We start from the raw sequence: 126,174 nt of genomic DNA, 5'->3' as shown, positions 1-126,174 counted from the left end.
AGTAGAGTTGAAAAAAAAGAATTTTTTTAGGAAAATAGGAAGATTTGAGAGAAGAGGGAAACAAGGATGGAGAAGGAAAAGAGTAGCTCTCAAGGGCATAGTCCTCTATCACAGAGTCCCAGCACTGCAAGGAGCTCAGAGTTCATGGTAGGCTTAATCCAGAGAGAAGCAGAGATAAGGTGCTGAGTGGTCTAAATCCTAGATTGGAAGGAAGAGGCTAAAAGGTCCCTCTTTGGGGGACCAGGTAAATGGGTTGGAAATAATGGGGGGAATATTTGACTTTTATACAAAAGTCTGAAGAACAACAGATCTATTCAAGGTTAGGAAGGACCATTTTTAGCAAGAAATCTATAGCAGGACTTAAGCTTCAGTGTGCAGGTGAATACTGGGGGATCTTGTTAAAATGCAGATTAGAATTCAGCAGGGCTGGGGTGGAGCCCAAGAGTCTACATTTCTAATGAGTTCCCAAGTGGATCTATGCTGCTTTGAGTGGCAAGGATTTATCTGGTATTAAATAAGGGCATTTAAAACATTTTTATAAAAGAAACAAATCAATGAATTAGTGCTTCCCAATATAGAGAGCTTCAGTGGGTTTATCAAAGACTTTAATTATGAATTATCTTCCCTTTAACCCTTAGTTGAGGGCAATGAAAACATATTTAAGATCAAAAGAGGGAATACAGTGCCCCAGTTCAAACCAAAGATAACATTTGAGAACATAATTATTGTTAAATGTCTACCTTATTAAGAAGGTAACTATGTTGTTTACAGATGCACATCTTCCTGTTCAAGTGCCCCCAAAGAACTTCCTGTGATGAAAGAAATGTTCTATATCTGGACTGTCCAATATGGTAGCCACTAACCATCTGTGGCTACTGAGCACTTGAAATAAAGCTAGTATAACTGAGAAGTAAATTTTTAATCTTACTGAATTTCATTAATTTAAACTGAAACAGCCACAGGTGGCTAGATGCTGTTGTTCACTCAGTCATATCTGATTCTTTGCGATTCCACGGACTGCAGCATGCCATGCTTCCCTGTCTTTCACTATATCCCAGAGTTTGCCCAAAGCTGTGTCCATTGAGTGAGAAGGGGATGACAGGGGATGAGATGGTTGGATGGCATCACTGACTCAAAGTAGCTAGTAGCTTCCATAATCATTAAAGCTGCTGGCATCACCAAAAGACAATCAGATGGTTTTGCCTTCCGATGGAAGTAGTTTTCCTATCAAGGCTCTAGAATTAGCTCCCAGTCTGCAAAAGAGACCCCAGAAGTGTTTAGATCACATTCAGAGCACTGATAGTATAAGGGAATACATGTGCCTGACACCCACAGAACACAGCTGAGAACAGCTACGGAATTCAATCCTCCTTTTATCAAAAGCAGAGTTCTCCTACCAAGTCATCATCTATAGTAACACTAACTTGAAATAGAAAGAATATTCCACGAAGGACCCTGTCTTTGATAATAATATAATATAACATTGATCTAATATATTATGTTTTATAATAACATAATACACAGACACAGACACACAGACACACAGACACAGACACACACACACACACACACACACACACAGAGGCTTTCAAAGGAGAAAATTTGAGTTTCACCTCTAGCTACATCCTCACCAGTGTATGGCCTTTGGCAAGCCACCTAACCTTGCTAATCTTCAGTTCTAATTCTCTCTGTAAATTGGAGTTGGTAAAATGCCTAGTGGATAAGAGTGTTAGGAAAGTAACTTCCTGAAGGGCCTTGTAAGTTTTAAAATTCTATGCAATGGCTAATTATTTATTACTCACTAAAAGGGAAGTGATATGCCATATTTAAAACAGAATTCAAGGAACTGCCCAGATTTCTTTTGTTGTATTGAACTTGTGTAGCATGCACATGGCCTTGGAAATGTTATGTAACGGGATATTTCAATCTTTCATTTTTGTTGAAATGGGATATAACCTTCAAGGGATGAGCATTCCAAAGCCATTTGGGAGAATGATGGTTTAAGGGAGGAGTGCTTTATTTAGTAGCATGGGGCCTGGTAAGCATCCTCCCTGCTAAGATTATACTGAAAAGAAAGGAAATCACAGACTGCTCATTTCCCTTGTACTGCTTGTAATCTCATGGAAACTTCCTGTAAAAGGCAGTTATAGCATTACATGTAAACTGATTTCACACTTACCGGATACTACCAGACCAACAATTGCAGTCCTTTGGGAGAAAAATAAAATAGCATACTTATTCTTTATACTTTGTATTAGTTTGGAAGAACATGGAAACTCTAGTGATGGAGAAACAGACTCGTGCCAGAGGCAAGGAAACTATTTAGAAACATGGTTACCATTTAGTAATTCCACTGAGAGGCCAAGCTCATTAGCCAAGAGACTGGTTACACTTAAAGAAAAAATTATTCATTAAACAAAGTACAGCATGAAGAAAGAGTTCCCTTTGATCTAGGTACATATTAACTACAGTTTTAAAATACAAAAGTTTAATAACATCTGCTAAGAAGTAATGTTAAGAGTAATCTTAGAAATGGAAATGTGTACATATATTTTATGTACTGTTAGAACTTCAAATGTTGGCATGGCTGTCTCCTTTTGGCTTTCCAAGAACACAAGTACCAGCTAAGAGCTTATTAGTACAAGGGACAGTGTGTGTGAAATGCTGAAGTGCAGAAGTGTTGAAGTCACAATAGGAAGCCAGAAGGGACTCCTGATTTCCATTGCAGTGTCAGTCAATACAGCTTCATTTTTATACATGCATAAGGCCCTTGCATGATATCTGAAAAGCCTCCATTACTGAAAGTCAGTGCTAAAGAGAATGCCAAAAAAACATGAAATACAGCCTCTGCCTTCAAGCCTTTAAAATAAACATTAAGTCAAAAAGGTTGATTAGGAAAGGGGAGGTGGTTATCAATACAAGTACAAAACAGTGAAGAAAAAAAAAAAGAATTTGTGAAAACAAAATCTGAGTACATGAGAAAGATAATCACTATGGAAGAAGTGGTCTAGAAAGATGGAGAAAGCATTGGAGTGCTACCTGCCATCTATCAGTGCCTCCATGCCTCCACAGACCCTTCTCCTGTGCTTGTGAACCCTGGTCTGACACTGGCATGGGACCCAGAACCCACTTGTACTTTGATGATGCTTTATACTGGCAATTAGGTGGCAGCTGTGCTGTTGGTTCATGGATGCTCTCAATAATTAATCATCTCCGGTCACAAAGAGTCGGACACAACTGAGGGCCTTAGCACACATACACACAACAGGGGGTGGCTGTGGCTAATTCCTCAACCTGAGGACAATAGTCCTGAGAGCCACCTGTGAGCACCAGCAATTGTGACTGGCCTCTTTCCAAAGATCCACCGGAGGAAACACAGCAAACATGTGTCCCCTGCCCTGCTGACCCCTGACTTGGCCACAGAATCCTTCTTGACTAGTGTTCTCTGGAAGCTATACCATCTGAATGGAGTTGGGACTCAGGTGAAATTGTGGTCTATATCTATCTTCTCATGTGGCTTGTCAAGTCTTATTGGATCCACCTTCCCTGCTGCACCAGCCCTCCAGCCTTGATCAATATATGCTTCAGCCTGTGATATACCCTGGACTACCCTTTTTTGTGTTCTGCTGGAATGAACTCTCAGCAAGCGATGTGTTCAGAGATGGGGTGACACAAGTAGTTGCAAGGAAAGCGGGAGAAGACAGTGAAGAGCAAAGAAGGACCAGGCACCTGGCATGCTTCTGAAAAAGCAGATTTCTCTGTCCCACTGCTAATCACAATCGCTGAAGTGGGGCCTAGGAATCTGCATTAAAGCAGTGCTTGCAGTGTACTTAAAAAACGTTTTATTATGGAAACTTTCAAATATATAAAATAATACAGAGTATCCAATCTTGTTTCATTTAAACACCTGAATACGGCTCTCCACTCCTGACCCCACTGGCTTTTCCTGAAGCCAATCTCAGATATCACGTCATTTCATCTGTACATATTTCTGAAAGATAAGGATGTAAAAGGCACAACCACAACACCAATTCTTTATAATCATCAGTCTCCACTGAAGTGTCCTGAGAAAGACCTGGGAAACTCTAAAAGCAGTGACCAGATTGGTGACTGTGTCTTGGTTACGCGATTGAGAACAATTTGGAAAGCATTAATTCAAGCTGTTGATCATATCGTGCCCCTTAGGTAAGGAACATGTGTATAAGTGGCCAGCACAGTGCCTTGCACATGACAGCCAACATGGTTTACATATCTTTTCTCAAAACCTGTAATTGATACATTGCCTGATGCACCTGAACCTCAAACAGATACAAATCTTCTTCAAAAGAAAAGGGGGCCTTTGCAAGTGATCCAACTTTTCTTGTACTCACCCATAATAACCCCAAGAGCTATGATTTATTGATGGCTTATTAGGGACCAGGTCATGTGTCTAGCAAGCGTGGTACATGGAAGAAAACCTATGGTTTTCTGTTAAAGGAATCAACTGGCTACTGAACACTTTACATTGAACTTTCAGAGGAACTGCTACCACCTTGTCATGGAGTTTATTATTATCTTTGTTTTACAAGATCATGGTAAGAGTGAAACTTACTGAGTTCCTGGTCTGTTCTAAGTGCTTTCTGTGTATTATCACCTCATTAATCGGTACAGCTACTCTAAGAGTTAGGTACTATTAGCCGGATTGACACAGGCACAAAGTTTAAGGAACTTGCCTGGAACACAAACTGTCTAGAACACAAATTAAAACTGATGGGACTTGATTCAAATCGGAGCTGCCAAAGTGGTGAGCAGTAGCGCTGGAAGGAGAGCGAGGTAGTACCAATACCCACAGTTACAAGTTCCTTGCAGAAACAAGACCAAAAATGCAGGTTCAGAGGTAAGGGAGGTAACCTCTGACTCTGCAGGATCTCCTTATTTCCCCCTGTAATCAACACAGCCCCTTCCTCGCTCTGAGAAAGGACAATTCTGCTTTGAGGCTGGAAGCAAGAGTTACATAAAGAAACCTTAGAAATCAATAGGGTAGTTTTCTGGGCAGACTGACTAAACTCCTTTATTCCCCAAACGTTTATTAAACACCTACTATGTCCAAACAGGCTTCCCTGGTGGTGCAGCAGTAAAGCGCCCGCCTGCCACGACAGGAGATTGGGATTCCATCCCTGAGTCACGAAGTTCCTCTGGAGAAGGAAATGGCAACCCACTCCAGTATTCTTGCCTGGGAAATCCCATGGCCAGAGGAGTCTGGTGGATTACAGCCCATGGGGGCGCAAAGAGTTGGACACGACTTTGTCACTAAAATGACAACCTCCAAAACACTGTTAGTAGGCTAGTGTGGGGCTCCTGAGAACAGCGACCGTGACACTTTCTGGAGACAGCACGAGCAGTGCTGGTTTGTTGAGGAGTTCTCCCACTTTCTTCTTCCTCAGGAACTGTCCTACCCTTCAAGGTGGCAGGAGCAACGACCTTCGTTCTCAGGTTGCACAAACCTAAGAATGACAGACAAGCACTGCATTCAGAGCTGAGCTAATACCTAGGGAGATGCGTCAGAAACTTGGGACTCAGTCCCCCAGGCCAGATCATGTATAGGCTGGCTTTCTAGGTAGAGAAGGGATAATAGAATTTGCAGAGACAGGAACTCGGAGTCCTCCGGTCCCGCAGACCTCGACTCCAGCCCGCAACCCCAGCAGGTTTCTGTGCAAAAACCTTTTGAACTGAATGCACACACTGTCCTCTAACAATGCAAACGTGACAGCTGCCTATTGAATAATCGTTCCGCCTCCGTTTCGAGCAGTTCGTGCGTGCCACAGAGGCATCTTCTGCGCTATAGTTATGCAACCTCACTCGCAGCGGGAGTTATTTCCTGTGCTTCTGGCTGCGCCAGATTCTTGTAACACGCCTACCCAGGGCTTCAATGGGAGTCGTTCTCCATTAACAACCAGTCTAGCTTTCAGAGATGAATGCCCCGCGCAGCATACCCCTTGCGCAGTAAGAATCCAAGATATTAAAACTCTTTCTCTTCTCGCTGTCTCTCTCTCATGCACACACACTCCGGGCATGCAGCTCGGAGACTGCAGCAGTGCAACCAGAGGGACAGCAGGCGGAGCTCTCTTTGTACAGTCCCTCTCTCCAACCCCCACCAACTAAAGATGAACTCCTGCCAGTTCCATTCTTTGCAAGGAAAACACACACACACACACAAACGCATAGCAGAAGAGAGCGGCCTCCAGTTTCCTCCTGGAGCACACTGTCACTCTAGCTTTTCTGTTCAAACCACCAGGATATTTGAAAGCAAGTGACGGGGAGCAGCGCGCCGCAACAATGCAACCTCCGGAGCGGCTCCCCGTGCAGCTCCCACCCCCGCCCCCTTTCGCGGCGTGCCAAGAGTTTGGAGCGCGCGCACGCACACGAGCACGGTGCCTGCGTATCCCTCCGCCTCCCTCCTCCTCTCCCCGCTCGGAGGCTCGACAACGATTTGGGAAATGAAGGGAGGAGGGAACTACTTTCCTGAAACTTGCTATGCTGCACACGACTTCGAGTTGCAGTGATTCGCCCGGAGGTCGCAGCTTTTCGTCCTCCTACCTACACACCCTCTCAGGCCGGGCACTCCGCGCGGCAACCCCGCCCCGTACCCGCTCTGGCCCTCCGGGAAGCCGGCGGCCTGCAGAAATCGCCAGGGACTACTTCGCCTCCTTCTCCCGCGGGCGCCCCCGGTTCGGGCAGCGGCGGCGGCGGAAGGAGCGGGCGGCGTGAGCGCTTCCGCCGCCCCCCTCGCGGCTCCCCTCTGGCGAGCGTGAGGAGCTGGCCCGCGGAGCTGCTGGTGGGCACCGTCTGGTGGGGGACCCGCGGCCGGTCTCCTCGCTCTCCCGCCTCTTCTCGGGACCCTGCCCCTCGAGCGTGCTGCTCTTCTCCGACCCGGGTGAAGACGATACGTTCGCCCGCCCCTGCCTCACACGCGCCCCGCCGCCCCCTCCTCCCCCTTCTGGAGTCGTCCTGGCCGGAGCGTGTCTGGAGGAATCCGCCGCCGTGAGGCCCCTCGCCCGCTTCTGCTCGTCCGGAAGGACCGGCCCGGTCGCCGCCCGGGGCTGAGCGGGCAGCCGGCGGCGAGGCGGGAGATGGTGGGGTGGGCTCCGGCAGGACCGCGTCGCCGCCGCCCGGAGCCTGGGCTCGGCACCCCCCCGCCGGCCCCCACCAAGCGGATCCTTGCTTCCTCCTCGCCGCATCCCTGAGGGAAGCGCCGCCTCTGCTCCTGGGTTCTCAGCCCGCCTGCCTGCTCCTTGCTGGCCGGACCCCGCCGCGCTCCACCAGTGGCCGGAGGAGCCGGTCTCCAGTCAACCTTCGCAGCCCCCCCTTCCTTTTTTGCTTGGCTCCCACCCTCCCCGGCCTCCTCGGATCCTTTGGCTGGACGCTGAGGCGGGGGAAGAGGCTGGGGTCGCCACGGTGGAGGTTGTCGCCGCCACCCCCCTGCGGGGGTGGCCGGGGTTCCCGGCTGGGGGGGCACCGTTCCGGGTGAGGCATCCACCATGGTGAGGCCCCTGAGCCGCTGCCCCCGCGCCCCCCCGGCCGCCGCTGCCTCCTGCCCCTCAGTGCTGCTGCTGCTCCTCTGCCTGCTGTTGCTCCTCCATCTCCAGATCGGATCGCGGTGAGGGAAAGATGAGCGAGGAGACGGCGACTTCTGACAACGAGTAAGCACCTCACTGATCTTGATTACTAACCACCCCCCCCCCCCCCCATTTTTCCTCGACACCTCTCCAGACCTCCTCGGGGAGTTGGGTGCTTGCAACCGTGGAGAGTTTGCGTGCATCTTGTTCTGGAGAAAACATTTGATTTCTTTAGCCATTTTATTTAATGGCAGGACCCCCGGACCCCCACCCCCAGCATTTAGTTGGCTTTCTTGTGGGAGAAGGTATTGAATTTGGGCTGGGATGGCAATTGTTTGTCCATGAGAAGGAATAATATGGATGGATGGAGGAGGGGTAGCAATTATCCCACCCAGTGCCTGGAAGACCTCTGGCCTGTCCTTTTTCACTTTAGCACACCAATCAATACACCTTAAATATCCATTTTGCCTCCTTTATAGCTGTTTTACTTGGAAACTAATGTGTGGGAGCACCTCCTGCATCAAACTGCACTTGAATCTTAATTCGATGAGTCAGTGTTTCTTAAATACCGATTAAGCCTCCCCCCGCCCCTCACCCTTTTTAAACTTGTGACCTGTAAAATTTTTGTAAAAAATGGAGCTAGGGAAGCATTTTTATAATTTCTGTAGCGTTGGGGACACCTGGAGTGTGGGCGATGTTGAACTATTCTATTTTGCTTTGCGAACGCTGGACTTATCTTTATGAGGAGCATAGGAAAATTTTGAAAGCTAAATTTTATCTTTCAGCTACATTGAAACACACCGTTCACGTCGATTTAACAGTGTTTACATTGCTGAACATGTTGATGACTTCATTCATTAACTTGTAGAGCATCTCGGCTTAAGTTTTTGTTTATTTGGGCTGTCCTTATGTTTTCCAAGCAAAATACTTTGCCTATTAAATATTTTGCTGTAACATAACGGCTGCCTGGAGGAATAATGAGGCTGCAACAGTTTTCTGTTGAGACGGAACTTAATTCCATGCGAATATTAGTGTCCGTTTTCTTGTTATTAAATTCCAAGTTTTGTTTATCTTCGGAGGGTTGGAAAGAGTTAAGTGAGTTAGGACTAGTCCTAGGACGCATTCCTTTAAGTAAAGAGCATTCCTCGAGTCACACCTTTCTGAGAGCTTTAAAGTCCAAAGCCTAGGCTTGTTTAACATAAAATAGCTTGAGAAATGCCGGGCAGCGTCCACCCTCCACCCCCACCCCCCGCCCCACGACACGCTCCTCTGACGAGCGGGGTGTGGGAGAAGGTGGATTGCTGCAGTGTCAGTGCAGTCTAGAAGCAGAAGTGGCCGCCATGTTCTCTCTCTTTTTGTGAATCGCCCTCATTTGCATAGCACACTTTTCATTCATAAAAAAATAATTAAACATCCATCACCTTGGACATCTTGAAAGGATTTCCCAGGAAGAAATTCGAAGCTCAACTGCCAGTCTTCATGTAAAGTTTTGAGGTCAGAAAGTAAGGAGCAATCGAAGTTATAGGTTAAATTCAAAAATATACGCCCACACAAACAACTACCCCTGTTCTCAGAATGTTGACACAGTTATGTGGGAAATATCAGTTCGGGGAGGTTCTGGGATCACGTGATCGCCTCCATTCATAAAATACCTGGCTGGCCATTCACAGTGCTGTACACTGTCTCACAGCCTTCCGCAGATTAGACCTAGTTTGAGAGAGATCAAGACGTATCTCAGATAACGCTTAGTTAGGAGAAAAACTGCTAAAACCCGTGAACAGAATGACGGTACTTTTTGCTGATAACCTTCTTTTAAGAAAGTAGCCTGGATCAAAATGTCAGGTTCTATTTTGGGGATGGGAGAGGACTAATTACCATATTTAAAGTAAAATATTGAATACCTCCTTTTATGGATGCAGCTAATAGAAACGCTAATATGGAAATGTGAATTGACACACGTGTAAAATACAGTTTTTAAGTGGACTCTTGTAATACTTACCATGGACAAATTGAGAGTACAAGTTTTTTGTTGTGATTATTCAGTGAATGATAATTTTTTACACTAAAAATGAATAAATATTCCCGGTGGTTTAATCTCAAACATTTTGATATTTGAAGCACCTAATGACAATATTTATTAATGATAAAATTGCCTTTAAAATAATTAATGTACTTAGTATGGGACAATTTGGAAATTATCTCACTCAGACTTCAGAATTCTGTTTTCACTAATTTATCCTGGTTTGTTGTTAAATTTTTTCCTGATAGGGGCTTTGTTATGTTAATTTTGATAGGTCGAGAATAATATGTTTTAACATACAATTTTTGCCATGAGATGTTAACTCTTCGTGGGGACAAACTCTTGTGGGTTTTACTTTTATTTTTTTGTTTAGAAAGTGATGTGTTCATCTGATAATCAGTTTTATTAGAGCCTGCATTGTTTGTGCAATAGGTAAACCAGAAAGAGTGAACTTTTTTGGAATGTAGACATTATCCTGATAATTTAGGTATCTGCTCTTTAATATATAATGTTTTCAAATGGAAATTCCTTAATTATAATTACATGTATTAGGAAGAAACAAATGTTATGGTAGATGTCCTTAAAGCCTTAGCATAGTTTAAAACTGCCCTAATATATGGCTTTTATTGGAGCCTTATGTGTATTTTTTCCTTTTTCTTTTCTCTCTTTTTTTAAAATCCATAATCAATAGGTAATTAGAGACTGTTCTTAACACTTGTATGTTTTTCACGTGATTTTGACTTTTAAAAAGAGTGCAAATTACCAGTCTTAGAAAACCATTAACCTTTTCTAGATAGCCATTGTGGTAAAATCAAGTAAGGCTTTTAGAGGCCTCATTTTGAAACCCTCTAGTACATGCTTATTTGAAATTAGAGTTATGTGTAGAGAGAGAAATAGTTCTCAGAGGTTGATTGTGGGTATATATTTAATTAAGTAATATATTTAAACTAAGTAAGTAATTCTGTAAGTCTGTAACACTTCGTCTTATACAATGCCAGACTTGGGGAGGGTTGGTGAAAGTCTGCTTTTCTTCCCCAGCCTTCAGTAGGAACTGTAAGTGCGTTAAAAGTGTTATTAAAAACAACAAAAAAACAAAACCCTCCATGCAAGAGTGATAGTTTATTTCAAATGATGCACAAACTGGTCTTTAAAGTGAATAAGTAATGTATTTGCATTTCTACCATTCACATAACAGTATTTAAACATTTGATATGTAGTCAAACTCTCCCTTCTCTGTGATGTTGATAATGAATCATGTTCATTTATCTGATTTTTACTATGTGCCAAGAGTAAAAATCTGTGATAAATGCTTTACACATGTATTATGTAATTTATATATACACATGAAGTTTTAGCAGAGTTGCATAGTAGGGTACTGTCATACCTTAATATATGTGAATATTTTCTGGTATCATTAAATATTTCCTAAAACATAATTCTTAACACCTGCATTGTGTTCAGTGTATAACATATTTTAATTGATCTACTATTTTTCTGTTATTTCTGAACAGTGATGCGTTTGATCCTAAGTTGTGTCTTCATCCAAATCTTTTTCTCCTTGAAATAGTCTAGAGATTGAATAAAATACACAAATTTTAAGTTGTCTTACTCTTTCTGCTAAATTGCTCTCTAGAAAAGAAGACTCAGGTGTGAGAGTGCTTATGCCTTTTTCTCTTTGAAAAAAAATTTTTGCCCACTTTGAAGGTGGAAATGAGATTGTATTCCTATTTTTTAAATGTCTGGATAATAAAATAAAATTGATTTTTTAGAAAACAGAAAACTTGTTAGTTGGTTGTGGGGCAACTGCACTGTTTTTAAACATAAGGAGAATTAAGATGATCATATAAAAGGCATTTACTAATAATTTATGTAACTCTCACCAACTTTTATGCGGGGCTTCCCTAGTGGCTCAGATGGTAAAGAATCTGCCTGCAATGTGGGAGACCCAGGTTCCATCCCTGGGTTGGAAAGATCCTCTGGAGAAAGGCATGGCAACCCACTTCAGTATTCTTGCCTGGAGAATTCCATGAATGGAGGAGCCTGGTGGGCTGCTCTCTTTGGGGTCACAAAGAGTCAGACGCGACTATAATGTAAAGAATGTTGGACTTGGATTTGGGAGTTGAGTTTCTGTCCTAACTGTACCTAATTTATTCTCTGATTCTGGGCAAGTGACAGCCTTTGGGGTACTCAGTTTGCTAACTTGTAAATCAAGGAATTTGAACTAATCATCATTATGAGCTCTTCTTGTTCTAAATTATCCTAAAGTAATACAGTGATAGACACACTGTAAGTCTTAGACTTAATACATAGTAATATATGTATTTTTTAATTGGTCAGTTTGATTAGATTGTTGATTTTGATATGTTTAAGCAAATGAAAAACTTCAGTAGATCTCATAGGATGATGAAGTAGAAGCATGAATTTTGAAGAACCAAGATACATTTGGAAACCATTGGTGCATTCCTAATCTCTAAAGGCTTCCTCATTTTGAGCTTAAATTAATAGCCGTGTGTCTTTGATAATTATAATATTCATTACAGATAGAAAACTTTTTTTTCCCCCCCAATAAATATGGTCTTTAGATGAATAAGTGAATAAAAGGCTTTTGGGGTAGGTCTTAAGAGGAATATATTAAGATACCAGCTCTCATGCTTTACTTCCTGGCCTAGACGTGTCAAAAGTCAGTCTTTTCATTTGGTTATTCACACAAATGTTAATCTAACACTAGAGGATAATTTCACATTTATTCAGTGTAAGAAATTAACTCAGATAATGAATTGTTTTGTTCTTTTAAGTTTAATTTGCTGTTTATTTCAAGTTTTGTGTGATAGCGTTATCTCATTTTCGAGTCTAGAACCAAAGTCTTAACAGACCCATAAGGTGTTGTTTTTGTGGCACGCAGAATGGTTTGTAATGGGAAGGAAAGAAAATTGTTGGTATATTTTTGTTTAAACATAGTTCATTATTTTTGCTAAAACATAGTTAATGAGTACTGGATCTCAGACTGAGGTGGTAATTGATTTAGACATAAGGGCTTAGAACTCAGAGTGCTTTTACGAATCTGTAGCTGAAATGTGTCTGCATTCATAATTGAAAATACCAGCAACCATAGCAGGGTTAGAGGTACTTGTGACAGCAACTATGTTAGCTTCACAAGGCTGGTCTAACAAAGTACTGCATGTGTCTTATGGCCATCTTCTCATAAGGACACTAGTCATAATGGATTAGGAGCCCACTCAACTCCACTATGACTGTCTCTTAATTAATTACATCTGTGGTGACCTTCTTTCCAAATAAGGTCACTTTCTGTGGTACTGCTGTTAGGAGCTAACATCTTTTTGGAGAGATTCAGTTCAATGCATAACACCAATAGACTCATATTTTTTCCCCATACAGTACATTTCCTGTTTAGTTGTTTCAGATATCTTGAAATAGCACTTACTACCATCACTAGTTTGAAATTATTACAGTTATTAAGCCATTGGTAGAGCTTGTATTTTAATATGTTAATACAGGAACATTACTACTCTACCAAAATTAAAAATATTTTAGTATATGTGCTGCCGAAGCAAGCACCAAAATTTAAAATAGTTTGATAATTATTTCAATATAATTGATTTATTTTGTAATCTTACATATTTTGTTTAAAGTCTTTAATATTCTGAGAAAGGGGGCCATTGACTTCGCTAGAACTGCCAAAGAGGTCCATGGCGCAAAAGGTTAAATCTTCCTGCTATGACTGAGGTCCTAAAGACTGAACCCAAAGATAGAGATACAAAATAGGAAGGTTAAGAAATGTGAATGATAAGATGAACCAGTCCAAGATGCAGCTAACAGTTCTAAAAGAAGAAATAATGGGGGAAATACTGAGAGATACTGGCAGAGAATTTTCAAAAAGTAGCAAATTAAACACAATTCAGTGAACTAAAAACAACAAAGCCTCACAGTCAAACTGGATTTATTGTGAGATTGCAAGAATGTCAACATGAGAAAATCAATATAGTTTGTCACATTTGAAGAATAAGGAAAAGAAATGATACAATCTTAAATGCCGGATTGTCATTTGGTCTCTGCTTATAGTATGGAAGTGAATGTCCATACTTCATAGATTTATGATATAAATGTTCATAAATATGGATTTATATTATTTTTCTGCTCTAGAATTTTACTTTTTCTGATTAAAATGAGTATTGTATTTGATCAACTTTTTAGGATTGCTTTTAGTTCAAGAATCCTGAGTGACTTTCTTTGTACTTTGGAAATCCACATTTAATAGATCATCCATGTTGCTTGTAAATGTAGGATTGGACAGTAGAAATTACCTAGCATATGAAATTTTAAAATTACTTTGGAAGGCATTTTCTTTCTATATTTAGAGTGTGAAGAATAAGCATTTCTAAATTTAAGAGTAATTGGAAATTATATTTTAATATCAGTTTTATCGTTTTATTTCTAAATGTTATCTGTGAAACAGGTATTATAGTTTCGATAAAGGCCATTATGACTTGGAATGCAGAATTTAATCGTCTGTTGGTAGTATATAATGATACTATACTTATGATTAGACACATTTTGTTTGTCTCTTCACTTGGTTAGAGATTACTTTCACAAATAAGCAGTATTTGTTAATGTTTTAGTATCCAGTAGTTGGATTACCAAACTTTAGATGGAATTTGGTGAACTTTGACTTTTTTGATGCTACTTTTTCAAAGTTATAACTTTTACCACGTCAGAATGTTAATGATTAACTTTGGCATAAAATCACCAAACTACTTTCACTGTTCTGTTGTGAATTACACTGATATTTTGAGATTGGAATTCGGGGTCAGTTCTGGGTTTGTCCCTTTAATAATATGTAAAAGCATTTCAGAATTTTAGTTGCTGAGTTATATATATGGATACAAAGATAAGTAAAACCTGATAACTGCTTTCACTATCCAGCAAGGAAACTAGATCCCTCTGAAATGTGCTGAGTGTTCTGGTTATGAAGTCTTCAAGGCTTAAGAAGAAAGCAATTTTACCTTTGGTGAACTGCAGAGTGGAAGTTGTGTGTGAAGGAGGCCTTCAGAAAAGAGATGGTATTTAGGAGTCAGCCAGAGATGAGGGCAATGGGAAGAGGAGGGGCGTTCCAAGAAGAGAGGCTTGGTGGGGGGTGGGGGGTGACTGAAAAACAAGCATAGAAGATATTTCAGTAATCTGAAACTGAACTACAATATCTGCAAAGTATACCTGTAGTTGAAGCCAGTGAAAAATTGCCCAAGGATAATGTTAAATAGTAATAGAAAATGAATAGTGAGAATCAGGAGTGTTTTTAAGGGAGAGGGAGAAGGGACAATAAAAGACAGAGAAGTCTTGAGAGGTAGGAGAGAAATTAGACAAAATGGGAAGTGATGAATGGAGACAGCAAAAAGTAAGAATACATAAATTTAGGGGGAAGTTTGGAGTTGAGATTATTTATTGAATGAGGTGATGTTGATAATGGAGAGGAGGAAAACAAAAAATAAGGAAAGGTGGTTAATTGGGAGAGCCCGGCCCAGGAAAGAGGAGTCTTGCAAACTGTTTTATTGCTTGGGTCAGATACTGTGCTAGATTTAATCCTTCTAATGACCATGTGAACTAAGTATTATCCATAGTTTACAATTGAGATAACCAAGACTTAAAAGAGGTTTAGTAACTTACTTGTAGCCACGCAAGGGAGTGAGTGGTAGAACTGAAATTCAAATTGCACTATATTTATACCACACTGTACCTCATATCGGAGAAGGCAGTGGCACCCCACTCCAGTACTCTTGCCTGGAAAATCCCATGGATGGAAAAGCCTGGTGGGCCAAAGTCCATGGGGTCGCTATGAGTTGGACACAGCTGAGCGACTTCACTTTCACGCATTGGAGAAGGAAATGGCAACCCACTTCAGTGTTCTTGCCTGGAGAATCCCAGGGACAGGGGAGCCTGGTGGGCTGCCGTCTATGGGGTCACACAGAGTCGGACACGACTGAAGCGACTTAGCAGCAGCAGTACCTCATATATTTCATGGCCAGACTAGATTTTGAAGAAAAAAAAATAAGCTCGAAGTGATAGGTAGACAAGTAGAAGTGATAAATGTCTTGAGAGACTGTAAGTTTTGATAAAGTTAAAGAACCGGTAGAGCGCAAGTAGGGAAATCAAAAGATAGATTTTGATCAAAGAACACAGACTCCAGAGTGGTAACATGATGGAAGATTAAAGTAGAAACAGGTTGTTGGAGTAGAGGAACCAGGATTTGTTGGGATATTTTAAAAGTTCACCAGTATGGCTGTTCAGTTTCCTGGGTTGGTATCAGAAGTTGAGGTGGAGAGGAATCCTGAGCCAGGGCCATTGTATTTAATTAGTGTGTGGGATGAGCTGCTTAAAATGGGAGTATGAATATTGACATCTGCCACTGCAATTTTAAGAAACAGGAGTAAGGGTTTTGGAATTGGAAATTGAAAAGGAGGGTGTCATAGAGGATAAGAAAAGGGAAGGGCTCATCCTAGAGGAGTTGGGAGTATTAGAAATGATAGGATCTCATGTAATAATGGTGTTGGGAATTAGGAAATAGAAAAGAAGCTTAGACATGTGAGTGAATTACCCAGAGTTGGAACTTACCATGAAGTTAAAGATTTTTCTGAGACTGACCAAAATGTTGACTGATACTGTAGGGCTTTATCCAAATAAATTATATTGTCTTTGACAGAACATTTTGTATTTTGGGGATACTTTAATCCTAATGTGGTTAGAAAGATTTTTTTGAAACAAAATTCACTAAATTTCTATAATTGACTTGGTATTCATAATTAACACAATCCTGTGGTTACTCCTGACTGTCCCATTAAGACTTTGGCAAATCATGTAACCTGCCTTTGTGCTTGATTTTCCATCTGTAAAACCAGGATAACATGTCCCTACTTCAGAGGGATGTTAAAAGATAAAACATAACCTTCCCTCCTCCCTCCATAACATTTTTTGATTAGAGATAAGAGAATATTAAAAAGAACTTTCAGTTCTTGAGAAGAAAGGTACTATGTTCATGAAATCAGTACACATTTTCATTTAGCCTGAAGGTAGGGTTACTTTTTGAAAAGGATTATGGACCTGATGGAAAAATTGTATTTGAGTTTAAATGTTAAAAAGCTGCTTTTCAGAAAAACTTAAAATTTAAACATTCCAACATGCAAAAAATAATATAAATCTCTATTGTGTATATTTTTTAAAACAATTTTAGTATCTGAGCACATTTTGGAAATACATATAAGTAGGTTTGATATCTCTCCATCACAATTGGCTTCCTTGATAGCTTAGTTGGTAAAGAATCTGCCTGCAGTGTAGGAGACCTGGGTTTGATTCCTGGGTCGGGAAGATCCACTGGAGAAGGGATAGGCTACCCACTCCAGTATCCTTCGGCCCTTGTGGCTCAGCTGGTAAAGAACATGGCCTGAAATGTGGGAGACCTGGGTTCGATCCCTGGGTTGGGAAGATCCCCTGGAGAAGAGAAAGACTACCCTCTCCAGTACTCTGAACTGGAGAATTCCATGGACTATAGTCCCGTGTGGTCATGAAGAGTTGGATATGACTGAAAAGCTTTCACTTTCATCAAAATTAGCTAATTTCAGTGGGAAAAAGCCATCATTTGCAGAGTTGAATGAAGGAACTTTCAAATTATATGGAGGGGGAAAGAAACTACTTTCATGGGAGATGGGAGGAGGAGTATTTTTTTCAGGTTATTAAAGATTTAGATTTTTAATTTTTTGCCTGTGTAATCAACTAGGAACTCATAATAGGTGACATGAGCTAGATCTAGGTAGAAGTTTATTGCTGTGGTTTACTGCTGACTTTGATTTGGACAGCTAAAGGTCTGTAAGCTTAGGTTTAGTTCATTTTATAATCATCAACAACTAAAGCAAAAATTTGTTTATATTTTGATTTAACCTGATGTTTAACATTATTATTCTGATACTGTGTCATTTGTTATTTAAAAAATAATAGCCTTAGGTATGTAATTACTAAAACTTGGTTTAGGAATGAGTTTGAAGTTATCTGTGAATCAAAGTCCTAAATGAACATAAATTAGGAGCTTAAAAATATGATGAAAAATGTGTATGCTTTTTCTCTTGAGAGTTATTTTATTTGATCCAAAAAACTTAATCAACTCAGTAAGAGTTAAAAAAATACAACAAGTAACTTTAGTAAGTAGTCTATCAAATTAAGATATTTTTTCAACTCTGTATTATAATTTTTTCAAAAAAGAAGGGGAGAGAAGTAGATGAATGAGTGGACAGGCTGGCCTCTCTTTAATCATATGAGTTTTCCTTTGCAGTTTTTCCTCATCTTGATACTTCTGGAGAGAGCAAACTTAGCTTCTAAGTTTTATCAGTTCAGCTCAGTCATGTCCAACTCTTCGTGACCTCATGGACTGTAGCACACCAGGCTTCCCTGCCCATCACCAGCTCCTGGAGCTTGCTCAAATTCTTGTCTGTCGAGTCGATGATGCCATCCAACCATCTCATCCTCTGTCATCCCCTTCTCCTCCTGCCTTCAGTCTTTCCCAATATCAGGGTCTTTTCTAATGAGTCAGTTCTTTGCATCAGGTGGCCAAAGTATCGGAGTTTCAGCTTCAGCATCAGTCCTTCCAAAGAATATTCAGGACTGATTTCCTTCAGGATTGACTGGTTTGATCTCCTTGCAGTCCAAAGGATTCTGAAGAGTTTTCTCCAACACCACAGTTCAAAAGCATCAATTCTTCAGCGCTCAGCTTTCTTTATGGTCCAATCATATCCATACATGACCTCTGGAAAAACCATAGCTTTGACTCGATGGACCTTTGTTGGCAAAGTATGTCTCTGCTTTTTAATATGCTGCCTAGGTTGGTCATAGCTTTTATTTCAAGGAGCAGTTGTCTTTTAATTTCATGATTGTAGTCACCATCTGCAATGATTTTGGAGCCCAAGAAAATAAAGCCTGTCCCTGTTTTTTGATTCCCGCCCCCCCCATCTCTTCGCCATGATCTTAGTGTTTTGAATGTTGAGTTTTAAGTTATATAGGTCCTGTTGAGTCTGAATCTATACTGTGTACTCGGTCCCAGCATACATCATACAAAAATAGTTTGACTTAAATAATTACTGGCTAATGTCTAGTCATTTTTGCATTTTACACTATTTCAACTAGGTCTTTAGTAGGAAGAAAACTGAGTTGAATCCTTTTAACTGACTTCTGACGTCTGAATGTCCCCACCAAACTTGTATGTTGAATTCCTAACCCCCAGAGACAATGGTATAATGGTGTGGGGCCTTTAGAGGGTGCCTAAATCATGAGGATGGAGGTTCCACAGAGTCCCTTGCACCATGTGAAAAGTCCCTAGCTGTGAACCAGGAAGAAGGCCTTTATCCAACCATGCTGGCATCTCGATCTTGAACTTCTCAGCCTCCCGAGTTGTGAAAAATAAATTTCTGTTAGCTACCTGCCTCCATTCTGTTGTATTTTGTTATTGCAAGCTGATGGACTAAGACACTGACTTTGTTTTGGGGAGGACAAGGAAAAAAACAAAATCAAAAGTCAGCATAGTTTTCAGTTGCTTCTAGTCCCATACAAATATGTTTTTATTTGTTTTAATAGTGTATATATGAATATTATTTATTTTCATCAAATATACTTAATTTCTATACTTATACATGGCTTTTTTAGTAATCATTATTTTAGCATTTATAATAGTTCATCAAGTTGTACCATAAGTTTACATAGGTATTTTCTTGTTAGTGAATATTTTGGTACCCAGCTCTTGGCTTATCAATAAAATTGTAATGAGCATCTTTTTTGCATACATTTGTTTTTTTTCTGTTCAATTAATTTCTTAGGATGCATTTACGGGAGTGAAATACTTAATGTCCAAGAACATAAGTGGCCTTTAAAAAAATTCTAATTATGAAGTGTTGCTTCCAAACAATTGTATTTTTTGCCTGTCGTGGATTATTTATAAATGCATTCTCATATTTCTTAGATTTCATTTTTATTCTTTAGTACCTTGTGGGTTTTTTACATAGCTCCCAATATGTAATTAAGTGACAGCTAATGTTTGAATGACTACCAGTATTGTCTTAAAATCATTTGATAGATTTAGTCTTGATAACAGCTACTTGAAATGTTATTGCTATTATTACCTGCAGTTACAAAGGTGAGAAAACTGGGACTTAGGAAAGTTGAATAGCTGGTGAAGACTCCAAGGCCCATGCCCTAAAACAATAGCTTTTAAACTCTTGACTGTAACAGTAACAAATACTTTATACTTTTTAACAAAGTGTGCATACATACATACATGCATTCATACACACACATACAAAACCTTCTATAAAACAACTTGGACTTACTTATGACACAAGCTGATTTCTGTATTCTATAGATTAGAATTATAGAATATTTTATCTATTCTGTGTAAAAATAATGCTGCTTAAGACACTTGTAGTTAAAAGTTCCAGGTTCTGAACTACAGTGCAATTTATGGAATATTGTCCTTTAAGGATGTGTTCTCTTATTGGTACTAAAGATTTACATTTGTGTTCAGCTTATTATTTCATGAAAATAGATAATATGAAAAGGTATAGGATTCTCAGGGCAGTACATTTCAGGGTTGAGTTGTGAGGCATTGTAGGGGAATTGAGGTTTGAATCACTAAAGCTAGGTTATAGATAATAAGTGTTACATCATTGCATCTCAGATTTCTTTAACTGAAGTGCCCCGAATTTATCATTCCTGAATTTAGGAATGTATCCCAAAGCAGCTTGTAAAAAGTATATAATTATTTTGAAATCTGATAAACAATTTCAAAGATATTAAGAATATTGCATTTTAGTCAATAATTGAGTTGTGTTTTCAATATGAAATGAAATGTTTTTAATCATTTATATTAGGAAAAAAGGAAAACTTTTAACTGTGAAGTCTTTGTGTATTTATATCCTATGGCATTATATGCCTCTAACTTGTGTGGCACATTTCTGGGAGGAAGTGTACTATGGTTAGAGGCAGTATTTAGGGTACATTAGGGTGTTCCTCAAGGGCAAGTCATGATTGTGCACTGTAATTACAGCAGCTGCCATTTTCAAACAAAAAGTAAGAACGTAAAAATACAGCAAAGATTAATAGAAACTTTTTGAAGTACAAAGAGAATGCAATCACATTGTAGGAAACTTGGAACGTAGCAGGAAATTACCCATAGAAGAAGTTTTCTTCTTTGCACTCATGTTAAATGGCTCAGAGGTTAAAGCGTCCGCCTCCAATGCGGGAGATCCGGATTTGATCCCTGGGTTGGGAAGATCCCCTGGAGAAGGAAATGGTAACCCACTCCAGTACTCTTGCCTGGAGAATCCCGTGGACGGAGGAGCCTGGTAGGCTACAGTCCACCGGGTCGCAAAGAGTCAGACACGACTGAGCGACTTCACTTTCACTTTCTTTCACTTTAAAAAGTTTTATAAAGGCAAAAAATATATAGAAAGGATTTTAAGTTTAAGATTTGTTTCTCTAAAAATGTCACATAGATCATATGATTTATATAGATAGTTACCTGTATCAGAAAGAACAGAATTATGCCGATTGGCACATTATGAAATCTGGAAATCTATATAGAAAAGAAAAGAAACTCAGATTCTAGTCTCAGTTTTGCCATTTAGAGCAAGTCTTTTAGTGTCTGAGCATCTGTGCTTATGAAGTCAGTACTCTTTTCTTACCCACAAATTACTTTTTGCATGAAAATTATATAAAAGTGGATTTATGTATGTATGAGTTTTGATTTACCAATGAGGGAAAGAAGTGTTTTTTAGATGATCGAGAAAAAAAAATAGAGGTAAGCAGAGAAGGCAGAAAAAGGGAAGGTTTTAGAAGACTTTAGGAAGAAGAGGAAAGCCTAAGAATTAGAATTGAAGTGTCTGGGCCTGTTTGGGGAACTAAATGGTATCGGTACATATAAAGAGTATAGTAAGTTAAAGATTATTTGTTGTTGTTCAGCTGCTAAGTTGTGTCCAACTCTTTGTGACCCCTGTGGACTGTAGCATGCCTGCTTCTGTCTTTTTTAGATTTGGTTTCCACTTTAGGAAACGGGAAAGAGGTTAGTTTAATGTGAGAAGAGATTTTAAATCTTGAAATGTGTTTTATTCTATAAATCATAGGATTTTATTCTAAGATTTATTCTATGCATCATATGAATTTTATCCTGATACATTGTTCCATTTTGGATAATATTAATAGCTGAAGTGTATTAAGTATTTTGCTGTATGTCAAACATGAATTATCTCATTTGACCTTTCATTCCAAAGCAGATTATGATTAACTCTCAATTCTTTTTTTAAAAACCTTTGGTGCACAGAATTAGACTAATGATTATCTTAATTCATACTGTCATCATTGGTCTATGTATGGACCTCTGTAGTCTATTATTTTTACTTTTTTATTTACTTGACAAGTATTCACTCAGTATAATCCAAGAATCGGGACATTGATGATAACTAAAATCTACCTAACATACTGCTGTTATGTTCCTTTGACCTCTTCCTAGAGGTTACTTTATCCCCTGTTGTGTATTTATCATTTGGTTGCTGTTGTTCAGTCACTAAGTTGTCCATGGGGTCGACTTTGCCATCCCACAGACTGTAGCATGCCAGGCTTCTCTGTATTCACTATATCCAGGAGTTTGCCCACATTCATGTCCATTGAGTCGGCAATGCTATCTATCTCATCTTCTGCCACCTGCTTCTCCTTTTGCCTTTAATCCTTCCCAGAATCAGGGTCTTTTCCAGTGAGTCAGCTCTTCACATCAAGTATTGGCCAAAGTATTGGAGTTTGAGCTTTAGCAACAGTCCTTCCAATGAACATTCAGGGTTGATTTCCTTTACCTCCTGTTAAAAAAAACCTTTATCATATATATGTACACCTAACAGTGTCTCGTTATTTTTGAAATCTATAAAGGGAATATGGGCTTCCCTGGTGGCTCAGTGGTAAAGAATCTGCCTGCCAATGCAGGAGACAGGTTCGGTCCCTGGATTGAGAAGATCTGGAAGGAAATGGCAATGCACTCCAGTTTTCTTGCCTGGAAAATCCCATGGACAGAGGAGCCTGACAGCTACAATCCATACGACTGAACAACAACAACAGAAATATACTTATGTATATATCAACTCCTGAACTGATTTTTTTATGCTCAGTAATGTATTAAGATGTCTCCATTCTTTTTGTTATAGTTTTTAATTCATTTGCCCTGCCATATAATACTCCATTGTGTTACATTACCACAATATAGACAGTCTGTTGTCTAAGAATATTTGAGTTATTTTTAGGTATTTGCTATCACAAGTGTTACCACTGTGAACATTTTTGCAATATTCTAATGCATATATGCTAAAGGTTCTCTTTAATGTATTTAGGGTTAAAATAGTTGGATTTAAGTTATGTTGTAAATTTTCAAGTTTACAAGGTAATACAAAACTGTCCCCATGTAGTTCCAGTTTGTACTCCTACTGGCAGTGTGAGAGAATGGGTATAAAAACTGAATTTTTGTAACAGATGATATTTGCTAACATGTTTTTTGCTTACTGTGTGGCAGACAGTGTTCTAAATGCTTAAATGATTAATAAATTTTTAAATTCCCACATCCATCCTATTGGGTACTGTTACATCTGTTTTATAGATGAGGAAACTGAGGCATGAGAGGACTAACCTATTAGTAAATGATAGGATTCAAACTTCGTTAGGTCAGGCTTCAGCGGCCAGCCTCCGAACTGTTGTGATATCTTAGCTTTCCAAATGGCTGTTTATGGGTTCACCTTCTCTTTTCCTTTTCCTCTGTCCCCGTTGGTTTCTTGACCTTTATTTGCTTTTGATAGTGAGTTTTGGTTATTGTTTCCTTATATTATTTTGTGTTAGCATTGTCCATTGTGTAGTCTTCCTTTAAAAAGCAATTTCTTAAAAAACCGAAGTTTTCTTATTTATAGAATGAGTAAGATAGTTCAGATGATACCTAGCATTTTTGGCTCTAGGATTTTGTAATTTGACATAATCTCCTATATAGTTCATAATTAATTTCAGAATAGTTACTCACATTTTCTTTTTCTTAAATATTAAGATGTGAAACAGCTTAGTATGCTTTATTTCATTGTAAAATTTGATTTAAAGTTTATTTTTAATAGAATATTGTCAGCTTCCCTGGTGGCTCAGACAATAAAGAATCTGCATGCAGTGTAGGAGACCTGGGTTGGGAAGATCTTTTGGAGAAGGGAATGGCTATCTACTCCCGTATTCTTGCCTGGAGAATTCCATGGACAGAGTAGCCTGGGGGGCTATAGTCCATGAGTTGCAGAGTCACACACAACTGAACGACTATCTGTACATCAGTAAGCTATTAAGTAGCTAATGAAATTCTGGCATGGATGTGAATGTATACTGATTTCAACGTAGGTTTTGTGTATACATCTGTTGAGTTGAATGAAATTTTTTCCTTTGGCGTTTGTAGGTATTGTTCTTGAGGTTTTTTTTGTTTTGTTTTGTTTTTTTAAGCCAGTCATCTTTGTAATCTGCTGCCAGTTGCTCGGTAAATGTTTTGTTTTTTGTTTTACCCTTTAGGTACTTAGTTAAGATAAAATATTATTTTAAAATTCTGGTTCTAGTGATAGAAGACAGTTTATTTGGTTAATATTGAATGACAAAGTTCTAGACCCAGTTATATATACTTAATTATCTGTGTATCTTGCCAAAGTAGGATATTATCTCAACCTCAGATCTTGAAATGTTTAGGTACTGTAAAAATAGTACTTAGAGCTGTTTCAATAAAGAAAAGTCTGTTAATTCAAATTCATTATGTGTGTGCTGCACATTTAGTAGTAGTTAATGTTTCAGTGCAGTGAGCCCTATAAGGATCAGTCATACATGTGTGTTGAAGTGGTAGGCTGATAGAAACAGCCAAACAGATGGAGGTCAGGATGTTGCAGCATTTCTTACTAGTCAAATTTAGTCCTTCTTCTGGTTTTTACATTGCTCTTAGCTTTGGCACAATCATTAATATTGATTCTGAGTGAAATAGATTAAAACAAATATTAATTGAGCATTTATTATATGCTGGAGAAAGGAACTAAAAGTTTTTGTTTTCTGGTGTTAAGCCAATAAGCTTTGGCGAGACAGATGAGTAAAATCTAAGTCTTTGCCTTCACAGAGTTCTCAGTCTGATACTGGAAATAGATGATTGGTTCTTTGGTAATGAAGGACTTGATTCCCTGCTATTGGAAAAGATAAGTCCCAGGAGAGTGAGGAAAAACACTGAAAGTAAAAATTACTTCATTTTGGAAAGACATGTTTACATGTTATATATAGTGTAGTTCAGTAATCTGGTGATTAAAGTAGCTACAGTCTTGTCTTTCAGTTCACTTTGAAGTTTTTACAGTAGGATAGATTGTGTGTAAATGTGGCACTGTTAGTCGCTTAGTCGTGTCTGACTCTTTGCGACCCAGTGGACTGTAGCCTGCCAGGCTCCTCTGTCCATGGGATTCTCCAAGCAAGAACACTGGAGTGGGTTGCCAGCCCCTTCTCCAGGAGATGTTCCCCACCCAGGGACTGAACTGAGATCTCCTGTATTGCAGGCAAATGCTTTACCATCTGAGCCTGCAGGGAAGCTGTGAATTTCTCCAGGCAAGAATACTGGAGTGGGTAGCCATACCCTTTTCCAGGGGATCTTCTCAACCCAGGGATCGAACTCAGGTCTCTGGCATTGCAGGCAGATTCTTCACTGTGTAAGAAAGGTAAAAGATTTAAGGACTTCCCTGGTGGTCCAGTGGCTAAGACTCTAAGCTCCCAACACAAGAGCCCTGAGTTCGATTCCTGGTGAGAGAACCAGATCCCAGATGATGCAACTAAGTTCATGTGCTGGAACTAAAGATATAGCATGCTGCAATTTAAAAAGATCCCGCATGCCACGGTGAAGGTAGAAATCCTACATGCTGCAACTAAGACCTGGAGTAGCCAAATAAATAAAAATAAATTTTTATAACGAAGGTAAAAGATTTAGTGTCTTATCAACTTAGAGCTGAGAGTAGATGATTGTGAACTTAGTCTTTTTATGACTTTAGACTATGTGTTATAAATAGGTATATTTATTGATGTTTACTTAAAAGATGTGAAATCTTTTATATATAAATCTAATATATATATCTGATATATATAAATCTAGTATATATAAATAAAATTATATAAATGTTTACTTAAAAAGACTTTTTTCTTTTTAAAAAATCATTTCTTTGATTAGCAAGAGCTTTGAAATGAGTAATTTGTAATATTTTAGTCCACCTGGGTCAAGTTTTAGTGTAGGAACATGAGCTGTGTTATTCAAAGATAGATAAATGGTGCAAACAGCCTAAATTTGATAGGGAGACAAAGGGGGCATTTTACGTGAGGTACGTTGTTGTGGTTCCAGACTCCTCAAGTAACTTGCCATGAGCTTAATGACCTACTGTAATTTTTCTGTTTCTTAATTATTGTATTAAAAACCATAGATTTTATGGGCAGAGAGGTCAAGGTAGAAGCACTGGAGGGTTTACATACACATGCTGTTTTGTCATTGTCTCCCATCAGCCTACATAATCTTGAGAATTTTTCTCTATTGTATACTAAAGAGCTTTCAAAAGTTTGTGGCAGATACTGGTAAAGCAAGCATAAGGTAGTTCTCATATTGCTGTGTTTCCTCAGAAATTTCATGTGTGTATACAGTCTTACTTGGAAATAATTTTAGACCTACGAAAAGATAAGAAAAAAATGTACCAAGAATATTCATATATTCTTCGACTGGCTTTCTAAAATGTTGGTATCTTAAATAGCCAAACAGGAAATTAACATTGATAATAATATTATCTACAGACCTTATTTCAAGTTTCATAAGTTGCTCTACTAATGTCCTTTTTTCTAGTTCAGGATCCAATCCAGCTTGCGTGTTGTATCAGGTATTCACGTTTCTTTGTTTCCTGTAATCTGAAATAGTTCTTCAGTCTTTCCTTCATAATTTTGAAACTATTTTGAAGAATATTGATCAAGTATTTTGTAGAATGTTCTTCAGTTTGCATTTATCTGACGCCCAGTCTTGATTATTGAAGTTGAACACTTTGGGCGACGACACTGTAGAGCGAAGGTGTGTTCTTGCTTCAGGAGGTCGATGATGGTGACACCTCCCGCACTAATGGTGTGAGCTTTGATCATTTGGTTCACGTGATGGCTGCCAGGTTCTCAGTCAGGGCGTCAGTCGGTTGCTTTTTGTTCTGTAGCTTGGCACACATGGACATCTTGACTTAACCAGTGTGGATCCTTGCCGGTGTGCCCTTAGGCTTTCCAAAGGCATTGTCATACCTGTCTGGGGCCTGGACTGGGGACACTGTGCCAGTCCTGAGTGTCCACTGGAAGGGGCTGTCTCCAGGGTCCCTTAGAGCAGCCCAGCCAGGCAGCATGCTTCATGCATGCCAGGAGGCTGCTGTCTGCAGCCGTGGTACCCCAGACCCCTCAGGGAAACGAGCACAGTCAGCTTAGCTGACTGCAAATGGGCACTTCCACTTTGTCTTCACAATATGTTCTGTGTTCATTTGGTATTTTCCCTGCCACAGCTTTAGAGTCATTGTATTTTTATTGGAGAATTATATTGAGAAACTGTTACCTGAGTCGTAAGTGTGCTTATGGGCTTGCCACATGGTACAGTGGTAAAGAATCCACCTACCAGTGCAGCAGATGCAAGAGACGCAGGTTTGATCCCTGGGCCAGGAAAGATCCCCTGGAGTAGGAAATAGCAACCCACTCCAGTATTCTTACTTGGAAAATTCCATGGAATGAGGAGCCTGGTGGGCTACAGTCCATGGAGTTGCAAAGAGTTGGACACGACTGAACACATTCGTACACACAGATGTGCTTATTAGCATTGGTGTGAAGCTGGTGGTACAGACCCCATTTTACAGATGAGGAAAGCTAAGCTGAAGGTTAAAAGTCTTGTTCATAATGGTCAGATAAAAGTGATGTGTTGGGACATAAACTCAGGCATTTTCAGTCCAGAGTCTAGATTCTTTCCACTTGCTCTCCTGTATCACTGTAGTTCCTTCCTTAAACACTTGTCATTTCCATTATTTCTACTATTTGCCTTTTCTGGCACAAATAGGTACACTCTAGTTCTTAATATTCCAGAAAATTATTAAATAGTATAATATTTCAAAACAGAAAATAGTCTTTACAGTTTGAAAAATATTTTATTATATGCTTACTGTGGTTAAGGCAGTATGGTGGACGTTGGTAGTATTTGTGTATGTGCTTATGTTTTGAGAGGACATCATGCTGAGAATTTTTTGTTTGTTTGTTTACAATGGTATTTTTTTCCCCTCAATAGATAGCTGAGGGGTTGAGGTAGCTGAGGGGTTGGGGCTGTTGTGAACTGATTCATTGTCCAAGAATCTAAATGGCTTAGAGATTTATATATTATATATAAATCATGCTAAATAAATATATAGTATTTAGGTTAATATATATTTATATGTGCCTCTTTTTAATATACTGCCACTTAATACTTTTAGTAATATTATGCAACCATTAAACAATATCTGTTGGCTGAGCACACTTAAATAAACACTTTGTTGTTGCTTCTAATTCTTGCATTAATTTTTTGAGTTGATACTGTTTTTCCCATATTCTATGTGAGCAAAGAGAAGTGACTTGCCTAAGATCATAAAATTTAATAAATATCATAAAGTGGTTTTAAATCCAAGTTTTATGCTGCCGACTGTGTAAAGCACTGTTTATGTTATATATGTATTTGCACTTTCAGCGTGTCCCTTGGTTCTCATGTTGAGGGTGTGATGAAAAAGTTTATTCTGTATACCTACATATGGGATTTTGAGTTCATTCTGCCAAGGTTGGAAGCCCAGTTCTGTCACTTATCAGTTTTGTGATCTTGGAGTTTTTTTAAATCATGTCTGTAAGATGAGGGTAATAATTATATCTGCTTTGGAGGGTTATCTTGAGGATTAAATACAACACATGGAAAGCATTGAACCGTGCAAATAGCAAGTACTGAAGTGTTAGCTGCCTGTTAATAATAGTAGGGGTAATAGAAGAAGTAACTAATACATTGTAAAGAAACATCAGAAGTTCCACAGTAGAATAAACACTGGTAATTGACAGATATTATGATGGACTACTTGGGATAATTTTGTGACTATTGGATAATTCATAGAATCAAAGAAATTGGGAATGAGAAAGGGATTTGATTAAATAGCATCTTTATCTCTGATTTTTTTGAAAGAGGGTACTAAGGCCATAATGATAAAGTAACTTGCCCAAACTGTTGAAGTTGCATTGTATCACTCTCAGTGGAAATTTTGACTTTATGGCTGTTAATTCAATGTTCTTTCCACTACAGATTTTTTCCCCTAATCTCTGTTAAGGGAAATAATTTATGTGGGATATCATTCTCTTCTTTATTTTTAGGAGTCCTTGATACCGACTGGTATCAAACAGTAATTCCTAAAAGATAGCCAATTAAGTTGGAAGATAATATATGATTTGCCTCTTTAGAGGGGTTTGATAGCATAGTAATACTTTAACTCAGAATCCCTTCATTAATAGGAACAACGGATAAGTAAAAAAGCATCTCTGAAAGCATGGTTTAGTTTCTCTTGCTGGGCAGCGGAATGTTGGCATGAAATAGTTTATTTTTAGCTTTAGGGTGAGTTCTTTATTAATTTTTAGAAAAGTAAAAAGCAGATGCAAAGAAGATAATGATCATCTATATTCTTATCCAAAATTAATTGCTAACTTGGTGTATTAAAACGCAGAGACATCATTTGCCAACAAAGGTCCATACAGTCAAGGCTATGGTTTTTCTAGTAGTCATGTTCTATTGGATGTGAGAGTTGAGTGATAAAGAAGGCCAAGCACCTAAGAATTGATGCTTTCAAACTGTAGTCCTGAAGAAGACTCTTGAGAGTCCCTTGGACTGCAAGGAGATCCAGCCAGTCCATCCTAAAGGAGATCAGTCCTGGGTGTTCATTGGCAGGACTGATGCTGAAGCTGAAACTCCAATACTTTGGCCACCTCATGCGAAGAGTTGACTCATTGGAAAAGACCCTGATGCTGGGAAAGATTGAAGGCAGGAGGAGAAGGGGACAACAGAGGATGAGATGGTTGGATGGCATCACCAACTCAATGGACGTGAGATTGGGTAAACTCTAGGAGTTTGTGATGGACAGGGAGGCCTGGCGTGCTGCGATTCATGGGGTCGCAAAGAGTCGGACACGACCGAGCGACTGAACTGAACTGAACCTCTTGAAACTTTAGTTTCCATATCTGTTATATAGGATTAACACCATTTTGCAGGGTTATTGTTGGAATTAAAAATAATAACTTTACTCCAAATAGATTGGGTATATAGTAAAATCTACATAAATTTTGCTGTTAATGTTGTTAGACCTTGGATTGCTTTGTTTCATTTTGGTACTTTGGTTGTTTTTATGATTATAAAAGAAGAGAATAAAGGTAACCTCTAACTCTGCTACTAAAGAATAGCCATGATGACATCCAGCATGTTGTGAATTTTTCTAGAATTTTTTTAAGGTATATTATGCACATTTTATCTGACTATTTCTCTAAAACTGAGTCTTCAGGATTTGGCCTCTTACCATGAGTGAAATATATAGCTCTTGCAGAGTTTTCAGCAAGAGTCATATGACCTGACTTATGTTTTTGTTTTTATTTTTTTGACCACACCGCACATCATGTATGAGATCTTAGTTCTCCAACCAGGGATCAAACCTGCACCCCTTGCCTTAGAAGTGTGGAGTCTTAACCACTGGACTGCTAGGGAAGTCCCTTAAGATTTTTAAAGATCACTTAAATGTTATTGGCTTCTAAATACACTAAAGACACTTTTTTTTTAAGTTACCTTCTTCCTCAAAAAAGTCCATTGATACTTTAAACTGAATTTCCAGTAGATAAACAGAATTTAGACAGCATTGTCATCTTTGTAATATTGAGTTTTGCTTTTAGAAAACATAAAATGTGCTTTTATCTGTTCAGGTCATTTATGCTCTTCCATGAACATGAATTTTAAAGATTTCTTTATATTGATCCTGCACATTTCATTTTAGTACATTTATGTCTTATTGTTGTGGATTAGCTTTTTTTGTAATCTTAACTCACTGGTAAAGAAGAAAGCCAGTTAATTTTGATGTATTTTTTATATCCAACTGCTACACTATGCTTTCTGTTTTTTTTTTAATAGACCTTATTTTTTAGAGAAGTTTGAGGTTCACAGCAAAACTGAGGGGGAGGCACAGATTTGCCACACACTCCCTGCCCAAACAGGTACCTAACTGCTGAGTTGTCAACATCCCCCACTAGAATGGAACATTTGTTACAATTTATGAACCTACGCATCAATCATCATTATCACCCAGAGTCCATAGTTAACATTTAGGGTTTATCCTTGGTGTTGTAGCATAGTAATCACAGTTGTTTTAAATTCTTGGTTTGGTAATTCCAACATCTCTACCATGTCTGAGTCTGGTTCTGATCTTTTGTTTCTTTAGATTGTGTTTGTTACCTTTTATTATGATATGCCTTATAATTTTTTCTTGATAGCCAGACATGATGTATTGGCTGAAAAGAACTGCTATAAATAGGCCTTTAGTAATGTAGTAAAGTGTGTGTGTATGTGTGTGTGTAGGGGATGGGTAGGAAAGTGTTTTATAGCTCTGTTACTGTGTGTGTGTGTGTGTGAGCGCATGTGCACCCGTGCACTCAGTTGTGTCTGACTCTTTGTGACCACATGGACTGTAGCCTGCCAGGCTCCTCTGTCCATAGGATTTTCCAGGCAAGAGCACTGGAGCAGGTTGCCATTTCCTTCTCCAGGGGACCTTCCCCACCCAGGGATCGAACCCGCTTCTTCTGCGTCTCCTGCATTGTCAGGCAGGTTCTTTGCCAGTTGAGCCACAGGGGAAGCCCCCCAGTTCTATTATTAAGTTTCAGTCTTTTTTTGCTCCAGCTTTACTGAATTATAACTGTGACAAAAATTCTTTATACTTAAGATGTACATCTTAGTGTTTTGACATCTGTATACATTATAAAATAATCACAGCAGTCAGTGTAATTAACATATCTATCACAGCATATAGGTACCTTTTTTCTTTTTTCTGTTAAGAACATTTAAGATGTACAGTTAGCAAACTTCAAGTGTATAATTAAGTATTGTTAATTATAATCACATTGCTGAACATTTGGTCTCCAGAACTTAGCTTTTTGTGATCCTATGTCTCTGGATTGTGAACTTCTTAAATGCTGTTTGTCCCTCACCCCTCTTAAGGAGGACAAGATGGCTGAATTGGGCTGAGGTTGGATATTTATTTACCTTCCCTTAGGTCATTTAGGTTCTGATACAACTTTAGGTGGTTATTGTTGTTTCAGTCAACAAGTTGTGTCTGACTCTTGTGACCCGATGGACTGTCACCCACCAGGCTCCTCTGTCCATGGGATTTCCCAGGCAAGAATACTGGAGTGGGTTGCCATTTCCTTCTCCAGGAGATTCTCCTGACCCAGGGATTGAACCTATGTCTCCTGCATTGGCAGGTGGATTCTTTACTTCTGAGCCACCAGGAAAACCCATTTAGGAGGTTAAACTCTGGTTAAATAATTTCTCCTGAAGTCAAGCTTTGTTAAGAAGAACAGTGTGCTCCAGTATGTTTCAAAATGCTTTCTTTCCCTCTTCTGGAAATATGAGGGAATTTTCCCTGATATTCACTGTGAGGACTTGTTAGAGTGCCAAGAGGGAAAATAACAAAAGTGGGTGGAGGGGCATTTTGATGACTGAATTTTTAATCTCAGAATTGTTCACTCAGTCTCCAGCAGCTCATCAGTACCCCAGGTTCCCTACCCCAGCACTGTTTCCCAAAGAGCTCTCTGCTCTCAGGTTTCTGATCTGATAAACTGTCCTTCTCCATAATCTCTGCCTCTTCAAGTTTGGGGGCAGTAGTTTGCCCTGTGACCTCACTATTATTACTGATCCCAAGAAGTGTTGATTTTTCAGTTTGTTAAGCTTTTTACTTGTTAGCGTAGATTGGTGGCTTCCAAGCTTATTATGGGCTGGATTGGAAACAGATTGTCCTTATTTTTCTAATAAAAATTTTGTTTTAAAAGCGATCATATAATTTTAAATAAGGATAATTTTAAAATCTGTACTTCATTTCTCTTTTCTTCCCTCACTCCTCTTTAATCATATTACTGTAATGTTAATTTTTTAACTTCCTCAGAAATGTTGTCCTATAGCTGGCTGTAATAGAAGTGCCTCAGATATTTTCACTTATAGGTGTGTAGTAATTATGGAGCTTTTAATAGCCTTTACATGTTAGGTAAGGATTTTTCTGTATTACTTTGTCGACAAAGGTCCATCTAGTCAAAGCTTTGGTTTTTCTAGTAGTCGTGTATGGACGTGAGAGTTGAACTATAAAGAAAGCTGAGTGCCGAAGAATTGATGCTTTTAAACTGTGGTGTTGGAGAAGACTCTTGAGAGTCCCTTGGACTACAAAGGGATCCAACCAGTCCATCCTAAAGGAGATCAGTCCTGGGTGTTCATTGGAAGGACTGATGCTGAGGCTGAAACTCCCAATACTTTGGCCACCTGATGCGAAGAACTGACTCACTGGATGCTGGGAAAGACCCTGATGCTGGGAAAGATTGAGGGCAGGAGGAGAAGAGGACAACAGAGGATGAGATGGATGGATGGCATCACTGACTCAATGGAAATGAGTTTGGGCAAGCTCCAGGAGTTGGCGATGAACAGGGAGGCCTGGAGTGCTGCAGTCCATGGGGTCGCAAAGAGTCAGACAAGACTGAGTAACTGAACTGAACTGATTTCTGTATTTCTTTAGCAATATATATTCTTTCAAGAATATTTTCAAGAGTTAATGTTGAATTTTTTTTAGCATCATTTAAGGTAGTAAAGTCTTTCTGAAACAGTGTGTCTTCATTCCCAGGTTAGTTCCTTTTTCAGCGTTTGAATCTGGGGCTACAAGCTATGTAAAATAGTGTTTCCCTACTTTATTGCATTTATATTTAAAACTCTGCTCACGTTTCTATGTGTTTTTATTTATAGTACACATTATTATGTTGCTGTCTGTATTGTCTATTGTGCTCTTTAATAATGCATTTTAGGTGGTGAACTCCTTGAAGAAAGTGGTGTCTTTTACAGAAAGTAGTCTTCAATAAGAAAAAGCACTATCCCTTCCTTCATATTTCCTCTTCTTTCTAATTTACCTCCATTCATCCTTAAGCTCTTAGATCCAGACTGCACTTATTTCCTGGGAAGACAAATCACTCTAAGATCCTCGGTAGTCTTCCCTGAATGACACGTAGTTGAAACAAGTTTTAATTTATATCTTTTGGGTTTTGCTTGGATTGTAAGAATGTACTTGCTTGCAACTCTCAATGTTGTTAGAGTTGGTTTTGGAGGCTCTTAGGCTTACCTGTCCCAAGTTAAAATTACTTGACCACAAGGGTGCAGGGGAATGACTGCTTCTGGAGGAAGGGGCTCAGAGGAGAAAGGTAGAGGAAGCTAGAGAACGAAATTTTCCCATTTTAATCTTGCTTAGTACTAAAAGTTGTATAAAACAAATATTGTCTTCACAGAGGCTTATCAGCGTGGCAGATTTAAAAATAAGATGGGATTGTATGTTTTTCTGTTCCTTGACTCAACAATTACATACGTACTGATCACTAATTGTATCTCTAATTACATTCTACTCAGTACAGTAGTAAATGAGGAAAACAACATCCCTGCTCACATGGAACGTAAGTTCTATTAATAGGAGACAGACAATAAATACCTAAAGAAATAAGTAAATAAGATAATTTCAGATAGTCATAAGCGTTATGAGGAAAATAATACCAAGAAAAGAAATAGAGTGGAGGGAAGCTGGATGTTGGAACTAGTTTAGATTGGGTGAGTCTAATTTGAGGAGGATTCATGTTATCTAACACTTAAGGAGGAAACCAATAGAATATCTCAGGGGAGTCTCCAAGTAAGTGCAGGGGATCTGGGGTAGAGGGAAACCATTTAAAGAGTGGAAAGAATGCTGTTGTGGTTGGAGATAGTAAGTGAGCTAGGAGAGGTAGTCAGAGAAGTGCTGTTTTGTGTCTTTTATAAGTCATTGTAATGAGCTGTTAAAAGATTTTAGATTGCCAAGCTATTTTAAATCAGTTGTTTAGTTACGTATATTGAATTCTTGAGTTAGTGCTTTCTTTTGGAACTTAATTTTTAAGATTATCTAAAGCCAAATACAAGAGTAACCTGGCTATATTGCCTGAAATGATAGGCAATAAAGTATTCGGAATAGAATTTATGTGACAGATTTTAGTCAATGTATTCAAATTGAAGATTAGTTTTATAGTTTATTAATATTCTGAGTAAGTAATTATTCCCCAATACAGCTACAAATCAGAACTCCTTCAGAAAAGTTTAAAATACAGCATTCCTAAGCCTCATCATTTCGGAATCAAGGCAGTAGACCAGTAGACTTTGGGAGTCTGTTTTTTTTAAAAGTTCTCCATATAATACTTAGAGAATGAACATGAGTTTTGGAACCTCTGAACCAGTGGATTTTTTTTTAATAGCAACTTTATGGATATATCATCCATATAGCATACAATTCACTGATTTAAAGTGTAAAATTTAGTGGGTTTTGGTATATTTGCAGAGCTGTACAGTCATCATGGCAATTAATTGTAGAACATTCCCAGCACACCAAAGGAAATCCCGTCCCTATCTGCCATCTCACCCTTTCCCCTCAACCCTCTCCCCAGCTCTAGACAACCACCATTCATACTTTGTGGATTTGCCTGTTTGGATATTTCATATAAATGGAATCATATAATACATACATAATACTTCTATGACTAGCTTCTTCATTAGCATAATGGATTTTTTGTTTGATTCTTTTTAGATGAAAATTTTTATTATACAATGTTTTTTTTCAAAAGAGATAAAGTACGATTATCAGAAAAAAGCAACTGAAAAAACTGCTAAAATTGGTATTTAATATCTCAAGATTTCTAAAATTAGTTAAGTAAATTATAGCAAAATACCATGTAACAACAGTTGCTAAGTCCTGTCCGACCTCTTCAACCTCGTGGACTGAATGAAGCATGCCAGGCTTCCCTGTCCTTCACTGTCTTCCAGAGTTTGCTCAGACTCATATCCATTGACTCGGTGATGTTATCCAACCATCTCATCCTCTGTCGCCCCCTTTTCCTCCTGCCCTCAGTCTTTCCTAGCATCAGGATCCTTTCCAGTGAGTCGGCTCTTTGCATCAGGTGGCCAAAGTATTGGAGCTTCGTTTTAGCATCAGTCCTTACAGTATATATTCGGTATTGATTGCCTTTAGGATTGACTGGTTTGATTTTCTTGCTGTCCAAGGGATGCTCAAGAGTTTTCTCCAGCACCGAACCAGTGAAATTTTTGTCTGGAGCAGGTTTGGCTCATGGTCACTCATGTGGTCATTATTAAAGAATTTGTTGGATTTTGCACTTCTTGTGTTTCATGTTTAAGACCAAAGTGTATTCAGCACTTTGAAATGAAAATATATTAAAGTGACATTTAGTTTAGGGAATTAAAGATAAAGTACTAATTGGTTACTTGATGTTTCTTATTTCTTGCAGTGTGTTGGAGATCCCAAATGCTGTGTTTATTTGCCTAGTTTTTCGGTTAAAAAGAAGTACAGTCATTAAAGTGTATAAAAACTTTTCATTTCAGTTCAACTAAAGATTCACTATTTAAGACAGAAGATGAAAACTGCAGGTGAAACCAGTCCACATAGAAATGAACCATTATTTAAGAAATCAAGGGACTTGATATAGGCAGGATTTCCAGCTTCTCTGAAAAGATCAAAACATTCTCATAATACTGAATTGCATTCCTGCAAGGCAGCTGCTAGAATGGAGTGTTGTATATTCCCTTTAGATGGCCATAGTTCCCACCACTACAAGTATTATAAGCACTTAAAGTAGTAATCTTCATTTGTTTGTTTTTGACCTTTACCTTAAGACCTAAGATACTATTAGAGGTGTCTTTATAGGCTGAATCTTGGGTCTTAAGTGAAATGAGAAGAGAGAAAATTCAAACATTTATAGTTAGTAATTCCTTTCTAACAGTCTTAAAATGATTTAACAAAAAGGTATTAACAGAATCTGAATCATTGCTTTAATTCTCTATTCCTAGAGAAATGAGTGTGTCAGTCCATTAGTACTTTTGCATTCAAATCATGTTTCCAGTAAACTAGGCTTCTCTTTGGCATTTTAAGACAAAACCATTGTCTTGGTTTTCATTACATTGTATTCCTCAAATTTTCCTACCTATCTTGGTACTCTGACCCATATCACTGACTCCTTTCTTCTTCCTTAAAAGGAGTATTTCTCCCAGAGTTTAGTCTCAGTATAGTCTGCTTTTCTTTTTTACAGGCTTTTAATTCATTTTTGAAGCTTCCATTACCAGAATTAGTGGTAATTAAAAACTTATTGCTCTCATTACTTATTCAAGTTAGTTGTATTGTGATTTCTTTGAGAACAGGGACTGTGTCTTACTCATTTTTTGGATACTTTTTGTTTAATGTATTTGCTTGTAAAAGACATCCAGTCATTCTTCCTTATTTCTGATTTTTAATCAGCCATCTATTATATGCTTGGAACTGTTGAATTACCTATGTTCTCCATGGCTTTTTAGTTATTTCCTTTGAGTGTTCTCACTACAGTTGATGACAACTCTTATTCTAGATTGATGGCAGATTCTTTTCTGCATCCTTTACACTCTGCCACCACTGGACTGAATCTTTACAAGCTTACAATCTTGGAGGTTATTTTTTTTTTTTTAACTTTTTTTTTTTTCCTTTCTTTCTTTATTTATTTTTTCAGTGGGTTTTGTCATACATTGATATGAATCAGCCATAGATTTACACGTATTCCCCATCCCGATCCCCCCTCCCACCTCCCTCTCCACCCGATTCCTCTGGGTCTTCCCAGTGCACCAGGCCCGAGCACTTGTCTCATGCATCCCACCTGGGCTGGTGATCTGTTTCACCATAGATAATATACATGCTGTTCTTTCGAAACATCCCACCCTCACCTTCTCCCACAGAGTTCAAAAGTCTGTTCTGTACTTCTGTGTCTCTTTTTCTGTTTTGCATATAGGGTTGTCGTTACCATCTTTCTAAATTCCATATATATGTGTTAGTATGCTGTAATGTTCTTTATCTTTCTGGTTGGAGGTTATTTTTGACTCTATCTTTTGTATCCTTTCCTTATTTTCATGAAATTTGTTCTGTTTAAAAGAATAAATTGAGGATTCTACCTTGAACTTCTATCTGTAAAGAAACTGTTGTGTTCCCAGGTTTCATTATTGAAATAGCATTTGGATTCAAATAACATCGTCCTAGCTGCCTTTCTCTCTCTGCTTTCTGAATCTTCCAAAGTTCCCTGGTCTATTTTTCCATATAATTACTCTTAGATATCAATTTAATTGGCTTCTCAGGTGATGCTAGTGGTAAAGAATCTGCCTGCAATGCAGGAGAGGCAAAAATCACAGGTTTGATCCCTGGGTTGGGCAGATCCCCTGGAGGAGGAAATGGCAACCCACTCCAGTATTCTTGTCTGGAAAATTCCATGGAGCCAGGAGCCTGTTGGGCTATACAGCCCGTGAGGTCCCAAAGTGTTGTACATCTGAACATATACATACACACACCAATTTAATTATATCCTCCCTGCACAGAAGCCTAGAATAGCTCCCTTTTGAATATGCAAGACCTTCACCAGTAGGATTCCTGTTTAGTCTAATTCATTTTTGTTGTCTTCAATAATCTTCCAACTCAAGCAAGAAGAAGTTATATTGCATACTCTTATGGCCTGTTTTATGACATGCAACCCATTTTGAATAATTTTTTATCTTATCTTGAGTCCAAGACCATATTACCTTCTTCAATATTGTAGTGGTCATCAGTTGTTTTATTATGTCAAGTATACCTCAGTTCCTCTTCTGTTAAGAGCTCTCTATTTTTGGCGGGCGGAAATCATCCCTTCACGTTTATTTTAGGCCTTTAGGTTTGAGTGGGCTCGTGGATGTGATTGGTTTAGGGCAGACAAATGAGTGACAGTGAGACTCCATTCTAGGACTTTTGGACACTGAGAAGAGGCATTCTCTGCTGCAACTATAAAAATTTTGCATTTCTAGAACTAATTGGGTTGGTGGAGATACATAAGGAAGCTTAACCAGAGCCAGCTTTACAATGAAGTCAGTTTTATTTAAAATTAAAACCCTTCTGGTTTGAAGCATTATCAGCATACTTCAGACAGCTCAATAGCAGAGATCCTGTTAAATTCCCATATTAGCATTTGCATATTATGTCCACATGCAGCTAGTTGTGTGTGTGTGTGCACATGTGTGCATATGTACACATGCAAGAGAAATTACTTAATCTACAGAAATCCAACAGCTTTTTGGAACTGAAAAATGAGATTAAAAAATTTATTTTTGAGTAAATGAATAGATATAAATGTGAATATCATTTTTTATCAGTGAGCTATATCAACTGTGCATTTACTTGGTTGTAACAGTGATAAAAAGCATAGGATTTCTATTCAGACCTTCAAATCCTTGCTCTATCACTATCTATGTAATTGGATATGGAAAAATTGAGGAGCTAAAAAACTTCACTACAAGGTAAGAAAAAGTAGTTTGGAAATTGAATCTTAGTTATTTTAGTCTAACCAGAGAAATATTGAGAATGTCTTTGTTTTCATCCCCAAGGGGATCCCTGTTTCTTTCGCCAATTGGCAGGTGCCAGACTTTCTCCTCAGAAGGCTTGATTCGGAGGAGCGTATGTCCTGTCTTCCCACTTTTAAATTCTACTCTGTGAACACAAGTTATCTGGCACTTATAAACTTTCTCACCTGTTCTCTGTCCCCACAACTCCAGATACATATCAGATGGTTATTTCTAAATGTTTGGTCACAGTCCACTTTCTGAATAAGGTTTTGCTAGAGTTTTTTTTGCCCCATCAGAGACATTTCAGTTCAGATGTTGTTGGAAGATAGTTTGCTTGTTGAAAACGGCAGTGTTCTCACATTCAGAACTTATACTGTTAAAAATACATGTGTAAGAAACTTTAGTCTTAAACAGTTAGACTCTTATTATAATTTAAGTTACATATAATTAGGTAATACCCATTTTCTAATCAGTGATACCAGTAAAGTGAATTACATTGAGCAAGCACTCCTTCTGTAAGTGTGTCCCCATCTGCTTAGCAATTTCTCTTGTTTTGCATAATAAAGACCTAACCAAATCTTTTCTCCTTTATGAAAAATGACTTTGGGGTAGGCTCTGGTCCTCAGGAATTCTGGTGAAGCGAGAACGTCCGTGTGTTAGTGGGTGACATTGCATGTTGTATGTGCATGTGTGCTCAGTTGTATCCTGCTCTTCTCTGTCCGTGGAATTCACCAGGCAAGAACAGTGGAGTAGGTTGCCATTGCTTCCTCCAGGGGATCTTCCCTACGCAGGGACTGAACCCATGTCCCTGTGTCTGCTCCATTGGCAAGTGGATTCTTTACCACTGGTGCCAGCTGGGAAGCTCACAAGGCAACATTGCTGATTGGTAAATGGCATTTGCCTTGGGAGGATTGTGAATGAACTAAATGTATATACCTGGTGGGAAGCCAGAACTTTGATTTGTCTTGAGTGTGGCATATTTGTTTACCTTGCCAGGACTTCAGGAAGCTATGGCCATGGAGTGTAATGACATATTTTGGTTCTTGTTTGGAATGTGGGGCTTATAAGCTAAGAGTGTTTCCATACATTCATGATTGTATACCCATGGGATTTCATTCCGTTGTAACTGAACTGAGGACATTGCAGTTGTCCTTTTGGTATCATCATTACCTGCATGTGAAATACTGTTTATTAGTCGTAGTAGGGGAGAGAATAATGATGAAACAGGAAAATGTTGACTGTTAAGTGCTTGCTGTATACAAGGCCTGTTGGTGGTACAGGGAAGTTTAAGATGTGATAAATGGGAGGAATAGAAGATAATCTTAGAGGAGTCATAAAATTAATAAGTGCCTGGGGAAAGACATGGAAAGAATACATTGAGTTCATCAGAAGGAGCTTTTATAGTCTCTAAAAGACAATAGGAGAGCTAAGTGATGATCTTTTACCAAGCTATAAAGACAGTTTCAGGGAGATAACCCTATATGCAAAACAGAAAAAGAGACATAGATGTACAGAACAGACTTTTGGACTCTGTGGGAGAAGGTGAGGGTGGAATGTTCTGAGAGAATAGCATTGAAACAAGTATACTATCAAGGATGAAACAGATCACCAGCCCAGGTTGGATGCATGAGACAAGTGCTCAGGGCTGGTGCACTGGGAAGACCCAGAGGGATGGGATGGGGAGTGAGGCAGGAGGGGGGATCGGGATGGGGAACACATGTAAATCCATGGCTGATTCATGTCAATGTATGGCAAAAACCACTACAATATTGTAAAGTAATTAGTCTCCAACTAATAAAAATAAATGAAAAAAAAAAGAAAATATGATTGAAGGTAGGATTATACATAAATTTATTTGTTTCATGGCTACTTATATTTGTAAAAAAGAAAGTACTAGAGATTTCCCACAAGTGTTGTAAGATAAGAAGTGAGTATTCCTAATTTTAAGAATGTCTTCTTTCAACAGATGCTCACCTGACAACTTATTTTTGTAATCTTTTTAATAAGATTCTCTGGCCAGTAAGGTAGCTGTTGGCTGCATATGACTATTGAGCACTAGTCAGAATTGACACGTGCTATATGTGTTTGTAAAATGTGCACCAAATTTCAAAGACTTGGTATGAAAAAAAATGTAAAATACCTCATTGATTATTTTGTATTACCTATTTTAATGATATGTTGGGATATAATGGATTAAAGTATACTATTAACATTAAGGAGAAGGAAATGGTTAACATTAAGGAGAAGGAAATGGCAATCCACCCCTGGACAGAGGAGCCTGATGGGATACAGTTCATGGGGTCAGAGAGTCAGACACGACTGAGCGACTGACACATTAACGTTACTTCTACCTGCTTTTACTTTTTTTAAATGGCGCTCAGATTCACATACAACATAAATTTAACCATTTAAAGTGTACAATTTAGTGGCATTTAGTACATTCATGTTGTTTGCCACCACCATCTCTGTGTAGTTCCAACCCTTTCATCACCTTTAAAAAAACACAAATTCGTGGGAATTCCCTGACAGTCCAGGGGTTAAGACTTCACTTTCACTGCTGAGGGCCCAGGTTCAGTCCCTGGTTGGGATGGGAAACTAAGATCTTGCAAGCTGCAAGGCCAGAAACAAAACAAAACAGCTATCAAACCCATATCCATTTAGCAGTTATTCTCCTTTATCCCCCCCTCATAATCCCCTGGCAACCATCGGTCTGTTTTCTGTGTGTAGATTTGCCTCTTCTGGATGTTTCATATAAATGAAATCATACAATGTGTGATCTTTTTTCATTTACAATATTTGTGAGATACCATTTTGCAGCATATCAATACTTTATTCTTTTTTATTAGATGATGTTATGTTCATTATTAAAAGTATGGTAGACATTAAGGTCTCCAACTATTATTGTAGGTCTGTTTCTCCCTTCAATTTTGTCGGTGTTTTCTTCATATAGTTTGGGATGCAGTTGTTTGATGCACATATGTTTATAAGTGTTAGATCTTCTTAATGAATTTACTTTTTTATCACTATATGATGACTTCTTTGTCTCATAATAATGTTAATATAGCCACCTCAGCTCCCTTGGTTACTGTTTCATGTTATATCTGTTTTCATATTTCCATTTTTAACCTATTTGTAGTTTTGGATGTAAATTCAGTGTCTTATAAACAGTATACAGGCAGTATACATGTTAATATAGTTTAAATTGATACTAACTTAGCTTTAATAGCCTGTAACAGCTCTGCTCCTGTTCATCTCCACTACCTTTTATGTTGTTATTGTCACAATTTACATCTTTGTACATTAATGGGCCCCTTATATTATATAGATGAATAATTATTGGAAGCAAAAAGAGAAGTTACAGTCCAAAAAATGATAGTTTTAATGTATACCTATATAATAACCCTTACCAGAGTTCTTTATTTTTTCATATGGCTTTGAGTTACTACCTGGTATCTTTTCTTTTTTTTTTTTTTTTTCTGGTATCTTTTCATTAAGGATAGTTGCAAACTCCCTCAACCCTTTAGTTATCTGAGAATGCCCTAATTTACCCTTCGTTTTTGAAGGATAGTTTTGCTGTATATAGATTGGTTGACATTGTTTTTTCTTTCAGCACTTTAGATATGTCATCCCACTGCCTCTGGCCTCCATTGTTTGCAGTGAGAAGTCAGCTGTTAATCTTATGGAGATTCCCTTATATATGATTAGTAGCTTGTCTGTCACAGCTTTTAAGATTCTTTGACTTTCAGCAACTCCAGTTTCTCTCCTTGTATCCATTTTTGAGTTTAATTTCTTGGATGTGTAGATTTGTGTCCTTAACAAATTTGGAAAGTTTTTTGGAGACTTCAGATATTCTTTTTAAGATTTTTAGTTGGAAGATACTTACTTACCAGTGTTGTGTTGGTTTCTGCTGTTCAGCAGTGCGAGTCAGCCGTAACTTCCCTTCCCTTCTTTTCTCCTGGCCTCCCCATTACATACACATACAGCATCCCATAGACTTCTTAGGCTCCCCATTACATACACATACAGCATCCCATAGACTTCTCACCTCCCCATTACATACACATGTAGCATCCCATAGACTTCTTAGGCTCCCCATTACATACACATACAGCATCCCATAGACTTCTTAGGCTCCCCGTTACATACACATGTAGCATCCCATAGACTTCTTAACCTCCCCATTACATACACATACAGCATCTCATAGACTGCTTAGGCGCCCCGTTATATACACATACAGCATCCCATAGACCTCTTAGGCTCCCCGTTACATACACATACAGCATCCCATAGACTTCTTAGGCTCCCCGTTACATACACATACAGCATCCCATAGACTTCTTAGGCTCCCCGTTACATACACATACAGCATCCCATAGATTTCTTAGGCTCCCCGTTACATACACATACAGCATCCCATAGACTTCTTAGGCTCCCCGTTACATACACATGTAGCATCCCATAGACTTCTTAACCTCCCCGTTACATACACATACAGCATCCCATAGACTTCTTAGGCTCCCCGTTACATACACATGTAGCATCCCATAGACTTCTTAACCTCCCCGTTACATACACATACAGCATCCCATAGACTTCTTAGGCTCCCCGTTACATACACATACAGCATCCCATAGACTTCTTAGGCTCCCCGTTACATACACATACAGCATCCCATAGACTTCTTAGGCTCCCCGTTACATACACATGTAGCATCCCATAGACTTCTTAGGCTCCCCGTTACATACACATGTAGCATCCCATAGACTTCTTAGGCTCCCCGTTACATACACATACAGCATCCCATAGACTTCTTAGGCTCCCCGTTACATACACATGTAGCATCCCATAGACTTCTTAACCTCCCCGTTACATACACATACAGCATCCCATAGACTTCTTAGGCTCCCCGTTACATACACATACAGCATCCCATAGACTTCTTAGGCTCTTTTCATTTTTCTTTCTGCATCTCAGACTGGGTCATTTCAGTTGGCCTGTCTTTAAGCTCACTGATTCTTCAGCTTGCACGGATCTGCTATGAAACTTTCTAATGAAGTTTTCATTTCAGTTACTGTACTTATCAGCTCCCAAATTTCTTTTTGGCTATTTTTCATAATTTCTGTTTCTTTAATAATATTTTCTACTTGCTACTATGTTGTTTTCCCGGTTTCCTTTGCCTCTTTATGAGTATAGTGAAGACAGTTGACTTAAAGTGTTTATGTAGTAAGTCCAGTATCTGTGTTGTTAATTTCATTTTTGAGTGGCCATACTCTCATTATTCCTTTTCATACACTTCATACATTTTTGTTAAAAACTGAACAGTTTGAATATTATAATGTGACAACTCTGGAACTTGTATTCTTCCCATTTCAGTGTATGTTTTATTGTTGGCTATAGGCTGTGGGTATTTTGTTTTGTTGTTTTTCTCAACTGTTTTTAAGTCTTTATTCTTTGCTATATGATTCCTGAAGTCTCTGTTCCTTTTGTGTTTTGATGAAGATTTTCTTAAACACCAGGAGTTTAAAAAGAGAGACAGGGAGTGAAGGAACTCTGCTGTTGTCTGCAGATTATCTCTGTATCTTGGCACTCCTTTAATGCTTAGCCAAGCGATTTACAACTCTGCCTTACCCATTGCTTCCTGCTGTGCTGAGCCTAGATGAAAACTTTGGTTTTTCACACATCTTTTCTGAACATGTGTTCTTCCCTGGGTATGCACATGGTTTTCTTAATTTCCTTAAAAAAAAAAAAAAGACTGTCTCTCCAAGCTTTCTCTCCTAGGCTTTTGGTATATCTATTGTTGGCCTCTTCTGTGATATTGCCCCCAGCAGAGGCTGGTCGTTTGTTGCCTTACCATGTGTTTGAGGAATACAAGTGCCTTATGTCCTTTCTTCACATGTCTCCAGGTAGGATTCTTTCAGACTCAGGTCTGCTGTGCTCTTTGGAACCAGGGAGCAGGATTCCATGCTGAGAATGCAGACTGACATCTTTAAGAGCATTGCTGGGGCAGAGGTAGGAAGTGGGGTTAGGCCACTGGCAAGTAAAAGTGCCACAAAGCCTTCCTACCATTTTAAAGTTGCCTTTTGATTTACCATTTGCTTCATTACTGTTAACCTTTGATTATTTTCTAGAGTTCTGACAAAGTTGCCTGACAATTTTTTTGTTTGCTTTAGTATTTGTGTTGTGGGATATGCTCTTTGAGCTACTTTTTCTGCCATTTCACTGCCATCCTCCTCTTTACTTTTTATTCTCAACTACCATAAAGTTGAAGACTACATATATGGCTTCAGTTGTATTTTGATTGGACAACACTGCTGTAGGATGCCAAATTTTCAGTAAAAATTGAATCTATTCATGTTGAATTTGGAAGGAAGAAAATGTTCAAAGGTCCCACAATTGCACAATTAGGATTAGCTATTCCCAGATTAGTGTGACATTTTCAGAGGAACTCTATATACTCCCCTCTGTAGGATAGTGTTATTAACATTGTGTATCTGTGTACCTCCTTCACTGAAGGCTCCTAGATTTTTACTCCGTTAGCATTTGATTAAGTGTTTAAGCTACCTTGTGCTGTCTGCTTCTCTCCAAATGCACTCTTGATAAGAAGAGCTGAGAATTCTTCATGCTTCTTCATTGGATTTTGTTTTTTTATTTTTGGACTCAATTATACACACATTTGCTAAATGTCTATTTTATACAGGTACTCATTGGACTTACTTTCACGTGTTAGCCATATCCCACACTCTGAGATGTTGGTGATTTTTAATACTGAATGTGGAGATACTTATTTTCTTCAGGAGATTATTCTAGTGGTTAATTTGGGTCCATGCCACTGATTCCATATCTTTGGTGTCCTCAGCTTGTTGCTTGACCCCTGAAGAATTGACATTCTAGATTTACGGGGTTGGCGGCTGACCCTTGTTACTCCTCTATTCCTTGCCGTTAAATGCCAAAGTGCTGTGTGCATTCTTAGTATGTGCAAAGGTGCTACCTAAATACTTGCCTCTAGGTGCATTTGAAAAGTGAGTGCTCTTCCCCGCTAATAAAAGTAAGGTAAGATGAACAGAACCATATCTCTGGCACCATATTCAGAAGTTGTGGATACTAAATGTAAGGGAATCTTGTGGCATCCTTAGGGAAAGCTATCTTTTGTTGACAGTGAAAGAATTCCCTCTTCAGAAGTGTCAGTTGAATTTCCCTGAGCATATTATCTGACTAGAGAGAGCAGTGATCTCTCACTGACTGTTCTTGCTATTGCCCCAATGCAGTCAAAAGATTGTTACTTCATCTCAGGCATAAATAGACAAGGTTTTTGTTAGTATCTTTGGTAGCACAGTTGAGATCAGACAGTAGGAATTTACTGGAAACCCTAAGAAACTACAGTAATAAATTACTTTGCCTGCTTCCTACTTGGTAAAAAGGAACTTCTCATATAACTACATCAGTTAGTAAGTTCAGTTGCTCAGTCGTGTCTGACTCTTTGCGACCCCATGAACTGCAGCACGCCAGGCTCCCCTGTCCATCACCAACTCCCAGAGATTGTTCAAACTCATGTCCATTGAGTCAGTGATGCCATCCAACCATCTCATCCTCTCTCCTCCCCCTTTCCTCTTGCCTCCAATCTTTCCCAGCATCAGGGTCTTTTCCAGTGAGTCAGCTCTTTGCATCAGGTGGCCATACATAGTATTGGAGCTTCAGCTTCAGCATCAGTCCTTCCAATGAATATTCAGGACTGGTTTCCTTTAGGATTAACTGGTTTGGCCTCCTTGCAGTCCAAGGGACTCTCAAGAGTCTTCTCCAACATCACAATTCAAAAGCATCAATTCTTTGGCATTCAGCTTTCTTTATAGTCCAACTCTCACATCCATACATGTCTACTGGAAAAACCATATCTTTGAAAACTAGTCGGACCTCTGTCAGGAAAGTAATGTCTCTGCTTTTTAGTATGCTCTCTAGGGTTGGTCATAACTTTTCTTCCAAGGAACAAGTGTCTTTTAATTTCATGGCTGCAGTCACCATCCAGGGTGATTTTGGAGCCTCCCAAAATGAAGTCTGTCACTGTTTTCATTGTTTCCCCATCTATTTGCCATGAAGTGATGGGACCAGATGCCATGATCTTAGTTTTCTGAATGTTGACCTTTACGCCAACTCTTTCACTTTAATCATGAGGCTCTTTAGTTCTTCGCCTTCTGCTTCTGTGTATCTGAAGTTACTGATACTTCTCCCGGCAGTCTGGATTCCAGCTTGTGCTTCAGCCAGCCAGACATTTCACATGATGTACTCTGCATGTAAGTTAAATAAGCAGGGTGGCAATGTATAGCCTTGACATACTCTTTTCCCAATTTGGAACCAGTCTTTTGTTCCATGTCTGGTTCTAACTGTTCTTGACCTGCTTCTTGACCTGCATACAGATTTCTCAGGATGCAGATAAGGTGGTCTGATGTTCCCATCTCTTTAAGAATTTTTCATTTTGTTGTGATCCACACAGTCAAAGGCTTTGGCGTAGTCAGTGAAGCAGAAGTAGATGTTTTTCTGGAACTCTCTTGCTTTTTCGATGATCCAGTGGATGTTGGCAATTTGATCTTTGGTTCCTCTGTCTTTCCTAAATCCAAATTGAACATCTGTAATCTAACAGTTCACATACTGTTGAAGCCTAGCTTGGAGAATTTTGAGCATTACTTTGCTAGCGTGTGCGATGAGTGCAATTGTGTGGTAGTTTGAACATTCTTTGGCATTCCCTTTCTTTGGGATTGGAATGAAAAGTGACCTTTTCCACTCCTGTGGCCACTGCTGAGTTTTCCAACTTTGCTGGCTTATTGAATGTAGGACTTTCACAGCATCATATTTTAGGTTTTGAAATGGCTCACCTGAAATTCCACCACCTCCACTAGCTTTGTTCGTAGTGATGCTTCCTAAGGCCTACTTGACTTTGCATTCTATGATGTTTGGCTCTAGGTGAGTGATCACACCATCGTGGATATCTGAGCCATGAAGATCTTTTTTGTATAGTTCTTCTGTGTATTCTTGCCTCCTCTTCTTAATATCTTCTGCTTCTGTTAGTTGTCAGTTGAATTTCCTAACTGACCTATATAGACCTAACATACAACTACATAGTATACACATAAGCATATACTGTACCTAATCTAAATCAGAAAAATGGAACAGCATTTCTTTTTTGCTTTAAGTAAGAATTATCAACCACAGCGGACTCTCAAATATCAGTTGAGTCCCTATTCACACATTATCTGGTGGAAACATTTACAAAAGATATTTAGTCCAAATGGTAGACATCAGGAAAGACTTTCTGGAGAGTAATAAATAGAGCTATATAATGTATTATAATTTAGTGATTGTCCATGTTCACCTGGGCATCCGTATTACCATGTTCAGCAGGGCATACTGCTCTGCTAAACCTATGTCTGCTTTCAGAGGGTAGAAATAATTTTTCTCTTACCACCAAGGGACCCCCTCTTAAGCATATCTTTCCTTCACACAACCTTGTTCTAAGGTGTGAGAGTAGTCTGAAGTCTTTTCTCCTGTCTCTTCACCTTCTGAGTTTGTTTCTCCTCTCTTAGGATATGTACAATATGAGAATATCCAGTTTTCTTCAGGCAAGACCTTATTTGCTATCTAACTTTCTGCAGAGCAACTTCTTTAAGTTTAGTAAAATGAGCCCAGCATCTTTAGAAGAAATACATGCATATGAGATGATTTGTGGGATATTCTGCAGAAATATGTGAAGAGCTGGAATTCCAGTCCCTATGTTTGAACAGGTGTCTGTGACTGAAGAGAACTGTAAATTGTAAATAAGTGGGAACAGAACAGAGGCATTTCTTCTGTCACGTGGATGGGAGGAGTATAGTGTACAGCAGGTTTTGACAGGGAGGGGAACAAGGCAATTTAGATTAATCTGTGTTCCGTGAAACAGTTGTCATTTTACTCTTAATGGCAAGTTCTAACTCCTGTTAGAGAGACAAATACTGTTTTGAGATCATAGCCCTTCAAGGTGGGGCGGGGGGAGAATGTGTGTGTGTGTGTGTGTGTGTGTGTGTACGCGTGTACATGTGTAAGAGTTTGGTAAATGTGTTTTTGAATGGGTTATATGTATACATGGTACAAAATTCAAAAAATATAAAAGGCTTTAATGGAAACAAAATTACCCTTGTACTTATCTTATTTCCCCTCACTAGAGAGATAGTTACTAGTTTTATTATGTAAAGTGAAAGTGAAGTCTCTCAGTCGTGTCCGACTCTGTGACCCCATGGACTATAGCCTACCAGGCTCCTCCATCCATGGGATTTTCCAGGCAAGAGATGGAATGGGTTGCCATTTCCTTCTCCAGGTGATCCTCCCAACCCAGGGATCAAACTTGAGTCTCCCACATTGCAGGCAGACACTTGACCGTCTGAGCCACCAAGGAAGATTCTATTCATATACAAGTGTATGTGTGAATTTGTTTTCTCCCACAAATGGTGGTATACTAAATATACATATGTGCCTTTTAAAAATTTAATAGAACTTAGAGAGATGAGCTCACTTTAGTAATATAAAGAGCTTGCTTATTTTTGTCATGGCTACATAATATTGCATTGAATAGGTGTTCCATAATTTAATTTCCTATTGCATCTTATTTAGATTGCTTTCATATTTTTTTCTGCTAAAAACAGTATTTTTTTTAAACTTTGCTTATAAAGGTATAATTTCATGCATATAAAAAAGTGGGTAGAAGTAGTGTTTGCTAAGTCATAAAATAACATACATCTTAAGTTTTGATAGGTATTTCCAAATAATTTTACAAACAGATCATACTTCTGTACTACTCACTAACTTTTGTGTTAACTTATTTCTTGGTATCTGCCAATCTGATAAGTGAAAAATGGCCTTTGATTTGCCCTCTTATTTCGAACAAAGTTAGGGGTTTTTAATATATGTATTTCATGGCACCTGTATTTTTTTTCCATAAATTTTATTCATGAACTTTGTCTATTTTATTCTGGATTGTTGGTTTTTCTCTTACTGATTTTGAAGTTATTTTTAAGGAAATAAATACTGTGCTTTATTGTCTGTTGTTAGTGTTAGACAGAATAATGTGTTGATCCTCCCCTCACACCCCTAGACCCCATACTTCAAAGATATCCTCACCCTAGTCCTTAGAACCTGTAAATGTGTTAGGACTTTGCAGATGTGATTAAGGTTATGAACTTTGATATGGGGTGATTATCCTGGATTATCTGGACGGGTTCAGTCTAATCACACAAATCCTTAAAAGTGGAGAACCTTTCCTGTCTGTGGGACTGCAGTCAGAGAAAGATGTGATTTTAGAAGAAGATTCAAAGAGAAAAATGTTCCTGGCATTAAAGATTGAAGAAGGCCACAAATCAGGCAATGTGGATGACTTGTAGGATTTGGAAATGACGAGGAAACCTGTTCTCTTCCATGGCTTCCTAAAAGGAGTGCAACAGTGCCAGCACCTTGATTTTAGCCTTGTGAAGCTCTTTGGACTTCAGCTCATAGAAGTGCATACATTTGTGTTGTTTTAAGTCACTAAGTTTTCGGTAATTTGTTACAGGAGCTATAGAAGACTTATAACATATTGTACATTTTCCCCCACAATTTGTTACCCTTTTTTCAAAAATAAATTTTATGGTATTTTTACTGTGCAGGAATGTTTGTATAGTTGAATTTATCTTTTTAATGGCCTCTGAATCTTAAGTCTTTTCTACTACAAGATTAGTTTAAAATTTACCATGTTTTATTCTAATGCTTTTATCTCATTATGAACTCTGGTATTAATGTTGTTCCCTGCCTTCTGCATTCTGATTTCTGACAGTGAATACCTTACTTATAGTTCAACTCTTTTGACATAGACAACTTCCAAAGATGAAATTATAGCATCAGTGCTGGTAATCAGGGAGTCAGAGGAATGGATAGTAGTCTTGCCAGAAGGCAGGGACATACTAAGTGTTGGAGTTTTAAACTACTTTGGCAGGTTGATGATAACTGTTTAGCAGAACCTAGAATGGTTGATTTTAAAAGAATATTCTGTGAATACCTCTATGTATATCCTTCAGATTTTAGTTTTATTTTTCATTCTTGTGGAAGGCTTCCCAGATTCCTATGACTTGGTTAGATATAAATGCTTCCATTATGTAAGCAGTATGTGGAAGATTTAGATATCTGATACTTAGGTGTTTTTACTAAAAGAAAAAAGTTCTGATGGGGGCTGTCTCCTGGGTTTGTTATATAACACTACAGAACAAAACAAATTTAGACCATTTCAGAACACAGATATTGGAACATCATAAAGTTAGTTTAATATACCAAGTCATTATAAAAGTAACATTTATTGAGCACCTAACTGTGGACTTCACTAGTGGCTCAAGACAGTAAAGCGTCTGCCTACAATGTGGGAGACCTGGGTTCGATCCCTGGGTTGGGAAGATCCCCTGGAGAAGGAAATGGCAACCTACTCCAGTAATATTGCCTGGAAAATCCCATGGACGGAGGAGCCTGGTAGGCTACAGTCCACGGCGTCGCAAAGAGTCGGACACGACTGAGCGACTTCACTTCACTTTAACTATGAGCCAGGCACAGCGCTAACTAAGCACTTTGCACACATTTCCTCATTTAGTTCTCAAACCCTGCCATAGATGCAGTTTATAGACCAGGAAAATGGAGGTACAGAAAGTTAAGTGATTTGTTCAAGATTATGACTTTCAAATGGCACAACTGTCTTTGGAATTTAGGAAATCTGACTTGCTATTAAAACACAGTGTTATTAACTGCCATGTGGTCACTTTAGATTGATGATTACTATGTGGGAAATTATAACTTAAGAGTTTTTAAAGTTGCCGATACAAAAGGAGTGTTTTAAGACCTTTGTCTTTTTAATGTGATTCCTTAATTTCCATATCTGTAAAATGAAGAAATAACCCATCTCATTAAAGTTGATGCAGTAAAAGTTCTGCTAAAAACACAAATCAGAGTATTCTATTCCATTGCTATTTTCACCCTGTGGTCTCTTCATTGTGTACTAACTTTGTGCATGATGTGCAAGGCTTGATACAGTAAAGTCTGGTAAGTTTTCCAAATTTGCTGGCATACTGAGTGCAGCACTTTCCCAGCATCATCTTTTAGATGATAGGTCCATAGTGGACTGGAATACTTTAGATGGGTCCATTATGGACTGGAATAGTTTACGCTATGTGTACATAGTGGACTGGAATACTTTATTTTTTTTTTTTTAATTGTAATCCCTTACTTTTATTTATTTATTTATTTTTATTATAATCCCTTACTTTTATTTTTTTTGTTTGTTTGTTTTTTTTTTATTAGTTGGAGGCTAATTACTTCACAGCATTTCAGTGGGTTTTGTCATACATTGATATGAATCAGCCATAGAGTTACACGTATTCCCCATCCCGATCCCCCTTCCCACCTCCCTCTCCATCCAATTCCTCTGGGTCTTCCCAGGTACCAGGCCCGAGCACTTGTCTCATGCATCCCACCTGGGCTGGTGATCTGTTTCACCGTAGATAATATACATGCTGTTCTTTCGAAACATCCCACATTATCAGTTTATATCACAGTCACAACGCACACCCACCTGTAAGGGAAGCTAAGAAAGGTAGCATTCCAGTCCACTATGGATCCATAGTTGTGACTGTGATATAAACTGATAATGTCCATATAAATATTTATATTTATTAAGATACTTTATTATATAAAGTTCATTATAATAACTTCCTAGGTATCTTCTCTGCCCATAGTCTCTCTTTGTTGTGTTTTTTTCCTGCATTTTGAAGCTGTGTAAATCTTTATTGAACACCCTCCTTCCTCCTTTGGTAGGAAGCTTCTTAGGTCAGGGTGTAAATGATGTGTATTGGCAACAATGTTGTAATAAGTGGTCATTTTTTTTGGTGAAGGTATAATTGAAAACTGTTTAAAGTAATGTTAAATATATCATGAAGTTTTTAAAAAAATGTGCACTTAGAAGTTTTAAAGCATGAAAAGGTAGGAAGTTGGGTTAAGCTTACGGAAATTTGGGATGGAGAAATTATCTGGAACAAATCCACAGTAAACCAGGATGGCCCCTATATACAAAAAGAAACTAATGAAAATAGATTGCAATTCACCAACCCTGTACAGCAGCTATGAAGACCTGGTAGCTGTTCCTAGTGGAAACAAGGTCATATGTAGCTGAGAAACAAAAACCAATTTGGATTTAACTTCTGGATAGTGGAGAAGAATGTGTGCTCTAATTTAGTAAATAACAGAAATACTTGCTCTGCCAGACATGGGTGATTTTAGGGACTTTCTTACTTTCACAGAAAATAGAATATTCTGTTTGTTAAAATGACTTTAAAAAGAAAATAAAGTTTTATCTCTTAATTGGATGTAAAAAGCTTTAAAATAGGTATGTATGAGATCTTGGAAAAAGTTGACAGCAAAAATCATAAAGGAAAGAAATGTTTGACCATGGTAAGATAAAAGTTTCATTCTTCAAAGGACATTAAAAAATAAAAGAAGCCATAGTTTGGAAGAAGATATATGTAATTCACATAACTGGCAAATGATTAGTATGTATAATATGAAGCATTTATGCAAATCAACAGAAAAGGACAACTGAGTTGACAATTGGGATAATATAGAAGGAGTGAGGAGAGCGAGAGGGGGTAGTTGAGTGAATATATCATATAATCAGCTTGGTAATCAGAAAGCTAGAGGATCTCCGAGGAAGAAAAGAAACTGAAAAGGTCATCTTGTGTATTAGACTGTTGTTGTTTAGTCACCAAGTCGTGTCTGACTCTTTGCCACCCCATGGACAGTTGCCCGCCAGGCTCCTCTGTCCATGGGATTTCCCAGGCAAGAATACTGGAGTGGGTTGCCATTTCCTTCTCCAGGAGAGCTTCCTGAACCATGGATAGAACCTGTGTCTCTTGCATTGGCAGGTGGGTTCTTGGCAGCTGGGTTCCCAGGTGGGAGCCGCAAGGGAAGCTATTTTAGACTTAAAAAATTTTCTATAACTGTACTCTTAATTTTATTTTAAAAATTGCCAATTTGCGTTTGAAAATTCAGTCATAATATGTATTTTTTCACAAAATTTAATAAAGTGTAACTTAAGAATTATTCTGGATCGTATATAATATGGTACTGCTATTTCAAAAGAAACTACATGGATCAATACAACTGAAGCAAAGTTTATCTTTGTGTTTGATCATCTTTTGCTCTATTGAAATAATAAATTCTAGATAATGAAGCTGGTGACTGTTAAGAATTATAGATAATTATCTAATTAGAGATAGTTTAGAATACTTGCTTTGTAGTTATAACCACATCAACAGATCTCCTTGGCTTTTCTTCCAAAATAGACCCCCCCCTCCCCACATCAGTCCATTCCTTTTGTGTCTGTTATCATCTTAGTTCAGTTCAACATTACCTCTCACCTAGACTTCTGCATTAATTGTCCAATTCCCCTCCTGTGAGTGAAGGATATATTTGATGTAGTTATTCAAATAAGATGAGAAATTAATGGTTGAGATACAGTTTAGATTTTGCAGAAAATACGGCAAACCAAGCAATTTATTACAAGAGCATCTTCATTTCACTAGAATGAAAACTTGACTTGAAAAGTGGTTATTATGTAGTCCAGTACCAAAGGGACAAATAGAGCTTTAGTTTTTAGCCATTTTGGAAAATAAGTTGTTGTCATATTTGACTTTTTATTTATTTGGTTTTGAAACAGAAAGCTTTTTTAAAATTGACATTTTGTTTGCTTTGTTTTTGTTTTGGGATTTTTTATTTGTTTATATTTGTATGTTTTGCTAAGCCACGTGGCATGTGGGATCTTAGTTCCCCAACCAGGGATCAAACCGATGCCCCTTTTGGTGCAAGTGTGGCATCTTAATTACTGGACCACTAGGGAAGTTCTAACTGACATGTAGTTGAGTTATAATGCTATGTTAGTTTCAGATATACAGTGTAGTGATTTTTTGTAGATTCTATTTCATATAAATTATTGCATGATAATGTGTATAAGTCCCTGCACTGTTCAGTATATCCTTGTTATCTGTTTTACATATAGTAGTTTGTATCTGTTAATCCTATACCCTAATTTGTCCTTACCTCTCCCCTTTGATAACCACAAGTTTGTTTTCTGTGTCTGTGAGTCTGTTTCTGTTTTGCTGCAGATGGCATTATTTACTATTTTATGACTGAGTTATATTCTTTTTTATTTATAATATGTGTTGTGTGTGTGTGTGTGTGCCTGTGTGCATGAACACTCAGTTGCTCAGTCGTGTCTTATTCCCATGGACCCCATGGACTGCCATCAGGCTTCTCTGTCCATGGAATTTTCTAGGCAAGAATACTGGAGTGAGTTGCATTCCCTACTCCAGGAACTCTTTCTGACCTTGGGATCAAATCCGTCCCTCTTGCGTCTCCTGCATTGGCAGGCTGATTCTTTACCACTGTGCCACCTGGGGAGTGTCTCTATATAATACATTATACATACTGTAAACACACACTGTCTCTTCTTAATCTAGTCATAGTGTTGATGGGCACACTTGGGTTGCTTCTGTGTCCTTGCTATTGTAAATACTGCTGCTGTGATCATTGGGGTACATGTATTTTTTCAAATTAGTGTCTTCATTTTTTCCAGGTAAATATCCAGGAATGGATTATATGGTAGTTCTATTTTTAGTTTTTTTTGAGGAACCTCCATACTAATTTCTATAGTGGCTGCTCCAGTTTACATCCCTACCAGCAGTATACAAGAGTTCCTTTTCTCCACATCCTCTTCAACTTTTTAGATAAATCAGTGGGAACAAATGCCTTTCAACTATTTTAAAGAAGCTCCAGAATGAAATTCTGAGATTTTGACAATAAGAGTATATTGTCAAGTAGCAGCTGTTGTCTCAGAGACTAACAGATTGCAAATATGATACCAGAGAGAGTAAAAATCCAACAAATGCTAGAATTTTAATTGCATGATGGCAAATACTATTTTTCACATTTACTAGAGTGGGCATCTATTGTTTACGTGACCAGAAAAAAGAAAAACATTTATCGTTAAATAGGAAACTATGATTTCGTTCCTTGCTCTTAAGTCACATTTATCTAAGGAGTGGACTACAAACAGATTTTTATATGCTACAAGGCAGAGTATGATAAAGTTTGTAAGAGCTGCCACGAATGTCTTTGGGACATTGGTTGCATATTTGAAACAAAAGAGTTAGTGATTTTATGTTGGAAAAGAAGATGACATTTGAAAGCAAGGAGGTTATGCGATTAAAAGCACAGGTGAAAAGATTTAACTGTGGCACTTGGGAAGGTCTGTCAACTACCCCCCGCCCCCGCCCCAACATTTACTAAACAGATTGAAAATTTTTGTGTTAAGTATTCTAGTCTTAGGTCTTAAACTTGGAAGCTGAGTTGTTAAATTATAAGCTGATGAAGGTTGTTTATATAGGAAATACAAATTTATTTACATAAGCTTCTGGAGTACTTTAAAGTTTGAATGATCTACTTGGATTAATAAGGGAAACAGTTATTTATTTGGTATGGTTGAAAACATGAGATTCAAAAAAAAAGTTTATGTAAGTTATTAGCCAGCTTTAAAACCTTTTGTTGTATTAACGTGAACTGTGAAACAGGCAACCTTATTCTTCCAGTAATGAAATCTTTATTTTATCCAACTTTACTAGAAAGGGCAACACATCTTTTTTAGGTGGCACTTTGATAAAACAAAAGCAAATTGGGAATAGTGAGGGGAATTATATCAGGGATTCTTTTGTTTAAAACATATTCTTACACTTATAAGTAACATTCTAAAATTTTTACAGTATTTTGAGTAAAGCCAAGATAAAGCTAAAATGTGAGTTTTTAATTTATTTAAATTACTTTTATCAATATTAATTATAAGATTTAGATCTGATAAGATCTATATCTATAAGATTTAGATCTGATAAGATCTATATCTATAAGATTTAGATCTGATAGAGTGCCTGATGAACTATGGATGGAGGTTCGTGACATTGTACAGGAAACAGGGATCAAGACCATCCCCAAGAAAAAGAAATGCAAAAAACCAAAATGGCTGTCTGAGGAGGCCTTACAAATAGCTGTGAAAAGAAGAGAAGCAAAAAGCAAAGCAGAAAAAGAAAGTTATACCCATTTGAATGCAGAGTTCCAGAGAATAGCAAGGAGAGATAAGAAAGCCTTCCTCAGCGATCAATGCAAAGAAATAGAGAAAAACAATAGAATGGGAAAGACTGGAGCTCTCCTCAAGAAAATTAGAGATACCAAGGGAACATTTCATGCAAAGATGGGCTCAATAAAGGACAGAAATGGTATGGACCTGACAGATGCAGAAGCTATTAAGAAGAGGTGGCAAGAATACATAGAAGAACTACAAAAAAGATCTTCATGACCCAGATAGCCACAATGGTGTGATCACTCACCTAGAGCCAGACATCCTGGAATGTGAAGTCAAGTGGGCCTTAGGAAGCATCACTATGAACAAAGCTAGTGGAGGTGATGGAATTCCAGTTGAACTATTTCAAACCCTAAAAGATGATGCTGTGAAAGTGCTGCACTCAATATGCCAGTAAATTTGGAACTCAGCAGTGGCCACAGGGCTGGAAAAGGTCAGTTTCTGTTCCAGTCCCAAAGAAAGGCAGTCCCAAAGAATGCTCAAACTAGCACACATTTGCACTTATCTCACACATTAGTAAAGTAATGCTCAAAATTCACCAAGCCAGGCTTCAGCAATACATGAACCGTGAACTTCCAGATGTTCAAGCTTCTTTTAGAAAAGGCAGAAGAACCAGAGATCAAATTGCCAACATCGACTGGATCATCGAAAAAGCAAGAGAGTTCCAGAAAAACATCTATTTCTGCTTTATTGACTATGCCAAAGCCTTTGACTGTGTGGATCACAATAAACTGTGGAAAATTCTGAAAGAGATGGGAATACCAGACCACCTGACCTGCCTCTTGAGAAACCTGTATGCAGGTCAGGAAGCAACAGTTAGAACTGGGCATGGAACAACAGACTGGTTCCAAATAGGAAAAGGAGTACATCAAGGCTATATATCGTCACCCTGCTTATTTAACTTCTATGCAGAGTACATCATGAGAAACGCTGGGCTGGAAGAAGCACAAGCTGGAATCAAGATTGCCAGGAGAAAAATATCAGTAACCTCAGATATGCAGATGACACCACCCTTTCGGCAGAAAATGAAGAACTAAAGAGCCTCTTGATGAAAGTGAAAGAGGAGAGTGAAAAAGTTGGCGTAAAGCTCAACATTCAGAAAACTAAGATCATGGCATCTGGTCCCATCACTTCATGGCAAATAGATGGAGAAACAGTGGCTGACTTAATTTTTTGGGCTCCAAAATCACTTCAGATGGTGATTGCAGCCATGAAATTGAAAGACGCTTACTCCTTGGAAGGAAAGTTATGACCAACCTAGACAGCATGTTAAAAAGCACATGCATGAGACAAGTGCTTAGGCCTGGTGCACTGGGAAGACCCAGAGGAATTGGGTGGAGAGGGAGGTGGGAGGGGGGATCGGGATGGGGAATACGTGTAAATCCATGGCTGATTCATGTCAATGTATGACAGAAACCACTACAATATTGTAAAGTAATTATCCTCCAACTAATGAAAAATGAAAGAAAAAAAAAGCAGAGACATTACTTTGCCAACAAAGGTCCGTCTAGTCAAGGCTATGGTTTTTCCAGTGGTCATGTATGGATTTGAGAGTTGGACTATAAAGAAAACTGAGCACTGAAGAATTGATACTTTTGAACTGTGGTGTTGGAGAAGATTCTTGAGAGTCCCTTGGACTGCAAGGAGATCCAACCAGTCCATCCTAAACAAGATCCATCCTGCGTGTTCATTGGAAGGACTGATGTTGAAGCTCAAACCCCAATACTTTGGCTTTGGCCACCTGATGCAAAGAGCTGACTCATTTGAAAAGACCCTGATGCTGGGAAAGAATGAGGGCAGGCGAAGAAGGGGAAGACAGAGGATGAGATGGTTGGATGTCATCACTGACTCAATGGACATGGGTTTGGGTGGACTCCGGGAGTTGGTGACGGACGGGGAGGTCTGGTGTGCTGCTGTTCATGGGGTTGCAAAGAGTCGGACATGACTGAGTGAACTGAATTATATGATAATTTTTGGAGAAAATGAGAAATGAAAGGGAAATACTTAATTTTACCATCCTAAAATAACTGGTAGTATGTTTATGTATTTTCTAATAATCCTACAGTTTAATATTTTTAAAATATAAATATGCAAGAAGCATTATAGAGATTGTAAATGAGAATTAGTAATAATCACAGATGATAAAATGAGAGTCTGTGCTCTGAAGAGGATAAGTGCTTCTGGCCCTCTAAAGATAAAATATACTCTGCTCTTCTAAATTGGGTTATTTTGCTCCTTAGGTTTCTCCAGTCTTGCAGAATCTAGTATAAAATTCTCAAGTTTCCAGTTTACTACATAATCATTTGAGAAGAAAGAGTCAGGATCCTGTAGTGAAATAAACACTTAAATGATTATTGGGAACTTGAATTTTAGTGTTGATCCAAGTTCCACCTTGTGACTTTGTAACTTCACTGAACCTCAAATGCGCTGAGCTTTAAATGCATGAGTTCAATTAACAAATATTTAATTTGAACCAAATACGTCGAAGTTTATGTGCTATGTTTCTGGGATATCCTTAGGTTAAATTCTTGGTTAACCAAATAGCCTTCATTTACTATTACTTTTATCCCACCAAACTTCTTGGAGTGGTACTTGTCCCAGCTCAGCCCATGAGGATTACAATTAGATACCTAATTCAGTTTGGTCTTTATGTACCCATACCTCCTCTGGCCAGTTCTCTGAACTGAAGATTGTTAACAATTGAGCCCAGAGAGGAATCAGAGCCTGTAAATAACTGAATCATAAAAAGTTTAGAATGGTCATCTGTAAATTTAAAGAATTTTAGAACTTCTTTGCAAAGAATTATTTTGACCCTAGTAATTATTAGAGAGTTATGTTTGAATTTGCAGTTTTTTTTTCCTCAGATCCTACCTGGCTTTGAATTACCAGTATGACAAATACTTCAATTTTAAAATCTTTGTTGTAGTACTAGTAATTAACTTAAAACAATACAGTATAGAGTCGAACACGACTGACCGACTACGCACAATAATGCATAGTGTTTATTAGGTGTTAGGCTTTGTTTTAGTTTATTGAAGGTGGGTGTTGTAACTCTCTCAAGGACATGTAGGTAAGATGCTGAGCTAGGATCTAACTTTATAATGGAGTTTGACTTTAGACTTCTTACTCTACCCCCAACACTGTGCAACTTTAAAAGAATACAACTCTCTGACAGAAAACTACTTGTGTTATGAAATATGAATAACTTCTAAAAACCAGTAATAAAAGGCAACACAATACAAAATAAATGACTTAAAAAGAAGGCATAGAAATGGCCAGCCAGCATATGAAAAAAATGCACAACGTCATGCTTTCATCATGGAAAATAGATATTAAAATCATAGTGGGTTACCACTTTATACTTACTACAGTGAGTACAGTTTAAAAAGTTGAAAACACCAAATGTTGGCACAGATGTGGAGTAACTGAAACTATCATACATTGTTGATAGGAATGTAACGGTCCAGTCACCTTGGAAAACAGTTTCTTATATAGTTAAATATACTCCCCTATGACTCATCAATTCCATTCCTAGGTAATTATTCAAGAGAAATGAAAGCATGTCTACAAAAAAACATATAAGAATGTTTATAAAAGCCTTATTCATAATAGCCAACACCTCGGAACGTTTCAAGTGCCTATCAGCATCAATGTATGACAAAACCCACTGAAATGTTGTGAAGTAATTAGCCTCCAACTAATAAAAAAATTTAAAAAAAAAAAAAGAAAGAAAAAAAAAAAGAAAGAATACATGAATTGTGATGTGTATTTATTCAGTGAGAGGACTGACTACTTAGTGCTAACAGAGAATGAAGCCCTAATATGACAACACGATAAGTGAAAGAAGTCAGATAGAAAGGGAGGGTACAAGTGGTGATTCTGTTTGATTCCATATATAAGAAGGCCCAGAGCAGGCAAAACTAATGTATATATTGCAAACCATGTATAGCAGTGGTTACCTTGGTTACCTATTTGATGGGCAGGAGGCCTCAGGGAATTTTCTGGAGTCATGAAAATGTTCTGTATCTTGATGTTGGTTGTGTAGATGTGTGTGTTTGTCAGAATTTGTGGAATTTTATGTTTAATATCAATATATGTGATTATATGTAGAGTACACCTCAGTCAAATAAATGTCAATATATAAAGTAGAAAAAAAAGCAAGGAGTGGGTCTCAGACAGGCACTCGGACAACGGAAATGACAACTGGCAAAGAGCATTCAGAGATATTAAGTAGCACAGAATTATTATGTTGAGCCTCAGTTGATAATTGTAATAACCAAGACCTGTTTAATTTTCAGTGTAATTTTCTAAGAAACTCAGTGTAATTTTCTAAGAAATTGGCAAGATATTTGACTTTTAGAAAGAATATAATGATGATTATATTAGAAGTTTTAGAACTAAAATGCTTAGGTGTCAGTTATCTAGAACATTACTATATGAAACATTTCTTAGATTTTCTGTAAAAAGTAGTTGTGGAATATTGGGAAATAATTCTGAATGGAACTGGAATGTGGTGTACCTCAAGAATAGTTCGCCAAAAAGAGAGCATGAAAAGACCAATTGGCCTGATAGGTTACTAAAACAAAACATTTCTTTATATATGTTTGTGTGGTTTAGATTTCTAATTGTTATAAAAAAAATTGAAAATGTATCTGAGCTAAGCATGTTTGTTTCAGCATTTTATTTATAATATATTTCAGAAATGTTAGAAGCATAGAGGTATCACAATTAAATGTGCTAGAATACAACAGCATTGTCTGGTTATATGCTAGGAGATGGACATACGCAGACAACTGATGGTAGGCTCTGCAGTTTGTCTTCAGGATCCTTCATTACTTGTTCCATGGCAGTCAAATGTGCTTCAACTACTCAAGTGGTGGAATGAGAGATCTGTAATCTTTTATTGTGAGATTGGTCCTCAAAATAAAAGTTAACCTCTAAGTTAGTTACTCTGGGTTTTGACCTTTTTCAGTTAGGTTACTTTCTCTGGACTGTCATGGAAGTAGTGAACACTTAGGTACCACACATTAAGCGATGTGGTCTTTGGTTTCTCAAAGAAGACTGACATATTGGCTGCTTTTTTGTTTATGGAAAAGCTAATTTCTAATCTTTGCATCTATTTTAGTAATAGTTATGCACGAGTGCGAGCTGTGGTGATGACCCGGGATGACTCAAGTGGTGGATGGTTACCACTTGGAGGGAGTGGACTAAGCTGCGTCACTGTCTTCAAAGTCCCTCACCAGGAAGAGAATGGCTGTGCTGACTTTTTTATCCGTGGAGAGCGACTCAGGGACAAAATGGTAAGAATAATGCATCTTTTGCTATAATTTTAAGTTGTACAGAATGAATTCTCTATGTAAAATTATGATTAGTATACTGTTATTTATGGAAATTGTTTTTATCCGGGATTGATGATTGTTTCTGTAACTCTTTTAATGTTAAAGATAGCACAATGCCTGTTTTCTTTGCGCCTGGGACTGGTATTAATGTACACATGTTAAAGGGGAGCTGCTTTTCTGATTAGGTTTAATGCAAGAACATTCATGAATAGTCCCCCTAGTTTTTAAACCAGGTGCACCTTCCTCGCCTTTTCCCCACTATTACTTAAATTGGAGATTGGCACTATAGTCCACAGGCCAAATCCAGGCCTGTCATGTATTTTTGTACAGCCCATGAGTTAAGAATGGATTTTGCATGTTTAAATGACTGAAAAAAATCAGTAATGATTTTATGAACATGAAATTCAAATTTCAGTGTCCATAAAAAATTTATTGGAAGACAGCCAAGCTCATTTGCGTATGTTTTGTCTGTGGCTGCTTTCACACTGCAGTGATAGAGCTGAGTAGCTGTAGATATCTGGCCCCTACTCTAGACTCCTCTGTTCTCAGATTCTTGCTCCTTCCATCCCCTCTCAACCTAGGCTCATCATGTGACTAGTAGGTGGCCATCCTAGGTTATAGCTCTACTAACGTCCACACAGATAAGTGTTTCCTTACATTCATATGTTTTAAATTTTGAATTCAACCTTTGGTAATGTTATGCATCTACTCTTTTAATTAATGTAGAAAACTGTTTCTCCTTTATTTCATTTATGAGCCGAAAAATAATCATATCTGAGAAGCTGAGATATGTTAATGTTGTTCTGCATCAAGCAGAACTTAGAAAATGAGAATAAAGTGCTCAAAATTTCCAAGGCTCTTGAAAATAGCTAGAATTCCCTTTAACTATTTTGTGAACTCATTCAGCATCTATAATATTATTTCTATTGAAAATGTGTTTTAAGTTTTGAATAATTTTCATATATAAACATTTTGAATAAACTTACTTTTAATTTTGATTCTTGATTTCTGCATATTTTTTATTCCTGAATTATTTCAGTAATTTAAAAGGTTAGCTAACTTGTCTGTGCTCCAGTTTCTGTCTCAGTTAAATCTGATTTAATGACTTCCCTAAATCATCTTGAAAGACTTTTAACTCTTAATTTTTTACGAATTTAGGATTCCCTTTTGACGGTATATCTCAGTTAATCAGAATGTAGTTTTAGGCTTATAAGAAACCCCAGTTGAAGTCAGAAGTATATATAATAAAGTTAACATGTCATCTCTGAAAGTGTAAATATTTAAATGTGGTTCTGACCTTGGATAACGCAGTGGCCAGCATATACTGATGCTTATTTAAAATAAAACCTGTAGACCGATTCTAAGAAAGAGCCCATGGTGACCTGTACTTACATGTAATGCTTTTTGTCCAAGCTATTGATGACTGGGAAGTGTTATTGGAGAAGTTGTAGATTTTAGAAACTGAGTAAAACAGTCACAGTCTAAGTGGTTAAATAGTCCACCTGCCAGTGCAGGAGACATAAGAGATGTGGGTTCCATCCCTGGATCAGAAAGATCCTCTGGACGAAGGCATGGCAACCCACTCCAGTATTCTTGTCTGGAGAACCCCATGGAGAGAGGAGTCTGATGCGCTACAGTTCATAGAGTAGCGAAGAGGCAGACATGACTAAAGTGATTTAGCACACAGCACACAAAGGCATTTCTTAATAGTAAAGATGGAAAAAGAGAAGAAAGATATCAAAGGTGGAAAAAGAATTGGAGAAAAACATCTTGCTGAGAAAGCATAAGAACATGAAATAGATATGAAATAGAGAAAGAAAAAAATCAAAATGAAACAGAACTCAGTCAGCCCTACATATCCATAGGTTTCACATCTGTGGATTCAAACAACCACAGATGGAAAATATTTGGGAAAAAAATTACATAAGATTCCAAAAAGTGAAACCTGAATTTGCCTTGTGCTGCCAACTATTTACATAGCATTTACTTTGTATTTGGTATTCTCAATAATTTGGAGAATCATTTAAAATATATGGGAGAGGGGATGCATATGGATATATGCAAATTCAGTGCCATTATATGAAAGAACTTCAGCATCTGCAGATTTTGGTATCATCAGGGGCCAAACAGACAAGGCAGATACTGGAACCAGTCCCCTGTGGATACCAAGGGACTACTGTATTGGCCATATTAATGAATGTGGACAGTTTACTTGAAGATAATTAGATAAGGAGCCAAATTTGCATCACTAGGAGTGAAGGCTAGTCAGAGAATAAGCTCAGATTGATGTTTCAGGTGGTTGCTCAGAGTGTGATTTTTGACATAAAGCTTAGTGAGAATAAGCCTGGGATTCAGACATAATCCAAACTTACTTCCTGTGATGAGACATAAAAAAGTGCCTTTAGCGTAATCCTAAGGTGTAAAATAATTAACTAACAAGAAAATATGTCCTTTTGATGGAAACACTGACCTAGGAATCAGAACTGTTGTTTCAATTAGCCGTTTCTCCTTGAGAAAGCTTACTGTTTGTGAAATAGGAACAATAAATATATCTCTGTGTAGGATTGCCTTATTTCTGTAGGGAATAGCTATAATAAAGCATTTGAATTGTATGTTCAAATCGTATGATCAAAGGCAGAGCAATAATACATGGCTCTAAATTGAAAATAGCAGTTTTGTGATGTCTCAAGACAAATGGGACAGTGACATTGAAATAAGCAGATTAATTGGCCTCCTCTGCTGCATAATACACTTCTAAGATACTTCTGAAGCAGTTATAGAATTGAAGTATGAATTGGTTTTCACTGCATTTTGGGGTCATTCATGTCCATTTCTATAGATATTTTTACTGATTGGTTTTATTTTAATCCATTTTTCTGGGTTCTAGTACTATAAAAAAGATGTTCACTGTGATGGTTGAATCCATAAGTTTGCAAAGTTATTCCCAAATTAATGATAGTTTTCTTTAAAATCCTTCTTGATGATAAACTGCATTTTAATACTGTTCCCATGTAATAATCATTTAAAAGATACTGGTAAAAAAAACTCTGTTCTCTGTTCATTTTGTCTGTTGGTGACATCTTAGAATCCTCTACCTTGGATGAATTCTAGAAATAAAGTGAGATACCTGCCCCTCATACCTCAAGAAAAAACTTATGCCCTTTAAGAAAGAATAGATAATTATTAATGAGGTGCCTATAGCCACTGGCATAGCTAATAAACACTAGATATTTTAAAGAGGGCTTATAATAGTCAAAACACTGGTAACAGTGGTGAAGGTGAAAGATGACTTTTCTGAAGAGTGAAAGAGGCATTTGGTAGAAGGTTTTTCCAGTCTTAGGTTTATACTACTTGTTCTTAAAATGTCCTGTTACGCTTCCCAGAGGGTTATGTTTCACTCTTTTTTGTTTGTTTGTTTGTTTGTTATTAATAAGAAAAGGACCACAAATCAAGAGAAGGCTGATGAGGATTTTTTCAGAAAGGTGACATTTTGTATAGTTGGCTTGGTACTAATTCATTCATTTATTCAGAGTGAACTGAAATTATTTCCTATGATGCTTGCCTATAACTTGCTTGTTTTTGTGAGTTTATTTCCAAGTTGACCTTCTGCTCATCTACTTTAGAGCTTCCCAAGCTGTATGCCATGAATAGGTAGATATAAGTGGCAGGAGCTGCCCAGGCTGGTTACCTCTTAACCACGAGGCTCCTCCTCTTTCCCGATTGCCTTATAATCGTTATTTTTCTGAGTATGCCTGAGGAAAAAGTTGGAAAGCACTGCTTTATGTAATTGGCTTTCATACTTTGTTGATAATTCAGAGAAATTTAAAAAAACACTAGGCTTTGGTGGTATAGCCCAAGATAATCAAAGTACTATCTTTCTCCCAGACACTTGGAGATATATAGAATGGTCTCTGACAAGCATAGATTATCAGAACCCTTTTCTTGATATGTATCAGTTGTATCCTCTGTTTCCTTCTAAATCTTTATAGCCTTGATTTCTCCCTTAAATGCCAACTAAAACTTAACTGTTAATTTGTATAGATAACCTTTACTATAGAGCTTTAGATTCCCCATGATAGAAACTCTTTTGTATTCATTTTTATATAGTTGCTATTCTCTATTAGTGTGACATTTTTATTTTATAGGCAGACATTTTATCAACTTACTATATATAGGTTAAATTATTTGACCATTTTTAGTTGAATTGTATGTGATTAGAAAATCTAAAACATTAAATTATAGCACATTTTAAAGTCTTTATAAGTACCTGAATAAACTTTCAGTAATATCAAAATTTTGCTAAAATAGTTCCTGCTAAACAAAGTTTTAAATAACTTTGGGATCTAAATTAGCCATTCTTAAGCTTCTGTAGTAGGCCAATAAAATACTATAAATTCACTACTTAATGTTATTGTGCTTTTTAAATACTGTGCCAAGAGATGACAAAAGTGAAGTAGACTATGTAGAAAGATACAGTCAGACTCTACAACCCCTGGATGTTCTGTGGAAAATAGAAGAATTCACTGTGCAATGTTAAAGTAAACTTGGAAGATAGCTATCATTATGAACTTAGAATTTATAATAAGTTAATACTTGAAGAAAGAAAAAAATTGGAAACATCAAGTTTAGAAAGTTGCCAAGGAGATTAAGTAATTTTTTTGATTAATAATTAGCTTGTGGATAAAAAGTGGTTTATAAAAATTAAAATGCCTATGAGATGTGGCACTAGTGGTAAAGAACCTGCCTGCTAATGCATGAGATGTAGGAGACGCCTGGGTCGGGAAGCTCCCCTGATGAAGGGAATGACAACTCACTCCAGTATTCTTGACTGGAGAATCCCATGGACAGAGGGTCCCATGGGCAGTCTGCAGTCCAGAGGGTCGCAAAGAGTGGGCACAACTGAAGTGATTTAACACACAACACACGCATATGAAGTAATAGTTATATTGTTTAAAATGGTACATTTAAAAACACTTTTGTTGTTGTTACACTGGGTCTTTGTTGCTCTGCATGGGCTTTCTCCAGTTGCAAGGAGCAGGGGCTACTCTTTAATTACCACATGCAGGCTTATCGTTGCGGTGGCCTCTCTTGTTGCAGAGTGTGGGCTCAAGGGTTTGCGGCTCACGGCCTGTAGAACTCAGGCTCAATAGTTGTGGTTCATGAGCTTAGTTGCCCTGCAGCACATGGAATCTTCCCCAACCAGGGATCAAACCAATGTCCCCTGCATTGGCAGGCAGATTCTTAACCACTGGACTACCAGGGAAGTCCAAAACTTTCTAGCTTTTTAGAAACGGAGTTTCTTTACAGTTATTAGAGCCTACAGCAAAATTAGAGTATTTGTTTTTTAGAAAGAGGGTAGAGTGATTATAACATAGCAGTAGCTTTATTAAAAATGAGACTCATTCTCCTTACCACCATGGAAAGCCCCAAAAGAACAGGGAAACATCTTTGTACCTTGGATTGAACTTGATAAAAGTACAGAATAACAGTTTTCTACTTAGCTTTTTCCACTGTGCCAACTGTGAATTTTTCCATTGTGAAACTTCAGTCCTTCACAGCACTCTTCCCCCTCTAAAAACCAATTCCATTAATTAGCTTCCCCTTAGGACTCAGGAGCCCTCTCTCAAAAGAGACTGGTTCTCCTATTCACCATAATACTGGAGAGTTAGGGAAATGAGTGGACTGGGAGTAGAGGTAATGTCAGCATTTTGTTCTTATTCTTCTCACAGAAAGTTCTATGTAACCCACACACTTAAATTTTTTATTGATACTCTCTGTACCATTCAGAACACCATCCTTTAGCTTTTGTTTTCATCTGTTGATCTTAGAAACTCCCTCTCAATGCCAGCTTTTCCACACCGGACCCTCCACATCCTTTCTTGGCTGTTTTACTTTTCTTCTGGTATTTATTCAGCAGGTTACTCTTCTGGATCTGCTTGTTACCAGAATTTTTCCATATGAGGAATTTTGTGGTTTCATGTCATTTCTGTTATATTTCCCATCCCTTTCTGTACAATTTCATGCTTACTATATTATTTGTGTGTCCCATTTCACTAGGTTTCTTCTGACTTTAGTATCTTTTATTTCTTTTTTTAATCCAATCTAAATTTTCCTTGTGAGTCATTTAAACCACCCATTTATACACATTTCAGTGGACAGTATATTGCTGAGTTTTAATCTTACCTTACACTAAAGGAATATCACTGAATCCACATTATAAAAGGGAAAGTTCAGTATTTAAAGATGAGTCTTTCATGTAATAAATATTTATTGAGCATCTATTTGCTAGATATCACTTTTCTAGGCACTGGGGATATGTAAATGAATGAAGACAGAAACAGTTCAGAAAAGGCTTCTAATATTTTTTCAAAGCACAGTTTTATCTCTTTCTAACTTTTATATTGCTTACAATACTGAACTTTCTAAAGCTTGTGTCAGATAATTCCTTTAGTAGTTCCCCTCAGTTTCCTAGAGACAATTTCATCTCCTTAATTTCACCACAATAAACTTGTGTAATCTGACCCTTACTTCCTTGAATCTATCTGCTTATTTCCCAAAAGCAACATTTCTGTGATATTGTCTTACTGAATTACTCATAGTTCACTAAAAGCATACATTGAACGTAAGGAAATGTTACCCCCTTTTCCCATAGCACATTGCAGGTTTTATCTGGAATGGCGAATGTGGACATCTATTTTGCTACTGCTAAGTCGCCTCAGTCGTGTACGACTCTGTGTGACCCCATAGATGGCAGCCCACCAGGCTCCTCTGTCCCTGGGATTCTCTAGGCAAGAACATTGGAGTGGGTTGCCATTTCCTTCTCCAATGCATGTGTCCACACTAAGTCGCTTCAGTCGTGTCTGACTCTGTGCGACCCTATGGACAGCAGCCCACCAGGCTCCTCCGTCCACAGGATTCTCTAGGCAAGAAAACTGGAGTGGGTTGTCATTTCCTTCTCCTTCCATCTTGCTAGTCTTGAGGAAATAATGCCGGGAACAATTTCCATTTTATTGTCACAGGTGAATCACAGATGGACAAATGGGAAAGTTGAGTTGGAGGAAGCTCCTTGGGCAAACCAGTTTTGCTGTGAAGGGTTGTAATGGAAAGAAATGCTAATAATAACATTCATTTAGTTTAGAATAACCTGTTCGTTTTAGGGTCAGTCCATTGAAAAAGATAATAAATTGTACGGCTAACTTTTTGTACAATGATGAATTTTGTGATCTCACTGCAGTTTGATAATGGTTCCTTCTTGTGTATTATCGATATTCTTTGAAGAGGAAGAAATGTGCCTGCTGTATTTCTCTTCTCTTTCTTTGGGAGCAAAAAAAAATAGTACACACTCTGTATGGTTTCCTGAAAATTTAAGTTTTAGAATATTCTCATAATACCTTCCTGGTTGCTTTTATTTCCTCTTTTTAGAAAACATCAGCTTAGCACTTCAGCACTCTCTTTACAGATGACAGTACAGTTCCTCTTAATTTTTTTCAATTTTTTTCATATTTTATTTTTTTAATTATGAAAGTATGATACAACACATTTACCAGAGACTTGGAAAATACAGAACAGTTATTAATGCATACGATTCTACTATATACTATTCTTTTTTTAAGTAGATAAAATAACATTTTCAGTTGAAGTTTCAATATGAAACTCTCAAAAGTTAGTAGAGTGAATAGACAGAAAAGTAGAAGGATATAGTAGATCTGAAAAACACTATGAACCAATTCAACGTAATTAAGATTTATAAAATATTCATATAATAGGATGCAAATTCTATTCAAGTTCTCATAGACTGTAAAGCAGAAGACATTGGAACATACCCAGGGATGTAAAACAAGGTGCAAAAATTTCATGGTCAAGAGATCATACAGAGTCTGTTCTCTTATCACTGTGGAATTATGTTAGAAATCAGTATTAAAATATTAAATATTTTTATTTAATAAAATAAAAAATATTAAAATAAATTTTAATAATAAATTTTAAAATAATAAATTTTAAATAAAATTAAAAAATATTTGAAATAACCTGCATATTGTCGTTGTTCAGTCGCTCAGTCATGTTTAGTTCTTTGCAATCCCATGGAGTGCAGCACACCAGGCATCCCTGTCCTTCATTGTCTCCTGGAATTTGCTCAAACTCACGTCAGTTGAATCAGTGACACCATTTTGTCATTTACTTCCTCTTTATTTGTTTTGAATTAACATCATTTCACTCTTTAGTTATTGATTTATATTGGTTGATATAGTTAGTGAGGTTCATGATTATCTTGGCTTCATCTTTTCCTTTTATACCTGATTGTAATATATTTCACATTCTTTCCATTACATTCTCATTGCCATTAAGCTATTATAATGGCTAATGTGTACATATGAATGTGCACTCAGCTGTGTCCAACAATCATGTTTTATGTAGTCAGTGTTTTTCAGTTGTGTTGATAGGTGCGTACAGGTAGCTCATTGTAGTTTTAATTTGCATTTCCATAATGGCTAGGGTTGAATATCTTTCTGTGGACTGTTTGTATCTTCTTTGGTGAAATATCTCTTTGTGTCCTTTTCCTGTTTTCTTATTGGATTGTTTGTTTTTTTGCTGCTGTGTTTCAAAAGTTTCTCTTTTTATTTTCCAGATACTAGTCCTTTATCAGGATTTATGATTTGCAAATATTTTCTCCCAGTCTATAGATTGTCTTTTTAACCTTCATGGAATATTTTGTAGAGCAAAGTTTAAATTGATAAAGTCTGAATTTGGTAATAAGGAGTTCATGATCTGAGCCACAGTCAGCTCCCAGTCTTCTTTTTGCTGACTGTATAGAGCTTCTCTATACAGCTGCTTTTGAACTGTGGTGTTGGAGAAGACTCTTGAGAGTACCTTGGACTACAAGGACATCAAACCAGTCAATCCTAGTAGATATTGACCCTGAACATTCGTAGGAAGGACTGATGCTAAAGCTGAAGCTCCAATACTTTGGCCATCTGATGCAAAACCTGACTCATTAGAAAGGACCCTGATGCTGGGAAAGATTGAAGGCAGGAGGGGAAGGGGATGACAGAGGATGAGATGGTTGAATGGCATCACCAACTCAATGAGCATGAGTTTGAGTAAATGGTGGGAGATGGTGAAGGAAGCCTGGCATGCTGCAGTCCTTGGGGTTGCAAAGAGTCAGACACGAATGAGCAACTGAACAACAGCTCTTATTAAAAACCAGCTGAACATTTTTATGTAGGTTCTCCTTTTTCTTCCATTGCTCTGTCTGTCCATAGGAATCACACACTGTTTTACTGTAGCTGTATTGTAAGCCCTAATTGTGGGCAAAGTGATCTCTCCCATTTTATTTCTCCTTTTCAGTATTATTTTAACTGTCCTGGTGTCTGTGCCTTTCCATATAAATTTTAGAATGAAATTGTCATTGTCTACAAAATTGTTTACTGGATTTTGATAGGAATTGTGTTAAACCTGTTGGTCAGTTTTGGGAGAACTGACTTCTTTATTGTGTTGAATCTTCCAATCTATGAGTGTGATTTGTCTCCAGTTTAGATCTTTCAATTTCATTAGCATTTTGTAATTTTCAGTGTATAGATCCTAAAGATACATTTTGTTAAGTGTATACCTAAGTGTTTGGTTTTCCATGGAGCAATTTTATATACTGTTGTGTTTATAATTTTGGTTAGTGCATGCTCATTTTGTGTGAACAGATATTCACTTCATCAGTCTTGTGAACTATGGGGTTTTTTGGTTGATTCCTTGGAATTTTCTAACATAGGCCATTGTTGTCATCTACAAGTATGAGCAGCTTTATTTCTTCCTTTTCCATCTGTATGCCTTTTATTTCTTTTTCTTTCCTTGTTACAGTGGCTAGAACTTTAAATTCTGTGTTGAATAAGAATGATCATAGTGGACATTCTTGCCTCTTTCAGATCTTAGCAGAAACAATTAACTCTTTGACTCTTGAATATGATATTAGCTATAAAGTTTGTTACGGATGATTTTTATTGAGTTGCTGATAATTTTTATTATGAATGGATTTTTAAATTAGATGAATTTTCTGTGTCAATTGATTATGTTCACATCTTCAGCTTGTTGATACCATACATTACACTATTTTTTTTTTCCAGTGTTGACTCAGCCTTGTATTTCTGGAATAAGTCCCACTAGATCATGGTATATAATCTTTTTATATGTTGCTGGGTTTGTTTTGCTGCTATTTTTTGGAGGAGTTTTGTATTTAAGTTCTTGAGAGGTACTGGTCTGTAATTTTCTTTCTTTTGGTATTAAATTACTATCTTTGTGTGGTGTTGGTATCAAGGTACTGGTGGCCTCATAAAATGAATAGTGTAGTATTCCCTCCTCTTTTGTTTTCTGAAAGAGTTTGTGTAAAATTGATGTTAGTTCCTCTGAAAATATTTGGTAGAATTCTCCACTGAAACTGTCTCAGTGCATAGAGATCTCTCTCCTCTCTCCCTCTTTTGGCCACTCTCTGCAAGTCTTGGGATCTTAGATCCTCAACCAGGAATTAAACCTAGGCCCTTGGCAGTGAATGTATGAAATCCTAATAACTGAATGGCCAGGGAATTCCCAAGAAAAGTCTCTTTGCAAGCTTTTAAATTACAGATTCAATTTCTTTAATGCCTATAGGACTATTTAGGTTCATCTGTTTTATCTTGGTTGAGTTTTGATAATAATGTGACTGTCAAATAATTGGTCCACTTCCAAGCTGTCTAATTTGAGTGTGAAGGTGTTTTTAGCATCTCAAGTACTCTTTTTTTTTTTTTTTCTTTTTTGAGACAAGGAATACAGCTAGTCGGAAAGCTAGCTGACAGGGAAGATGGCAGACTAATGTCTCAAAATAACCATCTTCTCAAGTGCTCTTTGAAAGGCTACAGGATCTTAGCAACAACCCATATTTCATTCCTAAAATTGGTGATTTGTATCTTTATTTTTAGCTTGTCAATCTTACTAGCGATTTATTAGTTTTGCTTTTTCTTTTTTTTTTTTAGATCAGCTTTTTGTTTCTTTTTTTTCTCCTCCTGTCTATTTTCAGTTTATTTCTGTTGATTTCTTTTCTTTGGTATTTTCTTCCTTCAGCTTGCTTTGTATTTATTTTGCTCTTCCTTTTCAAGTTTCTTGAGGTAGAAACTTCAGTTATTGATTTGATACCTTTCCTCATTCCAATATCCATAGCTTTTGGAAAGACTTCAATTTACTGTAACATAAAAGTTTCACTTTATAAAATTTAATCTCACTTATTAAATTAATCAAATATTACATATCCTTTGTGTGTGTGTGTGTGCTTCAATTTAAAGGTTAAAAATCTACAGCTGTCATTATGTATTTGGATATTCTTGTGTTTCGAAATGGTTTTTGTGTTATGTGCATATTGCTGTGTAAGTCAGTTAACAAAGATTCATGGCTGTTAAATTCTTAAGTCACCGAGATTGATTTCATCAGAATTGTATGGACCTCTCTCCAAATTATGCAGACCCAGTTGAGGGTGAAGAGAATTATTTAAGCTTATTTAGTTTTATTCTTTCAATTCAAAGTTCTGACATCCTGTGGGGACTTGGGAAAACATCAAGTAAAGAAGCTGGGTCATATTGACTGTGCCCAAGAATTTGCCACTAGGAGTCAGAGTAGTAACCTAATTGTGACAAGTTCACTTCTCTGTTTTGTATCTCATCTCCTCTTCCCTCATAACACCCCATTTCAGTATTATTTTCTACTGATCCAGTTTCTTTAATAGTTACAAGTTTCTAATGGTTTTCTATTTTTTTTCCAGTCAGTTTTGATGTTATAATTTTTCTAGGAAATTGCTGTTTCACTTAGGTTTTCAAATTTGAGATCTTAAAACCTTACACTGAATTCTTTATTACTTTCTAAATCTTTACTCTGCCTTCCATTTTAATTACATAGTCACAGTATAATTATCATATTTAGGAAATTTAACATAAATATAGGGCTTTAATCTACAGTCCGTACTTCAGTTTTGCCACCTTCTGATAATGTTCTTAAAGCATTTTTGTTCTCTCAGTACAAGTAGCATTTAGCTGTCATGTGTCTTTATTCTCCTTTAATCTGGAGCAGTTCCTCAAGTTTTTTTTCATGATATCAGTTCAGTTCAGTTGCTGAGTCGTGTCCAACTCTTTGCGACCCCATGGACTGCAGAATGCTGGGCTTCCCTGTCCCTTCACTGACTCCTGGAGCTTGTTCAAACTCATGTCCATCCAGTCGGTGATGCCATCCAACCATCTCATCCTCTGTCTTCCCCTTCTCATCCTGCTTTCAATCTTTCGCAGCATCTGGTTCTTTTCTAATGAGTCAGTTTTTTGCATCAGGTGGCTAGAATATTGAAGTTTCAACTTCAGCTTCAGTCCTTCCAATGAATATTTAGGACTGATTTCCTTTAGGATGGACTGGTTTGATCTCCTTGCAGTCCAAGGGACTCTCGAGTCTTCTCCAACACCACAGTTCAAAAGTATCAATTCTTCGGTGCTCAGCTTTCTTTATAGTCAGACTCTCACATCTGTACATGACTACTGGAAAAACTATAGCTTTGACTAGATAGACCTTTGTTGGCAAGGTAATGTCTCTGCTTTTTAATATGCTGTCTACGTTGGTCATAACTTTTCTTCCAAGGAGCAAATGTCTTTTAAAATTTCATGGCTGCAGTCACCATCCAGGGTGATTTTGAAGCCCCCCCCAAATAAAGTCTGTCACTGTTTCCATTGTTTCAGCGTCTGTTTGCCATAAAGTGATAGGACTGGATTCCATGATCTTAGTTTTTTGAATGTTGAGTTTTAAGCCAGCCTTTTCACTCTCCCCTTTCACTTTCCTCAAGAGGCTCTTTAGTTCCTCTTCACTTTCTGCCATGAGGGTGGTGTCATCTGCATGTCTGAGGTTATTGATATTTCTCCCGGCAGTCTGGATTCGAGCTTGTGCTTCATCCAGCCAGGCATTTGGCATGATGTACTCTGCATGTAAGTTGAATAAGCAGGGTGACAATATGCTGACTTGATACACTCCTTTCCCAATTTGGAACCAGTCCATTGTTCCATGTCCAGTTCTAACTGTTGCTTCTTGACCTGCATTCAGATTTCTCAGGAGGCAAGTAAGGTGGTCTGTAATTTCCATCTCTTTAAGAATTTTTCCACGGGTTGTGATCCACACAATCAAAGGCTTTGGTGTAGTCAATAAAGCAGAACTCTGTGATGTTTTTCTGTAACTCTGTTACTTTTTGATGATCCAACAGATGTTGGCTATTTGATCTCTGGTTCTTCTGCCTTTTCTAAACCCAGTTTGAACAGTTGTAAGTTCACGGTTCACGTACTGTTGAAGCCTTGCTTGGAGAATTTTCAGCATAACTTTGCTATTGTGTGAGATGAGTGCAATTATGTGGTTGTTTGAACATTCTTTGGCATTCCCTTTCTTTGGAATTGAAATGAAAGCTTACCTTTTCCACTCCTGTGGCCACTGCTGTGTTTTCTAAACTTGCTGGCATATTGAGTGCAGCATTTTCACAGCATCATCTTTTAGGATTTGAAATAGCTCACCTGGAATTTCATCACCTCCACTAGCTTTGTTCGTAGTGATGCTTGCTGAAGCCCACTGGACTTTGCATTTCAGGATGTACTTGGGTGTAATCTCAAAAATGACAGAATGATCTGTTTGTTTCCAAGGCAAACCATTCAGTATCACATTAATCCAAGTTTCTGCCCCAACCAATTATGCTGAAGAAACTGAAGTTGAATGATTCTATGAAGACCTACAAGACCTTCTGGAACTAACACCCAAAAAAGATGTCCTTTAAATCATATGGGACTAGAATGCAAAAGTAGGAAGTCAGGAGATACCTGGAGTAACAGGCAAATTTAGCCTTGGATTAGAAAATGAAGCAGGGCAAAGGCTAACAGACTTTTCATGAAATTGACATAATTTAAAAATACTGGCTCCTGCCCTTCTTTTTGTGGTAGCTGAATTGTTACTATTTGTGAAGAAACACTACCATTTTGCCTTCTGTTACTTTTTAGATTTTTTTCTAAAGTCCCATTCATCTCAGAACCCAACTTTAAACACAAATTTCTGTTAGTAGATAATTAGTAAAAATGTGTTGTTCGATAACAATATAGTTTCATATTTCATAGAATGCCTTGGTGTCCTTTATAAAGGGTTTTATATCATCCAGGTACAAAGTTTTTTATATCATCCAAAAAGCTAAAAGTCATAATAGGAGGCACCTTTTGAGTTACCAGTTATTGATTTTGTTTATCAAGTAATTTAACTTGAAAATAAAGTTTTTATTTCAGAAATGAAATGTTTTTCTTTGATTCAAAGATACTTCTTAAAGTTACCAAAATAATTTCTTTGTCTAGTTACCAACTATACTACATCTTAGATAATGCTTTCTGTAAACATGTAATTATTTACTTGTAAGGTAGCATATGTAATAAAGTTACATAGTAGTTTGAAAGTACATATTTATTTTTACTCTGCTTTCCCAAATTATTACTTGTTATTAGTGAGACAGAAATGTACTTATATCTATTTTTGGCTTGGTCTATTTTAAATGCTTCTGGCAAATAGTCCAGTAATTTGCTCTGTATTTCCCAAAATAACTTGAAATATATCTTCAGAAGTTTTAGTTATTTAGTGACTGTCAAACCCACCCACCCCCCTTTTTTTTTCTCTATAATATATCCTAGAATTTCTTTCAGAGAAAGGAAGAATGTTGGAGATTGTAATGTTTTCACTGTCTGTAGAATCAATCTGTTAACAAGCTCTTTAAGGTCCTGAGCACCTTTATTTATCATTCACACTCCTCCCCATCCTGTACTCAAAAAAGTAAATACTGACCTCTCAACCTTTATGGCAACTTTTCTATTATGGGCTGGTGGCATCACCTTGTGACTGATGACTAACGTCACCCTTGCTGCTAATGTGTATTGAAGATCTGTGTGTCAGATGCTATTTGAATACTTCGTGTATATTACCTCATTTAATTCTTAAGTCAGATGGGTAATGAAGGATGAAAACTGGAGGGGACCCAATTACTGTAAGCTTCAGAGCCCATGAGCTTAAAATTAATTTATATACCGACATCCCTATTATACTTTAATAGCATTTTTCTTCTTCGGAAGTATATGTGGATTGTTCTGTTTCTTCTGTATTTCATATTTTAATCATTTTACTTTGGAAATGTTTTGCTCATGTGAAGAATATCCATTGTCATTAACCATCTTTCTTCTTTTCCTTTCTCTTTTAACTCTTAGCCTGCTACTGTAAGAAAACCACTTCTCTTCCTTTTCTCTCTTCATCTATAATAGATTTTGATATATTTATGCTTACCGTAGGTTTGCTTTCCTTAAATTCAGAGTTCACCTATGCATCTGGTTGCTTTTTTAATAATACCTATTTAACCTTTTTAATAATACCTATTTAACCTTTCTAGAAGAAATAGAGTATTTGTTCTTTTTGTTATCAGTAGCTCAAAAGACCTTAAGATCTTATTAAAACAGTCATGTTCCAAAAGTATTTAGCTAGAAAAGACTTGTATATCTTAGCCAACTTAGATCTATTCAGATCTATATTAAAAATGCAAAGCTGTTATACCAAATACCCCTGTTTTTCTTCCTTCCTTAAAGTCCCTTTCCTAAAGCTGATCCAGTCAGTCTATTTGCAGTGATTAAGTTCTACTCAAACCTGATCGGGTCTATTCATATGTAAGAGTCTGAAATTTTCTCTCTCTTTTTTTTTTTGGAGGTGATCAGCATAAAAACATTTAAGTGCTTTGAATTTGTTGCTCTTTCTAGTTAAATTTTTTTCATTATGCTTTTTTATAGTTTATAGTAAATAATTATTTTTTCCGAATCCCAATAAACTTGTAGATGGTCAAGAGATCAAAAGTTATAGTGTTGATTTTAAAACTCTTTAATTTCTTCTTTGTTAACTAGCCACATTCTTAGTGGATCCATTAGGGGTTATTGATAACAAGTTAGTTTGCATATTCTTTTATAGTTATTCTTGTAAGTTACTCTTACATTTAATATTCACTTTGCAGTTGTTTATGCTCAGTATCTTTTCTGCTTGTTATTTAATATATAATCTGTCTTTATGGTAGAAACAGGGCAGGGCCAGTGATCTTGTTTCAGGTTTGTCTTATTAATACTTTCTAATTTATAAATCAAGCTCTGGGAGTTGGTGATGGATAGGGAAGCCCGGCGTGCGTCAGTCCATGGGGTTGTAAATAGTCGAACACGACTGAGCAGCTGAACTGGATGGAATTTATGAATGTCCTTCATGGCTACTGTGGAGGTCTGATGAAAGTCACATACTTCTAGAATGCCTTAACCCCAGAAAGAAGCATATTCAACTAAGAAGTAGCAAAGCTGTATTAACAATTTTAACAACTTGTTTATGGAGTATTTTATGGTTGTACTTTTAATGGCTTCTGGTAGTTGCTTTTTGGGTACTGTTCTTAAAATTATTCATTTCATTTTGTGTTAACTCTTCACGTAGAAAAAAATAAAAAGTTCTAAGAGTAAGTATAGGTCATGTATTCTGGGAGAGCTGTAACCACTTCAGGCCAGTAGAACGCCTGTTACTTTACTGGATAAGTAATTAATAGATATGGAGCTTCCCTGGTGGCTCAGCAATAAAGAATCCTCCTGCCAATGCAGGAGACACAAGTTCAATCCCTGGGTCAGGAAGAACCGTTTGGAGGAGGAAATGGTAACCCACTCCCATAGTCTTGCCTGGGAAATCTCATGGGACAGAGGAGCCTGGTGGGCCACAGCCCATGAGGTTGTAGAAGAGTTGGACACGACTTAGCTACTAAACAACAGTAACAATTAATAGGTATAACTCTCTATTGACCAGAAATAATTTATCTGGTCAGCTTACTTTTCCTGCAGCATAAATAATTCACCTGGCACCTTTGGATTGGTTGATTGTCATCCCTTGGCAAAAATGTAGTTGCCATTTTCTACAGTTTCTACAGTTCCAAACGCAAATGTGGTAAACATTGAACTCTGCTTCCTGTATGCCTATTACTGTTAATAATAATATGGTGATCTTACAATACAGAATTAATATAGTGAAAACTGCAATGAAGTAAAGGCAGAACACATTGTTCTGATGAAGTTGAGAAGTGGAAGTAGAAGATGGGAAGAATTCACTAATTTTTAAGAATCCTTTCAGCCCTTAAAATTATTTTTATTTTTCAAGAATGGAGATTTAGTATTGATGGTGGGTAAAAGCCTTTTGGGACATTCTTAACTACTTTCTCTTTTATACCTTTTTAATCTCATTGATCTTTTTTAAAAATTTGAGATAGATGGTTTTTATCCCTATTATTTAATAAAACTATTATTTATATTTCCTTAATGTTATAAGTGCATTTATTTTTTAAATGCTGAAGTCAGAAGCAAAACAATTTTTTAATATCTTGCATGACAAGAAATGTTTGTACTTCGGATATGGAGGCTTTGATAATTATGTAAATGCTGAGTGATGCAGAATGTTCTAGGAAGCATATTTTTTAAATTACTTCCAAAAATCATGAGTCAATTGTTGTGTCAATAGGTTACCTGCATTTTTCTTTTCTATGTTCCTAAATTCATAGTAGCAGCTACACTGCAGTAGCCTTTCCCTGTTTTTCATTCGCTGAATCCTGTCCAACTCTGCCACCCCATGGAGTGCAGCATGCCAGGCTTCTCTGTCCTTCACTATCTCCCAGAGTTTGCTTGTCCTAAATAACAGTTATTTTTATGGTATGCTAAATATATACTATGAACAGTATGATATATTTTATATCCTAATGTTACTTGGTAGGTAAAAATTAATGACATAAATTGACATCTACTTCAGAATTAGTTGGCATTTTGTTTTCGTACCCAGTTGGTATGGTGTGTAACCTCAATATTTATATGACTTTCAAGTGGAACACATTTTTGCATAAGTACTTGTGTGAGTCAAAGAGCTAGTTCATTATCTTTAACTATTTCCTGAGTGTATTTTAAAACTCATTTTAAAAACTTCTTTTTCTGTGTGTTTTGGGACCCTGTAAGAAATAGATGCTGTTTGTAAACCAGTGGTATAGGTGAGTATAGATCATGTTGAAAATTTTCTAGCAGATAATAGTTGGAAAAGAACTTTGGGAAGTTTTGGAAAAGAGTTAACAGCATTTTCATGTATTAAAAATTAATTCAGTGACATTTTCATGTAATAAAGACTATAGCACCACACTCAGGTTTTTATGTCCTTCTCTTTATTGACAATTGCAATTGAGCAGGTTTCCAAAATACATGTCTCTTTTCCACTGTTTATGAATTAATATGTTATTTTATGAATTAATATAAGTTAACTTATGAAGTAATAAATTAAGTAAATACATTGCAGTAATCCATAATACCAATTTTAACTTCTTGAACTCCAGAACTTAATTTAATTATGAATTTTATAATTATTATTATTGCAAAGTAGTTTTTGTGACAGTTTGTAAAATGCAAGTGCTAACACACTTTGCCTGTAAGCAAGCAGGACATTATTTTGTTTTATTTGTCATTTCTTGCAGAATTAACAAAACTTGCTATCAGAGATGATTTTTTCAGTGATATGCTGGTAAAAGTTTAACAATAAGCTTTTGTTGGGGGAATTGGTAGAGAGAGGCAGTGGTTTTTAGCTTAACATCAATATGAGATATAATAGAATCAATATAACATCACATCATTGCATATGGCGTTGTAAAGAAGTGATTAGTACTATACCAGTGTTTTTTCTTTTATTACCTGTGCTTTTGATGTCATGTCCAAGAAAATGTTGCCAAATCCAATGTCGTGGAGTTTTTGTCCTATGTTTTCTTTTAAGAGTTCTGTTGTTTTAGGTTTTCTTTAGGTCCTTAATCCATTATAAGTTAATTTTTGCATGTGGTATTAGATAAGTATGAAACTCCATTCTTCTGCATGTTAATAGCCAGTTTCCTAGGCCCATTTGTTGAAAAGACTTTTACTTCCTTCCATTGAACAGTCTTGTCACTGTTGTCAGATATTTTGATGTAGTTTCCTTTTTGTTAATTATTTTTGTCTTGAAAAGATGTTCAGTTCAGTTCAGTCACTCAGTTGTGTCCAACTCTTTGTGACCCCATGAACTGCAGCACGCCAGACTTCCCTGCCCATCACCAACTCCCGGAGCTTGCTCAAACTCAGGTCCATCAAGTTGGTGATACCATCCAACCAGCTCATCCTCTGCCATCTCCTTCTCCTCCTGCCTTCAGTATTTCCCAGCATCAAGGTCTTTTCCAATGAGTCAGTTCTTCACATCAGGTGGCCAGAGTATTGGAGTTTCAGCTTCAGCATCAGTCCTTACAGTGAACATTCAGGACTGATTTCCTTTAGGATGGACTGGTTTGATCTCCTTGCAGTCCAAGGGACTCTCAAGAGTCTTCTTCAACACCACAGTTCAAAAGCACCAGTTTTTCGGTGTTCAGCTTTCTTTACAGTCAGGCTCTCACATCCATACTTGACTACTGGAAAAACCATAGCTTTGACTACATGGACCTTTGTTTGCAAAGTAATGTCTCTGCTTTTTAACATGCTGTCTAGGTTGGTCATAGCTTTTCTTCCAAGGAGCAGGCATCTTTTAATTTCATGGCTGCAGTTACCATCTGCAGTGATTTTGGAGCCCCCCCCAAAAAAATAAAGTCTGTCACTGTTTCCGTTATTTCCCCATCTATTTGCCATGAAATGATGGGACCGGATGCCATGATCTTAGTTTTTTGAATGTTGCGTTTTAAGCCAACTTTTCACTCTCCCCTTTGACTTTCATGAGGTCCTTTAGTTGTTCTTCGCTTTCTGCCATAAGGGTGGTGTCATCTGTGTATCTGAGGTTATTGATATTTCTTCCAGCACTCTTGATTCCAGCTTGTGCTTCATCCAGCCCAGCATTTCACATTATGTACTTTGCATATAAATTAAATAAGCACGATGACAATATATAGCCTTGACGTACTCATTTCCCAATTTGGAACCAGTCTGTTGTTCCATGTCCATTTCTAACTGTTGCTTCTTGATCTGCCTACAGATTTCTCAGGAGGTCAAGTCAGGTGGTCTGGTATTCCCATCTCTTGAAGAATTTTCCATAGTTTGTTGTGATCTACACAGTCAAAGACTTTGGCGTAATCAATAAAGCAGATGTAGATATTTTTCTGGAATTTTTTTGGTTTTTCTATGATTAAAGGGATGTTGGCAGTTTGCTGTCTTAAATTTTGTTAAATGCTATTTCAGTTGAGAGCATTTGGACTTTTTCCCTTCATTCTGTTCACGTAGGATATTACTTTGATCAATTTTTATGTGTTTAATTGTCCTTGCATTTCAAGAATAAATCCAGTTTGGTCATAGTGTGTGTCGTCCTTCTTATATACTGCTGAGTTTGGTTTGCAAATGTTGAGGATTTTTTCATCAAGGATCTTTGCATCAAGGATTTTTGCATCCTTTATATTCATAAAGGATATTGGTACATAGTTGTCTTGTAGTGTCTTTGTTATCAGGGTAATGCTGTCCTCATAGAATGCATTAGGAAGATTTTACTCCAATCTTTTGATAAAGGTTGAGGTGCTGGTATTAGTTCTTTAAATGTTTGATATAATTCACCAGTGACATTAGGCCCAGGGTTTTTCTTTGTCACGAGCTGTTTGATTACTGATTCAGTCTACTTACTGGTTATGTATTTATTAAGATTTTCTTTTTGTTTCTTACTCGATCTGTCTTATTTTTCTAGTAATGTGTCCATTAAATCTAGGTTATCTGACTTGTTGGTGTAAGTTATTTACAGTACTCTCTCATAGTTCTTTTTATTTATGTAGAATTGATGTAATAATGTCTCCATTTTGATTCTGATTTCTCTTTTTCTTCTTAGTCCTTCTAGCTCAAGATTTGTCCATTATTAAAATCATTTTGAAGAGCCAACTTTTGGTTTCATTGATTTTTCTCTATTGTTTTTCTGGTCTCTTTCCTCTCATCTTCATTATCTCCTTTATTCTTTTTGCTAGGTTTGGGTTTAGTTTGTTCCTTAAATTTTAAAGTTATACGGTTGATTTAAGATTTTTCATTTTTTTTTAAATGCAATTGTTTACACCTATACATTTTCCCCTTAGTACTGCTTTCTTTGTTTCCTATAAGTTTTGGTATGTTGTAGCATTGTTTTCATCCTCTTTAAGTGTCTTATAACTTCCCTTATAGCTTCTTCTTTGATAAGTTGGTTGTTTAATTCTCAGAATATTTTGAATTTTCCAATTTTCCTTTTGTTATTGGTTTTTAACTGTATCTTAATTTGGTCAGAAGTACTTTGTATGATATCCATATTCTTTAATACAGTGAAATTAATTTGTGGCCTAACATATGGTGCATCCTGAAAAATGTCGCATGTGCATTTCAGAAAAACATGTGTTCTGTTACTGAATAGAGTGTTTCGTGTGTCTGTGTTTCGTATGTGTCTGGTCTAGTTGATGACGGTGTTAAATTCTCTATTTCTTGAAGGATAAGGTTCTTTCTACTCACCTTGGCTTTTGTAATTTGTATGCAAGCTGTGCCAGGAACATGTGCACAGCTGTCTGCCCTGTGGCTGGGAGTGGGTGTGAGGGTTGGTGCTGCTACTGTGCTAGTAGCTGAAATTGACCAAAATGAACTGCGGTTTACTGTCCATGTCTTTTCCTGAAAATTAAAAGCTTTCAACAGACTCTAAAGTTCCAACATAGTTACATCCGATAGATATTGCCAGGTGGTTTTGTCTAGGTAGGGAGACAGATACCTGGGGCTTCTTAAGAATTCTGCCATCTTTCCACAATCTTCTTTAATCCCATATTAATTTCTGTATCAAGTGACTTTGTGAGTAGATTAAGTAACAAGACCTCACATTAATGGAGGGATGCTTTTATTAAAATATAACAGCCCTTTTCTCAGCTAACTTTGTATTTAAGAGCTATGTTAGATTCATTTGATATATGTATAGTAATTTTTGGCATTTAACTTTTGGCAGGTGGTTTTGGAATGTATGCTTAAAAAAGACCTTATTTACAATAAGGTCACTCCAACATTTCACCACTGGAAGATTGATGACAAGAAATTTGGCCTTACCTTTCAAAGTCCTGCTGATGCTAGGGCTTTTGATAGAGGCATTCGGAGAGCTATAGAGGATATTTCTCAAGGTAGGTTGTTTTGACTGTTTCCTTAATTTATTAGTTACTTATAGTAGAAGTGACTTCAAGCAAGTCAGCTTTTATGATATGAGATCAGGTTTTAAAAGCTGATTGTAGGTGAAGATAAAATAATGGGCTCCTTAATCTGTTTTATATTTGTCATATCACAGTATATACATCAACGGCACACATCAGATAATTCTAAAGTTTTAAAATAAGGGCTCAAAAAGAGAGGAGCAGTCAAAACTTTCAAAATCCCGCATGTGTGTGTTACTCATATCCTTGTTTTGGTAATTATAAGCAGAAAATATATAATAATTAAATACATGTTGATTCTAGTTACTCTATGACAAAACCTTTCTTAAGTCTTCACCTGATTTCATTAATAAGGATTGGAGGAGACAGCAATGTATCCCTTTGTGTATCTTATGAGTCTGTTAGATTATAAACTAAAGCTTGCAAGTTTAAAAGGGAGGAAGAATATTTACATGTAAGACTGGCTTTTGCTTAATTAAACAAAGGAAATCACGTTAAAAATCATTTCTTTCCCCCAAAGAAGTCATAACTAAGATTTAATTTGTTTTTTTAATTAAGAAAGAAAATACCTCTGTTAGTAGAAACAACCTTCTTATACAAAGCAACTGAATGAAAATGTGTTGACAGCATTGTGACTTGTATATTTTGAAGATGGGACTTTAGTAAAAAAATTAGAAAACATGAACTAATTATGAGACAAGCCAGAAGCAAGAACATCAAAAAACTTAGCACAAATATGTGTTGTTAGTGAGTGAAACTGTAGTTAAATGATATTTTAGCTACTTTAAAAGACTAGAATTTGGTAAACAATTCTTGATTTCTGATTCAGAAAAAAATTCCATGAAACGATGGCAGTCATCTTATCCTTAGTACCAAAACCCATAAATTCTCCCTATATCAGTGTTCTTATTGTTGACTGAACATGTGAATCAACCTGGAAGGCTTTTGAAAAATAGAATAACTGGTCCTCACTCAAGACCACTTGAATCAAACTATTTGGGGAATAGAGCTGAGGCATTCTTTTTTTCTTTAAAGTTTCTGTGCATTTCAAATGTTATGAGGAATTATCAAATTATATATCATGAATTTAGGCAGGAGGTGGGGGAGGTGAATATGAATCTTTAGATTCTCCTGTAGTGGTTATGGTTCTTAAACTATTGCAAGAAACTTAAAAAAATATATGATGCCAAATGCCTCATCCAGCAGAGATTCTGATATCATTCGTTTGAGATTGTACCCTGGCATCAGTTTTTTTTTTTTTTTTTTAAGTTTCCCAGTTCTGATATTTACCTAGTGTGGAAGAAGCAGTACTTTAAAAAGAAAATTGTTATCCATGGCTGCTGGAATTCTGTGTTTTGAATTAATTTTATCCCCACACTCATACTCCCATAAGAGCATACTTCTTTCCCTAGGGTCGGATAGAATGGTCTATCTTTTTAAAAAAGTAATTAATAAGGAGACGCTCATAAACACCTTGCCAAATAGAGTAGATTACTCTATGAGTAGATTACAGCACTCAGCCTGTCTCATTGTTTTTGAACTTTTTAAAAAAATATACTTGGTAGCATTATTACCAGCCACTATTACAGATTTTAAAAATCACACTAAATATTGCTTACTTAGCCTTTTATGATAGTAAGAATAAACTATGCAGCCCTTTCCATAGGTCAACTTTCTCTTCAAGGGTAGCATATAAACTCAGGATACTTCGCTAAAATAAATTCTTCTTATTAATTTGTTGAAACTAAAGTCACTCTTGAATGCCATGAAAAGTTTTATAGCGTCATTGGTGCTCAAAAGTCAGTAACAACAAATGGCTGTTGATTATCAATAGCAGATTCAGGCTCATTTGTTTTCGTTCTTACTAAAGCAGCTAAAATCCTAGTTTGAGGTACTGAATACTGTTTCGTAGGTCAGGGTATTTAGAAAAATTGAGTAAATCATGTGGGTATCTCCTAAATAGCAGAGGAATGTGATGCATGTACTCTTCCTAGCAGTTTGATATTTCAGAGAAATCAAGGGGGGAGGGCTTAGTAGAGACAGTGCACTTTCACAGAACGCACCTCCTTAATAAGGAACTGGAGATTTACCTGTAGCTGAGGAAATCAGTCGCTTTATTCTCTGTTCTTCTAACAGAGGGGCAAGTATGAGTGGCCACCATCTGACTAGTTGCCGGGCAGTCCGTCCAGAATGATCTCTGATCAATCTTCTATAGTCTCTTAATGATATTATCAATTAGTCAGCAACTCGAAAATCTAAGACAAAAATTCTATGCTTAATCAACTTTTACTTGTTTTCTTAGGATGCCCATCATTTAAAAATGAAGCTGAAGGTACAGAAGACAATTTACAAGTAAGTAGTTTGACTTAAAAGGAATTTCAAAACCTGAAGGATGTGGTGGAAATCACTAGCCTTAATAAATAAACAATTCATATAAATTCTTAAGAAATTTTTAGATGCCATATTTGTCAGGAAATTTGTGTGTGTGTGTGTATGTATATATATACATTTTATATTTAGAGAGAGAGGTTGATTTTGTTCAGTTTTTTTATAATAGCATCAAAAAGTATAAAGATCCTAGCAATAAATCTAATAAAAGACGTGAAAGAGAAAACTTGTTAGGAAAGCCTAATTATAAAGACTGAAATTTTCACAATTAGAAGATTCAATTTTGTTTAAATTTCAATTTCCCCCAAAATTGATTTGTATGCAAACCCATTCAAAATCACAAAAATTTTTGTATAGAAATTTATGATGTGATTCTAAAATTTTTTTCTTTTCTTTTTGTAAATTAATTTATTGATTTTAATTGGAGGCCAATTACTTTACAGTATTGTAGTGGTTGCCATACATTCACATGAATCAGCAATGGGTGTACATGTGTCCCCCATCCTGAACCCCGCTCCCACCTCCCTCCTCATCCCATCCCTCAGGGTTGTCCCAGTGCACTGGCCCTGAGCGCCCTGTCTTGTGCATCGAACCTGGACTGGCGATCTGTTTCACATATGGTAATATACGTGTTTCAATGCTATTCTTTCAAATCATCCCACCCTCACTTTCTCCCACAGAGTCCAAAAGTCTGTTCTTTACATCTGTGTCTCTTGCTGTGATTTTGTTCAGTTTTATAAGGAATTGGCTCATTGGGTTGTGGGAGCTGGCAAGTCCAAAATCTACAGGGTAGGCAGATACGCAGGCATCTTGGAAATTCTGGCAAGAGTTGATGTTTTGATCTTGAGTCTGAAGACAGTCTCAAGGCAGATTTCCTTCCTCTTTGTGGAACCTCAGTCTACAAGTCTTTTCATAATAGGTCCCACCCACTTTTTGGAGTATAATCTCCTTTACTGAGTCTACTAGATTTAGATATTTGTCACATATGAAAATTACCTTCACAGTATTTAGGCTGATGTTTGCCCAAATCACTTGACACCATGGCTTAGTCAAGCTTACAAATAACATTAGCCATCACAGATATCCCGTTCCATACGTAAGGTACTTGTATTAAAAATTCATAGAAAAATAAGTGTGAAATGTTGATAAACTTGGACACCCTTTATCTCAGTAGGCAGTATAAATTAACATTCTTTAGTTACCAAATTATCAAAGATTTTAAAAGTTAATTTTACCCTTGACTGTGTCTTTCCATGAGGTTGACAGACTGACCCTCTGCTAGAGAAAATGTAGATTGGTAGATTGTTTTTAGAAAGCAGTTTGGTAATACATATTTAAAAGCCATAAAAATAGAAACATTCATGCCTATTGATCAAGTGAATGAATTTAAAGGGATAGAGATACACAGAAAAATTATATAAACAGATTTTTGAGCGTGTGTGAAATATTGATAATAAAAAATAATCTATCTAAATAGAATGGAAATAGTTGAATTAATTAAGGTATCTGTCATAAAACCTGTAAAAAATTTTATTATTTGTAATTTACTTGCAATGTATTGAGTAGTAAAAAACATAATTATATGGTGTTGTGATCCATCGTTACTCAACTAAAATGATAAATAATTTTGTTGGTTGCTTTTGGGATTCTGAGCTGTATGGTTTTCTTTTTAGTACTTTTAATATCCTAAAGTACTAGTACTTTTAGAATAATAGAGAAAAAAATTTATATGTATACCTTATATAAATAATTTTTCATATAATTATAAAAGTAGAAATCACCTAAAGATGTGACAGACTGTTTTATGTACATTTACTATCAGAAAATAAGAATGGTTTTCATTTTGAAAATGGGAGAAGTGTAGCAAAGTTCAAAAAATAAAACATAAGTATGCTGCCATTCATGATAACCATCATACATATTTTTAAATATAGCCTTTGAGTGTTTTTCCATACAAGTTAATGGGTACACATGTGTTACTATATCATTGTACTATAGATTTTTTCCATAACTTCACTTAAATAGAGAATATTTTTATATACCCTTAGTGTTTCAAGTTTACGATTTTCAATCTTTTTGTGTCTGTAGTTTGCTTTCAGTGGATGTATCCTAACACATTATATTTATTATACATTTAAGAGTTCTTATTTGTGTTTTAATATATGAATCTACACTTGATCTTAGCCAAAAGGCCGAGAAGCGATAATATATGAATCTATTTATTTTATTGATAGCTAGTTATTTTTATAAATAGTGAATTTTAGTTAATTAGGTGTAAGTAAGTAATAAAATACAAAATAAATATATTTTTTAGTTAATTGTTTTCCAAAGTTCTGTTTTGTTCCGGTATCAACAAAAATAATGCTGGACTGGATGAAAGTTAGAACCAGACATGAAACAACAGACTGGTTCAAAATGGGGAAAGGAGTACATCATGCCGAATGCCAGGCTGGATGAATCACAACCTGGAATCTCAATTGCCAGTAGAAATATCTGCAGCCTCAGATATGCAGATGATACCAATTAATGGCAGAAAGTGAAAGGAACTTAAAGAGCCTCTTGATGGAGGTGAAAGAGGAGAATGTAAAAGCTGGCTTAAAACTCAACATTCAAAAAACTAAGATCATGGCATCCAGTCCTGTCACTTCTTGGCAAATAGATGGGGAAAACGTGAAAAACAGTGTCGGATTTCATTTGCTTATGATCCAAAATCAATGTGGACAGTGACTGAAGCCATGAAATTAAAAGACAGTTGCTCCTTGGAAGAAAAGCTATGACCAACTTAGCATATTAAAAAGCAGAGACATTGCTTTGCTGACAAAGGTCTGTATAGTCAAAGCTGTGGTTTTTCCAGTAGTCATGTATGGATGTTGAACCATAAAGAAGGCTGAGTGCTGAAGAATTGATGCTTTCGAACTGTGGTGCTAGAGAAGATTCTTGAGAGTCCCTTGGACTGCATGGAGATCGATCAGTCAGTCTTGAAGGAAATCAGTCTGAATATTCATTGGAAGGACTGAAGCTGAAGCTCCAATACTTTGGCCACCTGCTGTGAAGAACTGACTCATTGAGAAGATCCTGATGCTGGGAAAAATTGAGGGCAAGAGGAGAAGGGGATGACAGAAGATGATGTGGTTGGATGGCATCACTGACTCAATGGACATGAGTTTACACAGACTTGGAGACAGTGATGGGTAGAGAAGCCTGGTGTGCTGCAGTTCATGGGGTCACAAAGAATCGGACACGACTTAGCAACTGAACAACAGCCACAGCAATCAAAGAAAATATTGGGCTGGAAATGGGGAAGCATTTTCTGAATTGCTCCCTATGAAGAGAGTGAATTTAATTAAAATTCATCTATTAAAGGATTTTTTTTTTTAACATTCTGCTTTGGTTTTGCTTCGTTTCTACATATGACATTGTGTAGAGGAATAACTTCTGCAGGATTTGTTGGCAGACTTTGTACATATCACAGTCAATGGTTTTGTAAAAACCATTGTCTTATTTTCATAATCTTATTTCCTTCTAGTGCCACATATGTCAAGTCTTTGAATGTAGTAGTAAAATGGGCAAGATATGAATGAGGAATAATAAATTTATCACAGAGGCAAAAAAAAAAATAGTGAAAATTTAGAAATAGAAAGGGATCCAGGGGATCTTCTCAACCCAGGGATGGAACTCAGGTCTCCTACATTGTAGACAGACACTTTACCCTCTGAGCCACCAGGGAAGCCTAGAAATAGAAAGGAGGAGCCTAGTGAAGAGAATTATGTATAACCAAAGCAAGAAGAGTAGTTATTCTGTTGCTGGCTTCTTGGAATCTCTGCTTCATAGTAAAGTCTCTCGATTGCCCCCAGTGCAGCAGGTTACACAGGCACCCCTGAAACAGTTATTTATATTTTATCTTCATTAGACCCTTAAGCACTTGCTTGGTTTTTATTTTCATAGTAAAGTAGAAAATGTGCATTGTCACTAGAGACTGTAAAATAGGCTTCCACTTAAATATAATTTTACAAAGAGCAATTTTTATGTCAAATTTTAATTCTTGGTTTTTACTTACTTTGATGTTTTTAAAATAGATTCTTAAATTATATTCGTTTTGGTGGAATCTGATTCTTCTCCCTTTGAGAAGGCGCTGTACTTGGTGGGTTGTTACTTAACAAAAAGCATATGGTAGGAATGACAAGAGGATGACTTCCAGAGGTAGGCCATAGGAGATGTTGCAGCAGCTTTCTGGCTCTGTCAGTTCCATCCTGGAGGATGCTACCTGTCATGTCTCTGGGGACACTCAAGCAACTCTGGAGATGTTCTTGTGGTGAGGACCTGAAGCTTTGTGACAATAAACATGTTCATGAGCCATCTTGGATGCAGGTCATTCACCCCCAAATGAGACTTCAGATGACTGCAGTCATAGCTAATGTCTTAACCATAACTTCTGTAGGGAATGTGAGTCAGAACCACCTAGTTAAACTGTTCCTGAATTCATGACCTAGAGAAACTAAAATAATAAATGTCATTTTAAGACTTTAGGTTTTGGGATAATCTGTTCCTGATACAGATTTTGCTATCCGTAATGGGATGTTGCCATAACAAGCACTTTAAAATGTGGCATATAATTTGAACTTGGGGACAGTAGATAGAAGCTTAATGTTAAGCCTTTGAAAAGACTGCTGAGGAGGACTGAGTGAAAATGAAGAAAACCATATTGGAAACTAAGAAAGGAAATCACTGTTATATAGTAGCAGAAAGTGGAGCAATGCTGTCACCTATACCGATACGTGAAATAGAAAATGTTCTGCTTATTGATAAAAGAGAAGTTGGCAGAAACAGGCTTAGGAAGGACTCCTAAGCAAACAGACAAAAAAAGAAGCAGGACTTGCTGGTTTTGAAAATTCTCATCCTCTCAATATGTTGAACTATGCTAAAATTAAGACTTGGCTTCCAGGCAGAGATAAGTCTAGAGCACTCAGATAAGTTTGTCTAAAGATGAAGCCAGTGTTTTGACTATAAAATCCTTTGTTAACATCTTTTCTATATAATCAGAAAGATGTAGGGTGAGCCTCAGAGAACCTTTTAATCAAAGTAAGAGGGGTTACAGCAGATTAAGGGTGTTCTTAGCAGAAATTTGAAGTAGAGAAGAGTTTAAGTCAGATTTATGACTACGCTTTTTGTCTTAACAGAGTGAAGCTCGGTAAGATTCACAAGAGACCTATAATGTTTTCAAAAGAGTTAATTAGCAAAAATATCACCAAACTAAGGAGTGGCCCCTTAGATCCCCAAAATTCTACTGGCAGAAAGCAGGTTTAAAAATGTTGTACATGTAAAATTTGACTGCCTTTCATAAAATGGAAAGATAACTCAGACATAGAACCAAAATCTCAAAGGGCCGAGCCAAGGGCTGTGGAGAATTATTCCCATATTCAAGGAACTTCTAACATATTCCCAACTTGATTAGAGAATTACTTTGGATCAGCGACTCCATTTTCTCTTACTTTGAACCAGAAGGTTTTGTAGCAGTTATCCTCTGCCTGTCCTACCATTGTATTTTAGTTGTATGTGGGGCAGATAATTTCTCTCTTTAGTTCACAGGTCCTCAGAATGCGAGGAAATGTACTTATTCCTGTTAGTGAAAAGCTAAGTTGCTCCCAGATTTCTCACTTAAAGAAGCTATCAAACAGTAAATGTTCTTTGTGGTAATTTATTATGCAGCCATAGCTAACCAACACATAAGCAGAAAAGGAAGATGATTAGAATGAAAGCTAACATTTGTAGTCATGTTCATTTTATCTTACTCCCATACTTAACTTCTTTAGGTATACATCTACCTTAGGCTAAATTCCATCTTTCAAAAGAAGATTGTATTACATCTTGGTTTGATAATGCCTTTATAACTAAAAGTATGTTCGGGTAGGAAAAACATCAGTTCGTATTAGTTTAAAAAAATTCTGAGCCTGATGATGTATATGTGATATATTAACTTTAATTTATACCAAGAGGATTTGAAGGATACTGAGAGGCTAGCGAAATGTGAAATTTTTGAAAAGAATCAACTTCCGGAATTAAACTGACAAAAGTCTTAAGTTTACCATCATGCCAGTTTTCAAGTACCTCATTCTTATTTTTCAATGTATTGGAAGTTATAAAGTATTCTAATTAAGTTAGCCACCTTATTAGGAATAAAGTTTCATGATTCACCAATGGACTTGACATACATAAACATTTTGAATTTAATTTGAGTGCAGGTTAACTGTAGTTTGTGATATGTTAGGTTTGCTTTATTAGCAATTATTTGCAAAGGTAACTAAAATGGCATTAAAAGAATAACCCACTATCTTTTTAACCCCAAGAAAATAACTGTTATAGTTACATCATAAATGTTGTTAAGACTTGAAATATCAGAGTGGGAATCCTCTCCATTTTGAATATTTATTAATTTGCTCTATAAAGATTTGAGTAGCTGTTTCGTTCTAATAACTACACTAAACATTTGATTATTTACAGTAGACAACTTTGAGCTTTCAGCAGTTATCTTCATCAGTATTGTAAATCACTACAAAGGTATTTACCTTTTTCTTTCATATATGTCTTTGAAGGGTGTCATAGCATCATTATTTGGATTTAAAATCATATCTTGCTCATCTTTTATCCCTAATGTTTAGTACAGTGTTGACCATATACATGCCTGGTACTTAGGAAAAGTTTATTGAGGAAAAATCTTCAAAGCTAAGGTGTTTTTAAAAAAACAAAAACCGCCAAGAAGTAGTAAGGTATGAGTGTTCTTTCTTTTCATTTGGTTTCTTTCTCTATTTTAATAAGCCAGTTAAGGTGGGACTTTTTTTTGTTTTAATGCTAGCTTACATTTGCCTTAAGATTATTTTAAATTGTTTTTCCAACCAAAGTTATTAGTTGTAACAGCTCTTACTGTCCAGACATGCTAGGTTGGTAACAGCCCATAAAACTTGCCTCATTAAGGAGCATGTGAATTGTTCATGCATCCATTTTCAAAGGTGGTAGCACTTTAACATGGCTCTGTATCTGAAAGTGTTCGTCGCTCAGTCGTGCCCAACTCTTTGCGACCCCATGGACTGCAGCCCAGCAGGCTCCTCTTGTCCATGAGATTTTCTAGGCAAGGATACTGGAGTGGGTTGCGATTTCCTTCTCCAGAGAATCTTCCCAACCCAGGGATCGAACCCGGGTTTCCTGAACTGCAGGCAGATTCTTTACCAACTGAGCTACAAGGGAAGCCTCTTGTATATCTGAAAATTAAGTTAATTATTAGAACTAGCAAAATGGATTTTATATTACTGTGACCCCATCACCATCTTACTTGAAGTACTATCTTACAGTTCAGTTCCTGTAACCTTTGTATATTTTAGACTGAGTTTTATTTAATTGCTAACAAGGGAAAAAAACTGTATATAATCTTTTTGCATAATGTTTGTCATTGAATTTTTTTCTTGACTCTTAAACTTCATGTAGAATATTTGCATAGTTAGAAAACTATAAAGAAGAAGTCAGGAATCATTTATCCCTACCCCAGAGGTAATTGCTGTTTTAAAGATTTTGGGTAATTCTGCCTAAGTTTTTCTGTTGTATGCAAATACCAAGTAGGGAGAACCACTAGACCGTTCAGGTATGACATAAATCAAATCCATTACAGTTATACAGTGGAAGTGACAAATAGATTCAAGGGATTAGATCTGATAGAGTGCCTGAAGAACTACGGATGGAGGTTTGTGACCATCCCCAAGAAAACAAAATGCAAAAAGGCAAAATAGTTGTCTGAGGAGGCCTTACAGATAGCTGAAAAAAGAAGAGAAGCTAAAGGCAAAGGAGAAAAGGAAAGATATACCTGTTTGAATGCAGAGTTCCAAAGAATAGCAAGGAGAGATAAGAAAGCCTTCCTTAGCTATCAGTGCAAGAAAATAGAGGAAAACAATAGAATGGGAAAAACTAGAGATCTCTTCAAGAAATTTAGAGAACCCAAGGGAACATTTCACGTAAAGGTGGGCACAATAAAGGACAGAAATGGTATGGACCTGACAGAAGCAGAAGTTATTAAGAGATGGCAAGAATATACAGAAGAACTATACAAAAAAGATCTTCATGACCCAGATAACCACAATGGTGTGATCAGTCACCTAGAGCCAGACATCCTGGAATGCGAAGTCAGGTGGGCCTTAGGAAACATCACTGTGAACAAAGCTAGTGGAGGTGATGGAATTCCAGTTGAGCTATTTCAAATCCTAAAAGATGATGCTGTGAAGGTGCTGCACTCAATATGCCAGCAAGTTTTGAAAACTCAGCAGTGACCACAGGCCTAGAAAAGGTCAGTTTTCATTCCAATCCCAAAGAAAGACAATGCCAAAGAATGTTCAAACTACTACTGTACAATTGCACTCATCTTACACGCTTGCAAAGTGATGCTCAAAATTCTCCCAGCTAGGCTTCAACAGTATGTGAACCGTGAACTTCCAGATGTTCAAGCTAGATTTAGAAAAGGCAGAGGAGCCAGAGATCAAAGTGCCAACATCCATTGGACCTAGAAAAAGCAAGAGAATTCTATAAAAACATCTGCTTCATTGACTACACTAAAGCCTTTGACTGTGTGGACACCACAAACTGTGGAAAAATTCTTAAAGAGATGGGAATACCAGACCACCTTACCTGCCCTCTGAGAAATCTGTATGCAGAATAAGAAGCAACAGTTAAAACTGGACATGAAACAACAGACTGGTTCCAAATTGGGAATGGAGTATGTCAAGGCTGTATATTGTCATCCTACTTATTTAACTTATATGCAGTTAAGTGAAGTGAAAGTCACTCAGTTGTGTCCGAATCTTTGCGGGCTTCCCAGGTGGCGCTAGTTGGCCAACTGCCAATGCAGGAGACATAAGAGACGAGGGTTCGATCATTGGATCCAGAAGATTACCTGGAGAAGGGCATGACAACCCATTCCAGTGTTCTTGACTGGTGAAATCTCATGCACAGAGAAGCCTGTCTGGTTACAGTCCTTGGGGTCACAAAGACTAGGGCACAACTTAGCAATTGAGCACGGAGCACATGCAAACTTAGAAAGCAGAGAAAGGGGGAATAAATTACTAATAATTCTACAAGCCCAATAAAATTACTATTTATACTTTGATGTAGCACCCAGTAGCAATGCATTTTAGATTTGACCACAAATGTCTCCTGTTCCCTAGATTTCTTTTAATTATTTTTCATTAGTTTAAGGGATAAACTAACCTTGAATTTTTAATTTTACAAGCCTATGAGCTTTGTCTTAAAACATTAATAGCATATGTAGTATTTTATTTAGCCAATCTGAACACAGTTATCAGTGATGAAATAATATGGAAGGAATATGAGAAAAGTACAAAGATACAATGTCCAGCAAAAACAAGAAAAACAAGTTCTCCAACCTAGATTAATCAACTGAAATACTAAACTGTCTTTTCTTTTTATTTTTTAAAAAATTTGTCTATTTTTTAATTGGAGGATAATTGCTTTATAGAACTTTGTTTTTTCTTGTCAAACATCAATATGAATCAGCCATAGGTTTGGCTTAAAAGTGGTATTAGGTGTTCAGGGATTGTTCATTGTCTGTAAATCTGTTTCTTAAGTTAATAGGCAGGCTGTAGTTGCATAGTTCCTACAAACTATACAAATTTTTAGACAATCCTTTAATTGGTGAATATATTTCTAGGATTTTATCCTAAGGTCACATTCAGAAATACCAACTATACAGTCCATGGAATTCTCCAGGCCAGAATACTGGAGTGGGTAGCCTCCAGGGTATCTTCCCTACCCAGGGATTGAACCCAGGTCTCCTGCATTGCAGGCAGATTTTTTACCAGCTGAGCCACAGAGTACATCACGCGAAATGCCGGGCTGGATGAAGCACAAGCAGGAATCAGTGTTGCTGGCAGAAATATCAATACCATTAGTTGTGCAGATGAGACCACCCTTATGGCAGAATGTGAAGAGGAACTAAAGAACCTCTTGATGAAAGTGCAAGAGGAGAATGATAATGCTGGCTTAAAACTCAACATTGAGAAAACTAAGATCATGGCATCCAGTCCCATCACTGTCTGGCAAATAGATGGGGAAAAAATGGGAACGATGACAGACTATTTTCTTGGCCTCCAAAATCACCCTGGATGGTGACTGCAGCCATGAAGTTAAAAGACGCTTGCTCCTCGGAAGAAAAGTTATAAGAAACCTAGACAGCGTATTAAAAAGCAGAGACATTACATTACTGACAAAGGCCCGTCCTGTCAAAGCTATGTTTTTTCCCAGTTCAAGTATGGGTGTGAGAGTTGGACAATAAAGAAAACTGAGCACCAAAGAATTGATGCTTTTGAACTGTGGTGTTGGAAAAGACTTGAGAGTCCCTTGTACTGCAAGGAGATCAAACCAGTCAATCCTAAAGGAAATCAGTCCTGAATATTCATTGGAAGGACAGATGCTGAAGCTGAAGCCACCTGATGTGAACTGACTCATTTTAAAAGATCCTGATGCTGGGGAAGTTTGAAGCCCAAAATAAAAGATTTCTTTATCAAAGAACATTTCTATTTTTTCCATCATGCTAAAATAAACTAGTAGTATAATTATTTAAAACTTCGCTTGTTAGATATGACCCAGCCACACACTCAGACCTGTGATTTGTGATATATAATAAAGTTTGGAACAGTTGATAGACTGTAATAATCATTTAACCACCTTTTTTTCCACACTAGATTATTTATTGGGAACAATACATTTTGAAAAGTTTGTAGAACAATGCTATTTTCTCTGCCTCAGAATTAATTTAGGGAGATGGGACAAAAGGAAGAAAAAAGCAAAATCTGTATTTATTTTCTGAGCTACAGCTGAAATTATTAATTTATACTGCATCCTTTTGCCTCTGCACACAAAAATTGCTATATTAGTCTTAGAGAAAGAAAAAGCTAAATGATCTGTGAGCAACCATAGAGTAATTACTATACAAGCCTCTCAGAGTGAAGAGGTCTCCATTGTACATTAAATATTGGCATAGTTTACTTTTTAGATAATACAGAGGAGCCAATGTACTAAAAGCATTGGAGGTATGTTACTGCTATAGACAACTTTTTAAAAGATGAAGATTGTGCAAATGTATGTACATTTTTTGTGGCTTTCATATATTAAATTTTCTGCTCTTGTGGAATATTTTCCACCACCTAACTTGAGGTTATATCCCTATTCCTGTAGTTAATTGCTACTTCTAAAGAGTTATAATCCAGTTAAAAAATTCAAAAGTTTGTTAGCCAGAATACTTTTTACCTTTTTACTCTTATCCAAATTTTAAAAAATGTTTTGGCTTTTATTAATTTTAATAACAAATAGTACAAATCTTTTTATAAAATGACAATCTTTTTCTTATGAGTTTGGCGAAAAATTAAGTGTTTTATCTTAGGCAAGTTACGTAATCTCTTTAAGCCTTAGTTTCTTCTTGTGGAGTAGAGACAAAATAATGCCAAGTACCTTGAAGGATTGTTGAGAGGATTAAATGAAATAAATCATGGGTTAACAGACATATATCCATTCTTTTTTAGATTCATTTCCCATATAGGTGATTATAGAATATTGACTAGAGTTCCCTGTGCTATGTAGTACGTCCTTGTTGTTTATCTCTTTCATATATAGTAGTGTATATATGTTAATCCCAAACTCTGAAAAAGAATTTTTCTAGTAGAAAATAGAAGATAAAAAAAAAAAAAAAAGAAAATAGAAGATAGTCTTTGTGGGCAGAGGAAATGACATGTACAAAGAATCAGAATTGTGAAATGTCAGATGGTCCTGGAGAGAAACAGGGTAGTAAGTAATCTTAAACAGAAAGTGATTATAAAACCATGGAGTAGGAACCATGGTAAAATGACAAATCTATACTTGCATTTGTTAGTGCTTTTGTTCATTCTCAAAATTTCTTGTTCATGTAAAGAAAACACTAAGTTTTAGTGAGGCCTAGTTCATTATTATAGAAATTAAACAGCATATCCATAAATAAGAAAGTTGTGATAATGCCTAGTCTTAGAATGTAGAACATTGTTTGTGGATATGTAAGTTGTTAAAACCACCTTGGAAAATAATTTTTATTTTATAAATCAGAGCACACATGAGTCATAATTCTAGCATCTCTACCTGTAGTATAGGTACCAGAAAAATTCTTTTAAATGTGTATCATGAGGCCTGTAGAAGAATGTTCTTAGCACTGTTGTTTGAAATGGCAAAAAATTAAGTGTTTTATCTTAGGCAAGTTACATAATCTCTTTAAGCTTTAATTTCTTCTTGTGGAGTAGAGACAAAATAATGCCAACTACCTTGAAGGGTTGTTGTGAGGATTAAATGAATTAAATCATGTAAAGTACTTGGGACAATGTCTGATACATAGAAAATGCTTAATATATGTTAGCTGTCAACACTACAAGTGAAAATGAGTGAGCTATTGCTACATATGTCAACATGAATAAATTTCATGCAAAAAAGTTGAGCAAGAAAAGCAGGTTCCATAATGTCCCAAGTAGCATGGTATCAGTCAAAATCCAGAAACATCTGTAACTAAATATTGTTTAGAAATAGTATTTGTGTGTTAAAACTGTACAGAAGCGTAAGAAATTGGACAATAAACAACTATTTCAAGATAATATTTTCCTATCCAAGTGGTATAGGTAGGGGATGCTATTGTCGTATTAATGTTTTTTATGTTATTTTGTCTGGTATGTCTGTCTTTATGTTATTATGTGTGTAGCCCTTTATATAAAATATTTCCTAAAAGAAATGTCAGTGGTTTGGTGTATATCCTTCCTTATACTGATAAAATTTTAAAATATCTATTTATTCATCCTTTCAACTTGACAAATAGGATCATGTCATATTAACAATTGTATACCTAGCTTTTTTTCATTTAGCAATTCTTGTGAGTACTGCATACAGATCTTTTTAATGGCTTTTAGAATTTATCATATATAGATCATAAATTTTTAATTAGTCCCATGGTCATACAGCCATAGGATATTTTCTTTTTTTGTTAAAAAAGAGTGCTAAGATGATTATTTGTTTATGTATGTATCTATATAAAAGTTTCTCAAAGAAGAATTGCACTCTCACCAATGGTACAAAATATTATTTCTCTATACCCTTCCCAGTATATCGAGTATTATTATGTATATTTTCTATCCTTTCTAGTCTGTATAAAAGATTGGCATCATAGTTTTAAATCTTTAATTGAAGTCCACCATCTTTTCATGTATTTATTATGTTTCTTCTTCCTATGAAATAAACTGGACTTTATCTTGTATCTCAGTGCTTCTAGGGTGAGAGAGCCCATTTCTATGGATTGCATAAATTGTTTATCTTATGAAAGCATTCCTCAGACAGTAATGATTCCCTGCCCTCTATTTTCCAGTGTGTATAGGGCTCCCCAATAGAGCTTTGATAATTGGATACCTTATAAGGATTCTGAGTAGGAAAACCAACAAATTTGCATGCCTAAACTTTCATGAGGCAATCATTTAGAAACCTGCTAAAATAAGAGAGGCAAAAAAGATAATGAGAGCTTGCATTAAGAGAGTAGCTAAGTGGGTATGGAGAAGAGAAAATGTATTTGAAAAACAATCAGAATTTTAGCTCGTTTTTGAAGATTGTTTATTTTATTGACCAAAAGAGATATTCTGCCTGAATCCGAAGGGTGTGAAACAAGGCTTGAACAATGTCTCAGTTTATCATCTCAGATACAGAGTGGCGGAGGGGGAGGGGATCTACTTAGACTGGTTCATTAGTTAATTGAATTACTTGAATATTTTGATAGAATATTGTTGTGTTATATTTTAAAATACTATGATTTTACATTAAAATAAAGGGAGAAGTATATACCTAGATTTTAAAAGAAACCCACCTTATAAAAAGTGAACAGCTCTTGAAAATTGGAAAAGCGTTCATAACCAATCTTTTGTATGGTTATGAACCATATCGTATGGTTATGATATATTCATTTTATATCCTTTAAATCTTTTATCTTTTCACACTTAAAATAGTGTAAATAAAATTTTATATACGGATTTTTTAGCATTAAGTAATTCTCCACAAAGTAGATACTATTCATAAGCCTGACTTCAAATGACCACTCGTTCACTCGTTATGTTAAGTGGACATACCATAATTGACATAACCATCCCCTTAATTTGAGACATTAAAGTTGTTTCTTCATTTTTACTATTAAAAAATTTTCTGAGAAAAATATTTTATGCCTAAAGCTCTTTCCATTTAATACATTTTTTTCTTTACTAGATCGAGTAAATGGTCAAACTGTATACATGTTTTTAAAGCTTTTGATATATTTTATTAAAATTGCTATTCAGAAATGGTTGGCCCAGATTTTACTCCTGTGTATGGAATTAGCAGTGAATGAGAATGACCATTCTCCTATCACCACTTTTTTTTTTTTTTAACTTTGTCAGCTTAACATATATCTAAATTTAAACTTGCTGAAAGAGATACAGTTAAGTAATAGAAAAATGCCCTTTTTCTGTTAAAGATTCTCTACAAATGTTAGTTTCTCACAATTCACAGATAGTATATCCCTTATTGTAGATTGTAGACTATACATTTTCAAACAGTGACGGTTTATTTGTTTTATCAGACTCCTGAAAGATGTTTTAGTTATTTTATTAACTGAGACACATTGAGGTGTATAGCTGTAAATTTACTGTGTAGTATGAAATAATTCTAATAGGTTAATTACAGGTATTTTGGTAAGCATTTAATAGTTGAACTAAATCATTTATTACCCAACCATCACCCACATTTTTGTTTAATAATGAAATAATGCTTTTTATATTTCCCTTTAAAAATGTTTTTAACCAAAAAGAAATGTATTTACTGTTTAATGTACAGAATATAAGTATAATTAACCTAAGTCATACAGTAAAACACTGGGTCATGAAACCATTTTATATTTGTTCAGATACATATTTTTAAGTAAGTTTTAATTTACAATTGTTAAATGACTTGTTCGATTAGAATGCAGTAAAGATGACCTGATCCAAATAGTTGTCACCATAAAAGTGTAATTACTTTATGACCATTCCTGATCCTACGACTAACACCACAGTTTGTGATTATTTATAGTTTTTAATCTCTTTGAGTATCTCAGCTGATCCTGAGATTTTTAATACAAATATTGTACCCAGTTTATAATAAAAAGAAATTGTGATTTAGAAAAGTCAGCTGCTTAAATTTTATACCCTAGGTGGATAAGACAGGGTTTCAACCTAGGCCCTTTCTCTAAACCTTTTTGTTGTTCTTGTTGTTTTCTTCTATTCAAGTTGTTTATGATTTTTGACACTTACTTGGGTCACTTATTTTGAAAACTCTATGGAACAAACACATTTCCTGAAGTTTTTTTTATTCTTCTCAACTTTTATCATGCATTTTGAAAGAATGTTTGCTGGATACCGTTATCTAGCCAACTCCTTTGCAGTAACTGATCATTGTCATAACAGGGGACAACTATTAGGAAAATTATATAAAAATAGCAATTAACTGGGTTTGACACAGTTATTTTTCAGTAGACAGTAGATTCTCAGATACATTTTTAAAGTTTAATTGACTACTTCCTGATAAAATAGCAGCTTTTAGTTTTCAGAGCATTTTCATATATATTATCTCACTAAATCCTTACAGTAGTCCCTGTAATAAAACTGTATAGGTATTATAATTATTTAATAATTGAAAAAACTGAGTTCCAGAGAAATAAAATGTCACAAAACTACTTTGTTTCAGAGCAGGGGCCATTATGTGCATTTATAAATTTATAATATCTTGCCATTTAATGAGTTTTATTGTTTAATTTAAAAATAAGCCAAATTTTAATGTTTTTTATTTTTATAAAATAGATTGTAAAGGTTTCTCCTTTTAAAAATATTAGCCCTGTTATGATTACTATAAATATTTTATGAGGCAGTAAAAGTATTACTGTCATTTTACTTGGTTGTCACTGTTTCTTCCCAGATAACTGTATACTAATGGGAAAAATAATGGCAAGTAGTTATCTCATTTCTTAAAAGAAAAGAAACAAAACCTTCTCAGGACTTTATGTTTTCTAATTTGTTAAGTTTCACTTATTCAGTATTTATTTCACAGAAATATTGTTTATGAAATTGCAAAGCATTTCATTCGTGACTGTCATTGATTGACATATCTCCTTCCCTAAGTCTTGTATATGATTTTAATCCTTCTAAGTAATCCATAAATTCAGGCTAATTAATTCATTCCCTTATTGAACAAGATCATAGACTACTATCTTCCTTCTTTAATCCCTCGTATCATACAGTACAGTCCTTGGTACTGTGTAAAAAACAGTTTTTACAGAAAATTTTCAAAGTAACGATTTTACTGATTCGCATTTTCTTCCTCATAATTTCTTCACTTTCTATGTACATATTACTTTTAGTTAACAGCTTTACTATAATCAGATATATCTGTCACATGGCATGGTTAGCTTTCTCATTCATCCTATATTGTTTTCTGTAAGATGGTCCATATTGCTCATAAAGTTGAGTTTTTTTTTTTTAATTCATATTCTTTTATTTTGACATGTCTTCATAATGTACATTTGATTTTGGGGAACTGCCATACACAGTGATGGTGCTACGTATTGACCAACTTGCTGAATTCTTGCTAATGAAGGTATTTTATTTTGTTGTTGTTTTCATGTTCCGGCAACTAATGAGTTGGGGATTGTTCCCATTAGGCAGCTGAAGAAGATACTTCAAGTTCTCTAGTGAAAGATCATCTTTTCCATCAAGATACCGTGGTTACCAGTGAGCCTTACAGAAGCTCAAGACCTTCTCCCTTTGAAGGTCTGAATGCCAGAAGTGTCTACCTGCGAAGCCAAGCGAATCAGGTGAGAAAATAAATAATCTTTTCCAGCATCAGAGTCTTTTCCAATAAGTCTGACTAGAAACCTGATTAGAAGCTTATCACTTTTGTGGATCTTGTTAAAAGAACTAGTTTTTGATTTCATCAATATTCTCTGTTAATTTCCTGCTTTCAATTTCATTGATTTCTATGCTAATTCTTATTGTTTCTTTTCTTTACCTTACTTTGATTGAATCTTCTTTTTCTCATTTTCCAAGGTGCAGTTCAGTTCAGTCCAGTCTCTCAGTCGTGTCTGACTCTTTGTGACCCCATGGACTGCAGCATGCCAGGCTTCCCTCTCCATCACCAACTCCTGGAGTTTATTCAAACTAATATCCAAAGAGTTGGTGATGCCATCCAACTATTTCATCCTCTGTTGTCCCCTTCTCCTCCCGCCTTCAATCTTTCCCAACATCAGGGTCTTTTCCTATGAATCAGTTCTTTGCATCAGGTAGCCAAAGTATTGAAGTTTCAGCTTCAGCATCAGTCCTACCAATGAATATTCAGGGCTGATTTCCTTATAGTCCAAAGGGCTCTGGAGAGTCTTCTCCACCACCACAGTTCAAAAGCATTAATTCTCTGGTGCTCAGCTGTCTTTATAGTCCAACTGTCAATCCGTACATGACTACTGGAAAAACCATAGCTTTGACTAGATGCACCTTTGTTGGCAAAGTAATGTCTCTGCTCTTTATTATGCTGTCTAGGTTGGTCATAGTTTTTCTTCCAAGGAGCAAGCATCTTTTAATTTCATGGCTGCAGTCACCATCTGCAGTGATTTAGGAGCCCAGAAAAATAGTTTGTCACTGTTTCCCCATCTATTTGCCATGAAGTGATGGGACTGAATGCCATGATCTTAGTTTTCTCAATGTTGAGTTTTAAGTCAACGTTTTCACTCTCTCACTTTCATCAAGAAACTCTTTACTTTGCTTTCTGCGATAAGGATGGTGTCATCTGCATATCTGAGATTATTGATATTTCTCCTAGCAATCTTGATTCCAGTTTGTGCTTCATCCAGCCCAGCATTTCTCATGATGTACTATGCATATAAGTTAAATAAGTAGGGTGACAATATACAGCCTTGATGTACTCCTTTCCCAATTTGGAACCAGTTTGGTGTTCCATGTCCAGTTCTAACTGTTGCTTCTTGACCTGCATAGAGATTTCTCAGAAGGCAGGTCAGGTGGTCTGGTATTCCCATCTCTTGAAGAATTTTCCACAGTTTGTTGTGTTCCACACAGTCAAAGGCTTTAGCATAGTCAACAAAGCAGAAGTAGATGTTTTTCTGGAACTCTCTTGCTTTTTTGATGATCTAGCAGATGTTGGCAATTTGATCTCTGGTTCCTCTGCCTTTTCTAAAACCATCTTGAACATCTGGAAGTTCACGGTTCATGTACTGTTGAAGCCTGACTTAGAGAATTTTGAGCATTACTTTGCTAGTGTGTGAGATGAATGTAATTGTGTGGTAGTTTGAACAATTAAGGTAGAAACTTTGATTATTAATTTTAGATCTTCTTTGCTAAAAATATATTCAGTGCTATAAATTTCCCTCTGTGCACTACTATCATTGTATCCCACAACATTTGATAAGTTGTGTTTCATTTCTTTTTAGTTCAAAATACTTTTGATTTCTCTTGAGATTTCTTCTTTGACCCTTGTGTTTAGAACTGTGTTGTTTAACTGCTACTCATTTGAGGATTTTCCAGGTATCCTCTTGTTGAATTCTAGTTTAATTCCTCTGTGGTCTGAGAACACACATTGTATGATTTCTACTCTTTTAAGTTTTTTAAGGTCTGTTTTATGTCCCAGACTGGTCTGTCTTGGTTAAGGTTCCATGTAAGCTTGAGAAAATATGTATTCTGCTCTTGTTAGATGAAGTTTTCTTTAGATGTCATTGTATCCACTTGTTTGAAAGTGTTGTTTAGTTCACCTCTTTGCTTACTGATTTTCTGCTTGCTGAGCCTGTCCATTTCTGAGAGAGGGATATTGAAGTTTCCAGCTATGGTAAGTGGTATATCCATTTCCTCGCCATTTTACCAGTTGTTGCCTCATGTAACTTGATGTTGTGTTGTTAAGCACGTACACATTAAAGATTGTTATGTCTTCTTGAGGAATTTAACCCCTGTATTATATAATGCCCTTCTTTATCACTGGTAATTTTCCTTGCTTTAAAGCTCCCTCTGTCTGTACTTGTATTTTCTTTTCGCTAGTGGTAGCATGGTATATTCGGAGAAGGCAATGGCAACCCACTCCAATACTCTTGCCTGGAAATTCACATGGATGGAGCAGCCTGGTAGGCTGCAGTCCATGGGGTCACTAAGAGTCAGACACGACTGAGAGACTTCACTTTCACTTTTCACTTTCATGCATTGGAGAAGGAAATGGCAACCCAGTCCAGTGTTCTTGCCTGGAGAATCCCAGGGATGGGGGAGCCTGCTGGGCTGCCGTCTATGGGGTCGCACAGAGTTGGACACGACTGAAGTGACTTAGCAGCAGCAGCAGCATGGTGTATTATACTTCATTCATTTACTTTTCCTTTAACAACACTAAACTGCTTTACAGATAGTGGGTGAACTCTATATTAGCAGTAATCCTTATTCCTCCTTTTATCTCTTCTGTCATTGCTGTCATCCATTTCACTTTATGTGCATATACCTGTATATGTATAGGTATGTAAATATATGCTGATTTTTGAGCAAACCTCTCTCTTAGCTCAGTTAAGAATAAGAAAATTAAAAGTTTATATTATTTTCACTTGTTTCTCCTAAAATGCTCTTCCATTGTCATATAGATCCAAGTTTCTGACCTATATTATTTTCCTTCTCTCTAAGGAACTTCTTTTAACATTTCTTATAAGGCAGGTCTGCCAGCAAGAAATTTCCTCAAATTTTTGTTGCCTAAGAAAGTCTTTCTCTCTCACTTTTTAAAAACTGATCTTTTTTTCATTTAAGATGTTTTTACATAATAGCTTATACCTCTTAATCCCCTTCCCACATGTTACCCACCCCTTCCCTGTCCCCACTGATAGCCACTCATTTGTTTTCTGTATCTGTGAGTCTGTTTATTTTCTGTTATATGCAATATTGTGTTAAATTTTTTAGATTCCACATATAAGTGATGTCATATAGTATTTGTTTTTCTCTGCCTGACTTATTTTACTTAGTGAAATAACCCTCCAAGTTTATCTATATTGGTGCACATGTCAAATTTTCATTCTTTTTTTCATGACTGAGTAGTATTCCTCTGTGTGAGTATGTGTGTGTATGTACACACACACCACGTCTTATCCATTTGTCTGTTGATGGACACTTAAGTTGTTTTCATATCTTGGCAGTTGTAAATAATGCTGCTATGACCATTCCCTTGTGGCTCAGCTTGTAAAGAATCTGCCTCCAATGAGGGAGACCTGGGTTCAGTCCCTGGGCCGGGAAGATCCCCTGGAGAAGGGAAGGGCTACCCACTCCAGTATTCTGGCCTCAGAATTCCATGGACTGTGTAGTCCATGAGGTTGCAAAGAGTTGGACACAACTGAGCGACTTTAACTTTCACATGAATATTGGGGTGTGTCTATCTTTTTGAGTAAGTGGTTTTGTTTCTTTCAGATATTTGTTCAGAAGTGGAATTGTTGGATCACATGGTGGCTCTATTTTTAGTTATTTGAGAAACCTTCATACTCTTTTCCCCAGTGGTTGCACCAGTACATTGCCACCAGTCTCCTTCACTTTTGAAGGATACTTTTATAGGATACAGAATTCTAGGTTGGAGGACTTTTCTCTTTACCACTTTAACTATTTCATTTCACTCTTCTTGTTTACATGGTTTTTGCAAAGAAGTCCAATGTAATTATTCCTTAAAAGTAAATTATTTTTCCTCTGGCATCTTTCAGAATTTTTTTATCTTTGATATTTCTTTTATAGTTTGAAAATTATATGCTTAGATGCTTTTCTTTTCTTTTTCATTTTCCTGCTTGATATTTTCTGAGCTGCTTGGATCTGTGACTTGACATCTGACATTAATTTGGGTAAATTCTTGGTCATTATTATTTCATATATTTCTTTGTTATTTTCATTTTTTTCTTCTTCTGATCATTCTATCTTGTGTATACGTACAAAATTACACATTTTATAGTTCTTCCACCATTCTTAAATATTCTGTTCTTTTTTTCCCCACTTTTTATTCTCTTTCCTTTCAATTTTGGAAATTGCTATATTCACATACTCAGGTTTTTTACTCAGCCATGTGCAGTCTACTAGGCTCATCAAAGGTATTCTTCATACTCTTAGTGCTTTTGATCTCTAGCTTTTGGGAAGGGCAGGTGGTCGTATTCTTTATTAGGATTTCTGTCTCTGCATTGCTCATTTGTTTTTGCATTCTATCTTGCTTTATATATTAGAGTGCTTAACATATTGATCATAGTTGTTTTAAATTCCTAGTCTGCTGTTTCCAATATCCCTGTCATATCTGGTTCTGATGCTTGTTGTGACATTTCAGAATATATTTTTGCCTTTTGGTGTGTTTTTTAATATTTTTTTGATTGCTAGACATAATGTGCTGCGTAAAGGAACTGCTGTAAATAAGCCTTTAGTGATACAGTGGTAAAGTGTGTGAGAAAAGAAAGCATTCTATGTTTGTGATTAGGTCTCAGTCTTTAAGTCTAAGGCTTTCCCTCTGGATTGTGCATTTCAATTAATATATATATTTTTCCCCCTTTAGGTGGATCAGGTGGTTTGAAATGACTAGGGTTGGGTATATGGACCCTCCTGACTCTGATGATATCATAGTAGGTCAAGCTGTGGTTCATTAGTGTTTCCTGAGGACAAGCCTTGTCGCAGAGAGTGCTCCAGCATACCTCATAATGGTTCTTCCCCTCTCCGTGCTGGGAGCATGCAGGGATTTTTCTGGTATTTACCGTGGGAACTTGGTTGAGCTGTTAGAGGTAGACTGACAGAAGCTTGGGGACGTCCCTAGGAGTGTTTAACTCCCAGTTGTCTATCCTGAGCCTCCAGCAATTTGTCAATTATAGTTGAGATTTTTTTTTCCCCCCTACCCTGACACTGGTTTCCATGGTGATCTCTACTCATGAGTCTCTGCAGTCTTAGGGGTGGGGTTTGTCCTGTCTTCCTCTCTCATGGATCTAAGAAGAGTTGTTGATATTTTTTGTTGTTATTCCGCTTTTTTTTTTACTTGTAATTGCAGCAGAATGGCAACTTCAAGCTCCTTACATGCTGAAACTGAAACCAGAAGTGAAGTGTGTGCTACTTTTTAAATTTCATTTTATATGTATTGAGAAAGATCTGAGTTTAAATAATAAACAGGATGACTCAAATAATGCTTTTTATTAAAACCATTTTGAAAAACCTTACTACTAATAGATTATGGAGTTTTGAAATACACATATATAGTTTCATTAAAAACAAAATAAGAAATGTGTTCTTTTGTCACTTAACTAGGAATTATTTGTATTTTAGATAATGTTCAGTCATCCAGGCCTAGACATTCAGGACAGAAGTATAGAATATGGACAGCGGCAAATGCCCAAGGAATGTGGAGGCCTGAAGTCCCAAAATAAGGTAAGAAATCTTAGTTTTATCCTCTGATTTGGCATGTAACTAATTAACATATAAGTGAAATTTCCAGTCTTTCTAATTCTCCATGTACTTGAATTGTACTAGAGTTATTTTTTAGTGTTATAAACTTACTTATTTTTTATATATACTTCTAAACCTCATTACTTAAATTTCCTCCAGGTTTCTGGTTTGAGTCTGGGAGATTGTCACAGTGTGTTTATCACCAATAGGAACTGTTGTAACTTTCTGCATCCATCACTCCATCTTTAGTCCACACATGGAATTTTTTTAGCTGCAATTCCAAATATCTGGACAATGAAAGTTTGGAAGCCCAGTCTAAATCATGGGCTTACTTATAAACTAGTCACTGTGTCTTGTCACACTAGTCACTTGTATGGGTGAAGGGAACGGTCATTTTGATTTATGCCCGGAAGATGTACTTTTCCCCCCTTGCCTGAAACAGCCTACCAGAAAGGTGGGAGAGTATGGTGTGCTTTTCAGTCATTTTCAGAGACTTGTTTAGCCAAACCATGAATACGTATACTTTATGTTAGTTTTCTAGGGCTGTCATAACAAAATACCACAGAGTGCCTTGAACAACAAAAATATATTTGCTCACAGTTCTAGAAACTGGAAGTCCAAGATCAAGGTGTGGATACATTTGGGTTCTTTCCTGGCCTTTCTCCTTGGCTTGTCAGTGGTCACCTTCTGATTGTGTTCCTTTTTTTCTCTTTAACACACATTTCTGGTGTCTCGCTCTCTGTGTGTCCAAATTTCCTTTTCTGATAAGGACACCAGTCAAACTGGATTAAGGCCTGCCCCAAGGGCCTTAGTTTAATCACTTTTTTAAAGGCTCTATTTCCAAATGCAGTCACATTCTGAGATACTGGGGGTTGGGGCCTCAACATATGAAATTGGAAGAAACACAATTCAGCTCATAGTGTTCTACCCTCTGGTCCCTCTTCTCACATGCAAAATATATTCACCTCATCATAACACTCTGAAAGACTTAACCCATTCTAGTACCATCTCTAGGTCCAGTGTGTGCATACTAAGTCGCTTCAGTCTTGTCCAACCCTATGGACTGTAGCCTACCAGTCTCCTCTGTCCATGGAATTCTCCAGGCAAGAATACTGGAGTGGGTTGCCATGCCCTATTCCAGCGATTCTTCCAACCCAGAGATTGAACCCACATCTTATGTCTTCTGCATTGGCAGGTGGGTTCTTTATCAGTAGCACCACCAAGATCTCATCTAAATACCATCTAAGTCAAGTGTGAGGGAGACTCAGTTTGATTCATCCTGAGGCAAAGTTCCCCTGGGCCCTTGAGGGAAGTGGCCCTACTCCCTTGGTGATAGTGTCATTCCTGAGAATTTTCCAGGGCTTCAAGTTCTGGTTCTATTTTGTTTTTAAAATTACGCTTCAGTTTATCACTTTCCTCTCATATTTTACTATAAACAGCAAAGAGGAACCAGGCTGTATCCTTAGCACTTTTCTTAGAAATTTCTGCTAGATATCCAAGTCCATCACTCACAAATTCTGCCTGCCGTGAAACACTAGAAGACAATTCACCTGCATTCTTTGCCAGTTTATAACAAGGGTCATCTCTCCACCAGCGTCCAACAGTGTATTCATCGTTTCCACCCAGGATCCTCACCAGAAACGCCTTTAACGTTTGTGTTTCTACCAAGCTTCTCTTCACGATTACCTAGGCTTTTTATAACACACACCTCAAAACTCATTCAGCCTCTACCCATCATCCAGTTCCAAAGGCATTACCACACTTCTGTTAGCACAGCATCCCCCTCCTTGCTACTGAAATCTGTATGAGTCAGGGTACTCCAGAGAAACAGAACCAACAATATGTATATATATAAAGAGAAAGACATTTGCTTTAAGGAATGGCTTATGTGATGTTGTTTAGTCTCTTAAGTCATGTCCAACTCCTTTGCAATCCCATGGACCGTAGCCCACCACGCCCTTCTGTCCAGGGGATTTCCCGGGCAAGAATACTGGAGTGGGTTGCCGTTTCTTTCTCCAGGGGATCTTCCCAACCCATGGCTCAAACCCACTTCTCCTGCTTGGCAGGTGGGATCTTTCCCACTGAGCCACCTGGGAAGCCCTCTCTATCTGGGAGGCCCTACTCCTATGATGGCATAGGTACATATTCAAAATCTTCAGAGTAGGCTGTCATGCTTGAAACCCGAGCAAGAGCTGTAGTCTATATCCAAAGGCAGTCTGCTGGCAGAATTCTTTCCTGCTCTTTCTTGGTCAGTCTTTGTATTATTAAAGCCTTGAACTGGTTGGATGAGGGCCACCTATGTCATGGAGGATAATCTGCTATGCTTATATAGTCCACTCATTGAAATGTTCATCCAAGAAACATCGTCACTTAAACTTGCAAACTAATTGACCAAATATCTGGGCACTGTGCCCCAGGCAAGTAGGCAATAAAATTAATCTTCACTGTTATTATTGCAATTTTCATCTCTTTCATTTCTAGGTCCCTTTGAAATCAATTCGACATGTCAGCTTTCAAGATGAGGATGAGATTGTCAGAATAAACCCTCGCGATATCTTAATACGTCGCTATGCAGACTATAGACATCCCGACATGTGGAAAAATGACCTGGAGAGAGATGATACTGACTCCAGTGTTCAGTTTTCTAAACCAGACAGTAAAAAATCAGACTATCTGTACTCTTGTGGGGATGAAACTAAGTTAAGTTCACTCAAAGACTCTGTGGTATTTAAGACACAGCCTTCCTCATTAAAATTTAAGAAGTCAAAACGAAGAAAAGAAGATGGTGAACGTTCTCGCTGCGTATACTGCCAGGAAAGGTTTAATCATGAAGAAAATGGCAGGGGAAAATGTCAGGATGCTCCAGACCCTATTAAGAGATGCATATATCAAGTTAGTTGCATGCTCTGTGCAGAGAGCATGTTGTACCATTGTATGTCAGACTCAGAGGGAGATTTCTCTGACCCCTGTTCATGTGACACTAGCGATGACAAGTTCTGCTTACGATGGTTAGCCCTAGTAGCTTTGTCTTTCATTGTACCATGTATGTGCTGCTACGTCCCTTTGAGAATGTGCCATCGTTGTGGTGAGGCGTGTGGGTGCTGTGGTGGGAAACATAAAGCTGCTGGATGAAAGCATCCAGTGCCAAAATGAGCTTAAAATCTTTGTGTCCAGGAATTAGCTAACTTGGATTTGTGGAAGCTTTTGGCAAGCATTATGCAGTCTTGCCTGGTATGCTTGGGGCCACACGTGGAGGAAGCAGAACTCATCGGTTCTTGGCATTTCACAAATGCTCGCCATGCCCTTTTCCCTGGAGTGCATGGCATGTTTTGTTACAGGTTGTCAAGAATATTTGCAAAAGGACACCATTTCTGGTTATTGGCAATATAAAGTGAACATAAAATATGATCCAACTAAAAGGGATTAAATTTTTTTGGCATTTTTGTATATTTATGCATTAGGTGATGGGACCTTTAAAGGTTTGAATTCATTAAGATATAAACTAAAAGTGCACTAGGGGACAGTTGGATTTCAATCTAAGAAAAGTTAACACTTGGGAATTGTAAGAAGTAAAACAAGTGCAACTAAATCATTTATTAGTTGTTTTTTGAAAGCAGTTTTATGTATAAATAACAAATGTTTATATTTAACTAAATAAAAGGTACGAATTATTACATATAAAGCTTTTCTTCCCCTTCCTAGTTCTGAAGTAGATGTACATATATCTACTGTCACATTCCATATATTTTGAATATTTTACTCATCTAGTTAATAACGTTTTTATTCCATGTGAATGATTTTATATTTTCATCGTCATTTCCCTTTGGCTACAGTTTATATTGAGTTATATCTGTACATTCTGGTATTCTAAAATCCTTATAAAATATTCTAATAGCCTTGAGTGACCAACTTTTTTTTTTTAAGCACAGATGTAATTGTCTAATGTTATGATGGGAACATAACACTTATTTTTATATAAAAAGAGACTGAGTAAACATTATAGAAAAAGTGAGGTTTTGGGTTGTTTTGTTTTGTTTGTGGTATTCAACCAGCAAGTTGTTTTCTTTCAGAATTTCCTCCTTTCAAAAAAGTATATTGCATTTACAAATGTTTTACAAGGTAAAAAGTGCAACTGGATAGTTAGAGTCAAACAGTTTCCTCCTGAGATTTCCACTTAGTCATTCTGCTAATCCAGAATATGTTCAGCTGTGTTAATAATATTTTAGCTTAATCCTCAGTGCTTATTATCACATAACAATGATAACTTTTCTCATTTTTATTTTATAAACTGACCAGAAGCAAAATTATGCTAAAGAGTGTTTTAAACTACCCCAGAAAACTATTTAATCCAACATCCTGAATGAAATATCTTGTATGTTTAAATTTATATTCTCTTGCAGAGCATTGTCCTACTGGATGTTTTATTTGCAAAGTAGTTGCATAAATGTTCCACCAAGTTGTTTGAAGTACTTTGGGGTCAAATTGTCTTTTTTTTTTTAAGTGTTACATTGAAACTCTAACCAAGTAAGGGGTTCCTAAAGAACATTCCCTTAAAGGGATAAAGTTGAGAAGTGTGCCTTTTTTTTAATGGCTTGAAGTTTCAGAAATGATCAAAATTAAAATCACACTACTGTTTGAAGCTCATTTTCTATGCAGGTTTTAAAATGTCATTTACATAATCATTCTTTTTACATATCACACTTAAAAGCTTATGTTAGCTTTTTTCTTTTGCCCCAGATCAAACTGAACAATGTACATAACACTATCTGTCTGTAAAATACTTTTTTTTAAGAAAGCATTTATATTTATATGACAGCTTGAACTGACAACATTGTGTATATAGATCATCTTGAAGTATTATTTCACATTGAAAAGAAGAAAAATATATTGATAACTATAGATGTTATGAAGAAGAGGTTATTTCTAGTTTTGTACTAAAAATCAATTGGTTGAACTAAGTCCAAAACATGACACCGTAGCAGCAGTTTTAAGTCTTATTTTTACTGTTTATATATTTGGATGCTGCTACACCAGATGATCTTCATCCCTGAAGTTTTCAGCTAAACTTGGTTTCCTAGAATAGACTGTTAACTTTCAAAATTACTTTTTATTGATAAAATGGAAATACTGGTTTTCCTTGTGACTGAATTTTCATATTTGTAAGTGCTGAGGTTATAATTCAGGTTTGAGCAGGTGTGAATAACTGAAGAAAATAACTTGCTGGCTACATAGGAAAATGCTGTGGAAATGAACTGTGTATATACTTCTGGGAAGAACAAATTTAATCATTTCTTCTGTTGAGCACTAATCAGTATAGTGCAACTCCTGGTTCTGTACTGTATTTTATATGCAACATATATGCTTTAATATTTTAATGTTTGTGCATTAATATTTTCAGTGTGTTTAACCACTTTGCTGCTAAGATCTTTCCGTCCCATACCCAATTTTTCCTTTACAATTTTTAAACAAGTTTCTTCATTAAAAACTATGGTGATGAAATGGTTTTCATTTTACCTTGAATCTTTATAGTTTTAACACACCAAGGTTCCAAAGCAGTCTAGAAGGCTAACTCATAATGTTACCTGAATCCCTTATGTGGAAATTTTCTCATGAGTAAATTAGAATTATTATGTGAAAACAAACAAATAGGTTAAGTTTCTCATTCTTAAACATGTGTATAGATATGTTTGGGAGCATTTTCTCAGTCTGCATACAGATTTGACACTGCCAATTGGCTTGTCCTCTAAAGTCTTTCTTTTCAGTTTTAATCTGATAGTAGAAGCAAATGGCTAAGCAAAACTGTTTAAGTAATAGTGAATACTAAAAGTGAAAACAAGAAGGCTTTGATCTGATGGCTTATTCAGAATTAATAATTCTTAGATGATTTTCCTCTGACTTGACAGGGGAATCACTTGATTTCTGAAGAAATACGAGGTATGTAGCTTCAGCACCACCTACTGGATGATTTATAGACCATACGTGAGGTGACAGTTGGGATCTGACAGGGTTCATCATTACTGCCAGTAAAGGGCTATTTAAGGGGCAGCCACCTCCAAATGGAGAAAGCAGGAATAAGAAATATCTCAAAAGAACTGTAAAACCAGTCTTTTCCCTAATGTGTCTTATTGGTCCTGAAAGATTTTAAGCACTTTTTTTCTTACATATCCTGTTTTAAATATTTACCAATATTTGGAACTGGCAATCAAACTTAATGGACGTGCCGAAGCATTTATAGAACCAGTTCTTTTAACTTGTAAAAGCCATCGCTAAAATGGTATTCTTTTCCTCCCATTACCAGACAGGGAGAACTTTTTAGAAAAAATAAACGTCACTGTATTTCATCATGACAACTTCAGAGAGTGTGTGTGTCTCTGGGATGATAATTGGGCAAGGGTTAGAATTTAAAGGGGAAAACTTAAAACTACCTATTTTCATTGGTTACTCAGCAGTGCCTAAAATGAACTTTTGAAGTAATACAAATGCACTTTCAATTCATGTGTATAGTGCCATCTGATATCTTGGGTAAGTCTTGCTTTTGCTTTTTCTCTCCCCGGCCCCTCTTAAGTGAACACCACAGAGATGATTCTTATTATTTATATGTCTCCAAAATGCAGGAAACATGTACTTCCCGCCAGATTCAGAGAAGCTTAAGGATGTTTGTTTTATGGAAATTTACTTTAGGTTTTGTGATAGACTTTGGAATATGTGTTTTAAGATTGGGTTTTTTAGTTTAGCCCAAAGAGACATTAAATAAATATAACATTTTACTACATAAAAATTTGAAAGCTTGTTACCTGGAAAGTGTAAATTCTTAACTAAATATTCTCATTCTTGATTTCCAGGATCACATATCTAAGTATATGGGGAAGCACTAGAAACTTGCATCATTGTTGCACTAAAAAAAAAAAAAAGATTGGTCTATACGCCGCAATAATAGCACCATAAGGTGTTTTTCAGAGTCAAAACATCTAAAAAGAAATCACAACCTGAGGTAATATATATAAGCCAAAAAAAAATTTTTTTTTAAAGGGCTCTAAGGTATTAAGGTACTGTTTGCCTAGCAGCCAGGTGGTTATAAAACTTTCATATGCTTTGATACACTGATGTTAGCCATTGTTCCTGAAAGCTCCTTAAATTGCATAAGTTGCTAGTTTTGAGATTTTTCAAGAATAATCTAGTTGAAAAGCCTTTGTATTAAAATACACATAGATTTTTGTGAACATTGCCAGTATGTAGTGTCATTTGCTTTCTATTTTTGACCTCAAAAGTGCCTCACTTGTATATTATTTCCATTAAAAGCTTGACTGCATTCTTTCTAATAAGCAATGAAAAGTTGTTTTAACTCATGCCATAATGTATCTCCTTAGATATAGTTGACTAGCTTGACAGTTTTGGCTATATAATGTAAATATGCATATATAAGTTTGTAACTGTTTTTGTTACATCATACCCATGTAATTGGACATATCAGATGATATCATAAGAATTTGTTTTAATTACCTGATTAAACCTATCATGAAATATAAAAGGACTTTTTCTTACTCTTCTAGAGGTTAACAAACTATGAGATAATAATTCTTAAAGGAGAAAGCACTAATAGAAATGGGAGTTTTTGATCACAATTTTAAGGTGTGTTTTAACTGAAAGTTCATGTGTAGTTCATTTTAATGACTTATTTATTCAGTCATGATTGTCTCCAGATTTATTTTGTAGTTTGTTACCTGATACATTATTTGATTTTGGAACATGTTACAACTAAGTCTGGATTAACTTCATGAAATGATATGTGGGAAATTTTTAGCCCACAACTATTACTCTTTCACACACAGAGACACACACACACATATCATAATATCAGCATTTCCCTTAGTACTATAAGCAAGAATAAATGAAAAATTACTAGGACAGTGTTCAAAAAATCATAATGTATTTAAACACCAGAATAACTTTTGAATTGCTTTATTACATTTATATTTATTTGAAAAATCAAAAATTAACTTTGTACCTCTATCATGAATTACAAAATACAGTCTCATGTGTTTATTTACAGGTTTTCAGATTTACTTTATATTCTTCACATCAAATTAATACCCACAAGTAAGTGGAATAGTTTTTACACAAGAGAAATTGAAACTAGGGTTTCTGCTTGACTGTCAATATAGTGTCAGGTGCACAGTGGTTCTTAAAGAAAAATCAGCACTAATAATATAAAAGCAGGAGTCAACTCAAAATTTAACTACTCTTTTAAGGTTTGCAGTTTTAGAGGCATCCTTAAAATAATGACAAAATATATTCATAATAAAAGTATAACAAAATCGTAGTTGAAATGGTGTTTTCTTTTGTCTAGCAGTCTTAATTTTTGCTACATAATGTTTTTAATTGATCACTTTTAGTTCTCAAATAACCCTGTAATGTAAGTATTATCCTCATTTTACTAAAGAGATTTAAGCTTCAAGAGGTTAAAAAATGTACACAAGATCAAATTAGAGGTACCAGGTTTGAACTGTCTTATTCCAAATTCCGTGCTTTTAGTCACAGTGCAATTTTTTGTTTTGTTAAAGAGTCACAGATGTACTTGATAGAATAATCATTGTTCTGTTAAAAAGAAATTTTATTTAAGCTGAACAATATGATTATTTGCCTTAAAAGACAAAAACTTGTCTTTAAACCAGAGTTGCATTTAGTATCAGGGCTACTTCTTACATGTGGTGAAGAGGTTATGTACTGTCTTCCCTCAAACTTATTTCTTACCTGGAAATAATAGAATATCCAAGCAGCTGCATACACTTTGGAATGAAAGTAAGATAGGAAGAATTCCATTTCCTATAACAGGAATAATGTCTCTAACTTCTCCAAATCTATGAAGGGAAGATTTCATGGAGAAGAAATTTCAATAGTGTATTATAATTCTTTTTGAAATTCTTCCCCAGAATGACCAACAAGCTTAAATGTGTGTCTTTCATCAGAGGAATCCATGGTGTTGCACTCTCAAAATTTAAGAGAAAACAAGGTTGTATGAATGTAAAAGCTCCCAGCTGGTTAAGTTCTTAACTAAAGTCTTGTTAAGTTATCAAAGTAAAATATACAGATAACCTGAAACCCCAAAGTTCTTAGAAAGAAATAGGGGTCCAAATCAAATTATTTAAGATTACTGAAAACACTGAGTTCAATGCCATTTTAGGGCTGGAAGACCCCTAGAAATTAGTACAGTACTCTTATTTTACAAATGTAGGAACAGGTCCAACGAGGTTACGATGTTAGTACAAGGTCAACTTCTGTAGTAACCCAGCCTGCGCTAAACTTACACGTTGAACTTCCAACTCTGTGTCTCTTGCAAGCACCTTAAATTCAGTAAGCCCAAAACTTACCCCGTTCCTTAAACCGTTTTTCTCTCTCCTGCCTTACTGGATGGTGATACCACTGTACATCCAGGAATCGAAGCCAGCAACCTGGTCATTGTCTTTAGTCTTTCATTTTCCTTTCTGTTTGACCATCGTCTCGGTTTTCTGCAGCTGCATGTCCTAAGGGTCCTTCAGATCTGCTCATGTGTCTCTATCCTTTACTGCCACGGTCCTAGTAGAAGTCACTTCACACTACTGATGCTGAGGCTTAGTCATTGAATCACCTGAACATCTTTGTTTTTAACAAACGATTGACTGTAATGTAAATATGATCAGAAGGTGAAAGTAGACTGCAGCAAAATGGTGATAAGTTGAGATCTTCTGATTGAGATATCCCCAAATTTAGACAGTAGTTTGTGTAGGATTGAGGAATCCAATGATAGTGACTTGAAAGAATACTTAAGCACCTGGAACCAGCTGGGGAACTAAGAGCAATTTGATCAAGTGCAAACATGATAAACTTCAAATTGTACATTCCCCTTTCCTTAACACCCATTCCCTTTTTTCAGTAATACATGCTTGTTTCTTGTGATGGTGGTTTTCTGAGAGCCTTGGTGAAAGAAAAGTCTGTTACTGGAAACCTTTGGAATCTTATTGCTGATAATATTATAAGTAAAACAGTAGCTTCATGATCAGGTGAGCCCATATTCTAAAAGTTTTCTTTACTTTTTACAACTCATTTTTACCCTAAAGCAACATCAAAAATAGCCTTCATGGTACAGATGCTTTTTCTTTTGAATGTTTCATCTCCAGACCAAGCCAGTTGTTTCAGTGATGTTGGGGAGGTGCCATTTCATGTAGTCAGAGGCTATGTAAATTTTAAGTAGGAAAAGAATTATCTAGGTTGAAGGAAGAGCAAATGCAAAGGGTCTGAAGAGAAAGGAGTTTGGCTTACTGAAAGAACAGCAGGCTAGTTGGACTAGAGGTGGCAGAAGGAGGAAACTCATGAAAAGTGGTAAAGTCAGAGTACCAGGCACCTGATCTTTTTGACCTTGGAAAGCATGGGAAGGAGTTCAGATTTTATTCTGAGAGTGATAAAAATCCCCTGAAAGTTTTTGAGCAGGGACATTTCATGATCTGGCTGCTATGTGGCCTATTTTTTTTTTAATGATTAATAAAAGTTTTTGTTGCTTTATATCTACTATTTTTCTCTCTCCAAATGAGAGTTTTTATTGTAATTAGCCCATTTTTGCTTCAGAATTATATATTGGATGTGTTGAAGAAAGGGGCAGATCAACTGACTCTTAGATCTGTGGAGAAGAAACATGTCTCAAAGAAGAGAAATACACAGGCCATTTGGAGATCCAGGACGTTAAGCTGGATGCATCACTGGTATGGTACTTAAAGTTGCCTCACTTGGAAATGGATTGATTGTATTCTTGGTGTGGTTAGAAAGGATAAAAGGAATAACTGATGACCTGAAATATGTGCTTCTCTACATCTTCAGGCTTCCCCTGGGGGTAGGTTGAGGCCACAAGACTAATTCTAGCCAGATGATTTGAGGGGTCGTGGTGTGTTTCCTGTTTGGGGAAGGCATTTAAGAACCAGTGTGCCTCCTTTGTCTCTTGCTCTGCTGAGGATTTTTTGAAGTCCATGGAAAATGTAACACAGTGGAGGAAGACCACCTGAACTTCTTCAGACTTCACTTGAGTAAGAAATAAACCTTTATGTTAAGGTGCTTTGGGGGCTTTATTTATCTCGTTTTCTTTCAGCAACATATTTTAACATGATCTAAGTTGTAATCATTTTCCTGAATCATTTTAGAGCGTTGATTTAATTTTGGCCAGTGAAAGCAATTAGAAAGTGAATGACTATTTGTACAATTTGTGTTAGTAGACCATTAATCTGTTCCCATCCTCACTAAATAAATCCTAAACTTTAAAGAGTATCTGTCTAAAGAAGCAGGACTTTGTTAGCTGTCTTAGGTTGTTTATGTGACTTTGTCTAACACTGAGTACAGGAAAGAGTCATGCCGGATATAAAGCTGAAGATTTTTAAGTTTACTGCCATATCCCCAATGGCAATCCCTGGGGATGAATGAAATGTATTCAGACTTTATCATATGAAGGCTCACATGTCATGTCAGAAAGTTTAAACTTTATTCTAATGATTATAAAAATCCATGAATGGCAACGGAGATGCCACGATCAGATTTACATTGTTGAGTGCTTATTTTATTAACCAATATTAAGGAGACTCCAGGATGAGCAAGACAGACAAGTTACCTGCTTTCAGGGAGCTTTTATTCTAGTTCACGGAGAGAATGTTCAATAAACAACTAAAGCAGAGAGTTGCAAGTTACATACCTGGGTGGTCAATGACATCTCAAGACAGCTTTTGAGATGAAATCCAAGTGTCAGTAGGCAACCAGTCATGTGAAAACTAGAGGAAAGTACATTCCAGGAAGAGGGAACAGTCTTCTGGTAGACTTTTGGTATTCCTATCTGACTTGTTTATTCTTGGCACACAGGAGGACACTCTTCTCCACCATCTTGCAGGTGGGTGGGGTTATGGACAAGTTCTGGAAAATGGACTGTGAGAGGAAGTGATATAAATAATTTTCAGACTGATAGAAGACCCTATAGTACCCTCTTCATCTGCCATAGCAAACATGGATAAAGCCGCATATTGAGATGATAGAACCTCGAGACTGAGGCAGCCTGAATTACCGAGTCCTTTCATGGACAAGTTAGTTCATGGACAAAAATTACCTAGCCCTTCTGGATACTTTGTGTGACTTGGGGATTGTGTCTTACCGTGGCATAATCTAGCCCCATCCTGTCTAATGCAGGCCCTGAGCTGGGAACAAGCTTTATGGGGTTACAGGAAGAGCTAGAGGAACAGAACAGGAGGACAGTGAGCATGGGGAGAACATCAGAAGCCAGATCACATAAGATTTGCGAAACCAAGGTAAGGAGATTTTACTTTATTCTAAATATGAGAGGAAATAATTGAAGGGTTTTAAGTGGGAGGTGGTATTTTATAATTTACAATTCTAAAAGATTACACTGAGAACTACACAGGGAACTGATTAGGGAGGAGGAAGGCAAAACAGAAAGGAGGAAAGCCAACTGGAGACCATCCGTCTTTGTGAGCTATTGTTTGGATCAGGGTGGTGGTAGTGAGGATGAAAAGAAGTGGACAAACTTTACATATGTTTTGCAGGAGACCAAAAGGACTTCCTAGTGGGTTAAACAGTGGGTGGGAGAACGGAATCAGTAAAAAAGAGTAATTTGGGAGCTTAAATCTGGAGAGGTGTTAATGTAGACAAGCCTGGGAAAAGGGCAAGTCTTGGAGGCCTGGGGAAGCTGTATCACATTTGCAGTGACTGTTAGACCTCCAAGTGGGGAAGTTGACTGGGGACTTAAATATATGAATATAGTTTTAAGGAAGAATCAGGTTTAGAGTGTAAAATTTGTGTAGAAATTATTTTGCCTTGACATTGTGGGGCTCATAGTAAATGAGCTTCATCTAATGAATACATGTTATACCCCAGAGTTGTAGGACATAATTTTTTTTTCAAACATGTTTAGAAAATTTCTAAAAGTTGACTATACATTGGGCCAGAAAACAATTTTGGTCAAAGACAGGCAGATCTCTGATTTCAAGTTAGGAAACAAAAAGATAATTAGAAAAAAAAAATGCATATATATAGAACATTAGAATCATGTTTCTAAATATCATGTGGTTCAAAGTGGCTTAAAATAAAAATTTGAGATTCTTTAGACCAGGACAAAAATAAAAATAATAAAAATCAAAGCATGAGAGATGCAGCTAAAGTAGGACTTGGAGAGAAATTTATAGCTTTAAATTCTAATATTAGAAAAGAAGAAAGTCTTATGAACTACTAAAAAGCCAATATGTAAAGTTATAAAAATAATAGTATAGTAAGGATGGATAACATTTATAAAGGAAGAAAATAAGAGTTGACCTGAGATAAATAGACTGACAGGTATTTCTCCAGGAAAAATGAGTTTATTTGGAATCACCTGAGAATTGCATTTCAGGGTCTGAAACTGGTGGGCCACATGCATGTCCTACCTGGCAAGGGAAGGAGAACAATTTTATAGAGAGGAAAAGGATGTTGGGAGGGCTGGAGTCCATGGCTTTTCATCGGGCTGAGTCTTAGCCAGAAAAGAAGAGGGGTCGTTCTGTTGGTCTCTGCCAGCACTGTAAAGCATGCGAGCTCCCCATTCTGGTCTCCTGACTCTCTGTAACTGAGGTTTATTAAATTTTTTACAGAATGTAAGGTTGAAATTTAATAAACTAGAAAACATGCAATATAGAAGATCAACTAAGCCAAAAGTTGGCTTAATTGATAAACTTTTGGTAAAATTGGATCAAATAAACAAAGGACAAATAAGCATGATTAGCATTTTATTTCCAACAAAAATTTATTTCAAAAACAAAGCTGAAATAAAGACTTGTTCAGATATATGAAAACTGAATGAATTCATTACTACCAGACATACACTCTAATAAATGTAAAAAAGTCTTTCAGCCAGGATGGAAATGATACCAGATGGAAATCTGAATATAAACAAAGTAATGACGAGCTCCAGTAGTACATGATCAAATAAATTCTTTACTCATATTTAATTCTTTTATGAGAATATTGATGGTTTAACCAATAATAAAAATAATACAGCATGTGGTATATAAGAGATGTAGAAATAAAAAGTATGACAATAACCCAAAAGCCAGGAGGAGAGAAATGAATTTATAAGGCTCTTAGATTATATGTGAAATGTTATCACTTGAAGACAGACTGGTAAATATTTATACTACAAATTCTGAAGTAACCTCTGAAACAGAGTTATGCAAAGATGTCTCCTGTCCTTCAGGGCGATAGCCTTATATGGTATGTGTGTTCTCTCAGTCTCTTCAGTCTGCGACTCTTTGAGACCCTAAGGGCTATAGCCCGTCAGGCTCCTCTGTCCGTGGGATTCTCCAGGCAAGAATACTGGAGTGAGTTGCCATGTCCTCCTCCAGGGGATCAAACCTCGCATCTCCTGTGTCTAATGCACTGAAGGCGGTTTCTTTACCAACTGAGCCACTTGGCGAAGCCACAGCCTTACATTATTAGGCTGGAAACTGTAGTTCTCCAGACTGGGCCCCAGCACATAATCTGCAAAACAAAAACAGTCTTTAAGTTGTTTTCTTAAAGTTGCCAGCCTTCTGATCATTGGCTGTCAGCACCACAAGCAAAGGGCTTTGAAACTATAGTTTTCTTAGGCAGGTCTTCTAGCTTCACTAATCTCAGTCTAAGGAAGGAAGTCAATAGAAAACTTCATGTTTGTAGTCCAGAGCAGTCCTTTCAAGTACATATGGAATCTTCAATGACGAAGTATAATTTCCACTGGGCAGATCGGACGTTAATTTAAATGTTGTTTACCCTTTAGCGCTATAGAGTACTCTTCATTTTCATTTGTATTTGCTAAGTAAATGAATGTTTGGTTATGTGGAATCAGTAAATGAATCACAGAAAGGGGAGGGCCCCTGAGGCTCCCCACTACAACCCCCACATTCCCGCCTCACCATGGTTAGAAATCTGTCCTCACAGAGCTTGTCCTGTGATTGGGCTGCTTTTGCCTTGCTTCTTCTGCAGTATATCATGACACTTGGCTACTTTTGCTTTTCTGAATTTTTTTTAAAATTGGAGTTTAGTTGCTTTACAGTATTATGTTAATTTCTGCTATACAGCAAAGTGAATCAGCTCTATGTATACGTAGACCCCCTCTTTTTTGTATTTCCTTTGCATTTAGGTCACCACAGAGCACTCAGTAGAGCTCCCTGTGCTATACAGTCCGTTCTCATTAGTTATCTGTTTTCTACATAGTAGTATTTATGTATCAATCCCAATCTCCCAGTCAATCCCACCTGTTTAACCCCTTGGCAGCCATACATGTGTTTTGTTCTCTATGTCTGTGTCTCTCTTTCGGCTTTACAAATAAGTTCACCTATACCATTTTTCTAGATTCCACATATATGTGTTAATATATGATATTCATTTTTCTCTTTCTGATTTACTTAACTCTGTATGACAGTCTAGATCAGATCCATCCACATCTCTGCATATGGCACAGTTTTGTCCCTTTTATGGCTGAGTAGTATTCCATTGTGTTTATGTACCACATATCTATTCCTCTGTTGATGGATGTTTAGGTTGCTTCCATGTCCTGGCTATTGTAAGTGGTGCTGCAATGAGCATTGGGGTACATGTGTCTCTTTTAATTATAGTTTTCTCTGGGCATATGCCCAGGAGGAGGATTTCTAGTTCATATTATCATTCTATTTTTAGTTTTTTAAGGAATCTCCATACTATTCTCCATGGTGGCTATATCAATTTACATTCCCACCAACAGTGTACAGTTTTTTGTCACTTTTAACTTGATCTCAATTCACAAAATTATCTGAACTCACTTCTAATACCTTGCTCATAAATCTTACTGTGCTTTCTGCACAAACCTTTCATGTGCAAATCTATCACTCCTCACCCCCCACAATAACTAAAAGATACATTCATTACTTCACTACTTCAATTATTTACCCAGTGTTAGGGTCCCTTCTCTGAAGAAATTCTGGACAGACATTTGAAAGACTAAAGAAGTGGAGAAAATGTAGTTAGACAACTTTTAGTCTCTTTTCAAAAGGCTTCAATTTACTGCCTCCTCTAGA

The 126,174-nt window shown here is 36.8% G+C and overlaps 1 protein-coding gene and 1 non-coding gene across 2 annotated transcripts; one reads left to right on the top strand and one right to left on the bottom strand.

Moving 5' to 3' along the window:
- The first annotated feature begins 6,776 nt into the window (after window positions 1-6,776).
- On the top strand, window positions 6,777-118,415 carry SPRED1 (sprouty related EVH1 domain containing 1). Its single transcript, XM_043919254.1, has 7 exons — window positions 6,777-7,679; window positions 62,758-62,932; window positions 84,992-85,160; window positions 87,490-87,539; window positions 104,344-104,496; window positions 109,976-110,077; window positions 112,577-118,415. Exons 1-7 carry the CDS (start codon window positions 7,648-7,650, stop codon window positions 113,225-113,227), a joined length of 1,332 nt encoding a protein of 443 aa, XP_043775189.1. The 5' UTR covers window positions 6,777-7,647; the 3' UTR covers window positions 113,228-118,415.
- On the bottom strand, window positions 27,047-27,178 carry LOC122706029. Its single transcript, XR_006344285.1, has one exon. It is a non-coding gene; the product is annotated as a small nucleolar RNA SNORA70 (small nucleolar RNA).
- Window positions 118,416-126,174: the final 7,759 nt, after the last annotated feature.

This window comes from Cervus elaphus, chromosome 12, assembly GCF_910594005.1.
Source record: "Cervus elaphus chromosome 12, mCerEla1.1, whole genome shotgun sequence".
Taxonomy (NCBI): domain Eukaryota; kingdom Metazoa; phylum Chordata; class Mammalia; order Artiodactyla; family Cervidae; genus Cervus; species Cervus elaphus.
Note: the sequence above shows the minus strand (reverse complement) of the source record. Positions and strands in the feature narration are given on the sequence as shown.

Bases quoted from the DNA above. Each gene is read 5' to 3' on its own strand.
- SPRED1 (XM_043919254.1), top strand. From the start codon at position 7,648: ATGAGCGAGGAGACGGCGACTTCTGACAACGA. The intron at 62,933-84,991 runs GTAAGAATAATG...AACTTTTGGCAG, and splicing joins AGCGACTCAGGGACAAAATG to GTGGTTTTGGAATGTATGCT. The intron at 110,078-112,576 runs GTAAGAAATCTT...TTTCATTTCTAG, and splicing joins GCCTGAAGTCCCAAAATAAG to GTCCCTTTGAAATCAATTCG.